Below are 118,865 nucleotides of genomic sequence, written 5' to 3'. Positions count from 1 at the left end.
TGACCAAGTTGGTTTTAACTGGGATGGCATTTCTTGCAGCCCTCCACAAAAAGTTTCGGACATTTGGTGGTACCGATAGGCTCCAAATGATCTTCCAAAGCTTCTGTGGTGGGGCAGGATTTGTATTAAGAGGGTCTAAGTTCTCCTTCTCCTTTGAAAGTAAATGATAACCTGACTTAACCCTGTAGATTCCAGATTGTGTATGAGGCCATACCATTTTATCTCTAGCTGAAACGTCACCAAGTGAGATGCCCCGAATGAGTTGGACCTCTTCTGGCTTGAATAAAGCATGCAGCAAGTCCTCATCCCAGTTTAGTGTTTGGGCATTGATCAAGGAATTAACCTTTACTTCTGGAAAGTCAATCCCCATCGGATTACTCACCCTTGGTGTAGAGATAGACGGCAGCCAAGCATCACTCCAAATGCTGATGTCCTTGCCATTTCCCACTCTCCATCTCCCTCCTTTTTTCAAAACTTCCCTACCTTTCAATATGCTGCGCCAAGCATAGGACCCTTTGGCTGAATCCGAGGCTTCCAATATAGAGCAATTTGGGAAGAACTTAGCTTTGAAAACCCGATAGAAAAGTGAGTTTTCATTGTGAAGGAGCCGCCAAGCCTGTTTTGCTAGGAGAGCATCATTGAACAAAGCCAAGTCTTTGAAGCCCATACCCCCCTCCTTTTTCGATTTACACATAGTGCTCCACTTTACCCAATGGATCTTGCGTCTATCTCCTCTTTGGCCCCACCAAAATTTTCTAATAAGACCCTCAATTTCATTGCATAATCCCACCGGAAGTTTGAAGCAAGACATAGTATAGGTGGGAATGGCTTGAACAACGGCTTTTATGAGCACTTCCCTCCCGGCTTGAGATAGCAATTTTTCCCCCCATCCTTGAAGTTTTTTCCAGACTCTCTCCTTGATATATTCAAAACTTGCTTTCTTCCTTCTCCCTATCAAAGAGGGCAAGCCCAAATACTTTTCATAGCTTCTAATTTCTGGAACTCCTAGAGCATTTTTGATGTATTGCTTTCTCTCTAGCTTAGTTGATTTGCTAAAGAAAATAGTGGTTTTGCTTTTGTTGATGTGCTGCCCCGAGTATTTGCTATAGGTATCCAAGAGTTCCAAAACTTTGTCACATTCCTGAGGAGTAGATCTGCAAAATAACAAGCTGTCATCTGCAAAGAAAAGATGGGTTAGTTTGGGACCATTTTTGCAAAGTGAGTATCCATGAATTTCTCCTTGCCCAGCTGCTTGTGAAAATAGACCATGCAAACCCTCAGTGCACAACAAGAATAGGAAAGGAGAGAGAGGGTCTCCTTGCCTAATTCCTCGGGTTGGCTTGATCATTCCTTTGGGCTCACCATTCACCAATACAGAATAGGATACAGTTTTTACCCCCACCATCATCAACTGGATCCACCTTTCTGTAAACCCCATTCGCCTCATAACTGCTTCCAAGAAGGACCATTCCACTCTGTCATACGCCTTACTCATGTCTAACTTAACTGCCATATATCCATCTTTTTTGGACTTGTGATTCTGCATGCTATGAAGACTCTCAAAAGCAACCAAAATATTATCAGAAATAAGGCGACTCTTTGTAAAGGCACTTTGATGTTCTGTTATGAGATTGGGCAAAATTTTCTTCAACCTATTAGCCAATACTTTAGAAAAAATCTTATACAGCACATTACAAAGGCTTATAGGTCTAAATTCAGAAACTAATTCCGGGTTTTTTACTTTGGGGATTAGGGAGATAAAAGTATGATTCAAATGACAAGGGAACATGGCTGTATTAAGGAATTGTAGGATAGTGGTTGTTACCTCATCACCAACCAAAGGCCAAAAGTGTTGGAAAAAGAGTGGGGGCATTCCATCCGGACCTGGTGCCTTAAGAAGGGCCATCTGTTTCACTGCTTCATGTACTTCCGAAGCCTTGAAATCAGCTGATAGCTTCTCATTCATTTGTGCACTAACTCGAGTTTCAATAGTCAACAAAACTTCTTCAGGAAACGTGGGATTAGCTGAAGTGAAGAGATCTTTGTAATATTGGATGATGATATCTGCTACTTCCTCACTATTTGCACTCCATTGCCCATTAGGATTCCTAAGCTTAGGAATGAAATTTTTCCGGAACCTGTTGGTTGCTTTACTATGAAAAAACCGTGTGTTACGGTCTCCTTGTACTGCCCATTGAATTTTGGAACGTTGCAGCCACATTCGGTTCTCTCTATCCAAGAGAATTTCAATTTCACTCTTCAATTCCCTCACCCTACTGTTCAATCCCGACTCCATTGCAATTTTTTCCGCCTCGACTAATTGTCTTCTCTTTTTTTCCAACTCATTCCTAACACTACCAAACTTCTCACGGCTCCACTTTGTGAGTTCGACACCACATTTCTCAATTTTTCCAAGGATCTGATTGTTGGAATGATTGGACTCATTGGTTAGCCATACGGCTTCAACTGTATCAGAGCAACCCTTGTCGGACAGCCACATCTCCTCAAATCTGAAAATTTTCTTCTTACGAACCACCTCCAATTCTGTGAGGGTGATCAAAAGTGGGCGGTGATTAGATGAATCTGAATGAAGATGATGAACTTGTGCCCCTGCAAATTTTGTGAGCCACTCATAATTGGCTAATCCCCGATCAAGTCTTTCCCACACTGAGTGTCCCGCTGCATAATGCTTACTCCATGTAAATTGAGGTCCTACAAAACCGAGATCAAGAAACCCACGTTCGTCAACAACATCTCGGAAAAGCTGCATTTGGGATTGTGATCTCATGCTTCCTCCATGTTTTTCATTACTCCTTAAAAGCTCGTTAAAATCTCCTGCACAAAGCCAAGGAAGGTTAAAACGAGAGTTTAACAATCTTAACTTCGCCCAAGCTTCATGCCTCAAATGTGTTACTGGTTCCCCATAAAAACCTGTAAACCTCCATGCACCCTCCTTTCCTTTGTTAATAATTGAATCAATATGGTTTTTTGAGAAAGTCTCCACTGTAACATCAATAGTATTTTTCCAAAACAACGCCAAACCTCCTCCCCTATTTTCTCGAGTCACAACAAACACCTGATCAAACTCCAATTTCCGTTTAATATCTTTCAGCCTTGCTTCATCTGACCATGTCTCGGCTAAAAACATGATAGAGGGATCTTTTGCCCGGACTAAAACACCAAGCTCCTTCTCTGTACGTAGGTTCCCAAGCCCACGACAGTTCCACACTAGGCAACTCATTGTTCCTGGCGGGGCTGAGCACCAGCCTCCACCATTTGAATAGAGATTTCTTCATCATTCTTCAAAACCTGTTTTTTACTGCAAGGTAAATCGGAATGATTATCAGTAGCTGAGAAGATTCGTTTGCCTAGACCTGAGAATCCATCCTGAATTGGTTGCTGCGTGATCTGCCCCCTGCCTAGCCGTGTCCACGTGCCTGTTTTTTTGGTTACCCTAGCCGCTTCAAACTCCTCACGTGACATAGGGTTTGAGATAGAATTATTAGCATTAGGTTTAGCATGGGCCGCCTCTCCTCCTTGAATGCTATTGGTGGACTTTCTCGGACCATAATTTGAATTAACTCCAGATGTTGTCGTTGGGGTTACTGACTTCATGGCACCAGATATTTCGGGATCATTAATCCCTATTATTTTTGAATTCAATTGGACCGAGAATTGTGGGAAATTAATGGGGTCTGGAGTGTTAATATCCCTCTCACCGTTTTCTGAAAATTGAGGGACATTAATGTTTTCGGTTTTCCCCTTTAATTGAGCATTCAATTCCTTATCCGTAGGATCCGGAATTTGCACCACCGTGGGCTCCTCCCTGTTTCGTGGAGTAGCAGTTGGTTCGCCCCCTTCCTTTGGCCTGGCTTCTGTTGGCTGCACGTTTTGGGCTGCTCGTTTTTGACTGAAAAAACCGGGTACAGCCACCACATAGTGTAAAAATACCATTGAACGTTTAGACCCCCAATTTACAAATTAACTAATTTAAGCTTTATGTCAAACAACTAGTGTACGAAAAATGAACAAAATCTATAAAACAGAATTGGTAAATAATCTAAGCCAATTTAAAATCACAACCCACAGCAAATAATAAAAGGCAAAGATAAAAGGGAAGGAAGATGCAAACACAAGGACAACACGTGATGTGTTATCGAAGAGAAAATCGAAACCCTTGGCGTAAAACCTTTCCGCCGCCCTCCAAGCGGTAAGTAATCCAGTAGAAAATGTAGTTGGGATACATGGACATCAATAAATCCTCCAAGCTTAATCTACCCAGTGTACCTAAGCCCTCCAAGCTTCTTGCTCCAACGAGGTTGCGCCGAACCTATTTCTTTTCTAGCTTCCCGGATTCCGCTACTTGACCATAGCATCAACTAATGTAGATTGGTTCCTTCTTAACTGCTTCCCAGAACACCAAACAGCCCTCTCACAGTAATGGATATGGTGAGAAAAGGTTTTAGTAAAATGCCTCTCAAGGGTTTAACAATGGAGAGGAAGAGAGTTGAGGAATTTGAAGAGACTCTTATGTAAAGATTGTAGATGAATCAATCTTGTTTTACTCTAGGGTTTCTCTCTCAAAATTTTCTCTGGAAGTTCTCTTTCTTTCGTGGGTATAAGGGGTATTTATACTAGGGTGAGAAAGGAATGTGAAACATCAGGTTTTTCAAAACAAGGCTGGCTCGCGGCTTGGCCTCGCGACTTGACTGAGTCGCGAGATCCAGCCGCAAGATAACAGAATGGTCAGTTATCCTATTTTGTCCTGTTATGCTCCAGCTAGCATGACGCTTCAATTTCTGGCATGCTTGGCACGTGTGCTGCTTCTGGCGGCTTGCAGTCGTGAATCACCCGCGAGATCCAGCCGCAAGACTCTATTTTCTTGCACACTCTTGAGCATTCAACACTCTATCTCACTCACTACCCTTACAACAAACCCACCTAAATACAGGGTTACTAATTGCTGAAATACAAACAAATTTGGTACGGAATAAAGCCAACAACATGGTTGATTAAATTCAACCTTACACTTTAATATGTTTATTTTTAGTTCCTAAACTTGTCAAAGCGTTTTACTTTAATATCCTTCCAATTGTGTCAAAATTCCTAGCTGTAATTATTTTTCAAATTTGATTTTTTTTTTTAAACTATCACTCAATCAGATTTGCATTGTTCCATAACATCTGGGGTATTTTGAGAAATTTGACACTTGAAAAGTGGGAAGGATTTTTATTTCTATTTTTAAAGAAACACTACTTAATATTTTGCCAATGCTTTAAGTGAAATTTTAAAAACTTTTTTTTTTTTTCTAATTATTTTGGCACACATTGAGTTATACATTGTCATACACATTCCATTTGAAATCTTATTTTAAAAATACGACTTCAATTATAATTGTAAAATAATGAAATTTTAACAAAAATTATGTTTTCAAAACATAATTTTAGTTGTGTCTCATATACACAATATGTAACGATCACCATTTTTCTCCCCTATTATTTAAAGAAATTTATTGTGAAAGAGAACATTTCTTCCCTCTTGTTTAAAGAAATTTACTGAGACGAAAGATAACAAAAGCCGCAAAATGGGCCAGGCTCATCTCTTTACTCTTGGACCAAAATCCAAGTAGGGAGAACAGATATGGGTATAGGCCCATTAGCATTATAATTAACAGCCCATTCAGCTGGGTCAGAAAATTCTCACTTCAACTTAAAAAAGAGAAGTCTCAAGCTGCAAAGTATTTTTTATCAGCAACTTGATGTCATATTTGTCATAAGTTACTGGTTAATGTACAATTTTTTTAAAATTCTATCTTCTTCTAGATACAGTTATATCTTTGACCAAATTATTTTCTAAGCCCAGCAAACTAATGAAAATAAGCTGGACCAAGGAACTTGGACACGATGCCCTTCAATTGCTTTGACTACCTACATCTGCTGCATTGCCTTTAAAAAATCACAAAATTAAGCGTTAGAAAGATAGGAGAATTTACTGCATGCCAACAAAGCTGGAATTGTTTTGCCCCCACAAAGAATCACCTAGGATGTCGCTTTTGGTTCAAACATGAGTCAAGTTATCCGTATCATTACAAAAGAATGCAGTATCCATAAGGACCATATATAAACACATTGGGATTTTATTGCAACGTAACATCAATTAAAATTGTTTCCAACGGGGAATAGGTGTGACAAACTCTACCAAGGATCGATCCCCAAGCATTAATGTGAAGAAGGAAGGTTCTAGTTTCCTCTTTCGCTATCATTTTAAAGGACTTGGAGTTCTCTCGCAAATGCTACTATGTTCTGACATTGCCGCAACTTGTCGCACATGATAGCAAAGAATAGGGTGCAATTCTTTTCATCTTCCTTATCCAAAACCAAGAGATTGGATCGGCTACATAAACATTTTCACCTGGTTTTCCATAGGTTGAGTAAAAAACATTGCTGAAGTTGAGAAGTCTGGTTGATAACCACCGTGGGGTGACAGAGCAAAAGGTGCTCAGGATTTCAACATGGAAGTCACAATATAGCGTGTGATAGGTCATTAAGATTTAATCTTCTGATAAAAAAAAAAAAAAAAACTCTCCAGTTGGCAACAGTTTCTGGGCAACTTTACCCAAAATTCACAACCGCGGTATGCTCAGTTGCCACTGCTTGCCTTTCCTATCAGTCTGTCCAGACTCATTGTAACCCCACACATATATTGCACTCTTCTTTGTTGTTGTTTCGCTTGTTGCTCTTCTTGTCCCAAATATTTCATCCTTTTTTTTTTTTAATTATATACACACAAATTAGAGATAGCCTGAATATATTTAAAAATCAATCACATCAAATGATTTTGAAAAAGCACATAAGGAAAAAAAAAAAAAAAAAAAAAAAAATAGGGCCCGTTTGGTATATGTGTTTAAAAACTGAAAATTGTTGTTTAAAAATTTTTATGGAAATACGTGTGGGTGAAAAAGTGTGTGGAAATATGTGAAATGTTGTTTAAAAACTGAAAATTGTTGTTTGGAAACACTCACCAAACACCCCCAATTGTTTCTAAAATTAGAAATGTAATGTGGTGTTGTGATTTTGCAGGAAATGAATTAAGAAACGGGAAAGTCTGTTCCGACGACCAAACAGAGTTTAGCTGCCACGTGTTGCATGTGATAACAGAATGCAAAATATAAAAAAAATTCCGGGGAATTAGAAATTGGCTGGTGAAAATGAATTTGTGAAAACAGCACGTACCTGAATCTGGGTGTGTGAATTCCTGGAAATCGGAATTTGGAAAACTAAAAACTTGAGTTTGTGTGAATTGAAGGCACGGTTCGATGGTCAATGCACAATATGGCGTAAAGAATCTGTCTCTTTCTTTTTCTTTTCTTTTCTTTTTTTGGATTAAGGCCTAAAGAATCTTCTAGTATAGTAAGATTTTTATAAATATCTTATAAATATAGTAAGATTTTTTCAAAAAATAAAATAGAGGTTAAAATCCAAATTGTCGTTTAAGTAGTAGGGGTTGTAAAAATTGGACACGACTTAAGAACCTAAGACGACAAAACATGAAATTAGTAGATTATAAGTTGAAATTTAATGGGTTCGTATCATATTTGGGTTGACACGACTGACCCGTTTAATAAACAAGTTGAATTAATGTCCATCATATGGAACTCGTTTGACCTATCTAATTGGTTTAATTAAATGACATTTTACTAATATACTCTTCAAATCCTAGGTATATAAACCTATTAGTTGTTGTGGTTTATTTTCTTTGACATATTATGATCGATTATTTATGATATTGAGATACACTTTAGTTTAGTTTTAAATGATTATTTGTGATGCAGTTACTCGTTAGTTGTGAATTTTATATTAAAAATATTTATTTGTTTGATTTGTCATAATTCATATCAATTTAAGTAATATTAAAATTAGCTTCTTCTTTTTTTAATTTTTTTTTATATAAAATCTGATAAACATTGATAGGCCACAAACTGAATGACCCCTTGTGATAGAAATTAATTAATTAATTAGCCAAGTTATTAATTAATCAATTTATCATGCAAACGCGTGGTAGCACAAACAAATTACCAATAAACTAAATATGCAGCGGAAAATAAATAATACGGTGATTTGTTTACGAATGGAGAAAACCTAACGGCAAAAACCCCACTGGGTGATTTTCAGGTCACCACTCCCGAAACTCCACTATTATAACAACAAGCGGTTACAAGTAAAGAAATCTCAGTACCTTACCAACCTACAGTTGAACCTTTATCCCAATACCCAATTGGACTTATTTTGTAGTGACAGTTCCCCTTTTAGATGCACGACTCCTAGTATGTGACTAACCAATTGCGCAGATCCCAGTACGCGACTTCAATCACCAACTAAGAAGGTTGTTAGTTGCAAAGTTCTTCAGTTCATCCAAACGATGAAGATCAAGAAGATGCTTGGTCACAAAACCCTACGGTGCACATACACAACAACTTCTTCAAGAGAAAGAGATGAACTAGAGTAAGAATTTCGTCTCCAGTCACAATTTGCTTGAACAGAGTTTGCTCAAAACTTGTGCAACTTGTGAACACTTTAACGGCCCTTAAACTGATCCTTTTATATGTCTAGGTTTAGGAGAAAAGAAGACTCAAAGACACATTCACGGATCCGAAGAAAATCAGATTGGAATTCTAAAAATCTTAAACTTCGACAGATAGCAGGTGTCGAGCAGCTGTCGAGAAGGTGTCGAGCACACCGAATGTAGAACAGCTTTCTTAAGCTCGATAGATGTAGCTGTCGAGCTTTAATGATTTTGCATTTTGAACTTGTTTTCTTGAACAGACTTGAAAGCTTCAATACTTGATCTTGAAACAAGGTTTCTTGAAGTATTTAAAACATCCTAAATCTACCAAAATATAAGTAAAGTGCGTTTTGTCAAAGGATAAACCAATTACATAAAATCATGACATATGTTCTTAACAAGTGAAACACATATGTCCTAACAAACATGTCAACACGAATGACCCGTTTAATAGGATTATATTACGGTTGAGGAATTATGATCCTTTTAATAAATATGTCGGGTTAGGATTGACCTATATATTCAAATATTCATAACTCGACACGACACAAATTCGACACGTAAACATGAATTGCCATCCTACATTTAAGTATTGAAATGAATTTCAATAATTTAACTTTATTCTCGTTTATTTGACTTCACTAAGTTTTAAATTTATCCAATTCAAGCATTTTGTCCAATTTTATTAAAAATTTTCCATTAAAAAAAAATATTTTTCTCATATAAAATTAATATAAATTGTTTATATTAAAATTTTTCATTAATTAATTCTATATTTAACAACAAATTTTTAATGGAATTGAACGAAAAACCTGAATTGAATAAATTTAAAATTTAGAAAGCTCAATTAAAAGAAAATAAAAATAAAATTAGAGGATTGAAATGAATCTTATTGGAACTTAGAATGTACCATTTGTATTTTTAACCTAAAATAAATATAGTAACATACCAATAAAAAATATGATAAATATTGTTGCATACAAAATATAGGATAAAATAAGATTAATATTGTTTCAAGTCATAATTTTAATTTCTTTTTCAGTTGGGAGTAAAAGTGAGTATACTAAACACTGCTTTAAAAAATATATAAAAATACTAATAGAGCAAAGTCGAAAGTTTCCAACTTTCCCTACACAAAAAATCATACCCTCTCCTAGAAGTGTATTTTTTTTAAGAAGATTATTTAAATAATTACAAAAATATTTTTGGGCATTGCAAATATGTGATTAATCATTTTCAGCGTACCAATAACAATTTTAAATTCATAAAAAAATAACATTTTAAAAAATACAAATGAATTAAAAATAATAAAATAAAAACCCTAAACGGGGGTAGTTGGTAAAAGGTAACGTGTGAAAATGAAAACGGTCGTCTCTTTCATTTGAGAAGATCAAACCTCAATAAGTATTTATTGAACTGACAATGCGTTTGGTGTGTGTCAAATCCAATCTCCTCCACAAAGTCTCACCTTCTCTTCTCTTCTCTTTCAGGTAACATTTCACTATTCCTTACCATTTCCAATACCCACTTTTTCAATTCTTTTCATTTTTCATTTTTTTTATTGCGTAATTTTTTTTTTTTTTTTGAGAATCTAATTTCCAATGCTTTATATAGTATTCTTCTGCCACTATATGATGCTTTGGCTGAAATTCTGCATTTAAGAAGGAAAAAAAAAAAAAAATCAGTGTTCACTGTTCATCTTCTATGCTAAAAATATGAATTATTTTTTTGGGGGGTTTGTCATGGGAAGTGAAATTCTTCGAATAGTTGTGTGTAGCAAACTCATGTCCATTTGTCATGTTTATTTTCTAATTTCTTTCTTTCTGATATGTGTAATAATCGAAAGAAAGAAAATCTCCTAATTGATGTTGTGGGGTAGCTTTTAATTGTCTTTGTTGGTGCTAAATTCTTAAAATGAGATCATTTTGATGACCCTTTTTCTTTTCCTTTTACTGTGTTGCGAAATCTGATTAAAATGGCTAGATTAGATAAGGGTTGTTGGAAGATTTCATTCTTAATTTTCACAAAGAAAGGGTATGTTTAAAATTTAAATTAATATATATATATATATTGGGCTAGATTAATGAGTAAGACAAAAGGGTACCTCTCTGATAATGAATGGATTTGTTTTTTTTTTTTTATAATTTAATAATTGGGCAAGAGAGGATTTGAACCTTGAATGTCTTGGTTGAAAATACTAAGAGGTGTCAATTGAGCTATAAGGCTCTTTTATAGAAAATTTTAAAAATAAATAAATAAATAAAAATGATTCCTTTTGTTTTCTCTACTCCTTTGTAAAATTAGTAATTGAATATGAGGCATTCTGGAGGAGAGTCCTTGAGTGGTCATTTGAATAGCATGCAGTTTCCTTCTTCTTAATCATGACTAGACTTTAAGTCCTGTTCTTCAGGTAGCTCTCAGGTTGCTTAAAAGTTAGTGAATTTAGGGCAGAAGTACTATTGGAGGTAGTAATACTAGTTAGTGTATATCTATTTCAAGATAAAAGATCACTTCTCTCAATCTTTGCAACCCTACATCAACCTTTTCCTTTTTTACCTGTTTCTTTTTGTGATCCAACTCTAATTATAAGTGTATTCTCAATATCAATACCTTTTTTGTTCATTCAAGATTGGAAGAGAACATCGTAGCAACTTTGCTAGCTAGTATACCTGATGGCTCTTATAAACGACGGAAGCACCTTTTCATTGCGTATCGGTAGATGGATTTTCGATGTCTTCCTTAATTTTAGAGGTGAGGATACCCGTCACAATATTTTGCGTCTTCTATATGCTGCTTTGGTTCATAAAGGAATCTCCACGTTTAAGGATGATAAAGTACTCGAAAGAGGAAAACCCATTCCTTCAGAACTCTATAATGCAATTGAAGGATCAAGGTTTTCAGTTGTTATTTTTTCAAAAAATTATGCATCCTCTAGCTGGTGCTTGGATGAACTTACAAAGATTGTCGAATGCCGCCAGAAAATGAAGGGACATACAATTTTTCCAGTTTTCTTTGATGTTGAACCAACTGAGGTACGGAAGCAGGAAGGGAGTTTTAGAGAAGCATTTACGAATCATGAAGAAGCTTTTAAGGAGAAGGTGAAAATATGGAGGGATGCTTTAAAAGAAGTCGCCAATATCAGTGGTTGGGTTATACCCAAGGGGTAAGCCTTTTTCTTTTCATTATTCAATTCACTGCACTTTTAGATACCAACTTTAATTTTATAGGGCATATATAGCTTCTAAAACTCAACGCACATATACCTAGTATTTTCGTTTTTAGAGAAAAAGAAAAGGGCAGGGGTTATGGCCTCCTAGCCAATGTACAGCTCCATCCTATGCGCTATTGCGGAAAATCTAAATGCATCTTGTAAGGACTGGGTTCGAGCACTTCTCCTGTTGGATGAATGGTCTCAAGCCCAACTAGCCCAATACAATAAATTTGTAGAAAATGAGTTTAAGAACTAGGTCTTAGTTTGGATTATAACAACTAGACACGGTTATAAACGAACTGAGTAACAAGGATATGGATTAGAGCCTGAAATTTGGTCCTCGGGCGTTTCGTCCGAGGAACTTAATATCCTTCTTCTTCCTTTAGTACTAGGTTACAGAGGTTTTCAAGACCATGCAGGCTATTACTGTCTCCTCCTTTTTCTCTCTTCCTCTCTTTTTTTTGCGATCCCCCATTCTTGGAGGGTCTCTCACATTATATACTTCTTTCCAGTCGATCTTGACCCTCCACCTGTTGATCATGCAGGTCATTATTCGAGTGCTTGTTCCATCAGCCACCTTCCTAAACCCTTTGTGAGTTACAGCAACCAAGACCGCACTGTTCAGGGGTCATTTCCTCATTAATGCGGCCAGAACGTTAGTTGGGTGCATTCAATACGGAGGTAACAGTTTCTCCTTGGATTGCTCTTGCACCATACGCCTATGGGTATCCTACTGTACTTATCCTTCTCCTGGGGGCGCTTTGGGAAGCTACCTTTGCCGGTGTGTTGTTCTCTCCTCTTGGGATTTGGGATGCCGAGAGCAGGATCGTCCTCAGCAACATTTCTAGGCCATTTGGGCTTTCTTTGTCCGTCCTCGGCCGTTTCTCCCTCCTCGGCGCGGGTCTTGGGCCTAGTATATAGCGGGCCGGGGTTGTCAAATTCTTTGGCCCCATAATAGCCCTCAAAATCCTGCTGTCCGACTCCTCGGACGGAGAGGAGGGTTTTGGTGACATCGGGCCTCTGTCATGGCTTGTCAAGTCTTGTCCTCTATCAATGTCAGAGCCTCTTCGTTTGCCCGAGACACATTCTTGGCGCCTTGATATATGAAGAGTGTCTTCATTAAATGCTGGCGGCTCTGTGCTCCCTACGTTCAACGGTGCGATGGTGATCTAACGGTGGAGATTTCCTTACCTTTATGGGCGGGAAAACCCACACAGTTACTTTTAATGGGAGGTATAAATACTCATTTGAACTGATTTGTCTCTTTACCTTTGCACTTAAGAGTTCTGGCGCACATATCTTGAGTTCAGTCAAACTTCCAGCCAAACTCAAGTCTCTTTCTAGCATAAAAAGCCTGTCCGAGGAGCTTTTCCTCATTTCTATCAGTTTTCTTCTCTCACTAACTCGTGTTCCCTCTCTTCTAAGTTCCTTTTCCTCTTACCCCTCTCCCTCCTTTGTCTTTCCCTGAGTTTTTTAGTTGTTTTTAGGGATGGGTAAATTAAAAAAATTGGTTGAGACCGAGGAGGCGATGAAAAAATTCATCGCCGATTATAGGATACCCCCTAATGTAAGTTTGAGGAATTGTGAGGAAGGGGAATGACATTTTAGGAGAAACGGAGGCAAAGTGGTGATTCCCATAATTGCCTTTATAGAAGGTGGTATGAGAATCCCCATGGGGCCAGTAATGAGGGATTATCTTAGGCATTTCCGCTTAGCTCCCACCCAGTGCGCTGCTAATGTGTTTAGGATCTTGGGTTGTGTGGATGCTTTAAACGAGAAAATGGGGCTAAGATTAACCCATCACGATGTAAACTGGTGCTACAACCTTCAACTCCTGAAAGACAAGTCCTACTATATGAAGACGATGGATGATAAGGTTCGGCTTATTCAGTGCCTCCCCGAGTCCAGCAAAGGGTTAAACAAGGACTTTCTCATTGTGTCTGGAGAGTGGCACGATGGCCTTCCTTGCCCAACAGTGGAGGGGGAACCAGGTGGGGTATCGAGAGTAGGAGAGGGCTGATCTTTTTTGCCATCATGATTCGCACGGTTTGGCTACTAATATGAACATGTTTTCTTTTTGCAGATCTGCACGCCTTTCAACGACACTTTCACCTGACCAACTGGGGAGATTTAGAGATTATTCTCAAGGCAGCGGTTTTTGTAAACAAAGCAGACAACCAGGTCAGAGCTACTCACAAGATCTTGGGGTATAATCCTATCCAGAAGTCATTCGCCGCCCCGAAGCACGTGATCAGAGCTAACGATCCTCAGCTTCAGAAAATCGCTGTAGTAGAGCACGGGTTTTTGATTCCCAAAGGATCTCCCGTCCCAGAGGGCATCCCGTTGATAGGCTCTTCTTCGTCCCACCAAGCAGTGGAAGCCGAAGGTGATTTGGGTTTGTTCGAAGAAGGATTCGTTGTATTTGACCAAGCTAGTCCGTCCGAGGATCCTTCTGGTGACTTGGGTGACCCCGCTTTGTCCGAGGCGGATCTCTTGTCAGTGGAGACATCTTCTCAGGTTGAGATGGGTTTTAAGAGAAAGCCCTTGACCAACCTGTTCGACCTGATTGAGCGCTAGCCGGGGAAGGATGCACTAGGGAGGTCGCAATCCAAGCCTCCTCCTCCTCCACCATAGCCTTAGCCTGTTCAGACCAGGCCTTCACCCACCCGATCGCGGCCACTATCTCCCTGATCCAAACTTCCTACTCCACTTCAATCAACTCTGCCTCCTCGGTCTGAGCCCACCGACCCGAAGAGGAATAGGAGCTCTAAGGGTAAAGAGCCAATGGATGGGGGGAAGTCTCGCTCATCTCAAGAGGAAGGTGAAACCCTGCGAGCTCAAAAACAATTAAAGATTGGGCATCAAGGCCAGGGAAAAGAGGTCGATGCCTAACCTGCGCCCTAGGCTTGGCTTCCTGCTCCAATGCTTCATAGGGAGCCGCTGATGGACGACGCTTCCCTAAAGGACTTCCAGGGCGGCGAAGGCACTTATGTGGCCGACATGTTAGAGAGGACCCTGCTGCTCCTTGCCGATATGGACGAGTTGAGGGGTCTGAGGAGGCAAGAGGTCTTCCTCAACATCAAGAGGTATTTGGGCATGGTAAGGTTTCTTACACTTGTGACTTCGCTAATTTCTGCTCCTTGATTTCCCATTTATCGTGTGTTTGTCCTAACTGGTAGGCAATCTATGCCACTTATAGGCTAGAGGATGAGGCCAAGGAGCAGAGCAAGTCCTTGGAGCTTGAACGTAACAAGCGTGTGGATGCTGCGCGGACCCTCAAGAACTCTGAGGTTGACCTCTCTAAGGCTAGGAAGGATCTAAAAGAGATGACCAGGGCCAAGGACAGTGCCGAATCAAGCCTCGCCAGTGCCCAAAAACAGGCCGAAAACCAAACAAAACACCTACTTGAAACTGAAGATCAGCTGAAGATTGCTAAGGAGCAAATCGTTGATCTAAAGAAGAAACTGGTTGAGGCGGAGGAAGCAAAAAATGTTGCGGAGTGGGCTAGGGACGAAGCTCTGAGGGCCAAGACAGAAGCTGAATTTGCCAGGACGGAAGCTGAGAGCTCCAAGGAGAAAGCCGAGGAGGAGGCTTATGACTCGAGGGTGGCTGAGACCCAGGCTATTCTCAAGGCTCAAATCTCTAGAGTATGCAGGCTCTACTGCTCCCAGGTCTGGAATGAAGCCCTCAAACAGGCTGGGGTTGAGGCTTCATCCGACCTGTGGAAGGTGGAGAAGGTATACTATTCTCTGGCCATTCGTGAGGCCGCCTCTGTCAGCTCCGAGGCTGTGAGTGCTTCAGAGGAGGCTAAGGCTGCTCGGCTTGAGGCTGCTCTGGCCGTGTCCACTTCCGACGATCCAGCCGAGGGCGGCAAGCTTCCTGGGGCGACAGAAACACATGGAAGTTTGAATCCTGAAGCGCCCCAAGAGGCTGCCGAGTCTGTAGTTAGTGCTCAGGCCTCTTATGCCGAGGAGTCAGCTTTCTTGGTTCAGCCCCTTCAGACCATTCCCTCGGCTGATGTCTCTAAGGGTCTTGAGGCCAATCTTGCTCAACTTCTCGAGGAAGGGGCTAAAACAAAGTTGAAGAAGTAGGGGTCTCGGCCAATTTTGTATCAGCTTTAATATAGTTTGTTTTTTTAGTTAGTGCCTCTTTTTTTTTGTTCTAAGGGCCTCGAAATGTATGTAAGAAAATTTTTTAACCACATGTGTTTACTGTCATTACTACCATTGTTATTACTGTGAACCTTGTGCCTTGTGAATTGGTTATTCTAAGCAGCTTTACAACCCCAATTATCAAAAAATTGAAATGAACAATTGGTAATAAGACGTCACCATCCGTCCATGAATTGCTTGACACAGGGCATGAGGGACGGTGAACTTTAATTTAAAAGAAATGATTCTACCAATTTAAACTTTAAGCTCCGTATACACACCATTGCTGCTGGGTGTACGTATCGTAATTGAAATTGAAACTTCAAGTTCTAACTCATCGGCATTAAGGGGACGCTTAGTTTACGTCTACCCATGTTTTTAGGGGGCTGAGTGTATGATCCGAGGTACCGAGCGTGTACTTAAGCCACATTCACAACCTTTAGAACCTTGAAGTATTTGGTTTCCCCATAGGTTTGAGTCCGACAACTATGCAAGACCTTGGTTCTGTCTAGTACTTAGATCTTCCTTGAAGTAACTAGTTTCCCCATAAGTTTGAGTCCGAGGACCATGCAAGACCTTAGTTCTATCTAGTACTTAGATTTTCTTTGAAGTAGCCAGTTTCCCCATAGGTTTGAGTCCGAAGACCATGCAAGACTTTGGTTTTGTCTAGTACTTAGACGGTTGCCAGAATGTAAGACGTGTAATAAGGATGGACTTAAAATTTGAACTAGATAAATGCTTTTATTAATAATAATACCTTCTCAGGTTATTTACATTCCATGGACGAGGTACAACTTTTTCATCTAAGTCTTCTAGGTAGTATGCTCTTATTTCCGCAATTGAAGTAATTCGGTATGGGCCTTCCCAGTTGGGTCCAAGCTTTCCCCAAGATGGATTTTTGGCAGCACCCACAACTTTTCTCAGCACTAAGTCTCCTAGTGTTAGCGGTTTAAGCTTCACGTTGGCATCATATTCCTGTTTGAGCTTCTGGTGGTAATAGGCCAACTGGACCATTGCCTTTTCTCTTTGTTCGTCGATCAGATCTAGGTTCTTCCCCAGTAGTTCGTCGTTTCTGTCCGGGGTGAAGGAACTCGTCCTCAGCATTGGGAAGTTTGCCTCTAGAGGGATAACAGCCTCAGCCCCATAGGTCATGTTGACCGCCGTGGTGTAGTCCGATAAGTCCATAAGACGTGTGGCAGCTCTTCCACCCATCTTCCCTTGGCGTCATTTAGTCTCTTCTTAAGCCCGTTAACTATGACCTTGTTAACAGCCTCGGCTTGCCCGTTTCCTTGAGGATAAGTTGGAGTTGAGTACCTGTTAGTGATCCTCAGCTTGCAACAGTATCTTCTAAAGGCCTTGTTGTCAAACTGGAGTCCATTGTCTGAAATGAGGGTGCGAGGGACCCCGAATCGTGTAACAATGTTTCTCCAGACGAATTTCTTAGCATCCACATACTTGATATTGGCCAGGGGCTCAGCTTCGACCCATTTGGTGAAGTAATCTGTGTCGACCAGTAGATATCTCTTATTTCCTGCTGCCTTTGGTAAAGGTCCTACAATATCCAGGCCCCACTAGGCGAACGGCCATGGACTGGATAGAGGGTTGAGGATCCCACCTGGCTGATGAATATTCAGGGCGAACCTTTAGCACTAGTCACACTTTTTAACATATTCTAGGGATTCCTTCTGTATCCTCGGCCACTAATATCCCTGGGTAATGGCTTGGTGCGACAGAGATTTTCCTCCTGTGTGACTCCCGCAAATCCCTTCGTATAGCTCTTCAAGTAGTAGTTTTGATACCTTAGGGTGGACATACAGTAAATATGGCCCGGAATATGAGTGTTTGTACAATTTGTGGTCCTCGGATAACTAGAACCGAGGAGCTTTTCTTCGTATTTTCTCCGCCTCCGACTTTTCCTCGGGCAAGATGTCATCTTTGAGGAACCTCACCATGGGTCCATCTAGCTAGGGCCCACTCTAACCTCATGAACATGGACCATACCTTTGGCTACTTCATTCGCTCTGTCCAGATGCTCGACAAGAATAATTCGAGGTAGATCCCTTGCCGAGGAGGTGGCAAGCGTGGCCAGTGAATGTGCATGAGTGTTTCCACTTCTGGGGACGTGCGACAAGTTGAAAAAACCGAAGCCCGGCTGCAAGCGTTTGGCCTGGCTTAAGTACTCTTGCATCCTTGCGTCCCTGGCCTCTAATTCCCCCTTTACCTAGCCCATTACCAATCTCGAGTCCGAGTACATCTCCACTGCTTTTCCTCCCATTTTCTGCACCATGGCAATTTCTTGTAGTAAGGTCTCATACTCAGCTTCGTTGTTTGTGGCCGAGAACCCAAGTCTGAGAGATTTCTCTATGATAGTTTTCTTAGGAGATATTAGGACTAGCCCCACTCCGAACCCCCTTTGATTTGTTGCTCCATTAACGTACACCTTCCATCGTGGGGGTCCCAGCGTAGAGATTACTCTAACCGATTTTTCATCCATGTTCCGCTCCTTTGCTACTATTTCTACCGGTGGTTTAGCAAATTCGGCCACCAAGTCAGCTAGGACCTAGCCCTTTATGGAGGTCCGAGGCATGTACTTGATGTTAAAAGCTCCCAGAATTGTGCTTCATATGGCAATCCTTCTAGTGTAATCAGCGGTTTGAAGTACAGACTTCAAGGATAATTGGGTTAGAACAACCACTATGTGGGCTTAGAAATAATGGGGAAGCTTTCGCGCAGCGTGGACCACAACCAGTATGGCCTTCTCCAGGGGTAGGTATCTGACCTCAGCTTCATGCAGTGATTTACTCACGTAATAAACTGGCTTTTGGAGGCCATTGTCATCCCGTATTAGCACCAAGCTCACAATATGGGGGGCCACAGCAATATATGCGTACAGAACTTCATCGGCCTTAGGGCTGGACATGATAGGTGGCCAGGATAGGTACTCCTTGAGTTACTGGAAGGCCACAACAAAGTCCTCAGACCACTCAAACCCTTTCCACTTGTTGATCAAGAGATAGAACGGTCTACATCTATCCGCCGACCTAGAAATGAATCGATTGAGGGCTGCGATCATCCTAGTAAGCTTTTGGACCTCTTTTGCATTTTGCGATGGTTTCAGGTCATTTATAGCCTTGATCTGGTCGGGGTTAACCTCAATTCCCCTATGAGTAACCATGTAGCCCAAAAACTTGCCTGATCTCACGCCAAATGAGCATTTGGAAGCATTCAGGCGCAGCTTATGCTTCCTCAAGACGCCAAAGGTGCTGCCGAGGTCTCCTAAATGCTCAGACACCACTTTACTCTTCACCACCATGTCATCGACATAGATTTCGATGCTCTTGCCCAACTGTGGTTCGAACATTCTTGTCAACATCCTCTAATAAGTGGATCCTGCGTTCTTCAAACTAAATGACATTACCTTATAGTGGTAATTCCCTGTTGGTGTCACGAAGGCTGTTTTCTCCTGATCCTCCAGCGTTAGTAGTATTTGATGGTAGCCTTGAAAGGCATCTAAGAAGCTCATCCGAGGATGGCCTGCTGTCGAATCCACCAGCTGGTCTATCCGAGGTATAGGGAACGGGTCTTTTGGACACGCTTTATTTAGGTCGGTGAAGTCCACACAAACCTGCCATTTCCCGCTTTTCTTTTTGACCACCATAGTGTTGGCCAACCATTCGGGGTAAAAGACTTCTTTGATTGCCCCAGCACGCTTAAGTTTCGCCACTTCATCCCTAATTGCATCGGCATGCTCTCTTAACGGACGACGCGGTGGTTGCTTCTTGGGTATGATGGTCGGGTTGACATTGAAGTGATGACAGATGAAGGCTGGGTCAATCCCGGAGGCATCGCAGGCATCCCATGCAAATACATCAATATTTCTTTTAAGAAACTCAATCAGCTCCTTCTTCTCCTGAAGAGGCAGTTGAGCCCTTACCCGAAAGAATTTCTCCGGGTCGCCGCCAATAATCACCTCTTTTAAATCTTCGCATTTTGCTTCCTCGGCGGCTGCGTTAGGGGGCGAAACTGGGGCCCTTGATTGCTATAAATTCTTCTCTGCAGAGGTCGAGGATTCCGCATCGAGCCGATGTGAGACAGCCGCCACCGCACATTGCCTCGCCGTGGGTTGGCAACCACGGATTTCAAGAACTTGGTCCCCCGACGAGAATTTCACCTTCTGATGCAATGAGGAGGCAACAGCCCCTAAGGTATGGAGCCAGGGCCTGCCGACGATGGTTGTATAGGGGGAGTAGGTGTCCACCATGATGAAGTTCACCTCCATTATCTCTGGGCCGATTTGAATGGGCAGCCTAATCATGCCCTTTGGAATGACAAGCTTCCCGTCGAAGCTCATCAGAGGAGAGTTATAGGGCATCAAATCTTCTGGTTTTAATCCCAGCCTCTTGTAAAGGTCGGGGTACATAACCTCGGCTGCACTGCCGCCATCGACCATCACTCTTTTCACATCGTAGTCTCCAATTCTGAAGGTGATCAGCAGCGCATCGTCGTGGGGTTGGATGGTTCCGATCTTGTCCTCCTCTGAAAAACTCAAGACAGGACGAAAGTTTATCCTGGCCTTCATAGGCCCTGGCTGGGACTTCTCGGTAGGCAGTTGAGCCACCGATAACACTCATGCAGAGCGCGTGCCTGTTCTCCTTGGCACGGCCACGATTACGCTGATCGTTCCTGCGGGTGGCCTTTGGGCAACATCCCTCCTGACTTCTTGATGGCCTTGATGACCACTAGAATGATGCAGAAGGTGTTTCAGCTTTCCTTCCCGGACTAGCTGGTCCAGGTGGTTCCAGAGGTTCTTACAGTTCTCCATGGTATGCCCATGGTCTTGGTGGTATTGGCAATAAAAGTTCTGATCGCGCCTCGAGGGTTCTCTTGCCATCTTATTTGGCCACCTAAAGTATGGCTCGTTCTTGATTTTCTCCAACACTTGATGTACTGGTTCTCGGAATACGGCATTGACAGTATGTGCGTTGGTTGTTCCAGGTTGCCCTACGAAGTCTCTCCTCAGGCGGTTGCTGCTATACCAGTCTGACCTGAAATCCCTCCTCTCCTGAGGGATAACCTTCTCTTTTCCTCTTCCCTGCAACTGGTCTTCTTCCACTTGCTTATACTTATCAATTCGATCCATCAGTTGGTGCATACTGGTGGCGGGCTTGCTAGTCAGAGACTTCCTTAGGTTGTGATTGGCTGGAAGACTATTTTTAAAAGTGATAATGGCGACGTCGTCAAAATTGTCTTCCATTTCATTGTACGTCTCTTAATATCTGTCCGAGTAGACCTTTAGGGTTTCTCCATCATGCATGGATAGCGACAACAAAGCACTCAAAGGCCGAGGGGCTCTGCGGTTTGTAACGAAGCAGGAGCCAAAAGCTTAGGTCAGCTGCTTATACGAATCTATGGAGTTCGCCTTTAGACCATTAAACCACGTCATCGCTATTGGTCTCAAGCTGGACGGGAAAACCTTGCACATCAACACCTCGTTCCTAGAATGGACAACCATCCTTAGGTTGAACTAGCTCACATGCTCCATAGGGTCTGTTTTACCGTTGTAAATGGTGAAGGTTGGCTGCTGGAACCGTCGAGGAAGTATGGCCCCTTCTATGTGATGCGTGAAAGGCGACTTGGAGAGTTGATCCAATGCCCTGCTTATGGCATCGTTTCCCAAGCCCCTAGGAGATGGGCTTCTACGCCTACGCCTCTGGTAGTGTTCTTCTTCATGGGAAAATGTCTCACTTGGAGGAGTCCTCGATCTTTGTCTATAGTCATCGTCACTTTCATCGTCGGAGGGTGTGTCAAGCCTAGAACGAGATTGCCTTTGTTGTGCATGGTGCAACTTTCTCTTCAAATCGTCTATTTCTCGCTGCATGGCCCGCTTATCATTCTGTTTTTAAGACATATGGCTCCTAACTTCTTCTGGTTGCGGGGCCCAGTTGTTATTTTGTCTCTGAAGCACGTGACTGCCAGCGCAAGAGTAGCTCTTGTTGGTTTGAGTGGTGTTTACGCTTCCCTCTCGAAACCTTCTATTCTCTTCGTTTCGATCACGTTCGGAGTTAGGAAAGTTACCCTGTTGTTGGGATTTGGCTGGTTCGGGCTGATGGGAGCCTGCTTGATGAGGGCCTGATCCTACCATGCCTAATTGTTGCCTTTACTAACACACAAGTTCTTCCCCACAGACGGCGCTAATTGTAGGGACTGGGTTCGAGCACTTCTCCTATTGGATGAATGGTCTCAAGCCCAACTAGTCCAATACAATAAATTTATAGAGAATGAGTTTAAGAACTAGGTCTTAGTTTTGATTATAACAACTAGACACGGTTATAAACGAACTGAGTAACAAGGGTATGGATTAAAGCCTGAAATTTGGTCCTCGGGCGTTTCGTCCGAGGAACTTAATATCCTTCTTCTTCCTTCAGTACTAGGTTACAGAGGTTTCCAAGACCATGCAGGCTATTACCATCTTCTCCTTTTTCTCTCTTCCTTTCTTCTTTTCGCGATCCCCTATTCTTGGAGGGTCTCTCACATTATATACTTCTTTCCAGTCAATCTTGACCTCCACCTGTTGATCATGCAGGTCATTACTCGAGTGCTCGTCCCATCAGCTACCTTCCCAAACCCTCTGTGAGTTGCAGCAACCAAGGCCACACTGTTCAGGGGTCATTTCCTCATTAATTTGGCCAGAACGTTAGTTGGGTGCATTCAATGCGGAGGTGACAGTTTCTCCTTGGATTGCTCCTGCACCATACGCCTATGGGTATCCTACTGTACTTATCCTTCTCCTGGGGGCGCTCTGGGAGGCTGCCTTTGCCGGTGTGCTGTTCTCTCCTCTTGGGATTTGGGATGCTGAGAGCAGGATCGTCCTCAGCAACGTTTCTAGGCCATTTGGGCTTTCTTTGTCCGTCCTTGCCCGTTTCTCCCTCCTCAGCGCGGGTCTTGAGCCCAGTATAAAGCGGGCCGGGGTTGTCAAATTCTTTGGCCCCACACATCTCATCTATGAAATATCTATCAGAATTAAAATCAAGATCATATTACTAATAACCGCATACTTACTAGAATTTGAAATTTTAATTAGAAAGAATTCAAATAAAATACCTTGATGCAACAAACTTGATTTCAAATAAATTTTTGTAAATAATCTTCTTGAAACTTTACTCTATGTTGCACGGACATGGACATGGACACGGATACGGAAATACGACAATTTTTGAAAAATAAGGACATGACACGGCGTGGACACGACAATTAAATAATTAATTAAATTTTATATTTAGGCATATTTTTTAATATTTTTAGACATAAAATACGTTTATGAACTACAAATAAGTAAACTAACACCCAAAGTAGTACAATAATACTCATAAAATGTTTAGAATACAAATCAAAAGTTTAAATAGGCTACATTCAACATCAAACTAAAAACATAAAAGGAAAACGAGCAGGACACAAAAACAAAAATCACCTACAATATTTAACTTTAATAAATAAATAAAACCATAGCAGGACACACAAAAACAAAAATCACTAAATTCATAATAAACATTATAATTTATAAGGCAAGGCTGAGTAAAGAAACAAAAAAATATATATACATATACAGTAAAGTATAACAGTGAGTTGGATTAAAAAAAAAAAAAAAAAGCTTTGGGTGTTATAAATAAAACACGCCACAGTACACCAAACCAAAGGTCCAAAGCAGTCAGCAGATAAAAGAAAGAAAAAAAAATCGCGAAATAGAGAGAGAGAAGAGAAGCTCGGACCCTGTCCACACCGAGAGAGAGAGAGAGAGAGAGAGAGAGAGAGAGAGAGAGAGATCAGAAGGGACAGGGGGACAAAGGGAGCTCGCCAACTCGCCAATCGGCCCAATGTAGCGTCGGCGAGGGACAGAAGGAAACCAATGGTTGGCCTGTGTGGGTTTCCGATGTGAGATTTCTCACTTCTCACTCAAGGGTATATCACAAAATCAACAATAAGGATTTGTCCATCTATCAAAATCTTGAATTTTTTTTTTTTTTTTTTTCCCATTGCTAGCGTGTCGGCGCCGCGTCGGTGCCGTGTCGGAGAAGCAAAAAAAAAAAAAAAATAAAAAAAAAAAAACGACACTGCTCGGACACCGGAGTCCGGCAAGTCATGCTGGTATCCGTGTCCAACACGTGTCGGACACCAACACATCGCCAAAAATGGTGTGTCAGTGCAACCTAGACTTTACTTGATCTTCACCTAAATGACTAATATCTTGACCAATATTATGGTTTTTTTCTTGTTGAGACTAGCTCTACCCTTGTAGCCCAAGAAGTAGTGAAGAAATTAATTTTCACCTTCTCCCAAACGGAAAATACAGTTGCTCTGTTCTTATATACTGGAAACATAGTGTAACAGAGTTTGTTAGATAGTTACTGTATACTAGCTAGCCGTTGAGGGTCAGTCCAACAACCTTATGATTGTCACAACTATCCCACTAAAATCGCAAGACTGTCAAACTAACGACCCTGCTGATTAGAAAAAAAATTAGAAGAATAAAAACACTAACACCTAAAGACCAAAGCATAATATTTCACACAACGTGTAGTTTAATACAAACGGCTCATAACAGGAAGCACTACACTTCGTTTGTGAGTGAAAGCTGAGAAGACGACTTGTTATTTGGATCATACTTGTCGTTTTGATTAGTAATGTTAACAGAATATTTGAAATGTATTGAGACATTATTATTTTTTTATCTTTTCTTTAGTTTATATTTTGTTAATAGATGTTAATTTTATTTTCTATTTTAACCTACTCTTGAATTTTAGACCATTTTTAATTATTGAAATCCAAAAATAAATTTGTTTATACTTTGGTCCCAAAAAATGAATTCCTGCTGTTCACTCTTTTTGCAGGCAGGAGTCAGAATATATCGAACCAATTGTTGAGAAGATATTCAAAACACTGAGTTCCATAAAACTAAACGAGGGCTTGGTCGGAATAGAATCTCGTGTATGGGAAGTATATTCAGAATTAAAAATAGGTTTGACTGATGTTCGCATGATTGGGATATATGGGACAGGTGGTATCGGTAAGACAACCATTGCACGAGTGGTTTATGATAGCTTCTCTAATCAATTTGAAGCTAGTAGCTTTCTCCATGATGTTAGAGAAACATATGAAAGACACGGTTTAGTTTATTTGCAGAAAAAGCTTCTTTCTGACATCTTGATGGAAAGAAATATAAGATTTGAAAGTGAGGACGCAGGAGTCCGATTGATCAAGCGCAGGCTATGTAATAAAAAGGTACTTCTCGTTTTTGATGACGTTAATGATAGGGTTCAATTATACTCTTTGGTTGGAGAGCGTAGGTGGTATGGTCCAGGCAGTAGAATTATCATTACAACGAGAAATCAAGGTTTGCTAATGACACTAGGAGTTAATGAAATATATAGCCCTGCGGAAATGAGTAATGATGAGGCTCTTCGTCTTTTCAGCTTGACATGTTTCGGCAGTGAACACACTCCTGAAGGTTATAAGGAGATGTCCAAACATGTTGTCAGTTATGCTCGCGGCCATCCTTTAGCAATTAAGGTTTTGGGTTCTCATCTAGTCGGCGGAAGCATCCCTGCATGGAAAAGCTGTTTAGATGGGCTTGAAAATAATATTCCAACAGAACTTTTTCAAGTATTTCAAATAAGTTATGATGGTCTAGGAGAAACAGAGAAAGAAATATTTCTACATATGGCATGTTTCTTCAATGGTGAGGACCGAAATCGCACAGTAGATATACTAGACACTCTTGAACTTTGCCCGGAAATTGGATTAAGGATTCTTGTGGATAAATCTCTCTTAAATTTATCTTTAGACAAGAACGGCTTATGGATGCATCCTCTAGTTCAACAAATGGGCCGGGAAATAGTTTGTAGAGAATCTCCTAAATGGCCCCCCAGACGAAGTAGATTATGGTTGCCAGAGGACATTGACGCTGTGCTTAATATAGTAAGCAATTACGTAGAAATCTTCAACTTAAACATTTATGTAATCTTGTATTCTTATTATGCAATTCACTAATCCCTTTTCCTTGTTCATGATTGTTAGGGAACAAAAACTACTTTTAAAACTACTAGTATAGTCCTCAACTTGCCTGTACAAAAAAAGGTACATTGGCATCCAAAAGCCTTTTTAAAGATTCCTAATCTTCAATTGCTCAAAATTTACAATGTGCAACTTCAGCATGGACTCACACATTTTCCTAATCGGTTAAGATTTGTTGAATGGAATGGGTATCCTTCAAAATCTTTGCCACCAAATTTCGAACCTGGGGAGCTTGTTAAACTTACAATGTGTCATAGCAATATTGAACTACTTTGGACTACTAGATGAGAACCCTATCATTACTGAAACTGAAACTATAGATGAGAACCCTACTTTGGACTACTTTGGACTACTAGATGAGAACTACTTTGGACTAGATGAAAACTGAACCCAAAATATTGAACTACTTTGGACTACTAGATGAGAACCCTATCATTACTGAAACTGAAACTATAGATGAGAACTACTTTGGACTACTAGATGAGAACCCTACTTTGAACTACAATGTGTCATAGCAATACTGAAACTGAAAACACTGTAGCAAAATAATTTTTAAATGTGTGAATAGTGCTGTAGGACTCATTTTTAATGAAAAAGTTGATAAAAAGTGGAGTTTGTGGGACCCGTGAACAGTACATAAGTACACTGTTCATAACTGACCGGGTCAAAAGTTGCGGCTGGGGAGAAAAAAAAAAAAAAAAAAAAGAAAGAAACGCAAGAAGAAAACGCAGACGGACTATTCAAACCCAGCCTTAGTGGAAAGAAAAGTAACAAACTAACTACTGCTATAACAGAACAGCTGACAATGACATGGCATAACAAACTCCAAGTCAGCTTCCACGTGGGCTAATCTATAACTAACTAACTCCGCTATAAATACTCTCAGCTACCTGCCGTTTGTATCTCCTATTTACAAAACTACATGTCGCACTAGCTTTCTTAACACACTTTTATTCCTCTAAATTTATTTATTTTAGATTCCTTCACATGTCGCTGCTTTCGCTAGTCACTTCACCTTTGATTTTTCACATTTATTACGTTTCTTTCCGTTATATGTTGAAATAGTAATGTTGGAATTCATAGAAATGGGATTCTGGAATTAATACACGAGTAAGCCCGTGTAATAAAAAGATAACATTGTTTAATGTGGGGAAAAAAATCTTAACGATAAGAAACCTTTTGGTTGCATAACCAAAATGATTTGGAAAATTGGATTGTATTGAATTAGCTCATCTGAAGGAGAGTTACAAGAGAATAATTCAGGCTTACAGTTATAGGGCCCCTCAAGCTAATAGAGGGAGAACTTAACCTAAGCTTGTCCGGTTGTCCCGAAGTGAAGTAAAACAAATATAAAGAGGTGGTCTTTATTGCGGTCGTCTTCCCTTGAATAAGGACAAAAATATTTTGTTTATACATTTCTAAAAAGGTGAGATTGTTTGTTTCGGGAAAAATAAGTTGATTAGGTTTACTTTTTATAGTTTTACTTTTGGTAATTTTTGTTGTTGTCATAATTTTTTGGGTTGTATGTTTTGTTTTATATTTTAGATATATAAATTTTTTGGTAAACTATGTACTTGGCCTCTATCTTTTACACTATATTTCAATATGATCCCTAAAATTTTAATTGTGTCAATTTTTTCATAACATTTCGGTGTCATGTCAATTTAGTCCCTATAGTTATCTTTTGGATCAAAATTGTTGATGCGGCAAATGGTCCAAATAAAAAATTAGTTTATTACCACATCAACGAAAACTTTTTTTTTTGACCATTAGTCATGTTAGCAATTTTTCATCCAAAAAATAATTGCAGGGACTAATTGACACGATACTGAAAAGTTATGAACCAAATTAATATAATTGAAAGGTCATTGACCAAATTAAAATATGGTGTAAATAATAGAGATCAAATATGTAGTTTATCCTAAATTTTTTATGGCCTTTAAATGGAAGTAAATGCTATAACTACAAATTTTTTTATAAACTGCTAATGTAGCGAGTAATTATTGGTTAGTAAAAAAGTGATGTAATTGGTAGGATTAAATACAAACCAATAAGAATTTGCTAACTTAACAGTCTGTAAAAAAAAATGTAGTAGAAAAGTTTAAGGCTATAAGATTACTTTTAAAAGAATCAATGTTATTATTAAGGGAGGTAAAGTGTAATTTTATAAAAAAAAAAATTGCAAAAATTACTACCTCTCTCTCTCTCTCTCTCTCTCTCTCTCTCTCTCTCTCTCTCTCTCTCTCTCTCTCTCTCTCTCTCTCTCTCTCTCTCTCTCTCTCTCTATATATATATATATATATATATATATATATATATATATATATATTAATATTTAAAAAAAAATTCCCTGTCCACATTGGTGGGTTTCATCCCATGTGAGAGATTAGTGTGGGTTTGGATCCACGTTCGAGTTTTGTGTTTGAGGATTTTTTTTTTATTCTTCTACTATGTGCGTTTCAGAGGGACAAAATTCACTCTTCACGTACTATTTAGCACTGTTCACGCACTGTTCACATACTATTTATGGGATCCACAGTCACTTTATTCAAAAAAAATATATATATTAAAAATAGGTCTCATGGTACTATTCACACATTTAAAAATTATTTTGCTACAATGTTTTCAGTTTTCAATTTTCAGTTTCAGCAAAAATAAGTTGTATCCAAATGGACACTTATTGTGATTACACAAAATAAAAATTTAGAAAGAAGAGAGGCCGTTAGCAAAGATTTTAGCAACTGCAATATTCTTCCAAACAACCTTTTTTGGAACAAAAATAGATTAAGGGGTTGTTTGGTTGGGTTGATTTGGGAAATAGTGGAAAAGGGGAGGAGAAGATAGGATCACCCATTTGTTGGGGTACTGAAAACGGTTTTATTTTTTATTATTTATTTTTTGTGAACTCTTTAAAGCCTCATTTTGTTGAACATAAAAGATTGCGCAAAGTTTCATAAGTCTTCCCAACAAGCTTGAAATTGTATCTCTAGATATTGTTAATTTTGTCTGGTTGCTCAAAAGTCAAGAAGATACAATTACATATTACATAACATAAATTGAAGAGCTGCCTTATAAGCCATTGCAAAAATCTAGCACGTCTTCTATGCGCCGTTTTGGAGTCCCTAACAAATGTTTTTTGTACTTAGATGCTCAAAATTAGCTAACTCCATGAGATTTTACCCGCTGAGAAAAGACCAAAGAATTTTTTATGTGGTTCAAGACGAATCTAGCCCATAACAAGTGGCATTGGAGTCAAAATCTAAAGATGGCTGAAAATGTCAACAGGCAACACATTTAGAAGTTTTTTGAACAAGAAATGGAAGGGTGGAGGATGCCCCAGGGTACCGTCCATGCCAACCATTAAAGGATCTATCCAGTTATGAGTTTTAAATCTAAGTTTGGGGTCAAAATATAGGTTTTCAAAAAGTATAGGAGCTAAAATGTAGATTTGGTAAAGTTTCGGTGAAATTTCTGTAATTTTTTATTTAGTGCTGGCTGGTGGGATTTTGTTCAAGAATTCCAAGTATAGATTTATTGGGCTTTTCTATTTCTTTTATTTAGACGTGGGTTTTGGATTTTATGTTGGGTTTGGAGTGATGGGTTTCTCTTGTTTGGAGATTTTAGTCATTGGAAAAAGACTATTGTCCTTTCCCCTTTTTTATTTATTAATATATTTTTTTATAAGACTCTAATCCTTTATTAGCATAAAAGGTTTACCTCAAAATAGGTTTAGAGGAAACTTCTTCCAACCCATAATATGGCGGTCAAAAAAATCACGTGTACTTTTAGGTTATGTTTGGCTTAGTGGAAAATATTTTCCAACCACAAAATAATTTATAGGTGAAAATAATTTTTGGAAAATAAAATTTTTTCAAGTAATTATTTTTCAAATTTGAAGTTTTTTTTTTTTTAATTTTTTTTTTCTATCACTCTATTAGATTTGCATTTTACCATAACACCTGGGGTATTTTGAGAAATTTGACACTTGACAAGTGGGAAGGATTTTTATTTTTATTTTTAAAGAAACACTACTTAATATTTTGCCAATGCTTTTAATGAAATTTCAAAAACTTCTTCTTCTTTTTTTTGCTAATTATTTTTGCATACACTGAGTTATACATTACCGCACACACTCCATTTGAAATTGTATTTTAAAAATATGACTTTAATTATAATTGTAAAATAATGAAATTTTAACAAAAATTAGGTTTTCAAAACACGATTTTAGTTGTGTCTCATATACACAATGTGTAACTATCACCCTTTTTCTCCCCTATTGTTTAAAGAAATTTATTGAGAAAGAGAACAATTTTTTCCTTCTTGTTTAAAGAAATTTACTGAGACGAAAGATAACAAAAGCCACAAGATGGGCCAGGCTCATCTCTTTACTCTTGGACCAAAATATAAGTAGGGAGAACAGATATGGGTATCGGCCCATTAGAATTATAATCAACAGCCCATCCAGCTGGGTCAGAAAATTCTCACTTCAACTTAAAAAAGAGAAGTCTCAAGCTGTGAAGTATTTTTTATCAGCAACTTGATGTCATGTTTGTCATAAGTTACTGGTTAATGTACAATTTTTTAAAAAATTCTATCTTCTTCTAAATCCAGTTATATCTTTGACCAAATCATTTTCTAAGCCCAGCAAACTAATGAAAATAAGCTCCCAACGGGCACTAAGCCATGAATGGACCAAGGAACTTCGACACGATGCTCTTTAATTGCTTTGACTACCTCTGCTGCATTGCCTTCAAAAAATCACAAAATCAAGCGTTAGAAAGATAGGAGAATTTACTGCATGCTAACAAAGCTGGAATTGTTTTGCCCCCACAAAGAATCACCAAGGATTTCGCTTTTGGTTCAAACACGAGTCAAATTATCTGTATCATTACAAAAGAATGCAGTATCCATAAGGACCATATATAACACATTGTGTTAGAATTCAAGCACATACGCCCTCAACAATGGTGGAACTCATGGAAACCAGAAAAATGAGAGAAAGAGTGAAAGTTTGTATGTGAATGAATCTGTATATTAAATAAAGTGAACTCTGTTACTTATATACAATGAGAATAGACGGGTGAAGCTAACTGACTATTCACAACCTAACTAATCTACCAATGCAGAGCTAACACGTGTCCATTATTGTCTAACTAATTACATCAAGGTTAAACTACTTGTAGCTCTAGAACTATCTATACAAAAAGACTTGTAGCTTCTCTGTTTTCCTTTTCTATCTGCTGCTACTGCAATCTGCTCTGTAGCCTGAAGCCTCAAATGTCATGCTTTAATACATTGGGATTTTATTGCAACGTAACATCAATTAAAATTGTTTCCAACGGGAAATAGGTTGTAGGGAATTTAACCCAAATTCCCAACTTGTGAGAAACAAAAATAAAGAAAATACACACAAAAAAAAAAAAAAAAAACAATCACATGCACAAGACATTTACGTGGTTCGACAATTTGCCTACATTCACGGAGTTGCAGGGATTTATCAGGGAAAAGTACAAAGCCTGGCTACAGTTTTTCTCTCTCTCAAAAACACGGCAACCACACCCAAAAAACCCTAATCGCACAATTGCGTTTTATACACAAAACGGGCCCAAAAATTTTTCCCTAGCTAAGCCTCAGTAAATTTCCCATAAAAAACCACGTAACATTATTCGGGTCGGATCGGGTTGTCAAACCGGATCAAACAAAACTAGGCTCCACAAAGTCCAATATAGGTGTGACAAACTCTACCAAGGATCGATCCCCAAGCAGCAAGCATTAATGTGAAGAAGACAGGTTCTAGTTTCCTCTAATGCTATCATTTTAAAGGACTTGGATTTCACTCGCAAATGCTACTATGTTCTGACATTGCCGCAACTTGTCGCACATGATAGCAAAGAATAGGGTGCAATTCTTTTCATCTTCCTTATCCAAACCAAGAGATTGGATCGGCTACATAAACATTTTCACCTGGTTTTCCATAGGTTGAGTAAAAAACATTGCTGAAGTTGAGAAGTCTGGTTGATAACCACCGTGGGGTGACAGAGCAAAAGGTGCTCAGGATTTCAACATGGAAGTCACAAATAGCGTGTGATAGGTCATTAAGATTTTAATCTTCTTAAAAAAAAAAACTCTCCAGTTGGAAACAGTTTCTGGGAAACTTTACCCAAAATTTATTTCAACCGATTGAAGGGGGGGGGGGGGGTGGGGCATCATGATAGAATCACTGTTGTTGATAGCAGGTATACTTTATAGCGTGATCAAGTACTGCCACAGTAATAATTGTCTCCTGCCTTTCAGCAAAACGCGTGAAATGAAGAAGAAAAAAGAAAAAAGAAGGAACACAGACAAAGGTTTCAGCGCAATCCAAACGGCACCATTGTAACATTAGATTGAGTGAATAACATTCCTAGAACTTTTTATTTTATTTTATAACCGTATCTTCCAAGAACTTGCTTAGTCTTTCCTATGTTATTGCATCAATGTCAATTCCTCGTTCCTTTTGCCCGGAAAGTGCGACTCGGGTCCATTATTTCCATGAACGCGTATTGGCTTTACTCTCTCACACTCTCTCTCCGAGTAAGATTCCCCATTGATGTTTTTCCTAGAACTTGCTAAGTCTTTGCTCACAGTCATTGCATCTATATCTCAAATCTGTAATTTCCAGCTTTCACCTGCACACCCTTCTCTTTTATTTTTCCAGTTTTTAGTTCCCTTCTTGACACGAGGTATATCTATTTCAAGATAAAAGATCACTTCTCTCAATCTCTGCAACCCTACATCAACATTTTTTTTTTTTACCTGTTTCTTTTTGTGATCCAACTCTAATTATAAGTGTATTCTCAATATCAATACCTGTTTTGTTCATTCAAGATTGGGAAGAGAACATCGTAGCAACTTTGCTAGCTAGTATACCTGATGGCTCTTATAAACGACGAAAGCACCTTTACGTTGCGTACCGGTAGATGGATTTTCGATGTCTTCCTTAATTTCAGAGGCGAGGACACCCGCCACAGGTTTTTGCGTCTTCTATATGACGCTTTGGTTGAGAAAAATATCTCCACGTTCAAGGATGATAAAGTACTTGAGAGAGGAAAACCCATTCCCTCAGAACTCTTCAAAGCAATTGAAGGATCAAGGTTTTCAGTTGTCATTTTTTCAAAAAACTATGCAACCTCCGGTTGGTGCTTAGATGAACTTACAAAGATTGTCGAATGCCGCCAGAAAATGAAGGGGCATACAATTTTTCCAGTTTTCTTTGATGTTGAACCAACTGAGGTACGGAAGCAGGAAGGGAGTTTTGGAGAAGCATTTACGAAGCATGAAGAAGTTTTTAAGGAGAATTTGGAGAAGGTGAAAAAATGGAGGGATGCTTTAAAAGAAGTCGCCAATATCAGTGGTTGGGTTATACCCAAGGGGTAAGCCTTTTTCTTTTTATTATTCAATTCACAGCACTTTTAGATACCAACTTTAATTTTATAGGGCATATATAGCTTCTAAAACTCAACCCACATATACCTAGTATCAGAGGCGGCTTGATGCATTTGGGGGCCTAAGGCGAAAATTGATCATCTTATTTAGATGCAAAATTACTACTAATTAACATGAACTACATAGATTTTTTTTTTTTTTTTTGAATTTTTAAGACAAAAAAAATTTGACAAAATTTTTCATACTTGTTGATGTGGTAGATTGATAGTGGTAAGTAAAACAGTGGTGTTAGTGGTAGATTTAGATGAAAACTAGTAAAAGTTTGCTAATTAAACTCTTATTATTATTCTTTTTTTTTAGAAATGCAACATTTACAATATTTTTTACAACAAATCCTAGATTTTAAACTGCTTTTTGTTTTTTATTTGAAAATATCACTATAATTATTTTTTTGCCATCAACAATAGGCTGTAATAACTTGCTACTTAGCATTAGTTGTAAAAGTGTTGTGAAAAATATTGTGGACGACGTTGCATTTTTCTCTATTTTTTTATTTGTTTTTCATCTAATAAAAAAAATTATTTTATTTATTGATTATAAATAATCCTATTGGTTAAAATTTAGAGGCCTTTTTTTTTACTTGGGGCCTTAGGCGGTTGCATTTTTTGCTCCACCATAGAGCCGGCCCTGCCTAGTATTTTCGATTTTAGAGAAAAAAAAAAGGGCAGGGGTATTGCTGAATAATCTAAATGCATCTCATCTATGAAATACATATCAGAATTAAAATCAGGATCATATTATCCAGAACCACATACTTACTAAAATTTGAAATTTTAATTAGAAATATTTTAAATAAAATATCTTGATACAACCAACTTGATTTCAAATAAATTTTTGTAAATAATCTTCTTGAAACTTTACTTGATCTTCAAGTCAATGACTAATATCATATCCAATATTATGGTTTTTTCTTGTTGAGACAAGCTCTACCCTTGTAGAGCAAGAAGTAGTGAAGAAAAATTGATTTTCACAATCTCCCAAACGGAAAATACAGCTGCTCTGTTCTTATATACTGGAAACAGAGTTCGTTAGATAATTACTGTATACTAGCTAGCCGTTGGGGGTCAGTTCCAACAACCTTATGATTGTTACAACTATCCCTCTAGAATTGCAAGACAGTCAAACTAACGGCCCTGCTGATTTAGAAAAAAAAAAGCACTAACCCCTAATGACCAAAGCATAATATTTCACAAGTTGTGAAATATTAAACTACACGTTGTGAATCACAACTTGTAGTTTAATACAAACGGCTCATAACAGGAAGAACTAAACTTGAGTGAAAGCTGAGTAGACGACTTGTCATTTGGATCATACTTGTCGTTTTGATTAGTAATGTTAACAGAATATTTAAAATGTATTGAGACATTATTATTTTGTATCTTTTCTTTAGTTTATATTTTGTTAATAGATGTTAATTTTATTTTCTATTTTAAACCACCCATGAATTTTAGACCATTTTCAATTATTGAAATCCAAATAAAATTTTGTTTATACTTTGGTCCCAAAAAATAAATTCCTGCTGTTCACTCTTTTTGCAGGCAGGAGTCAGAATATATCGAACCCATTGTTGAGAAGATATTCAAAAGACTGAGTTCCATAAAACTAAATGAGGGCTTGGTCGGAATAGAATCTCGTGTATGGGAAGTATATTCAGAATTAAAAATAGGTTTGACTGATGTTCGCGTTATTGGGATATGTGGGACAGGTGGTATCGGTAAGACAACCATTGCACGAGTGGTTTATGATAGCTTCTCTAATCAATTTGAAGCTAGTAGCTTTCTCCATGATGTTAGAGAAACATCTAAAAGACAGGGTTTAGTTTATTTGCAGAAAAAACTTCTTTCTGACATCTTGATGGAAAGAAATATAAATTTTGTAGATGTAGATGACGGGCGCCAATTTATCAAGCGCAGGCTATGTAATAAAAAGGTACTTCTTGTTCTTGATGACGTTAATGAGTTGGACCAATTAAAGAAATTGGTTGGCGACCATAGTCGGTATGGTCCAGGCAGTAGAATTATCATTACAACGAGAGATAAGCATTTGCTAAGGATACTAGAAGTTCGTGAAATATATAGCCCTGAGGAAATGAGTAATGATGAGGCTCTACGTCTTTTCAGCTTGACATGTTTCGGCAGTGAACACACTCCTGAAGGTTATAAGGAGATGTCCAATCATGTTGTCAGTTATGCTCTCGGCCTTCCTTTAGCAATTAAGCTTTTGGCTTCTCATCTAGCCCGCAGAAGCATCCCTGAATGGAAAAGCTGTTTAGATGGGCTCGAAAATAATATTCCAACAGAACTTTTTCAAGTACTTCAAATAAGTTATGATGGTCTACATAAAACAGAAAAAGAAATATTTCTACATATGGCATGTTTCTTCAATGGGGAGGACAGAGATCGCACAGTACATATACTAGACTCTCTTGAACTTTACCCGGACTTGGGATTAAGTGTTCTTATCGATAAATCTCTCTTAAATTTAAACGAGAACGCCTTTTGGATGCATCCTCTAGTTCAACAAATGGGCCGGGAAATGGTTTGTAGAGAATGTCCTGAATGGCCTTCGAGACGAAGTAGATTATGGTTGCCAGAGGACATTGACGCTGTGCTTACAGACAATATGGTAAGCAATTACGTAGAAATCTTCAACTTAAACATAGATCCCTTCTATTATTAAAGAAAATAAACATTTATGTAATCTTGTATTCTTATTATGCAATTCACTAATCCCTTTCCCTTGTTCATGATTGTTAGGGAACAAAACATATTAAAAGCATAGTCCTCGACTTGCCTGCACAAAAAAAGGTACATTGGCATCCAGGAGCCTTTCGGAAGATTACTGATCTTAAATTGCTCAAAATTCATAATGTGCAACTTCAGCATGAACTCACTCATTTTCCTAATGGGTTAAGATATGTTGAATGGAGTGGGTATTCTTTAAAATCTTTGCCACCAAATTTTGAACCTAGGATGCTTGTTGAACTTAGAATGTGTCATAGCAACATTGAAGTACTTTGGAAGGGAGTAAAGGTAACGTCGTTTCCTCAACTTCTCTATATTATATATTTTATTAAAAATAAATTCTAACGAGCAATCATTCTACCCTTTTTTTAAACAGTATTTTGACCGTTTAAAATTCATCAAACTTAGTGACTCCCAAAATCTTATTAGGACCCCAAACTTCGCAAGAGCTCCACTTCTTAAGAGCGTCGATTTTGAAGGCTGTACAAATTTAGTTGAGGTTCACTCATCCGTTGCTGTACTTGAACGGCTTACTTTGTTGAATCTGAAAGATTGCACAAGTCTTAAAAGTCTCCCACGCAAGCTTGAAATGAAATCTCTAGAGATTCTTATTCTTTCTGGTTGCTCCAAAGTCAAGAAGATTCCAGAATTTACGGAAGACATGGAACGGTTACGGGAACTTCATTTAAATGGTACTGCAATTAAATATCTACCTTCGTCAATTGAACATTTAACTGGTCTGACTTTATTGAATATAAGCCATTGCAAAAATCTGGTGGGTCTTCCATGTGCCGTTTTTAGAATGGAGTCCCTAAAAGAATTCATTGTATTTGGATGCTCAAGATTAGCTAAGGATGATCGAAGAAGACCGATATGGGTATGGGTAGAAAATATTTTCAGAGGTTTATTTTTTTTGTTTATTTATTTTCATGTGAAGGAATTTTTCAATGGTTCAAGATGATAGATCAATGTTGTCCTCCTGATCAGTCATATGGGCCATGCAAGAATTTTTTTTTTTTTTAAAGAATTCTTTCATTAAGAAATTGTAAACTTTGAACTGTATTCACTTTATTAAGATTGAATGAATATTGCATTATTCAAAAAAAAAAAAAATTGAATATTACATTAAGCTTAGAAAAGAATTATAAAGCTCTATTCATATATATAGTACAGAGTTAGAGGAAACAAAAGTAACAAACCTATGGGAGTGATGAGGTTACCACTCATGACGAAGATAACTCTCATGACGAAATCATCCCTATTGACGAAGAAACTAGTCATCCTTGACGAAGGTAAGAGAGTCATTCAATGTAGTCGATCAATGACTTGAGCGGTTACAAAATCATCCAGGCAGACCGTTGGGAATCTATTAAAAGCCCCATTATTGGGCATGAGATGTTACTAGGAAGGGTATTAACCACCACAACGGCTAGCACCCAAAGCCACCTATATAAAGCCTCCACATTGTAAACAAAAGGTACGAAGATTGACACTCTAAGAAAACACTCATTACTATCTTGCTCATTCATTTTCTATTTCACGAATTGCTTTTCTGTTCTAACTTTGGCATCAGAGGCATTGTAGCAGACACCACACCGGTGACCCCCTTTAAGGATACATTGGTGCTGACGGGGAGTTCCATCTGCCCATTTCAACTGACGAATTCACGCTTCATCAGTTTGGCGCCGTTTGTGGGAAACGACATTTTCAGATTCATATTTGAAAACACAGTTTCCATCAACCTTCTACATTCAGATGGAACCTAATCCAGATTCAGCAGCCTTGGCCCAACAAGTTCAAGCCCTTGCAGCCACCATTGAAGAACTCACCAAGCAAAACCAGGAGATGAAGCTACGACTCCAACAAGTCCAACAGGCCCAACAGGTCCAAAGGTAACCCGGAGGGAGAAGGGGACAGCCACAGGAGGAGTACCTATCAGAGGCCAACCACTCCGGACGAGCAGAATTCAGATCTCCTTCGCGAAATGAGGAAGGAGATGGACGAACTGAGGAACACCATTAAGGAGAAGACGGATCGGAGCGTGGATAGGATGGTAAGAGCCACGGATTCACCTTTCACCACGGCGGTGCTTGAATGCCCTGTACCATCGAAGTTTCGCTTACCTCAACTTGAGCCATTCGACGGACTTAGAGACCCTCAAGATCATCTCAATACCTTCAAGACGACTTTAGGTCTTCAACAACCACCTGTCGAGATACTGTGTCGTTCCTTTCCCACCACTCTCAAAGGAGCTGCAAGAGAATGGTTCACGAAGTTGCCAACCTCGTCCGTAGACAACTTCGAGCAATTAAGTAATGCCTTCTTGCACCATTTCATAGGGGGGGCAACGTCCAAAGAGGCCGGCAGACTACTTACTTACCATTAGACAGGGAGAAAAGGAAACCCTGAGGTCATATGTCAAACGCTTCACCAGGGAGACTCTAGAGGTGGACGAAGCCGATGACAAGGTGCAGCTGATGACCTTTAAAGTAGGACTGAGGTCTAGAGATCTCGTGGCCTCCCTCGCAAAGAATCCACCAAAGACGATGGCGGAAATGCTTCTGAAAGCACAGAAGTACATGAACGCTGAAGACACTTTAGCGGCCATAAAGGATGCAGAAAAGCCAGGAGACAAGGCAAAGAAAGAAGACGACCGTAGGGGACAAAAGAGAGAGCGACCGGACCGTTGGAACAACTACGGGAACAGGAGGAAGGACGATAAAAGTCCTCGGACGGTAAGATTTACTCCTTTGGTTATGCCTGTTAACAAAATTTTCACGCAGATCAAGGACGAGCATTACCTCAAATGGCCCAGACCATTGCACTCATCCCCCAATGTCCGCGACAAGAACAAGTATTGCCGGTTCCACAAAGACCACGGCCACAACACGGAAGACTGGAGAGACCTAAAGAAGCAGATAGAGGAGTTGATACATAAAGGGAAGTTACAGAAATATGTGAAGAAGGGAGAATATACTAAATTCAGGGACGATAATAAAGGCTAGCATGAATCCTTTTCCCGGGATGACGACCGTCCGGCCCAACCTCCGCACAAAGTGATCGAGGAGATAAAGACGATTACAGGAGGACCATTTTCGGAAGGATCGTTTAAATCACTCAAGAAGGCATACCAGAGGCAGGTAAACAGCGTCCACATCGTACCTCTGTCTAAGCATAGATGAACATACCAGGACATGTCCTTCAATGAAGGAGACGCCACGGGAGTGAAGCAGCCCCACAACGATCCCTTGGTCATAATGCTGAATATAGAAGGGTTCAATACCAAGAGGATCCTCATAGACAATGGCAGCTTCGCAGACATCATCTACCTCCCAGCCTTCCAGCAGCTGAGACTAGATCTGAGGAGACTGCGCCCTTTTGACTCTCCACTCGTTAGCTTCAGCGGAGACAGGGTATACCCCAAGGGCATAGTGACATTAATAGTGACGGCGGGGGCCTACCCGGTGCAATTGACTCGTCAGATAGACTTCTTAGTGGTGGATTGCCCCTCATCCTACAATGTCATCATTGGGAGGCCCACGCTCAACAAGTGGAAAGCAGTGACGTCAACCTACTGTTTGAAGATAAAATTCTCAACAGATAATGGCGTTGGTGAAGTGAAAGGAGATCAAGTCCTGGCAAGAGAATACTATCAATAGGGGTGTCCAAGGACCCGCATCAACCGACCCGCCCGCCCGAAACCGCCCCAACCGAAGGTCCACGGGTGGCTCCGAATCCATTCTACAGTCGGTCACAGATTGGCATTTAAAAAATCCGAATAGTTCGAATCGGACCCGGGTTTCAAAATATTTCACCCGGAAAATCCGAACCGATCGAATTATTTATAATAAAAAAAAAAAAAAAAAAGTAGATTTGACATGCAGCCAGAGAGCCCATGCCCAGCAAATCAGCAATGCCAGCCCCAGATTTCCCTCACACGTTCCCAACATAAATATCAGCCGTTCATCTCAAATTAAAATTTAAAATTAAGGGTGTTGATGAGAGTAAAACTGACTCAACTGAGCATGAAATGACCGGTTACAGTGGCACAATAACCCATTTTTAATCAACGGTTAGAATCCAAGATGGAGAGCCAATCTAACGGTGAGAAATAAAGGGGAAAGATCTGATATCTCAAAGACTCAAACGGATTCAATCCACTCTTTAGTCTTCACTCTTCTTTAGTTTTCACTTCAGAGCCAGATGTCAGGTCATGGACATGGCTTCCCATTCACGCCTTCTCCTTCCCTTTTCACTCTTCCTCACCTCTTCAGTCTTCACTTCTTCAGTCTCACACTCTCAGTTCTTTACCTGCTCTCTCAAACTCTCTCAAACTCTCACAATCTCACACTCTATAAAGTCTAAACCGTTTCCCCAAATCCAAACTACTGCTTCTCCAAATCCAAATTCTAAAGAACAAACCCTAGCCGCCTCCAATGCCGTTACCCAGTCCCCTCTCCGCCTCCAACGCCTAGCGCCACCGCCGCTGTCCACTCCTCTCTCCATAGCTACCGCCGGAGTCCTCACCCCGTGTACTCTTCACGGAGTCAGTAAGGTAATTTTTCTTTGTTTCTCATCTTTCTTTTTTGTTAGTCTCGTTGGTTTCATTTGTGATGGAAATCAAATGTTAAAATTAAATAATCCTATGAAACCCTATGTTAAAATCAAATAATCAAATGTTAAAATCAGATTCATACTATGAAACCCTAACTAAAAATAACTTAGAAACCCTAACTATTTTACTTTTGTTCTTTGTTCTTTTCTTAAATCAATTTTGATCTTGTTTTAGTTTTATATAGGATTGAAAGCTGACTCCAGTCTCCAAGTATCATTATCTGCTCTGAAGTTTGAAACCCATACACCCACGGTTTTCTTCAAGGTAGTTTTTGCTTTCCTTTGTATTTAAAACTTTGAGATCCTAACTATTTTACTTTTGTTCTTTGTTCTTTTCTTTAATCAATTTTGATCCTGTTTTAATTTTATTCAGGATTGAAAGCTGAATCCAAGTATCATTATCTGCCCTCAAGTTTGAAACCCATACACCCACGGTTTTCTTCAAGGTATGGTTTCTGCTTTCCTTTGTATTTAGTAAAAAAAAAAAAAAAATGTAGTGATTGTGGTGGTTGTTTGATATTTCTTTTTACAAAAGGGGCAGAGTAATTTAAATGATAAATAGAATGTTGAAAGGGAAACTATTGAATGTAATTCATGAGGGTTGTTTTTAAAGTTTTAGAACAGTTACCTTGCTTTGTATGAGAAGATTGTTATGATGTGATTAGTTGATTGTGGTGGTTGTTTGATATTTCTTTTTACAAAAGGGGCAAAGTAATTTAAATGATAAATAGAATGTTGAAAGGGAAACTATTGAATGTAATTCATGAGAGTTGTTTTTAAAGTTTTAGAACATTTACCTTGCTTTGTAAGAGAAGATTGTTATGATGTGATTAGTTGATTGTGGTGGTTGTTTGATATTTCTTTTTACAAAAGGGGCAGAGTAATTTAAATGATAAATAGAATGTTGAAAGGGAAACTATTGAATGTAATTCATGAGAGTTGTTTTTAAAGTTTTAGAACATTTACCTTGCTTTGTATGAGAAGATTGTTATGATGTGATTAATAGAATGTTGAAAGGGAAACTTTTGAATTTAATTCATGAGAGTTGCATTAATGTGGCTTGCAGATGCTTTTGATTTTGCTTTTATTAGTTTGTAGCTTTGTATGTTCTATACTGCCCAAATTAGACAAGGTTTATTTAACATTTTGGTTATAGCATCTTATGGAAGTTTTAGTTTACCTTGCTTTGTTTTAAAGTTTTAGAATATTTACCTTGCTTTGTATGAGAAGATTGTTATGATGTGATTAGTATGATCATGCAATTTGTCACTGCTAAGAAGAGATCTGTGATCTTGCATGTCCCTAATTAATTTACTTCATTGAGTTATCTGTGATCTTGCTAAGAAGAGATATGTGATCTTTCTTTCTTTTTTTTGAGAAATAATTACAACATGCTGCTAACCCCGCAACTCGAACCATTTTCCCCCTAGACCCCCAAGCACTTTGTGCATGGGGAGGTGCCAATTCAGCTACAAGGCCTTTGGCATGTGATCTTTCTTTCTAATAATCTCTTTTGATTATGTTTATTAAAATGTGTGGTTCCAGGATACTGGTTTTCCTTTTTGGTGTGTGTGGTTATTATTTATTATTATTATTATTATTAAAGCTATTAATTATACTTGTTACTCTAGTTTGCTAATATGTATCTTTGTTTTTTTAGGTCATGGAAACCAACACTAATGAACCCTCTGTCCAAACACCAGCTGCTACAGAAGATGATGGTGCTATTCCCACCCAAGTTGAAGATTCTGCTGCTACCCAAGCTGAAGCAGCTGCTGCTTCTGAGTTGCCCCCAGTTCCACCATGCCAAGTGAGTATGACAGCTCCTGTTAGTGGTGGTTGTAGTGGTAGGAAAAAGTCTGTTGTTTGGGGTCACTTTGAAAAAGTAAAGATAGGTGAGGGTGATACTAGTAAAACTAAGGCTATCTATAATTATTGTCAAAAATCTTATAATGCTGATAGTAAGAGTTGTGGTACTAGTAATTTGTTAGCTCACGTGCCAAAATGTCCCAAGAACCCTAATAGAGAAGATGTAGTTAGAGGGCAGAAAACATTAGCTTTTGTACCCAAAAAGGATGGAGAAGACGGATTCCACCTTGTGTCAACATCCTTTTCTGTTGAGGCTTCTAGAAAGGCATTGGCCGAAATGGTTATAATTGATGAGTTGCCTTTTAGGTATGTTGAGGGGTATGGGTTTAAGAAATTTGTAAGTACCTTACAACCTAAGCTTAGATTAAATGATATCCCATCTCGTCAAACTGTTGCTAAGGATGTGATTGGCATTTATAATAGTGAGAGAGAGAAGCTAAGGAAATCCTTGAATGGTTGTAGGGTGTGTCTCACTACGGACACATGGACTTCTATTCAAAATTTAAATTATATGTGTCTGACTTGTCACTTTATTGATGATGCTTGGAAATTGCATAAGAGAATTCTAAATTTTTGTCAAGTTGAAGACCACAAGGGGGAGACTATAGGTAGAAAGATTGAGATGTCGTTGCGTGAGTGGGGTATTGATGGGATATTCACCTTGACGGTGGATAATGCTAGTTCAAATTTAACAACAATTAAATTTTTGCAAAGGGTGACTAAAGATTGGAATGGGGCAGTTTTAGGAAATGAGTACATGCACATGAGGTGTTGTGCCCATATCCTAAATCTCATTGTGGGGGAGGGTTTAAAAGAGATAGATGCATCTATTGCTAAGGTGCGTGAAGCTGTGAGGTATGTGAAGTCCTCACCCAATAGAAGTCAAACTTTTAGGAGTTTTATGGAGAGGTTAGGTATGGAGTCCAAGAGTCTTCTCAGTCTAGATGTACCTACTAGGTGGAACTCGACCTATATCATGTTAGAAACTGCTGAAAAATTTGAGAAAGTGTTCCTCCGAATGGATTTTGAAGATGATGGTTATTCATCGTACTTTAGGACCAAGGAAGATAGTGGTGGTTTGGGGTCTCCATGTATGACTGATTTCCAAAATTGTAGGGCATTTGTGACTTTCTTAAGGCTGTTTTATAATGCAACAAAGAAATTTTCTGGTTCATTGTATGTTACTTCAAATGCCTTCTATGATGAGATCTTTGTTATTCAGGAAAGTATTTCCAATTTAGTTAAATCCCAAAACACTCTCTTGAAAAGCACAGCCACAAACATGCAAACTAAGTTTGAGAAGTATTGGGGGGAATGGGAGAAAATTAATCCTCTTTTGTATGTGGCTGTGATCTTTGATCCACGAAAAAAATTGAGGTTTTTAAAGTTTTCATTTTCTGAAATTTATGGGAATGCAGTTGCAGAAGTGATGGTTGATAAGGTGAAAGACCTTTTGTTTAAGTTGTATAATTTTTACACTTCTATTCATTCACCAAATGTGCAAGATCAAAGTGGGAGTGAGAGGATAGAATTAGAAACTGATGCTAGTGATCCATATGTGATGGTTCACTCGTGATATGAACGTTTTTTGCAAGTTGAGCAATCTGTAGGTTATAATAATGAGCTTGAGAGGTATTTGGCTGAAAACTGTGATGGTAGAAAGGATGCAAATTTTGAGATATTGGAGTGGTGGAGGGACAATTGTAATAGGTACCAAGTGTTGTCTAAAGTAGTTAAGGATGTGCTGGTTGTGCCAGTTTCCACTGTTGCATCCAAGTCAGCATTTAGCACTGGAGGTCGAATTGTTGATCCATTTCGAAGTGCACTATCTCCTCTCATGGTTCAAAATCTTGTATGTTCACAAAATTGGCTTCAAGCCACAGTTCCAATTTCTCATCGCCAGTCAAGGGATGATGTTGAGGCATTGGAGGAGGAGTTACTTGACTTAGGTAATATGCTTAAATTCTGAAACTTAGTGTATTAATTTTATTGAATGTCTCATGTATTCAAGCAAAATTTAATCTATTTGTGTTTATTTCCTATTCTTTTCTAGTTTTAAATCAACAACCAACAGTAAATACCAGCTCAAGCAAGGGTTCCACTTCAGGCAAACGACCCTTGATTAGCATTGATGATTAATCACTGACTTGGTATGATTCTGCCTTTATAGCCCCTTACTATTATAAACTTGGTTTCCTTACTAGTTGGTTGGTATTAATGTATTGTTTGTTGAATATTTTTTTTGTCTATTGTAGGAGGATGGTAAATTATTTTGTAAAGAAGGCAGCATTTTGGGAATATTTTGGAAGCTTTTTTGGACATATTGCTTTTCTAACTTGTAACAATACTCAACTGTCAATACTTATAGAAAAGAAATCTTAGTTCATAGGTTTTCTTTTCTATTAGTTATAGACTTATAAACTATAGAGTAGTCATTCAATGCTTTGGAAAAACTATTTTTTGGAAATACCTATGGTATTTGATTGTTGTAATTAATTATATAGCTTGGAACATTGTATAACTAGCAAGCTTTCTGCCTTATGGGTTACTGCCCAAAAAACTTGTAGTGACTGCCTTTATGTTACTAAGTATATATATCTGTTGGAATATTGTAGTATAGTATTCTGTTGTGATTTATTTTATTGCTGGAAAATTGGAAATATTATTTGTTGTGGTTTGCAAGTTTTATGGGTGTTGAGCAGTTTACTGCCTAGGTGCCTTTTGTGGTGTTTTACAGATTACATATTATTTTTTGTGTTTATTTTTTATTCTTAATGTAAGAAAGATTATGTGTTGGGATTGATAGGTGCTTCTTGTTTCAGATCACAAGTGACTAAAAAATAAGAAAGACTTTTTGGTGTGTTGTGTTGATCACAGGTGATAAAATGAATAAGCCTTATTTGGGCCTTTTTGATTTGTCCTGATTGATGGCCCAATAGGTCTAGTTTTGTTATGCTGGAAGTTCTATTTCAAAATTTCAAAATTAATTAAGTAAAAAGGCCCAAAAAAGTGAATTTTCTGTGATTTTAACAATGGCAAAAAGTCCGGCCCAATCTAAGGCCCAAACCCGTGAAACCGATGACTCCGACCCGGACAACCCGATTACCCGAAATGTCGGATCCAACCTGATATTCGGTCGAATACGGATCCCAAATTCAAAAAACCGATTCAACCAGGTCGAGTACAGTTTGGGCCCAAAACCGACCCGGCCCGATCCGTGGACACCCCTAGCTATCAAGCCGTCCTGGTTGCGAAGGAGAACCACACATGGATGATTGAAGAAAAGGAAGAAGACAGAATGGAGGCCTTGGAAACAGTGGAATTGGTAGAAGGAGAAGCGAACAAGATGACCAAGATAGGAACGACGTTAAGCCCCGAGATGAGAACAAGACTCATAAGGTTCCTTAAAGAGAATCTAGATGTCTTCGCATGGAGCCACGAGGACGTGTTGGGCATAGCTCCAGAAGTCATCCAGCATAACTTGAATGTGAACCCGGAATGGAAACCCGTCCAGCAAAGACGAAGAACCTTCGCCCCAGAACGAGATCAAGCAGTTGCAGAGGAAGTTACCAAACTCCTGACGGCAGGGTTCATCCGGGAGGTGTACTATCCTGAATGGCTCGCGAACGTCATCCTATTAAAGAAAGCAAACAGAAAATGGAGGATGTGTGTAGACTCCACCGACCTGAACATGGCATGCCCAAAGAATAGGTTCCCTCTACCGAGAATAGACCAGCTCGTGGACTCTACAGCTGGGCACAAGTTACTGACGTTCATGGATGCCTTCTCAGGGTATAACCAGATAAAGATGGCTGAGGAAGACCAGGAGAAAACCGCTTTCATCACAAGTCAGGGACTCTACTGTTACAAGGTAATGCCTTTTCGATTGAAGAATGCTGGGGCTACGTATCAGAGGTTGGTAAATAAAATGTTCAGTCAACAGATTGGCAGGAACATGGAAGTATACGTGGACGATATGCTTGTCAAGAGTAAGGAAAAGCTCACACATCTGGACGACCTGAAGGAGACGTTTGCAACACTCAAAGAACACCAGATGAGGTTGAATCCAAGTAAGTGTGTTTTTGGGGTAGCTTCGGGAAAATTCCTGGGATTCATGGTGTCCCAAAGAGGAATAGAAGCAAACCCAGAGAAAGTGCGAGCCATCATCGACATGAAGTCACCCAGGACCGTCAAGGAAGTTCAAAAACTCACAGGTAGGATAGTAGCTTTGAACAGGTTCGTCTCCAGGGCTATAGAAAAATGCCGGCCCTTTTTCAAGACCTTGAAGCAGGCTTTCGCCTGGACCAACGAATGCGAAGCAGCGTTCCAGGAACTAAAGCGTTACCTGAGCAATCCGCCCCTCTTAAGCCCGTCCAAAGAAGGGGAAGACCTATACTTATACTTGGCAGTGTTAGCCTCGGCAGTAAGTGTAGCCCTGATCAGAGAAGAGGGCACGAGGCAGCTCCCAGTTTACTACGTCAACCAAGCCTTCCAAGGGGCCGAGTCCAAGCACCCAAGGATTGAAAAGATCGCGTTTGTGTTAATAGTAGCCTCGCGCAAGCTAAGGCAATACTTTTAGGCAAACCCCATCCTTGTAATGACAGACCAACCGATCAAGAAATCAATGAACAAACCTGAGGCAGCTGGAAGAATGGTCTAATGGGCGATTGAACTTAGTCAATTTGACATCGAGTACCATCCCAGAACGGCGATCAAGGCGCAAGCTCTGGCGGACTTCATCGCAGAGTTCACCCTTCCAGACGAAAACAGACTTACCGACAAAGCAGATAGATGGACGATACAAACTGATGGTTCGTCAGCCCAGAGGAAGGGGGGAGTAGGGGTCGTTATAACCACCCCCGATGGAGAGGTACTGAGATATGAGGTCCAACTAAAGTTTCCGGCTACCAACAACGAAGCTGAATACGAGGGGATACTGACGGGATTGAGGCTTGGAAAGGCACTTGGAGCTAAGAACCTGTTAATCCAAAATGATTCAAAACTAGTAATCGGGCAGATTAGAGGGGATTACGAAGCGAAGGAAGAAAGGATGCAGAAGTACCTCAGGCTGACGAAACACCTAACTCGGGAATTCGATACCGTGGAGTTTGTGCAAATCCCAAGAAGCCAGAATATGGGGGCAGACGAAGTCTCGAAGCTAGCGTCATTAGAAAAATGGGAGATTAGCGTGGATTTGACGATGGAAATCCAGAAACACCCCAGCATTGAAGAGGTCTCGACATTCGCCATCCAGAGCGCCAACAGCTGGATGACACCTATAATGTCCTTCCTCCAGGACGGGCACCTCCCTCAGAACACAGAAGAAGCTAAAAAGGTCAAGAAGAGGGCAGCCAGGTTCACAATCCTTAATGACGCCTTATACAAGAGAGGCTTCTCCATGCCTTATTTGAAGTGTGTCGACAAAGAAGAGGCTAGATACATATTGGAAGAAATCCATAGAGGAGTTTGCGGCGACCACGCTGGCCCTAGATCCCTGGTGAACAAGGTAATACGGGCAGGATATTTCTGGCCAACTATGCAGGTGGACGCTGTTGAGATCGTCAAGAGGTGCGACAAGTGCCAGCGATACAGGAACATACAACGGCTTCCAGTAGAGAAACTGACGACCATATCCTCCCCGTGGCCATTTGCACAGTGGGGGATCGACATCGTCGGCCCACTACCCCAAGGTAAAGGTCAGGTAAAATTTCTACTTGTTGCTATTGATTACTTCACGAAATGGGTTGAAGCAGAGGCTCTAGCAACGATCACCGAGGCAAGAATACGGAGCTTTGTGTGGAAAAATATAATCTGCAGGTTTGGGATTCCCTTAACGATCATATCAGATAATGGGAGGCAGTTCGACAGCCAAGGGTTCAAAGACTTCTGTTCAAACCTCGAGATCAAGAATCAGTTCTCATCCCCGAGGCATCCCTAGGCAAACGAACAAACGGAAGTGACGAATTGAACGCTGTTCAAGATTATCAAAACCAAGCTGGACGACGCGAAGGGTGCCTGGCTAGAAGAATTACCTAACGTCCTGTGGGCTTATAGAACCACAGCAAGAACCCCAATAGGAGAGACCCCCTTCAGGCTTACCTATGGCACGAAAGCAGTAATCCCAGTCGAAGTGGGAGTAACAAGTGTCAGACGAGGGACATTCAAGTTAGAGTGCAATGACGATGAACTGCGACTCAACCTGGACTGTCTGGACGAAGTAAGAGACAACGCATCCAGTAGGATGACGAAGTACCAGTTGAAGATGGCCGAATACTACAATAAGAGGGTTAAACTCAGACGACTGGATATAGGAGACCTCGTCCTGCGCAAGACCACCATAGCAACTAAAGACCCTGCCCAAGGAAAGCTGGGTCCCACATGGGAAGGGCCTTACCGAGTTACTCACTACTCAAGACAAGGCAGTTACCACCTTGAAACCATGGACAGACAAAGACTCCCTCGACCATGGAACATCAAGCATTTAAAAAAGTACCACAAGTAGATGTAACAAACAGGCATGTTCATTCTTGAAGTTAAGAAAGGAAGTATTCCTCTAATGTCTTTGTGTAAGCAGGTCTAGCCAATCGTACGGCATACAAAAAAAAAAAAAAAAGGGTTAAGTAATAAGATTCCTCCTTGACGGATGTAAGTTACTGACGATCCCCTCAACGGGTTCAAGGCATAAAAAAAAAGGGTTAAGTAACAAGATTCCGCCTTGACGGATGTAAGTTACTGACGATCCCCCCAACAGGTTCAAGGCATAAAAAAAAAGGGGGGGTTAAGTAACAAGATTCCGCCTTGACGAATGTAAGTTACTGACGATCCCTTTAATGGGTTTAAGGCATAAAAAGTTAAGTAACAAGATTCCACCTTGACGGATGCAAGTTATTGACGATCCCTCCAGTGGGTATAAGGCATATAAAATCTAAGTGAAAAAATTCCGCCAAGACGGATGTAAATCACTGACGAAGCCCAAGTGATAAGATTCCTTAAATGGATGTAAGTCACCAAGAAATGGCTAAAGTGATAAGATTCCGCTTTGACGGATATAAGTCACTAACGCAGGCACAATCCTTTAGCAAGTGCAAACGACAAGATCCCGCCTGACAAATTCAAGCCACTGACGAATCCATAAAAAATAAAGGAAAAGAAAAAAGAAAAGGGACAAGAACCTTGTAACAAATCAAAACAAAACTCAGGCTGTATCCAAGCCCTTACAAAGGATCAAGGGTGACAAACAAATCATGGACGAACAGAGAAATCACAGCTAAGAAATTTATGCTAAGTACAAGGTATGGACGAACTTAAAACATCACAGGCACGAGCATAGTCATAAAAACAAGTAAGTGCAAAATCATAAAGCCAATTAAAGCCCAAAAACAGCGGGCAATTATCCTTGTTCTTTCTAATGACCCATAAATGTTAGGCCACAAGCATTGTCTTCAAAATAAGATAACAAATAATTGTTTTGAAATTAGATTTACAAAAAAAAAAAAAAAAAAAAAAAAAAAAAAAAGGGCCCAAAACATGACGGGCATTCACCAAAAGCAAAAAATTTTTAAGTGACTAAATCAGGCATCAGGAGCATCTTCACCAGCAGGGGCGTCAGTGGCAGTCCCAGGGGCATCACCTTCAGGGGCGGAGGATTGAGCAGCTTTGTCCATTGCCATCTCCTTATCAACCTTTTCCAGATCTAAACTCTCCATGTCGACCCCAGAAGGATGCTTCACTAGATATCTCCTGAGAAGCTCGAAACCTTTAAAGTACCAACTGAAAAGTACAGTGTTGTACTCGTCAGTGGTCTGGAAGGCCTCAACCGACCTGGCAGCAATGGTTTTAAGTTTCTCCTTGGCAGAAAGGAGTTGCTCATCCTTCTCCTGAGTCAATTGGCGCTCAACTCTGAGGTCGTCATCCAGGGTCTTGACCTTTGCCTTCAAAGACGTTGTCTCGTCCATAGAAGCGATCAAATTCTTCTTCAGCTCAGAGTTCTCCCTTTCTAAAGCCTCCATCTGAGATGTTAGGGACGCCACCTTGGCCTCTTGAGTAAAATATTCAGATGTGATATGAAGGCTCTCCCTCAACACCTAGAAAGAAGTTGTTAAGTCGTCAGTTAAAAAAAAAAAAGGGTGTGCAAAAGAGAACACTCTACCTGGACGAGTTTATGGACATGACGAGAGGCAACCTCATTCAGTGACATATCAGAGAGGGCCTTCAAATCTGCTGGAGTGACAACTTCGTGAGCCCTGTCCACAGCCAGCCTCTCGTCATCCCATATCGTGGACGATCGTGAACCAACCTTCTCCTTCTCCTTATCAGCCACGCGTGGCCTTTTGGAGCCTGGAGTAGGGATCTCCTCGGTAGACGTGGTCAAAGAGGCCGTCCTCTTCGTCTCCATAGCAGAAACCATGGGAGTCACGGAGCCGAGGGGATTGACGGACGGGCCCTTCCCGGTTACACGCACGGCTTTCTTCCCTAAGTTGGACAGCGGTTCATCCTTTTTGGACCTCATCTTCTCGTACATGTCCTTGTTAAACTTGGTCGTCATCTCTGCAAGAGGAAAACACTTAACAGGAGATCCTAAGTGTACAAGAGAAGAATCAACACTGACGAGGACAATACTTACTTTTTTTGCCCTCAATACCGATGTGACGAAGAACATAAGGGGACGGGTCAGGACCAAGGTAGTAGAAGGCGAGGGTCCGGGGATCAACCAGGTCGTCCCAATTCTCAATCGTCTCAGCGTACCCGATTGTGGTTTCAATGCGCTCCTTGTGCCTGCTCTTAAGCTTAAGCCGTCTCTTAACTGTGCCAAATAGAAGAAAATGGAGTTAGAAATACTAAAGCATCAAAAGTGGCAAAACTGAAACGACGGGGAGAAATACTGACGCACCTAAAGTCGGGGTTCCCCACCGACGAAGCAACCTTGGGATATCGCCCCAATCACTACTGGATTGAGTCTCGAAATCATCCCTGGACACAAAGAAAAGGCGCGACTTCCAGTATCTGAAGGACGAAGGTAAACCCTTGACAATCCTTGTTCTTCTCTCCCAAGGAACTAACTCATAATACCCACACTCTTTCGACTCTTTCAAATGGTATAAATAGGTGAGTTCACCAACCCTGATCATATCTCCGTTGGAGGCCAACCATATTTGCATAAAATTGATCACAATCCTCCACGAGTTGGGCATAAGCTGCCCCGGAGCAATACCAAAATGGGCCAAGAGTTCCATAAAGAATGGGTGGACAGGGAGCCTAAGCCCGCAGGTGAAGGTCGACTCATAAAAACATACCTCACCCGGGAAAAAATGACAAGCCCTATCCTCGTCCTTGGGCAGACGAACACGAACTTGAGCCGGAAACTGGAACCTATCCTTGAATCTGCTCACAGTTTCGGCATCCAAACCACATTCTTCCCTGAGGGCATAAAAAGCCCTAACCTCTCGAGGAGCAGAGACAGCTGTGTCCCCCTTCACCGGGTTGCCATTGGATGACAACCCAATCTCGAGATCACTAGACCTAACCTCAGACATCACCTCTCTTCCTCTCACTAAACCCTCGAACCAACTGAGCGATTGGTGAAGTAAAGGCAGCAAATCGCCCAAAACAATACCCAGGCAGTTACCCTCAAAAACGAAATTTTCTAATTGTGGGAAGACGCCCAAAGACTCCCCTAGGCACACAAAAAGAAAGGAAATTGAGGGGCAAGCTATCCTAACTTCAGAACTATTGACCATGGAAATACAGAAAAGAAAAGAGACAAAGGAGGACAACACAAGCTAAAATCAAAAACCAACAAAAGCAAAGGAAGAAAAAGAAAAAGAAAATCAGAAGCTATACTACAGTGAGATAGAAAGAAGAGACAAAAACATGTAAGGGAAAACGTACCTCCACAAATGGCGAAGCACCGAGACGCAGCACACTGGTTTGGAGAAGATTAGCAGAAGGAAGCTTTGAGAAAATCGCTCAAAACAGTGTTTGGTAGTTTTTGTTTTGTTTTCTGAAAGGCAAAAGAAACTAGAAGAGAAGTTTCAAAACAAGGCTTAAAAACGATTGGAAAACCAGTGGGAAACCCAAGGGTCATGCCATTAACTCCACGGATTAGCGCGCGCCACGTGGCCACATTGCATGTGGCGCTGCCACTACGCATTAAATTCGGAACAAAACCCCAAGAGTCACAGACAGTTTAGGAAAACTTTTCATTTTCTATGGTCCTCCTGACACGTCATAGACGACCACAGAACCTGGGGGGCAACTGATGGGAGTGTCGAGGTTACCACTCATGACGAAGATAACTCTCATGACGAAGTCATCCCTATTGACGAAGAAACTAGTCATCCCTGACGAAGGTAAGGGGAGTCATTCAATGTAGTCGATCAATGACCTGAGCGGTTACAAAATCATCCAGGCAGATCGTTGGGAATCTATTAAAAGCCCCATTATTGGGCAGGAGGCGTTACTAGGAAGGGTATTAACCACCACAACGACTAGCACCCAAAGCCACCTATATAAAGCCTCCACATTGTAAACAAAAGGTATGGAGATTGACACTCTAAGAAAACACTCATTACTATCTTGTTCATTCATTTTCTATTTCACGAATTGCTTTCCTGTTCTAACTTTGGCATCGGAGGCGTTGTGGCAGGCACCACACCAGTGATCCCCTTTAAGGATACATTGGTGCTGACGGGGAGTTCCATCTGCCCATTTCGACTGACGAATTCACGCTTCATCAAAACTAACTACTGCTATAACAGAACAGCTGATAGTGACATGGCATAACAAACTCCAAGTTAGCTTCCACATGGACTAATTTATAACTAACTAACTCCATTATAAATACTTTTAAGCTACGTGCCGTTTGTATCTTCTATTTACAAAACTACATATCGTACTAGCTCTCTTAAGTCTTAATACACTTTTATTCCTTTAAATTTATTTATGGGAAATTACAACTTACGTAAGTTGTAATTACAAAGTAGGGTAAATTGAGGGTATACCCACTTGTGATTTGAGGTCAAAATAAGGTAAATTACAAAGTACCACCCTGAAATATGAGATTGTTTGGATTTTACATCCCAAGTCAAGAAGATACCAAAATTTACATACTATAGGTCCGTTTGAATAGAACTTATTTTTATTGAAATTGAAAACCGAAAACTGAAAACACTGTAGCAAAATAATTTTTTAATATGTGAATAGTACCGTGGAACCCATTTTTAATGAAAAAGTTGCTAAAAAGTGAAGTTTGTGGGACCATGAACAGTGCACGGATGCACTGTTCACTTCTGACTTGGTCAACAACTGCGGCTGAAGAAAAAAAAAAGAAAAAGAAAAAAAAAGGGAAAACGCAGACTTAAAACGTAGACTTGGATCCAAACCCACACTACGTGTATCAGTGTATCACTTACGGGAGCCTCATTTAAATGGGACATAAATTGAAGAGCTGCCTTCGTTAATTGAACATAATTGGCTGATCTTACTTTATTAATATAAGCCACTGCAAAAATCCGGCAAGTCTTCCTTACGCCGTTTTGGAGTCCCTAACATTTTTTTTTTTTTTTAATGCTCAAAATTAGCTAACTCTGATGATAACCATGAGATTTTACCCACTAGAAAACAGATCGAAGAATTTTTTATATGGTTCAAGATGAATCTAGCCTATAGCAAGGGGCAATGGATTCAAAATCTAAAGATGGCAAAGAATGTCAACAAGCAACACATTTAGAAGTTTTTGGAGCAAGAAATGGAAAGGGTGAAGGATGCCCTAGGGTACCTCCTATGCCAACTATCCAAGGATTTATCTAGTTATAAGTTTTAAATCTAAGTTTGGGGTTAAAATAGAATAAATTGCAAAGTACACCTCTAAAGTTTGAAGTTGTTTGGATTTTACATCTCAAAATTTCAAAATTTTGATTTTACACCCTAAAATTTGGTTCTGTTAGCAATTCTCCCTGCTGTTAGTTTCTACTGTTAAGTAACACATCATTGTGTTGACATTTTTTTTTTCCTCGCAAATCAGCCCTAAACGACACCATTTCATTGAGAACAAAGAGAATTGCAGGTAGAGTACATCCACCTAAATTTGCAAAGCCCATCCACTTGAAAACCATTGGCTCTTATGAACCCATCCACCTGAAAACCATCGGCTCATAGTGAACCCATCAGCCTGACCAAATCAGGTCTAAGGCAGTGGCCCAACTACAGTGAGTTCTCTTTTTCTTCTTTGCAACTCTCTTTCTCTCTCTCTTTCGCATTTGGCTTTTAAACTCATGGTTTCATGGGTTAATTTTTGTTGGGTTTTGGTTCCAATTTGGGTTAGGGTGGTAGTGGTTAATGGTTCCAATCTAGGTTTGGTTTTTGGTTTGTGGTTTGTAGTTTGGTTCGTGATTTGTAGGTGGGTTTGGTCATAATGTTTGTCACTAGTTCATGGCTTGCTTCAAACGTGGTGGTTGTTAGTGGTTGATGGGTTTGGGTGTTTAGGATTATTGTGGCTGGTGGGTGCAATTTTAGGTGTGTGGCAGTGGTTCTTAGGTGGTTGGCAGCGGTTTTTGGGTGTAGTTTGCTATTGCTGGGTGGTGGTTGCGGTGGTTGTTGATTTAATATTAATGTGTTTTGGTGGTTGTTGTTGAGTGTGGCATGGTGGTAGTGTGTTGGTGGTGATTATTGCTGTTGTGGTAGGTGGTGTGACTAGTTGTGGTGGTAGTTTCAATTTTGGATGTTGTTTGGCTAAGTTTTGTTGGTTGGGTTGATATGGGATTGAGCGGTGGTTAGTGGTTATGGGTTGTTGAGAGGTAGAGAGACAGAGGGGAAGAGAGAGACACAGTTGGAGAGGAAGAAAGATGCAGCTGAAATGGTGTCATATCATTAAGCTTGAGTTTTGTGTTTTCATTTTTGGCAAAATAACACAGTTTAACTTTGCTAGCTCTTTTCTTTTTTTACTAAAATAGTCTCGTTTGAGGCTGATTTGAAAAAAAAAAAAAAAAAAAAACCACATCAACACGATGATGTGTCACTTAACAACAAAAACTAACTACGGGTTAATTGCTAACGGAACCAAATTCATGGTGTAAAATCAAATTTTTGAAACTTTAGGATGTAAAATCCAAGTAATCTCAAACTTCAGGAATATACTTTGCAAATTAGTCAAAATATAGTTTTTCAAAAGGTTTAGGAGTTAAAATGTAGATTTGGTAAAGTTCAGTGACATTTCTATAATTTTGTATGGAGTGTTGACTGATTGGATTTGTTCAACACTTCCAAGTATAGATTTATTGGGCTTTTCTATTTCTTTTATTTAGATGTGGGTTTTGGATTTTATGTTGGGTTTGGAGTGATGGGTTCTACTTGTTTGGAGATTTTACCCACTAGAAAATGACCCTTGTTCTTTCCTAACATAAAAGGTTTACCTCAAAATAGGTTTGGAGGAAACTTCTTCCAACCCATTACATGGTGGTTAAAAAAACCACATGTACTTTTAGGTTATGTTTGGCTCAACAGAAAATATTTTTCAACTGCAAAATATTTTTTAGGTGAAAATAATTTTTCAAAAATAAAATATTTTCAAGTGTTTTATTGCATTTCTAAAAATGCTATGGAAACAATATTTTCTACTACTTTCTCAATTTTCTCATCTTCTAAGCACATACATATATAATAATAATAATAATTGTAGGGACTGAAATTGTATTGATCCCAAAACCGGATTGGGCTCAAACGTTAACGACCCCAAACAATAAATTTGTAGAGCGTGGGTTGAAGAACTAGATTTATCCCAGAAGAAAAACGATTAAACTTAACGATTCAGGATGATATGACACAAACAAGATTATCTAATTTGTCCTCGGGACCAACTAGGTTATTTTTTGTTCTATCGTTTTCTTCAAGAAGTCTATTGTATCAGGGTTCCAATCCCTCTTTCAGTGCATTCTTCCAGGTTATATACTGCAATCTTTGTGTCATCCTTACCACACACGTGTATGCTAGATTAGGGGGATTCCTTCCTATCCCATCCAACACGTCCTGGAACCATCAACTAGTAGCTGTAAGGCTGCTTGATCACTGTTCAGGCATTACTTCCACATTAATGCAGCCAGAGAGTTGGTTGAGAGACAATTAATGCGGAGGTCGCAGCCTCTGAAGATATTTGTCTGCCTTTTTATCCTTATCCCTGATCCAATGTCCCACTCTCAGCTGTGACGTAGTCCCGAAGTAAGTTCGTGATGATAAGGTACTTAGATTCATCTCGGATACATGTTGCCGAGGATATTGTTGTCCTCGGACACTTATTGGACCCATCTCACATTGCCTCTACTCCTCTCTCAACTTTATTCTACTCATAGCCTCATTTAGGCCTCCTCAGATGGGCCGACGTCCTCAGATAGGGCTATAGGCCGAGTTAATACCGCTTTTAACAATACTTCCTGAGTAACTGACCCCCACAATAATAATAATAATAATAATAATAATAATAATAATAATAAAGAGAATTCTAGATCAAAATAATCGTAATCGGCGACTTATAGTGGCAACGACTTACGATAGTTGCAACTAGAGGCTGAGAACATTAATGGGGTTGGTGGTTGGGTCGCTAACAATGGGGGGTGGAGGTTTAGTTGATGATTTTTGGGTGAAGCTCCTTTATTTTACGCTCAACTAGAAAGCAATTTTTTTCGTTGAAAAACACTTTTAGGAATCCCAAACACCTAGAAATGAGAAAAATATATATTTTAAAAATTCTCATCGAAACAAAAATGGCCTAATGGAACTTGTTTGCTACCAATCAAGAGATTTAAAGGTCGTTGATAATCTTAAAAAATTCCTTGAATCTTAGGATTTGGTAGTGCTTATTTGCTTAAGAGTAAGATAAAAACTGGTTTTAAGCAAATAAGTTGGCTTATTTTAGGGTTGTAAACGAGCCGAGTTTCATCAAGTATTGAATATTCAAGCTTGGCTTGACAAGAAATGTAAAATGTTCAAGCTCGGTTTGAACTTGAGCTTCTTAGATAGTCCAAAAGTTTAAGCTTGGCTTGGCATGATTCATTAGGCAAGTTGAACTTGAGCTCAATATCAAGCTTAAACTCAAGTACAATAACAAGCTTTTGAGCTCAAGATCCGATACAAGTATATTAACATGCCTATATTAGGCATTTTATCAAGCCCATTTAGTTTAGACATGTGGTATCAACTCCCAATTAATTAAAAGCTTAAGAAGATATGAATTTTTTTTCAAACCCATATCAAATTTATTACTAAGCCCATAAATTATCCTAAGCTCTATGTGTTTTTTATCGAGACCTACATTGTTGCCAAAACTAAATTTTTAAAAAACTTGCTAGAGTGATCTGCGATTAGTAGTAGGTTACTATACCAAGTTGCTACTCATTTTGTAAATAATTTCTCTCTTCTCTCTTCTTTCTCTTACACTCTCATTGTCTCTCACATTTTCTTCTCTCTCTCTCTCACAATGGATTTTTGGGTTTGTGGTTGGGTTGATTTTGGATTGGGTTTAGCTTTTTGAGGTGCTAAATGCTAAATTTTTTAGCACCTCAAATTTGAATACGAGCATTCACATTGGTGGTGCTAAAAAAATTAGATTTTAACACCTCTCTCTCTCTCTCTCGTTGGATCCTTGGGTTTCGAATTGCCACTACTTGGGCTATAAACAGTGACAGCTTGAGCTTTAAGTGACCAATGATGTATATGGGTCACAATGGATTTTTGGGTTTGTGGTTGGGTTGATTTTGGATTGGGTTTAGCTTTTTGAGGTGCTAAATGCTAAATTTTTTAGCACCTTGAATTTGAATGCGAGCATTCACATTGGTGGTGCTAAAAAAATTAGTTTCTAACACCTCAAAAACTAAAAAAATTAGTTTCTAACACCTCAAAAACCTATTTTATCACCCCATTTAACTGTACGCCCTACATCTCATTTATTACTTTAGCACATCGTCCATTAAAAGAATATAAACACCCATTAAAATAATATAGAACATCCACCTACAAAGCTCCATAGCAACTAGCCACAACTAGCTACCACAACCACTCAAAACTACAACTAGCCACCATAAACACCCATAGCCCACCGCAACTTTTTTTTTTTAAAAGGAAAACCACAACAAATAGCCATAAAACCTAGCAACCCACCATCACCGCCACAAACATCTATAGCCTATCCACTGTCGCTACAACTAAAACCAACAAAATCAATTAAAGCCCATTAGATCAACCAAACCCAACCAAAATTGAAAAATCAAATCTAACCCAACTGCAAACCCATGATCTATGAAGAGAGAGAGGGAAGAGAGTTCTGAGAGTGAGAGAGAGAGAGAGAGAGAAATTTAAAAAAAAAAAAAAAAGAGTAGCAATTAATTATAGCAAGTTGTTAAATTTTTAGAACTTAGTAGCTCTAATGTAGCATGCATTTTGGTGTTTGTAGTGCTAAAAATAGCTTCTTCTTTTTTGGCTATATTAATACCTCCAATATGAATGCTAAGACTACTACAAAGAAGCAAAAATCATATTTATATTCCTATGAAAGTGTGAATCAGTTTAGATGAAAGATTTAGCACCTCATATAGCAAATTGTATCGTTGGGATGTGCTCATTGTACAATTTTAAAACTATATTAATTAATGAAATCAAAGATCTATCTTTCCTTAAATTATGTATAAACTATTTTTTTTATGGGTTTTACTAATTTATAACTTTAGGATATGTATTAGTAAAACAATTTTAAAATTTTTTTTATGATATAATATAATTATAAAATTAATGTTTTTTATTAAATCCTTTTTAATTTTTCTTAAATAAAATTTTAAAATAAATGATTAATATATGCCCTATTTTTCAAATTTTGATTAGGTAGGGGAGGTTAAAGGTAATGGTCTTCCGCGGGGAGTGGGTCCGAAGCGACAAAAGGACCTCATCCCTTTTCCCCGAAAGTTTCTACTTGGGTCCTTTCCCAAGCAAGCGTATTGCCTTTACTTTCCCACTCTCTCTACGCGAAAAAAACCCATTGATGTTCTTCCTAAAACTAGCTGAGTCTTCGCTCAGTCTCCGCATCTCCATGTCTCAAATCTGTAATTTAATTTCCACTTTTCACACGCACACCCCTCTCTTTCATTTCTCCAATTCTTGACACAGCGTAGTTCCATTTCAAGAAAAAAAATCACTCCTTTGCGAACCTTGCTAGCATAAGCATACCCAATGGCTCTTATAAACGACGGAAGCACCTTTTCGTTGCGTACCGGTAAATGGGTTTTCGAGGTCTTCCTTAATTTCAGAGGCGAGGACACCCGCCACAGTTTTTTGCGTCTTCTATATGAGGCTTTGGTTGAGAAAAAAATCTCCACGTTCAGAGATGATAAAGTACTTGAGAGAGGAAAACCCATTCCATCAGAACTCTTGAAAGCAATTGAAGAGTCAAGGTTTTCAGTCGTCATTTTTTCAAAAAACTATGCAACCTCCAGTTGGTGCTTGGATGAACTTGCAAAGATTGTCGAATGCCGCCAGAAAATGAAGGGGCATACAATATTTCCAGTTTTCTATGATGTTGAACCAACTGAGGTACGGAAGCAGAAAGGGAGTTTTGGTGAAGCATTCGCAAAGCATGAAGAAGTCCTTAAGGAGAATTTGGAGAAGGTGAAAAGATGGAGGGATGCTTTAACAGAAGTCGCCAATATCAGTGGTTGGGTTATACCCAAGGGGTAAGCCTTTTTCTTCTTATTCAATTCACAGCTTTTTTTTTTTTTTTAATTTGACATACCAGCATGTTGGCCAAATATACTTCCTTTTGAATATTGACTTGTAACGTAAGGCTTAGATTCAGTATATCTTCATTCGATTTTGTTTTGAAAACTTGTGATGGGGTGGGGTCTTAAAACACCATAAGCAACACTATATCAATTATTCTAACCCACATTGTTGCCGACTCACTTGGCCACTCGTCACTACCAACAAGCACTACAAACCATTTTGCTTTTGGATTGGTTTTGTAATTGTGCTAATTGGTTTGTTTATTTTTTGGGTTCAAGGGCACCAAGGATTTTGATTTAGGGGGAAGTTTATAGCGCATAGCTTCTAAAACTCAACCCACATATACCAATGTACAGCTCTGTCCTATACATTATTGTTGAGTTATCTACATGCATCTCATCCATGAAATACGAAGCATAATTAGAATCAAGATCATGTGATGCATAACATCATACTTGCTAGAATTTGAAAATTCAATTAGAAAAAATTCAAATAAAATACCTTGATGCAACAACAAACTTGATTTCAAATTTTTTTTTTTTTTGCAAATAATCTTCTTGAAATCTCCTTCATTTTCAACTTAATAGCTAATATCGTGGCCAAGAATGTGAGTTTTCCTTGTTGAGACAAGTTCTACCCGTGTAGCCCAAGAAGTAGTGAAGAGAATTTGATCTTCACCTTCTACCAAAGGGGAAATATACACTTGCTCTGTTAATACACTTCCCCTGTTCTTATATAATGAAAACACAGTCTTAACACATTTTAATTCTGCAATTGTCTAACTAACACCTGCTGACCAAAGCATAAATATTGCACAACATGTAGTTTAATACAAACGGCACGCATACTATTTCAACAGGAAGAACTACACATCAATTGTGAGTGAAAGCTGTGAAGAGGACTTGTCATTTGGATCATACATGTCATTTTGATTAGTAATGTTAGCACTTAATATATTTAAAATGTATTGAAAGATTGCGATTTTTTAATCTTTTTTTTAGTTAATATTTTGTTAACACTAAATATATGTTAGTTTTATTTCCCTATATTAATTTAGTATTGAATTTTAGTATATTTTTCATCCTTGAATTCCAAAATTTTTTTGGTTTATACTTTGGGCCCAAAAATAAACTCTGGCTGTTCACTCTTTTTGCAGGTAGGAATCAGAATATATTGAACCAATTGTCGAGAAGATATTCAAAACACTGAGTTCCATAAAACTAAATGAGGGCTTGGTCGGAATAGATTCTCGTGTATGGGAAGTATATTCATGCTTAAAAATAGGTTTGACTGATGTTCGCATGATTGGAATATATGGGACAGGTGGTATCGGTAAGACAACCATTGCACAAGTGGTTTATGATAGCTTTTCTAATCAATTTGAAGCTAGTAGCTTTCTCCATAATGTTAGAGAAACAGCTGAAAAAGAGGGTTTAGCTTATTTGCAAGAACAACTTCTTTCTGACATCTTTATGGAAAGAAACATAAGGATATCTGATGTTGACAATGGAGTCCGATTGATCAGGCATAGGCTATGTAATAAAAAGGTACTTCTCATTCTTGATGATGTAGATTGTTTGGACCAATTATATAAGTTGGCTTGCAAGCGTGATTGGTTTCGTCCAGGCAGTAGAATTGTCATTACAACAAGAGATGAACATTTGCTTAAGACACTAGAAGTTGACGAAATACATAGGCCAAGGGAATTGAGTAGTGAAGAGGCTGTTCGTCTTTTGAGCTTGACATGTTTCGGCAGTGAACATCCTCCTGAAGGTTATATGGAGATGTCCAATCATGTCGTTAGTTGTGCTCATGGCCTTCCTTTAGCAATTAAGTTTTTGGGTTCTTTTCTAGACGGCAGAAGCATCCCTGCATGGAAAAGCTGTTTAGAGAGGCTGGAAAATAATTTTCCAACAGAAATTTTACAAGTATTTCAAATAAGTTTTGATAGTCTACAAGAAGTAGAAAAAGAAACATTTCTACATATTGCATGTTTCTTTAATGGGGAGGACCAAGATCGTGTAGTAGAAATATTAGATTATCTTGAACTTTACCCGAAAATTGCAATAAGTATTCTTATTGATAAATCTCTCTTAAGTGTTTCTTCAGACAAGCACTTGTGGATGCATCCACTGGTACAACAAATGGGCCGGGAAATCATTTTTAGAGAGTCCCCTAAATTTCCTTGGGAGAGAAGTAGATTATGGTTGCCGGAGGACATTGATCTTGTGCTTACAGACAATATGGTAAGAGGCTATGTAGATATCTTCGACTTAAATATAGATCCCTTCTATTATTCATGAAAATAAACATTAAAGTATCTTGCACTCTTATTATGCAATTCACCAATCCCTTGTTTTTTTATTATTAGGGAACAGAAGCTATTCAAAGCATAGTCCTCGACTTGCCTGCACAAAAAGAGGTACATTGGCATCCAGAAGCCTTTTCAAAGATGCATTGTCTTGTATTGCTCAAAATTCATAATGTGCACAAAAAGAGGTACATTGGCATCCAGAAGCCTTTTCAAAGATGCATTGTCTTGTATTGCTCAAAATTCATAATGTGCAACTTCAGCATGAACTCACTCATTTTCCTAATGGGTTAAGATTTGTTGAATGGAGTGGGTATTCTTTAAAATCTTTGCCACCAAATTTTGAACCCAAGATGCTTGTTGAACTTAGAATGTGTCATAGCAACATTGAACTACTTTGGAAGGGAGTAAAGGTAACGTTGTTTCGTCAACTTCTCTATATTATTTATTTTACTAAAATAAATTCTAATGAGTAATCATTCCAAACCTTATTCTTTTTTTGAACAGCAATTGGACAGTTTAAGATTCATCAAACTCAGTCACTCTCGAAATCTTGTTAGGACTCCAGACTTCTCGGAGGCACGAGAGCTTGAGAGAATAGATTTTGAAGGCTGCACAAATTTAATTGAGGTTCACCCATCCGTTGGTGTACTTAAACGCCTTATTTTTTTGAATTTGAAAGATTGCACAAGTCTTGTAAGTCTTCCCAGCAAGCTTGAAATGGAATCTCTTGAAATTTTTACCCTTTCTGGTTGCTCTAAAGTCAAGAAGATTCCAGAATTTACAAAAAATATGGAACGGTTACGGGAGCTTCATGTAAATGGGACTGCAATTGTAGACCTACCTTCATCAATTGAACATTTGACTAGTCTTTCCTTATTGAATATAAGCCATTGCAAAAATCTTGTGCATCTTCCCTGCGCCATTCTTCGATTAGAGTTACTAAGAGACTTCATTGTATTGGGATGCTCAAGATTAGCTACATTTGATGATCATGAGAGTTTTCCCGCTCGAAAAAGATCGATATGGTTATGGGTAGAAGAATTTTTTAAAGGTTCATGTCGACGCGTCAAATCAAAGTTGTCCTGACCATCAAACGGATCTTGCAAGAGAAATTTTTTAGAATTCTTTCACTTTTCATTAAAAAAAAAAAGTGTAAATTTGAACTCTATCATAGTTTTCACTTTTATTCCTTTAAATTTACTTATTTTATATTCCTTCACATGCTGCTTTCTCCTGCCTCGCACTACATCCTGATTTTTCACATTTATTGCATTCTTACATTGAAATAATGTTAGAATTCATATAAATGGGATTCTGGAATTAATAAATGAGTAATGTTGCAGGCTTACAGCTCAAAGGATTTGAGTTCGTTGAAGTGGTGAAATTGGCAAACCGGTGTACTAAAAATCTTGATTATTTACATTAATTACCCCCTAATAAAAACATTGTCTAATGGAAAAAAATAAAAATATCTTAATGTTAAGAAGGTTAATTATTATTACATGCTCATTGTTGCATGCACTTTGTACACGCTTCCTTGAAATCATGTTTTGAAAACAGAATTTAAGTTATAATTGTGAAATCAAATGGTCAAAACCCAATTTCACAATTTTAATTGAAATTGTGTTTTTAAAACATGATTTCAACTGACATGGCATTGTATGTCTCGTACACATTGTGTAATTATCACCGCTCAATTAAGAAATCTTTTGGTTGTATAACCCAAATGTTTTAAACTATTTCAAATTGGCTTATCCAAATATGAAGTCTTGGGCTAATCCGGACAAGAGTTACTCAAAGAGTGACTCTTGGTTACAGGCCCCCTCAAGCTAAGAGTTACTCAAAGGCTTTGGCTAATTCCATTTAGACTAGAGGCATGTTTTTGAGTTTGGTAGCTGACTAATTTGATTCTTCTTATTGGAAATTTTCTGGTTGAACAGTTGAATAGAATTCATATTTCACTCATCAAAAAAGATAGAAAGAAAAGAGTTCATAGTTCACTTGGACGCTGAATCAGATATTGCGGAAGGCATTTATCTGTCTCCCCATTTTTGTTGTAGTACTGATTTGTTATTTGTGCCTGTTACCTAACATGATTACTTGAATAATAAAAGAAGTCATGATTTTGCCAAAGTGGAATATTTATATGTGATTTGAGCATCTGTTGGGGAAGACAATTGACATGAAGGAACAGTCAGTTGGGAATTAGGCACTGCAAGTAGCTCAAAACCTCAGTTAATTACAGGGTTGGTATTGCATAACTGTATCTACTTAACCATCTCCTAATCCACTGTCATTCTTTTGGGTTGGTAGGATAAAATTATTGGCAAAATGGACTACTTAAACTCACATCTTGATCACAGTTTTGGTGAATTTCCACTCATTTGTCAGCAAAGGGAGTGTGCTTTAAGCAGTGTATGAAGAATGGCTGGAGGTGCAGATCTAACAGTCCCTTCCGTTGGATCAAAAAATGCCATGGATAGAAACCAAGAACCTGAAAAAGGCAATAATAACAACAGGCCTGCCATTGATGTGCTCATGTCTCCCAAAGTGCCAAAGGCAGTATCACCAGTTTCTTCGATAGCTGATGGGGAGACCATTAGGCGACCTCGTGGAAGGCCAGCTGGTTCCAAGAACAAGCCAAAGCCACCAATTATTGTTACCCGAGACAGTGCAAATGCACTTCGTGCACATGCTATGGAAGTGAGCTCTGGCTGTGATGTGAGTGAAAGTTTAGCTAATTTTGCAAGGAGGAAGCAGCGCGGCATTTGCATACTTAGTGGGAGTGGATGTGTAACAAATGTCACGCTGAGACAGCCAACATCCTCTGGGGCAATTGTGACCCTTCACGGGCGGTTTGAGATTCTTTCATTGCTTGGATCAATCTTGCCTCCACCTGCTCCACCAGGCATCACTGGCTTGACTATCTACTTAGCTGGGGCTCAAGGGCAGGTAGTGGGTGGGGGTGTGGCTGGTGCTCTTATTGCATCTGGTCCTGTTGTAATCATGGCTGCATCATTCATGAATGCAACTTTTGATCGCCTGCCATTAGATGATGATGAAATTGCTGCTGCCATGCAGAATCAACATTACCAAAATGGTCGGAATCATCACCTTGATATTTCAGATTTATATGGGATGCCAAAGAACTTGCTTACCAATGGTACTATGTCTATGCCCCCTGAGATATACTCTTGGGTTCCAGGACGAAACATGTCAAAAACCTAGCCTTTTTCGCAGCAACTGCAGCAATTCATTAGTTTGTCGTAGCCATATACAAAAGTTCTCTTAAACCGTTGTGTCCCTTCTATGTTATTGTTGAAGTTCATTGTAACTTTGTAGCATCACTAATAGATATTCTATATGGCTTTGCCTGTTTTTCCATATCAATATAGCGCTAATTATTTAGAAAAATCATGTAGTTACTGTTAGAGTAAAGATTTCAAATCAGGGTATGCTATAAACATATACTGATCCCCATTCATAAATCCATAAATGACCACCTATTTTCTTCTGACTTCTAAATTATATAAATTTCCAACTTTCACAAAAATAAAATGGAATGTTGAAGTTCAAATTGGTAACTCAGATATTGGGAATTGAATCATGATGACAAAAAAAAAATTGTTAATAGTACTTCTCATTATGATTATGCACCAAAAGGAGTCCAATTTAATTGTGGTTTTTCTTCTGTCACAAAATTGCTTGAAAAACTGGATTGGACATGTTATTTGTTTCAGACATATTCCATCTCATGTAACACCAGTCCCAGCTCATTCAACAAAGCGTAGATCTCTGGTGCTCTATAGTGCAGCCTGCCGCCAGCAACAAACTCATGCACTTCTCCATCCACTTCAATCAAACTACATCCTGGTTCTTTCTCTATATGCTTCTCCTTCATGGAAAGCCTTTCCTCTATTGCTTCTTCAAAATGACTGGAGGCAGCATAAACATTAGACATAAGCACATAACCACAGCTATCACTTGGATCCAACTCGATCACATGCTTTGCTGCCTCCTTGGCCATCTCAATGTTTCCATGCTTTCTACAAGCTGAGAGCAAAGATCCCCATATAATAGCATCTGGGTTTACTGGCATACTTCTTATCAGCTCCTCTGCCTCTTCAAGGAGCCCGGCTAGTCCTAGTACATCAACCATGCAACTATAGTGCTTTATTGATGGCTTAATCTTGTATGTGTTTGTCATTAATGAGAAATAATACCTTGCTTCATCCACCATGCCCGAGTGATTACAAGCCGTGAGAACACCAATAAAACTAACAGAATCTGGTTTCAAATTCATAGACTGAAGCTTAGAGAATAAATGAATTGCTTCTTCCTCACAACCATTCATGGCTAGGCCAAAGATCATAGAGTTCCAGCATGATAATCCTTTCTTTGGGGCAGCCTCAAACGTTTGAAGAGCCTTTTCAATGGTGCCACACTTACAATACATGTCAATTATTGCTGTGCTAACAATGACATTCAACTCAAAATCATTCTTCCTAATAAAGTCATGAATCCACTCTCCTTGTCTAAGTGCTCCTAAGCGAGCACATGCATTTAACAAACTGACCATTGTAAACTCGCTTGGCTCAATTCTCTTCTCCTGCATCTTGCCAAAAAGCTCCAATGCCTCCATCAATTTCCCATTCCTAACATATCCACTAATCATGGAATTCCATGAAACCGCATTTCTGAATTGCATTCTTTCAAATAATCTCCTAGACTCATGAATTTCTCCATATTTAGCAAGACCAATAATCATTGAATTCCATGCAACAACATCAAATTCCTTTTCTTTATCAAACATTTGACGTGCCTCACTCAAAAAACCGCAATTCATGTACATATATAAGATAGTGTTTCGTATAAATGGATCACTCTCAAGACCCTCTTTTATAATCCTCCCATGAAGCTGAGCTCCATCATGGGCTAGTCCAAGTTGAGTATAAGCTTTGAAAACTGAAGGATAAGTCAATCTTTGAGGTTCAATAGGTGAAGATATTAACATGTCAATGAAAAGAGATATTGCATTATGTGGAGTTGAGCTTTGAGAGAAGCCTCTAATGATGGTGTTCCATGCAAAAAGGTTTGGATTTTGGATATGAGTAAAGTGCAAGTAAGCATAGTTCATGTCACCAGCTGGAGAGGCACAAAAGGCCAAGATGCGGCTAGCAGCAATAGTGTCCTTGGCTAAGCCAGTTTTGATGAGGTTGGCATGAATCTTCTGAAGGTCTTTCATGTTGGTGCATTGTTTTTCTAGCATGGTGAGGTAAGGTTGGTCTGAGATGAATTTGGATATGGAGGTTGATGATGATAATGGGGTGAGTGAGCAGCAACAAGATGGTATCATTTGTTGTGGTTCTTGTTTTCAGTTGCTGAAGATATTATCCAATCCTCTTATCACCTGTGGCTGTGAGCAATGGATGAGAGTTGAAATACTGAAAAGGAGGGAACATGGGGTTTCACCCAGATTATAATGGATTACAATTACCATGTTAGGCTTGGGCAGGGAATTTTGATGTGATAATATTGGGCTGGGAGTGCTTGTGGTCACAGCTCAATTATTCTCATGGACTAGAAATGTACTACACAACAAGATTGGTCAATTGCAATGTCTGGAGTTCATAAACCCCACTGGGCTTCCTTTTGTTCAGTATCTATGCTCTAGAATTATTCATGGACCCTTTAATGACTGTTGTGTCACAAATATTTCTTAAGAGTAACTCTACTATAGAGTTCATAAAATTCTACCTATTCAGTTTGAAATAAGTTGTTTGGATTTTGCCATGTTATCGGTAATTTAAATATATTTTAAAATAGTAATAACCAATATTTATTTAATTACTAACTTGTAACCTCATGCATATGCATGAATATACTTAACGATATACAATAAGATGCATAATATGATTCTTATATATATAATTTAAATACTATTGATAGTCATTTTTATATTTTGTTAACTTTTTAAAAAATTTTGTAAGGATATTATTAGGTATAAAATGTAAATTGTCCATTTAAAAATATATATATATATATTGTGAAGCACTTTTTTTTTTTTTTTTTTTTTACGATTCATTTATTCTAGACTCTTTGGTTTTTGTATTTAATAACTCACTTGAATGAATATTTATGATGTGGTCTCATATTTGATTCTAAAATTAAGAAATAAAACTTTTTAAGAATAAATAATTTAGGATAAATGGCGCAAAATTAGAACTCCAATTTGAAATTCTACTTTGAGTTTCTCTCAACTTCACTTATTATTATATATAAAGATATAGATATATAAAATAGCTTGTAATTCCATGTATATGCATGGATACACTTAAAATTATACAATAAGATGCATAATATAATTCCTAAAATATATAATCTAAATACTATTGATAATCATTTTTATATTTTATTAACTCTTTACAAAATTTTGTAAAGATATTATTAAGTATAAAATGTAAATTTTCCATGTTTTTTATTTTATTATTGTGAAGCACTTTTTTTTTTCTTTTACGATTCATTTATTCTACTCTTTGATTTTGGTATTTAATAACTCACTTGGATAAATATTTATGATGTGATCTCACATTTAATTTTAAAATTAAGAAATAAAATTCTTTAAGAATAAATAATTAAGGACACATGGCGCAAAATTAGAACTCTAATTTGGAATTCTAATTTGAGTTTCTCTCAGCATCACTTATTATATATATAGATATATAGATTAATGACATGGTAAAATTCAATTCATTCAATTCACAAATAAATAGAGCTTTTAAAATTTCATAGTGGAGAGTCACCTAAAAAGTAAAAACTATAGAGAATCTTAAATCTTCTGGCCATGTTCCATTTGGAGTTTGATATTCTGAAGAGAGTATGGACAGGAAAATATCTTTCCTGTTCATACTTAAAAGCATTTGGGTGCAAAGCATTTGCACATGTGCCTAAGAAGTAAGGAGGCAAATGAATAATCCAATCAAGTATCAACAGCAAACCATCCTAAACAGCATAAAATCCAACCTCTCTCATGCAGGTGATCAATGTAGTGTCAAGTAGAAATCAAGTTAGATCATTTAAGACCGAAAAATTAGGAAGGGACATGCTCATGAGGAGCTTTTTGACCCAAACTTAGGAATTGACCCTCTAATTCCTAAGAATAGACATCTTTGGGCCCATGTTGGTAGCCAGCTTTACGCTCTTCTTCATCTCGATTTTCTCTATTTGATGCCGTCAAGCTTGAGACAGGTTAACTAATAATTCACACGTGAATTGTGGGAATCCAATATTTCTTTTGGGAAAATGTTAAACGTAATACAAGTTTATCACATCCACCTTTTCCAGTAATAAAGGTCTGTTTGGATATCACTTATTTTACTGAAATTAAAGACTTACTGATGAAAGTACTGCAGATAAAGGTAAAAATTAGTTGAAATAGTATAGTAGAGCCCATGAGAAATACCAAAAAGTCCAGTGAGATCCATGAATAGTAACAAAAATAAACTGAATGGTGAAATAATTTATAATTTTCATTACTTCCCAAATGCACACTAAGAGTCTATTTGGATACCGCTTATTACTGAAAACTGAAAACACTGTAGCAAAATTATTTTTAAATGTGTAAATAGTGTTGTGAGACCTAGTTTTAAAGAAAAATTTGTTAAAATCCGTACTTGCGGGTCCTGTGAACAATACATGGGACCCACACAAAAAGCGCAACCGCAGACGCTAGCACTTTTCAGTGCTATCCAAACCCAGCCTAAATGTAATTGGTGGGTTTTAACCACTTCATAACTAAATTTTAAATTGTTTCTTTTTAATTAATAACACATCAGTTTATAACCACACTATAACAAGATAAGGATCCTCTCAACTAAGGAAGATTTAGTTAACACTAGGTGAGGTTTGAGTCCAGTGTCCAGTTGCATTAGACCTGTTGAAATTATAACACATGTTCACTTTTGAACACATGTCACCATCTTAACGAGTCCAGTACACTACATGCATTGAACCTAAGCCTCACTCGTTAATACTTAACCGTGTAGATAATTCACTAGAAATCAACTCACAAAAATTTACATCAATGAATATGGGGATTAAAGATGGAAAAAGTGATGCGTTTGTTTCAACATAATTCACACACCCCCCCCCCCCACCCCAAAAAAAAAAAAAAAAAAAAAGGCTTTTTATATCTCCAAACATTTGGAGCAAGTAAAAAACTTTTACTTGACCAGAAAATCGCTCTTATTTAGTCTAAAAACATGTTTTCAGTTAAAACATTTTCAGGAAAAACTTTTTGTGTTCTTATGTACACTCTTTATGGTTCCTTGAAATATATTTTCCGATGTTTGACTTGGACCAAAAAAAGAGAGTATAAACTCAAAACTTGTACAAGTAAAGGTCATAGGAATAGCAAACCATTTTAGTCCAATAAATTTGTGCCCCGAACCTGTACTTTATCAACCCAACTTGTTTGCTAAGTCTAGCTACAATGGCGTGCTAGTCGTTTTTTTGTAGTAATAACTACGGAAAAATTAAATGAGATATTTACTTTTAATCTTTTTGCTGTAAAGAAAACAAGGAAGAAAGAAGGAAGCTAGTAAGTGAACTCTTAATTCTTAAACCCATTCAAAAGAAAAACTACAATGACATATTCACTTATTTTATAATTCAATAATTACAATAATGAAAAAAGGAATATTGAAATCTCGATACTTCTTTAAAAAGAGTAAGCAATATTACTAAATTATAAGGTTTTTGGCCGTATTCACTTGTTTTGTAGCACACTGAAGATGACAAGTATGCAAGTCCCCATGTTCCTAGACAAGCCAATCCTAGCATCAGCCGAAGGTGTTGATAAGTAATAAACTATTTTGCTTAGATTAAAAACAATATCAATTGCCCCATTCTAATAGGTATTATGCAATTGATATTGATTGGTAACTTTCAATTGTTTACCCAAAAAGAAAAAAACTTTATATTATTTTTTTCTTAAAGAGTTAAAGAGGTAACTGGGCCTATTTCAAATTTTCAATGGCTGGAGACGTGTCTCACATGATGGTGGGGGCCATAATCATGTGAGGGGCGGCGGGCTCACTCAGGCCTTCTCCAGTGCCAGTCCCATTTTGTGTGGTTGAAGACTTCAAGTACTCCAACATGTTCATTATAAAATTGCAAAAACATAAAAACAAAAGTACTTCCAAGCTCTCACTCTCAACTTTCATTTGATTAATTGACTCTTGACTTTCAAAATGTTTCTAAGAAAATGTAAATCCAAAATGAAGATATGTAGATTCGAGTATAATCTCCTTTTTAAAAGCATATATATCTGATATCTAGTTCTTCTTTGTAGAAAAACTAATATACATACAGTATGCAATAAACACTACTCTTGTAAAAAAAATATAGAATTCTTTCCATGTTTTGTAAGATAGTTTTATTTAAGAAAATAAAAAAATCATGTGCTAGCTATAATAATAAGGATGAACAGAACAAAAATTCATAACAATTTCACAACATTTCCAAATTAGTCTTTAAAAAAAATTAGTTGGAGTTGGCATGCTAGTTTAAGAATGTTGTGAAATTTTTGTAACATTTTGATGTGTTCTTAGCATTACTTTTATCATAATCATAAACAAGCTTCTTGATTTCAACAAAGTTTAATTAATTAAATTCATATGCAGGAAAAGTTTTCCTAGTTAGGCCTGTACTGAATGTCATGTATGCTAAGAATTAGGAGATTTCAAAAGGTTAGGAACGCAAATTCAAGATTTGTAAGGGTCCATTTGAGATCCGCTTATTTTGTTGAAACTGAAAACTTTTTATTGAAAGTACTATAGATTAAAGTTAGTTGAAATATTACCAAAAAATGCAGTAGACTCATGAAAAGTAACAAAAATAAATTGAATAGTAAAATTAATTGACAAAAATAATATTTGTCAAACGGACACTAAATATAAAAAGGGAATGTTTGTAGTTGGTATGGTCTATGGGGTAAATTAATTTAACAGATTAATCTTCCAACCTCTAATAATTTTATTATTGAGTCTCTATCAGACCTTCAAATTAAATAATCTAATGGGAGCAACAATCAAGAAGCGCCTTTATGCCTATAAAGGAGTCTAGAAAAATAAAAATACTATAATCATAGGTTTATTTTTTTAATTTATTTTAATAGATGCTATAACATAGGTTTATTTTCGAATCCAATTGGTCAAAAGTGCGAGGCACAGGATAGAGTTTTGAAGGGTCCACTTGGAGGACCAATTTCTCCAATTTATTTTGCTTTTTTCTTTTTTTTTAAAAAAAAAACTATGGTGCCTAAAGTAAGCATCTAGTCATCTACTGCATATTTTTCGTGATCATAACGGCAATCAAGACTTATTAATCACTCATAGTATTTATTAATGTTTTGGGATAATTACATAAATAGCTAGAAGTTTTGATTTGGTTTTAAATTAATCCCTAAGCTTCAATCATTAAAATATCTATTCCATAGTTCTAAAATTGTACTAATCAAATCATCAAGATTAAAATTTCTTGTCGTTACCAAGAGCCTTATAACTTAACTGACATTTCTTGGTGTTTTCAATGGAGACGTTTAGAGTTCAAATTCCCCACCCCAACTATCAAATTATCAAAAAAAATATAAGATTTCTTGTAGTTATTTATAAAACTCAAATCAATCCAATATATGTCGAACATGAGACTCAGCACACACCCCTACTCAACTAATTCAATCAACTACTTCAATTTCAATATGAGGCATCACACATATTCTCATAAAATGGTTTTTAGTAATGCAACATTACAACTTACATGATGTACATTATCTTTTGTTAAAAGAAATTCATTTGGGGTATACAAGGTAACAATTTAAAATTATAGGGTCAAAATTGATACCCAAAAACCAAACATTTAAAGTTTAGCTTAAAATTTAAGTTAAACTCTGTGAATTAAATGTTATGTAATACCCTTAATTTTTTTCATTAGTACAAACAATTAAGAGGCTTATGAACAAAGTAGCTACACCAATGAAACTAATCTTTTGAGTGCAAATTTTTTGAACATCATGGGTGTTGTCATACTGTACTTCAAAGTCTATCTAAAAAAAAGTTGTCATACTTCAATAGTTCAAGTGGATAATAATGGTTCAGAGTGACCTACTTAAAACAATTTTTTTTTAGCAAAGTGTTGGTTGGGGTGGGAGCACCAATTTTCTAGTGTAGTCAAGAACCCAGCCATAGTACTAAAGCCACTGATCACTGATCAGACTACCACATCCACAGGACCACAACTTCAATGGAAGCCCACCATGTGTCACCCAAATCCAAAGCTAATACTAAAAGGAAGGTTAAAGAATGTTTACTACTTTGTGTTAGACAAGTTGTGGAACATTATCTGATTGAACTTGAAACTTAAGGGTCACCATTAATCTTTGCAAACAAGGAATCAGTTAAAGTGAAAAAAAAAATGACAAGATGAATCTCCAAAAGGAATAAAGAAGAAAAATCACACTGACTGTGCTTGTGCAGTTGGAGGAGTCATGGTCATGTAACAACCGAACAACAAAGTCTTGCTCTAAAATCAACCCAACCACAATGAAAAGCACATAAAGCCCAGGGGGGAGAGAGAGAGTGAAAAAAGAAAGGAAACTTGAATGTCACCTTTAGTATCCTGGGCACACTCCAGTCAGATAAGTTCTGCAACCAACAACCCCTCCTTCTTTCTTTTTTTTTTTTTTTTCTTTTTTTTTTTAATTGATATGGTTTTTTAATGAATGTGGTATATTAGTTAATTAGTTTTTACTTTAGTAATGAATTTCTTAAAATGTTAGGAATATGGTAAATTACATATTTGATCCCTATCATTTACACGGTATTTTAATTTGGTTCTCAACATTTTAATTGTGTCAATTTGGTCTCTAATATTTCAGTGTTGTATTAATTTAGTCTCTACCAGTATCTCTTTGATGGAAATTCCTGGTGTGGCAAATGGACAAAATAAAAAATTAGTTTATTGCCACATCAACGGCAACTAATTATTTATTTTGGCCATTTACAATGTCAGCAATTTCCGTCCAAAAATAACAGTAGAAACTAAATTGACACAGCACTGAAAAGTTAGGAACTAAATTAACATAATTGAAAGGTTATGGACCAAATTAAAATATGGTGTAAAGGATATAGACCAAATTAAAATATGGTGATGATGGAGACCAAATACATAGTTTACCCTAAAAATATTAATAATTTTCTACCCAAGTTTTACAAACTCATGAGTGTAATATATAAGGTAATTCACATATTTATTGTCAAATTAATTTGCAATGACCTTCTATAATAAAATTGGTGATTACTTTAGCATTTTTCATTCTCAAAACCATTCTTTTTCTTATAAAATAACCAGCAAACCTACTAAGATTTGACTTCAGGACCTCACTAATCACCACCCTTAACTATGAGTGGGAAGATAAACATGCCAAGTCTTTAAAAATTAGAGCACTTCTCCGAACAGTAAAGACTAATAGTTCAAGATCTGTGGTTGATTTAGCAGAAATTTAGACCTATAAAACAGTAAAAAGGAGAAGCATAAAGAAAAAAGGCAAAAAATGCACACATCATCACCATCATTACAATCATCACTTAACCAGACCACATTCCAAATCAAAATTGCAAAAAAACTGTCCTTTACTTTCTTTTTTTTCCAACCTTCTTCCCTACCTTTTCCCTCCTTTTTGAGGCCTACCCTTCTTGCTTCCACCTTCTTACATACACCCCATCCCCATGTCTCCTTTCCTTTTCTCAAGTTTCCTTCTTTCTCTCTCTAAAGGGTGCACTTATTCCACAAAACATATATATATTTATACACATGTCAAGAGCTACACTATCCTTTACTCTCCAACAACATCATTGATTCTTCTCTAGTTTATGATATCTTTGCTTCACTTTTCTCTGTTTCAAACCAAGTGGAAAAGCAGAATTTGATTATTGAAGAGCTAGCACCATTAAAGAACAAGAGGAAGAAGACGAAGAAGAAGAAGAACGCATTTGAGATGGAAGAAAGGGTCTTTACCTGTCTCATATTTCTCCTATTTGGTCATTTCCTCTGTTCAGGTAAGAGAGTTGCTTTGTCTTGTTTGTATGGTATGCTTCTTATTAGTTAATTCATTATAATATATGGTTTTATACTTCCATTCTAACTGGGAATCTTGTTTTATTTTGTTTGAAGGCAGCAATTCCAATTGGTTCTTTCTTCTTTTCCTTCCTTTCTTTGTGTTACCATGTGAAAATATTCTCCTTTTCTTAGCAACAAACAGCTTTCCAAGACCTCAGATGAATTCTTTTGCTGGGAATTTTTTTTCATTTGAGGCTTAGTTCTTATTCTATAAGATGATTCTTGCGCACTAAACATTGAAATATGATACAGAGTCTTCTTGCTTTGAATTAAGCCATTTTGAATGCGGTTCTTATTCTTTGTATTCATACTTTTATTGCTTTAATTTTCTTCCTTCACAGGATCACTGATAATAATCGAAACACAAAGTATTGAATCTGGTGTTGTGAATTCTTTAATTTCAAATGTAGTTATTATATTTCGAATTCACACTTTTGCTGCTTCACATGTTGGTCACCAAATTTCTTTGCTTTTCCTTTATTGTCAATTCTCTCTCTCTCTCTCTCTCTCTCTCTCTCTCTCTCTCTCTCTCTCTCTCTCTCTCTCTCTCTCTCACCTGACATTATAGTTTAGCACTAATTTCTTGGCTGGAGTAGGCTTTGAATTTTGCCATTTCAAATGCAGTTCTTAACTTCTTATACTTTGAATTCACACTTTACAGCTTCACACTTCAATGATTTTTTTTTTCTCCAAATGGGTATTTCTGTTGGATATGGTTTAGTAATAATTACTTGGTTTTTCAAATTTTCAACGATCCTTCTTGCTCAATTTCTGACTTTGTCCTCTTCTCTCTCCTTTTCTTTTTCTTTATCTTTTTCAGAAAAAAAAATTTCTGGTTGCCGACTATTACATATGACATATTTTGGCGTCTGATATCCACATCACAAGCCAATTTTTGTGTCGTTTTCTTCTTATTAAACTTGCTCCTTTCAACAGTCAGATTGCGTTCACGAGTCCATAATAATCTTGAGTACTAAATTAGGACATTGAAATGACCAAACTATTTTGTCCCTCAGATTTGGTCAAGTCCCTTTAGGTACCAAACATCTAACTGAGTTTGTCCACCCCTTTTCTTTTTAATATACGTATATCTTTTGCTAAGTTAATTAGAAGAAGAGCGGGGAAGTGAAATATTGATGGGTCAGTAAAGCTATTAAGTCCACCCAAAAAAGAGTATCCTATGATCCTATCTGAATTTATCAACCTAATATCATGACAAATTTGTGACTTTTGAATTCATGTATAAGATTTGATATTAGGTTTCAAAATTAAATAATGTAAACAGAGCTTGTGTTTTTTATGCTTTTCCTAGTCTCCTAATAAAAAGAAAAACCACTATTTAGGTTTCTTGTCACTTTACATGTTATAGGTAGACAGCTTGAATCTAGCAACCTTATTTTGTATTCTTCCTATTGAGATTTAGCCTTATTTGTTGAAAAAGTTGTACATACAGACAAAAAGTAAAGTTTCACCTCGACTTTTTATTTCATTTCAACTACAGGTTCAATTTCAACAAAGAAGATATCAATAGGGTACAGCACAGAACAAGACCATGAAGTAAAACAATTGTTGCATTTCACTTCCTCAATTTCAACTACCCAAAAAGACATTACTACTCCAATCACAACAGTTCCTACAATAACTCCAGCCAGTACCACACCTTCTACAACAACTCCAATTATAAACCCAACCTCAAACCCTGATACAAGCACACCAGCAGTCAACATGACCCCAATTACAAACCCAGCTCCTGCAACTACATCACCTGCAACTTCAGGGGCTAGCTGGTGTGTTGCTACCCAAAGTGCACCACAAAAAGAGTTACAAGTTGCTTTAGACTATGCTTGTGGGTATGGTGGTGTTGATTGTTCAGCAATACAGCTTAGTGGAAGTTGTTACAACCCCAGCACCATTCGTGACCATGCATCATATGCGTTTAATGCGTATTATCAGAAGAACCCAGTTCCAAATAGCTGTAATTTTGGAGGAACTGCTATGATTACAAGCACTGACCCAAGTAAGCTATGTCTCCTTATTGTGCCATTTCATTATGCCATACTATTATTGCCTATGGTAATATTTCCTACGAAATTCATGGAGAGTGGCTTCTAATTTTTAACTATAAAACGATAAGTCTTAAGGACACAATAATTTTCACAAGGACTAAGCTATATGTTGTGATCATTTCAATTTCAATTTGTCATATCAGCAATTGTGAAAAGCGTTGTGTCCATAGCATAATTGTCTATAGACTGAGTTTATATATAGTTTATGATTCCTTCTTTTTTTAATTAATTTTTAAGTCTAATTTAATAGCATCAACCAATTTCAAAATAACATTGGAATTCTTCTTTCCTCATGTATTTTTTAATCATCATTACAGGTACTGGGACATGTCAATATGCATCCACTAGGTGAACACTCCTAACTCCTAGCCACCTCTATTACTTAGTTTTTTTTTTTTTTTTTTTTTTTTTTAAGCACTTAAAACAGAGAAGAAATCCTTATTAAGGTTTGAATTTTTTTTAAGCACTTAAAACAGAGAAGAAATCCTTATTAAGGTTTGAATTGGAATTGCAGCACAAGTTCATCATTGTTAAACACAACAAATTCGAGTGGCTCAACAGTTTTTGGAGCTGTCCCTACTGGCCCCTCCACCCCATCATCATCATCGGCAGCTACCACATTAAAGAGCTTATTGTCACATTCCTTTATCATTACATGTCTCATGACATCGTTCCTGGGTAAATGTCATATCTGAGAAGGGTGGAAATTGCACTCAGCATTCACTACATAATTGGATCAAGTCAATTTGATCGCATGCTGGCTTTTTTGAGTGACTGATAATCAAGCATAGATAAATGAGTGGCACATATGTTTTTTTGCAGTCATAGACATAGGTTTGTTTTGAGATTAATCTTATACTAGATATGTAAATTAGTTGTAAGAGAAGACTCGTAGTGTAGAAGAAAAGCGAGCAATATGGAGGGTTCTGTAGAGATAGTAACCATTAATAGTTTTCTCCCTTTCTTTCTCTCTCTCTATTATTTTTTTTTTTATTTTTTTTTATTTTTTTTTTTGGGTGGTGTTATAATAATAATAATAATATACCATTAGGCTCTTGGACTATTTTGTAAATTCATGGGAATGAGAAACTTTTGGTTGGAAGGTTGTAATTGTATGTCACTGAAACCGTTAAAGTTTCCCTATGCAAGACAAAAAAATGCATAGATTTCTCTCTGCCATACAATATGCTACTTAGCAAAAGCTGACTCGATCCCCCACCCACTTCCCTTTCACAGTCAACCTTGATTTAGCTTGAAGAAAGAATGTAAGGTGGTGAATATGTATCTTTTTTTAGATGAGTGTTTGATTGATTTCTTTTAGGGTATGTTTAGTAGACTATAATAAATATTGTAATGTAATAATTATTCCTATAATTTAACTATTCAGTAGTTTGGTTATGTTTTTATTACAAGAAATAGTTATTCCTTATGAATAACTATTCTTTAAAATGAAAAATAATTATTCATCTTTAAAAGAATTGTAATAGTTATTTCTTAGTAAGTGTATTAATTTCTAAAATTAATATATTTTTAAATAAACAAACTTTTCATATGTACATAACAATTATGAAAATAAAAAAAATCATAAAAAAAAATTATTCTCTCTCTCAAATTAAAAAAAAAAAATTATTTTTTAGAAAATAGAATTATATGAGTAAGATATTTTCTAAAATATATCTTAAGTTTGATTTAAAATGCTTTAATTGCATTGTCTCCAAGGTTCTATTATTGTGTTGTCACCAAACAAATGAATAGTAATAAGTATTACATTACAACATCTTATATTCCTTGTAATACATATTCATATTCCTATGTAATTACCATTACAGCTTACCTAACATACCCTTATTTTTTTGGATGAAAAATTTTTAATTGAATTTGTTGTGGATTTGAATTAGTAAAACTCAAGGATACAATTTATTAATTATATGAGAAGATCCACAATCAAAAACTCAAAAGAACAACCCAAAAGATTACAATCATGAATCACTCATCTCTCAGGGTCTCACTCTTGTATGTTTTTCTTTTCCTTCTTTTTTTTCCCCTCTTCAGCCTCTCTTTTTTCCAAACCCCTTCTTTAGGGCATGGGGTGGGTATTTGTACCCATCCTTGACCATCTCCCTAGAAATGGATGATGTGCCGATGGGTTTTAGTCCCATCACTTGTCCTTGCTGATATACCCATCCTTGCGAAAATTATATGTTGTACCCGGCATATATGCCGGGTCTCTCACACATAGGCGAGCCCCACAGTGTGTGGGACCCGCCAATCTATGAGTGACCCGGCATATATGCTGGGTACACCATATACCTACTCCCATCCTTGACCATCTCCCTAGAAATGGATGATGTGCCAATGGGTTTGAGTCCCATCACTTGTCCTTCCATCAGCAAGGAAAGAATAGGTCTGCAATAAGAGAAATTATACAGTCTTCATGGTAGATCACGTTATTTGTCCACCATTCCAGTAAAAGACTCACACCTATTTAAAATTTTTGAGTCAGTATTTAGTTTTTATTTAAAACTCCACAATTTTAAACAAGTAAGATTCTTTTACTGGAATGATAAACCACATCACTTGTCCACCATGAGGACCTTATAATTTCTCATGCAGTAGGCTATTCCATTGTTTAGACAGGTCATTCAGCATTTAATGCTGAGAGACTGCTGGTATGTGAGTGTAATTAATGCAGAGATGATGGTTGTCCCCTTTTGTTGCCTTCCTTCAGCATGGACGAGCTCCATTGTTTGGACAATCTGCACTCTTTTTCTTCTTTATCTCCTTATAGGTTGAGTCAAGGAACTCCCTCTAGTAGAAACTCACAAAACATTGTCCCTAGGTCGATGTGGGTTCCTTAACTAGGCCCTAGATATAAGTTTCCTTAATCATTCTAATAGGGCTTATTCTGACCGGCCTATGAATCGGCATGTACAGGATTGGGCTCTTGTCCAACCCCCCACAAAATTGAAATCAATGTGTGTTTTTTGGTGATATAGTACATAGGTTATACTATGTAGGGTTCATATATTATTTGAAGAGAGAGAGAGAGAGTATTGAAATGAAATATTTTTCATACACATTTCTTCGAATGAGATCGAGCTGGGTAATTGGGTTCAACCACTTTTGTTGGGTCTAATAAAAAAAATTGGGCTTTCATTCAATTTTTTAGGCTCATTATTCAAGATATAATTGCAACTTTCACAATTGGGCCTAATATTCCAACTTCATTAGAAGTTAAAAGTAAGTCTTAAAATACTGGCAAAATAAATCAAACTAACAAATTTAAACTAAGTTTCAAAATAAATAAATAAATAATATTAATTATTACAAATTTTACCCATGTGTCGTGAGATTACCATTTTACCCTGAGGTTAAATTAGGGTTATAAAATGCAATATCTACACTTCCGCCCTTGATGAAATTTTCTAATTATTTACAAGAAAATAATATATGCAATGTAGCAGGTTAAAGACATACTATAAGTATAAAGTATTGTATATATGTTATCAAAAACGAATATATTATATATATTTTTCATGAACACGAATATATCATGTATACTTGTGTATTGTTAATTTGATTGAATTAAAAAATTATTGATAAATATAGTTTTGTACCCCTTAGATATCTTTTTTGCTCCACCACTAACCACATTTTACTGATAGATTTTTTTATCGATTGGTACATGTTACATCCATAGCAACATCACGATTCAAGAAAAAGTGACACAACTTCTTCCACGGATACACACATTTTCAATGCGTGGGCAATGAATATTGTCCCTAGGTTCGATCTATCATTCAATTAAATAAATAAATAAAACAAAGTTTAACTCTAAACTAGTTTGAAGTTATCTTCTTCAATCCATAACGTGACAATTTATATGACTATTTATATGTATTATTTAAACAAATTACATGATTTATTAAAAATATCCTACAATTATTACTGCACATGAATAATTTGTTCAATCAGCACATAATGGACTTGAGAAATATAACTCTAAAGTGGTTGGAACTAAGCTTTTTCCAAAAATAAAAAATATTGCCCCTTAGGAAATGGCCTTTTCTTCAAGCAAGAATAACTCTCTTTTGTGACATGATGGGTTAAATATCAAGAGTGAGAATTTAGATAAAACTTATCTTTTTTTTTTTTTTTTTGTGGTAAACAGATAAAACTTATCAATCATTTAAGAAGAGAGTATTACTTCTCTAGGAAATAAGAAATTCAGTATTTTAAAGCTTTGGAATCAATAGGACTTTTTTTTTTTTTTTTTAAAGAGAAAAGAATCAATAGGAATTAACAATGGCATATCAAAACCGAAGATTCTTTTTTTCATTTAAATTGTGTATGGGATATTGCACTCCAAACATGTGCTCAAGTTCACCCATTCCGGCATTCTCTCAGGCCTAACCAATTTCTTTCATTGCATCTTTTTTGTAAAATGGATCTGTTTGGTATTATCACAAATCCCAAGATAGGTTAGTGTAATTTACCAAAATAAAAAATAATAAGATAAAAAGAGTCCTATACAAAGTTTTAGAATACCATGTCGTTATATATGTGGTGCGAGATGTGTCATGTCATTCTCAACCATACGATCATGCGATTGGACGACTCTGGTCATCATCTAATATTCTATACGCAACACAGTGGAATTTCTGATCTACCAATAAAATAAAAAAGTGCCGCATGCAAAACGTGTATGTTATCTTTGTTATATATTAAAAAAAAAAAAAAAAAAAACCATCAGATTAGTTTTTAATTTCACTAATAATTACTTTATAATTCTCATGTATGTATGAAAAATGCTACAAGTATGCATATTATTATTTTCATAATATTTGAGTCTCACAATTGTGTGAAATTCACATAGTGAGATATATGTGAGTAATGTTAGGTGTACTACCAGAGGCGGAGTTAGGGGAGTAGGTCCCTAACTTTTCCAATTTCCCATTAGTATGAGTACTACAATTAGAATTTATACAAAATATAAATGACCAGTCCCCTCTTAAATTTTAGAATTTGATCCCTCAAAATCTAAAATTTGGACCTTAAGCATTCATAAGTGGTCCCTCAAAATTTTCAAGTAGTCCTAAAAATCCCAAAAAAAATTAATTAGTGCCAAAAAAACCCCCCCAAAAATTGAATTGATACAAAATAGACCCCAAAAAAATTACCACCAAGATAGCCCATTTCGTAGCCCATCATGGCCTTCCAAGTACCCAAAAAAAAAAAAAAACCTAAGTTATTGTGTGTGTTGTGCACCTAACCCATCACCAAGGGCGGCCCAACATAATTTGGAGTCTAAGGCGAAAAATTTATGCAGAGCCTTTAATATGTAATTATTAATTAAACAAAATTATTTAATACTAATCAAATTAAGGTTAATTTAATACATTAAATACATAAATAATACCAACTAGATTAATGTTAATTTCATATAGAAAATTGAATATCATAGTTGAATTATAAATATTAATAAAAAGAAATAAAAATATATTGCGATTGAAAAAGATACTTTATTTTGGATATAAGACGATGCATAGTTAAATAAAGTTGTAATCTAATTTTTAATTTTATATTTTGATTTTAAGAGAGAGAGATAAATATTATTTGGTGTGTGGCTTTGTAAGATATTAGTTTACAAAAATCAAAGTCTCAAACTATCAGGGGAGATTAATCTATAATTGATGATTTAACACATTTGCAACATCTTTTTGAAATATTTTAGGGTTTCAATTGAGTTAAGGTTTTATTGGTCTCGTAATTTGAGAGTCTTAATAGAAATGTAAAAGAAAAATGCACTAATTAAAAGCACTATAAAATGTTCAAAATATAATGTGACATTGTTTCTCATTGATGAACTTCATCAATTTAACTAATGAATGTTTATATCACTTTTTTGTGATTGATAACATGACAATTTGTAAGCCAATGGTAAAATTTGTAGTATCCTTAACATCACTAATAAAAAAATGTACAACCTTTAGAAAAAAAAAAAAAAATATATATATATATATATATATATAATTTTATAAAAATTTGGGCCTTTACTATGGAAAGTGAGGCCTTTTTTCCTAAGAAAATTTTTGTTTTTTGGTAGGGCCTTAGGCCTAGGCCTAGGCCTAACTTGCCTAAGCCTTGGGCCGGCCCTGCCCATCACACTGCCAGTCACCTCGCTGTGAATCTGTGGTCGTCCATCAACTCCAAGTTGTGTCACAGTACCACTGGTCTCTCTGTGTTTAACTTGTGAACACCAAGTAATATACTACGTTACTACTAAAGACTAAACTATATAGTGTATGTTTACTACTTTTGTTATACAATGTGCTATGCAACTATATGTTGTACTTTAGCAATTTTAACTTGGTTGAGTTTCATTTGTGGGTCTGATAATCTCAATAAAAAAAATAAAAAAATTGTGGCTGTAATTTCTTCAAATTTTTGTTTATAACTTTATATAATATATTAATAATATTACTGTATTGTTGAGTCATGAGTGATTGTGTTGTTGAAAGTGAATGTTATATAATATATGGAATAGTGCCATGTATTGTATGTTAATGTATTTGTATTTGGTTTTGAAATTTTTTGCTTAATTTTTAATTGGACTTTTATAATATATATATATATATATTTGCTTAATTGTTTGTTTATCTTACTACACATAGTAGTTTATGCTTGATTGTTCATACTAGTGTTGTGTATTGACTATTGACGACCGATGTGGGATCATCCTAGTGTACAAGATGGAAAACAAGATTCTGAGTAATTTTTTAACTATATATATATATTACTAAAAATTTAGCTTAGAATCAATTATAAATGATTTTAATATAATAAAAAAATATAGGTCACAACTTTGTTGAGTTAAAGGTTTTTTTTTTTTTTTTTACTTAAGAACTTTATTGTATTTACTCTTTAGCTTGGCCCTCCTTAGAAAATATTTCTGGCTCCACCATTGGGTACTACAAATTTCACAACATTGAGATTACAAACTATTATGCCATCAATTACAAATAGACAACTTAAATATTCATTTAAGAGGTGGTTGAAACCTACCAATTATATTTATTTTATTTTTTTTTTATAGAGTTTTAACATATGTCATCCACCTCTGGTGATTGTCCATTTTATCATCAGACTAAAACACCAATTAGTTTTTGTATAGGTGGGGATGAACCCCAAATCTTTGATTCAACCATCAAAAACTTTAGTAGTTGAGCTAACTAGAACCCATAATCACATTTATTTTTATATAATAATTTTTTTGATAAACTTATTTTTATATAACAAAACTTATAGTAACTTTAACATTTTTATATATATTATTTACTGCGAATAAACAAGATATATTTTCACAACCAACAATCAAACACTCGAGTGTCACTGTTTCGTTTAGGTGCAGCTCAATGAATATTGTTTTAGGGCAAATTACAACTTACCCACTTGTGATTTGATTGAAATTTAAGTTGCCCACCTATTGTTTAAAATTTGACATTTTACCCATTGAGGTTTGACCAAAATTTAGGTTGCCTATATGTGGTTTGAAATTCCATGATGCAAGTGTTCTAATAGATAGTTTTTTATCTAATTTGATCTTGTATTTTTATTTTTTTTAGATGTTTTTGGAGGAGAGAAATATAAAAGTTGAGCAAAATTACATATTTAGTTCTATTTTTAATAGATGTGGGTTATAGAAATCTAACTAAGCTAACCTCAAGTGCGTAAAGTATCAAATTTCAAATCACAAGTAGGCAACTTAAATTTCGGTCAAATTACAAATAGGTAAATTGTAATTTGCCTAGGAACGCACCCCTAGGTCCAAATTTTTTTTTTTTTAGTCATTCTATATTTCATTTTTGTAGTTGGGCTCCCTTCTCCCCAATCAATCTAGCTAGCCTAACCCAAATAGTAACTATCCAACCCAAAAACATAACAAAAACAATAAAAATATTCACAATAATTGCTGTATTTTAGTAAAAAAAACTATTTTACCACCAGAGAACAAATAAATCATGTATTATTGGAGAAACTAAAACTAAATTTTTTGCAACTACAGTAAACTGATATAAATATTAGTTGACTGTAGCAAGTTGTTAAAAAAAAAATACAATATTTTATTAAGAATATCTCCCTTCCTTTAATTAAAAAATTCAAATTCTCTCTTTTCTTTAATATTTTAATGAGTTGTTTATATTATTTTAAATGAAGTAATAACAAAATAGAACATTTGACATTGAGTGTAAGTGAGGTAGTAAAATAGATAAAATAGCTTTTTAAGGTACTAAAAGCTAAAATTTTTAGCACCACCACTGTGAATGCTCTAACTTTTTTTTAAAAAAAATCCTAATCAGCCTAGTATTAAAAAAAAATTATTTTGGTTTTGTTTTTGTCTTTGTTGGTAGATAATTGCATCTTAATATATTTAGAAACAACAATTTTGTGTATTTATAATGTTTTAATACTATATAAATGTCTATTTGGATTTTTTTTTTTCTTTATACTCTAGCCCCCTCTAACTTAAAATTCTAGGTCCGTCCCTAAATTTGCCCAATGTTTTATTACACACACAAGTACTTATAGAACGCATTACCAATATATATTAGCTGTAAGGTATTTCCAATGATTGAAATCATGGAGCAAAATCATGTTTCTTGTGCTTTTTTTATTTCTATTACATTTCTATCAATATAAATGGAAACTTGGACAAGCTTCTTTTTTCATTCCAACCTTAAATCTTAATAGCATATCTCTCTCTCTCTCTCTCTCTCTCTCTCTCTCTCAAGGTCTATGTTGTTCACCAAACATAATCAATCATTTTCCTTTCAATAAATCTGATCGTTTTACAAACCCTTTTCAAATCGTTGAAATGATACGTTATTATTAATATGTAATAAAAGTGATGTTAATAGTAAATTCATATGTAAATGAAATTACACAAAATTATAACTAGACATCTCAAAAAAAAAAATTTAATTAATTAATTAATTGTAAATTTTTTTGTTTGTTGCACTTTCCTTTCTGGTGGAGTGTTCCATTGTTAAAACTAAAAACTTAATAAAGTGAAATCAGAAATCTCTCTTTTTCAATCAGACAACAATGGCACATGCCAAGTTCTGGAACCTATACCTGAGGGGGACCCAAGTATTCAAAGCCACTCACTGTGATCGTGCTTTATACAATGTAATGGTGACAAGGCCAATACATATTATTCCATACAGTTCTACACTTCAACACATTTCTTTCCATATGCCCATTATGAAGGACCAACATGGCCTCCACCAACCTCTCCTACCTACCATCACCACCACCGCTACCACCACCACCACCACCACCACTTCTTCATTAGATGCCAATGAAGCTTGTGACACTAATCTTCTTCCTTTGTCAAATTGCTCCATTATTATACGTCTTCTCATGGTCCTCTTCATTGGGACTCTCTCATTATGGGCCAATTTTGAAGCATCCAAAGGCTTCGAAATAACCATAATCAATGATGCTAAACACACTCCTGCTGGCCAATACTTCACCCTCTTTTATGTCTCCAATGATAAAGCCACACGCATAGTCCTTAACACTAGTGAATTCATCGAAACCTTCTTTATCCTAATAACAACGATCACTTCCCCAAGAAAGTTGTACACCATGTCACTCTTCGTCTAGCTACCCACAACTTCACTCACAAGGTCACCAATTACCAACTACAACATGATTATGTTATTAACATAAACCCTTTGGTATTCGAAGATTACGATGTGAACTATGCCATGGTATTGTCGGTCCAACGTAGCATGGCATGTATATGGCTATACGACGGCGAGTCTAGTGCTCCACCAACACTTTTAGATGGCTTGGTCGAGTATATCACCATGGTTGCTGGCTTTGTTAATGTTAAAGATTATGACAAAGTTTATAAGTTGCCGGAACTTTGTGACCAGAAATGGTGGGGGGATAAGGACCCTAGGGTTGTGGCACATTTGTTGGGTTATTTTGAAGAGCAACAAAAGGGGTTCATCCAACGGCTGAATCAAGCCATGAAAGATAGGTGGGAAGATCGGATGGTGGAGGATACACTAGGGATGCCAGCTCAGCATTTATGTGGTTCATCATATAATTCTTCAAAAAATAACCAGCTCTCAAATTTTATTGGATTCTAGTTTGACTGAAGTTACTGAAGCGTGAACTTTTACTTCAACTTGAGGTATCACATTTCTCTGCCAAAGGTTTGGATTATTGGATTGGATCACATGGTGAGGGTATGGTATGTAGTGGTTATTGATCTTAACGTCAGAGCTGTGGATCAAAAGCAGATAAGATGCCTTATTGTATTATTTAATTTATAAATTCACTATTTTTTTTCCAGGTTGATGTGTCATATTATGATTAGTGCTAACTGCTATCAACAATGAATCCATGAAAAAATGTTATTGTTGTAGTCATAACTTACCCTATCAACCATTAAAAAAAAAGTGAAAACCTTTCATTTTGTAAAAGAAAAAAAAATCAAAGCTTTATTAATATATAACGGCTATATCAACCTGAATTACAAGTTAGATACATGGCAAAACATCCTTCATCCACACCGCATAATCAACAATATTGGTAATTAATCTCGCCAAGCAGTGAGCAATCATTAAAAAAAAAATGAAAGCTTAGTTTTTCATAATTAACTACGTATGTAATTGGGAGTGTACTTATTCTATTTCTTATTTGTTTTTTTCTTTATAATTACTAGTGTGTGACTCCGTGCATATGCACAGTACATTTAAAAACAATCACAATTATTTATATTTATATATATATATATATATATATATATAAATTGTTTGCTTATTGATTATGAATTAAAAATCAAATTGAAATTAACATTTAGAATAATAAACGTAAAAATAGAATTAGTCATGTCAAGACAACATTTCCTAAGGGATCAATCCCTTCATCAAAATAACTTGGAAAAGAGTTTGACAAAGACCATCTTGCTAAGACGTGTAGCTTTGTTAGCATTCCTATACACCCAATTAAACTCCAGCCGGTCAAATCTTGCATATAGCAATCTGACTTCAACAACAAAATTAACAGTTCTCTAGTGCACTAATTTGGATCTATTGGTCACTACCTCAGCTCAAAGTTTGGAATTACCCTCAATTACCACATTCTAAAGCTACTTTTGATCTGCTAATTCCATTGCCCACAAAAAAGCTTTGGCTTCCACTTCAATAGTGACCTCAGTATTCACTTTTTTTGAGAAGGCAAATAAGCTACACTATAAGCCTCATTCCATGGGTGCATGTAGGAGCTATGCTTCATACACGATTCTAATATCAAGTTCAACATGACATAAAATGACCATGAATGACAACATTCAGGAGAAACAGTTTTGTCTTAAAAAATTTAAAACTCAGAGCTTGCCTTGAACTATGGACAATGACAATGCCTCAAGAGTCAAGGTTATGTACATTTGATTTGTGAAGCTTAAGGTCAAAGACACAATTATCAAATGACATGCACCCACTATTATCCTCTGGCTCACAAATCAAACTTTAAAGTATCTTCTCTCTGAACAATGGCATTAATCCACTATTATATTATGCTATATGATTCTCATATAAAATATTTCCAAATTCATTCATATGTGAATCTTCCAAACCAAAATTCACTCATGAATTAAGACAAATAACTAGCTTTCATTGAGAGCTTTCATTTGTTCCATTATATTTTCTACTATAAGATACAATTGTTTCTAGCAATGCTTAGCTTCATTAAAAGTCGTATATGCTTTGAAGAGCATAAAAAGCTATGAAAAAAAAAAAAACTATTATAAAAGCTTGTAAACTAAACAATTTTTTCTGAAAATGGGCTGAATTTATAATTTTCCTATTTTTTTGGTTTGTTTGTTTTTGGATATGATCTTTTCAAAGATAAGTAACAACACTCATATGGAATGCTATATTTTAGCTATTGATGAATATCTACCGCTTTTGAGTGTCATCCCCCATATTGGATGTAAGTAAATACTATCTCTCTATATTTACCTATTGAGAAACTAAATATATTTTAAATTTTTAGTTGATAAGTCTCATCTACCTCACTGTATAAAAAACTTGTATTAAAGTCTAGTCTTTGTTACTAATTGTATAACTAAATTCAACTATATATATTTTTTCATTATAGATCTTATCTCATGCAATATGAAAAATTTCAAGAAATACCACTTTCAACTTAGTGTCTCCAAAAAATAAGTCATGTACCTTGGACTTGGAACAAAAAGAACTATTAGTCTTGCCTAGTCATACCCTTATATTCTTACCACAAATAATTGGAATTAATACTGGCTCTGTTTATTGTTGAGATGCAACCCAAAACAAAAACAAAAAAAGGCATACAACAACAACAAAATTAATAATAATTAAATTAAAACTCCAAATAGCATTATAATGAAGTATTGTTTCCAAAAGCCCATATTTTTCAAATTCGTATGGTTGCTTATTTTAATCCTCATACGGGATTTAAGTTTCATTTATACATTTGAATATTGATATTGTTAAATTCAATGGTTAGTTATGAAGCAAAAAAGTTGTTAACCGTAAAAAAAAAAATGTGAAAAAAGGAATTGACAATGTTTCATAAGTCAATGAATATGAATAAAAAAGGGGCTGCAAGTTTACTTACAAATCTATTTGTTGTGCATTGGGGGGTTGCCAGTGTGTTGTTAAGAGTTGTTTGCCGATGGTAGCAAGTGGCTAGGGGTTGAGATTATATTTAGAGAAACATTTAAGAGAGAGAGAGAGAGTCTACATAGAAGTGTCCAAGTGAAATGTTCTTGTTTAGGTTATTTTTGTGGTATTCTTCATTTTTGTATTAGGTGTTAATGTATTATTTATTTTGGCACAAAAATTTAGATAGGACACATGATGCAAAATTGAGAATTCAATTGAAATCTAATTGGATTTTATCTCAGCTTCACCTATTATTTATATATATATATATATATAGATAAGGGCAGAGTAATTTGATATATGCTACATCCGATCTATCTTTTTAATTAGGAAAGTGATGATTTGATATTTTATATGTCATCTGCCATTCAATTTGTTGTACTCCAAAATATTTTATATATATATATATATATATATATATATATATATGATAAGCACTCCAATATTGATTAAGCATCTGATAAAAAAAATATAAATAAATAAATCTTGGTAAATCTTTAGAAGGGTCATCATTTTTTTTGTTAGGATGCAAATTGCACTTTTAAGTTTGCTGAATTATCATTTTTATTACTTAAATTTCATTTTTATTATTTTATTCTTTAAATTTTATGCTTATTGTCTGCATTCGCATTAGTCCTTCTGTCCATAAACATTAAAAATATTTTTAAATACTAAAAAATTAATTAGATTTTATTTTAGTATTAAAATAACATTTTTATGACAATTCACCAAATTTAATAATGTAAATTGTATTTTTGACAAAAATAAAATGAAATTTTATTAATTTTTTAGCAATAAAACTAATGACTATTGGAGTTTAAGGAGGGAAGGAATAATATTTAATTTTTGACACGAAACATAAACTTTAAGAAGTGAATGGTAAAAACGAAAACCAACCAAAATTAAAGAATGTAATTTATATTTCAACCCATTTTTTATTAATCATTTCAATATTTTACATTATAGTACAAGAAGGCATTCCTACCAATTTGGACAAGCAATTGAGCCATAGATATGGCTTAAATTTCCCCATATTTACCCATCGTTAAGGGCAAACAAAAATTGACAATTTTTTTTAATAATTTATTGAGCTAACAATTTATATTGGTAAAATAAGATGAGTAAAATTTATGTATCACTAAGTTAGTAGGTATTGTATCTTGGATGACTCAATTAATTTCAATCATGTGTATTTATATTGACCAATGAATCGCATGTTCAAATTTGGTTGTTCTTAGAAAAGATAATATTGTTTCTATTGAATTGATCAATATCATCACATGATTTAATTCAACTTAAGAACTTAAGGCAGTGTACTTAAGTTTTGCCCAAACAGTATTTTCAAATAATCTACCATTGGTATTATTTTAATTATATACCAATTACAACATATCACCTCAATAATTTTAATACTTAGACTTACCAAGGTCTTTATCGATAATATACTCTAATACTAACTCCTTATCTGTGGGTTCAAGTTAGTTCAACTTGTAAAATCTCTGATGGTTGTGTAAGAGATCTGGGGTTCAATCCCCGCCTACACCAAAAATTGATTGGTGTTTTGGTTTAATAATAAAGAGATATCATGAGGAGCGGATGTCATAGGTTGAAACTCTCTCTCTCTCCAAAAAAAAAAAAAAAAAAAAAAAAAAAAAAAAAAAAAAACCCTCCTTATTTAGAGTTGGGCAAGCGACAGCCAGTAAATGCAATTTTTTACTTCCTATTTAGGTGTTATTGTTTTTTAAATTATCAAGATAATATTATTGTAGTTGCACGATTTTCCTGGTCCAAACCCTATTGATCAGGCCTTGGCCCGAGGCGCAACACACAATAAATATTTGTAGAGGATGGGTTAAAGAACTTAGCCTCAGTGAACTTAGTCGGTCTGATGCATGAACAATATTATTGCAGGAATAAAAACACAAGAATGGATATCTAACAGAAGATTCTATTTCCTGAGTGCCGAATACATTTCTTCCTCCTCCTCTTTGAGGGACTCCACTACATTATATAGCTCTCTCATTCTTATCTGAACCTTACACTTGTTGATCATCTAAGCCCCCACTTGAGCACTTGTCCTATCAGACACCCTTATCACTCCCTTGTGAGTTGCAGTGGCCAAGGTAGTACTGTTCAGGGGTCTTTTCCTCATTAATGCGGCCAAGAGGGTGGTTGTGACACATTTAATGTGGTGGTGGCAGCTTTCCATGAGATATTTTGGGTTTTATTCTTTTTTATATGCTTGGAGGATGAACTGCAATGGTTGGGGCGAGCTCTTCGTCCGAACTTCGTAATGTCCGAGGAGGAGTTACTCTTCGGACAGGTTTCTTTTACCGCAATTGGGTTTGAATAAGGTTTTGGCTGTGACTTCTCCTCGGACAGGATGCTTTTCGGACGGGCCCGTAGTTTGACTAGCCCATTATTTTGGGCTGGGCCCCACAATTATTATTTAACAGAAATATTAAAAATAAATCAATTAAATAATTCAAGAAATTACATATTATATTTTTGGTATTTTTCTTCTTCTTCTTTTTTCCACGTGAATTGAGGATTTTATTGAAAAGAATAATAGACATACAACACTAGGACAGCGGTACAGCAAGGACCAAAACACTACAACAGAACTTAAACGATTAAACCATAACACCACAAAGACAGCTGTCCTACGACTCCTACCAGATCTTAGAACAATGTACCTAAACTAATAACCGGACATGTACTTCACGGCCTTCACCTAACAGCTACCTTCACACAATATATCCAACTAAAAGGGGACAAATTATAGGCGGACTATTGGAGTGGCCTTTTCAATAAATGAAAATATATCATTTATGAAAATATGTGAATTAGATTCTCAATTAGCACAAAAAATAAAATAAAATAATCATCAAGTGGTGTCACATTAGAACAAACTAACATATAACTCATACAAGGGTAATTCTACAGTACCCCCTCCTTTTTTTTGGGGTACGGTACCCTTTAATAGGCAAACTGATATACTAGGTTACCAAAACATCACATTTGATGGTACCATCTTCACATTGTGTAATACTAACATCACATGTGACTGTACTTTTGTCACATATGATGGTTCCCTTATTTTTTTTCACATTCAATGGTATCATCATCACATTGTGTAGTACCAACATCACATGTGACTGTACTTTTGTCACATACAGTGGTTCCCTTATTTTTTTTTCTCATATTCGATGGTACCATCCTCACATTGTATAGTACTAACATCACATGGGATTGTACTATTGTCACATTCGGTGGTTCCCTTATTTTTTCTCACATTTGACGGTACCATCTTCACATTGTGTAGTACTAACATCACATGTGACTGTATTTTTACCACATACAGTAGTTCCCTTATTTTTTCTCACATTCGATGGTACCATCCTCATATTGTGTAGTACCAACATCACATGTGATTGTACTTTTGTCACATTTAGTAGTTCTTTTATTTTTTTTTTTCCTCACATTTGATGGTACCATCCTCACATTGTGCAGTACCAACATCACATGTTACTGTACTTTTGTCACATTTGATGGTTCCCTTATTTTTTTTATCACATTTGATGGTATCATCCTCATATTGTGCAGTACCAACATCACATGTGACTGTACTTTTGTCACATACGATGGTTCTCTTATTTTTTTTCTCACATTCAATGGTACCACCCTCATATTGTGCAGTACCGACATCACATGTAATTGTACTATTGTCACATTCGGTGGTTCCCTTATTTTTTTCTCACATTTGATGGTACCATCCTCACATTTTGCAGTACCAACATCACATGTGACTGTACTTTTGTCACATTCGATGGTTCCCTTATTTTTTTCCTCACATTTTATGGTACCAGCCTCATATTGCGCAGTACCAACATCACATGTGATTGTACTTTTGTTACATTCAGTAGTTCCTTTATTTTTTTTTTTTCTTACATTTGATAGTACCATCCACACATTGTACAGTACCAATATCACATGTGACTGTACTTTTGTCACATTCGATAGTTCCCTTATTTTTTTTCACATTTGATGGTACCATCCTTACACTGTGCGGAACCAACATCACCTGTGATTGTACTTTTGTCAAATTCGGTGGTTCCCTTATTTTTTTCTCACATTTGATAGTACCATCCTTATATTATACAGTACTAACATCATATGTAATTGTACTTTTGTCACATTCGGTGGTTCCCTTACATTTTTTTTCTTACATTTGATTATACCATTCTTACATTGTGCAGTACCAATATCACATGTGACTATACTTTTGTTACATTTTATGATTCCCTTATTTTTTTTCTCGCATTTGATGGTACTATCCTCACATTGTGTAGTACCAACATCACATGTGACAGTACTTTTTTCACATTCGGTGGTTCCCTTATTTTTTTCTCACATTTGATAGTACCATCCTTACATTGTACAGTACTAACATCATATGTGATTGTACTTTTGTCACACTCAGTGGTTCCCTTACTTTTTTTCTAACATTTAATTGTACCATCCTCACATTGTGCAGTACCAATATCACATGTGATTATACTTTTATTATATTTGGTGGTTACCTTATTTTTTCTCACATTTGATGGCTCCATTATCACATTAAGTAATATCAATATCACATGTGACCGTACTTTTGTCACATATGATAGTTCATTTTTTTTTTTTCACATTTGATAGTTCCATTATCACATTAAGTTGTATCAACATCATATATGACAGTACTTTTGCCACATTCGGTTGTACTTGTATTTTTTTAAAATTTTTTTATTTTTACATTTAATGGTATCATTTTCAAATTGTACAGTATCAAAATCAGATGTGATAATACTTTTGTCACGTTTGGTTGTTCAATTCTTTTTCTCGTAAATTATGGTTCTATTGTCTCATTAGGCAGTGACAACATCACATTTGATCATACTTTTCTCACATTTGATTGTACTTTAATTTTTTTTCTCACATTTGATGGTGTTGTCCTTACATTGTACAGTACCAACATCACATTTGACTGTACTTTTGTCACGTTTGGTGGTCCCGTTTTTTTCATTTTCATATTTGATTGTTTTATTGTCACATTAGGCAGTATCAACATCACATTAGACCGCACATATCTCATATTCGGTGGTATTTTTGTCACATTTGACGGTTCCCTTTTTTTTTTTTTTTTTTTTCTCACAAATTACCATAATACTCCTGAAACCTAAAAAATGACGTAAATACCCTTAGAATATAAAAAATGACAGAATAACCCTAAAACTTTTTTTTTTTTTTTAAAAACCAAAATTATCAAAAATCGAAAAATGACTAAAATAACCACAAAACCTAAAAATGACCAAAATACCCTTAAAATAAAAAAAATTGACCAAATAACCCTAAATCTTAAAAAAAAAAAAACCAAAATTACCATAAAACCTAAAAATAACCGAAATAACAATGATACCTATAAAATGACCAAAATACCCTTAGGAAAAAAAAATGACCACATAGCATATCTTCTTCCCTTCGATGTTGATGATAAAAGATACAATTTCCTCTATCTCTCTCTGCATCTCTCTTTGTTCACAGTATTTGCCATTTATCACCTCTAAATTTCGGTACGTCTCCTTTTATGTAAAAGTTCAATGTTACATTGATGGTTTCCCTTCTTCTTCATATTTTTTTTAAGGCTAAACGAAATTACTAAGATAGTTAGCTTTAAATGAAACTTCAATACTAAACTTTTCAATTAATTAAAAATTATCTTTCAGTTAGCACTATTAATAAATTTAAAAAAAATCTAATAAAAGTTTGATTATTTACTTCTACTATTTTTTTTTTTCACTCTTACTTCTACAAACTCCATTAAAAACTTTTGACACCCCAATATGTAATGTAACAAACGAAAATTTTTTTGAACCCAACATTAAATCCCATGTTCACAACCACTGAATTTGTCAATTTGAACTCCAATCAGGCCTGCACTGCACAAAATGAAATTTCAATGTTCAAATAGATATATGTTAAGCTCTAAGATTATACCATCTAAAACAAAATTGTTGGGAACAACAATTTTTCAATAGTGATGGTTTCAATGACACTTCTTTTGCATTCATATCATCTTATAAAACCAAATCAAATAACTCTGCTTGTTCTGATGTAGGATTTTTTTGCCATTTAACATGATTTTCGAAATAATTTTTCAAGTTGGCATGTTTTTGAAACATATTTGTAAACTAGCATTTTGAGTCTTAAAGACTCGAGATTGCTTAAGGAACTCAAGCCTTTAAGACTCGAGTACAGGATCAAGTTCTAGTGATTCACATATACAGAACAGTTATTTGCAAAAAAAATAAAATAATAAATAAATAAATTTTAAATTATAAATTTTATATATTCATCAAGACAAGATAACTACGACATAAAGATGCAACATCTTGCTCAGTGATTTGATTATACAATAGCAACAATAAAATGCAAAAATAATGTCATAGTCATGACTCATGACAAGTCTATTTCATAGTTCATACTTCAACATTTTTTTTCCAAGGGCCAAACCTAATTCTTGCATTCCCTAAGGCCAAAACTGCAATTGACCGGTTGGAATAAAAAAAGAGTTATTACTTAGACATGGTGCAGGAGGTTTCGGCAGGGCACAATCCAAGAGCTCCCTGACTTATCATTCCAAGGGTCCAATAGGAGCATAGTAAACTTGAGAGAGCTCCTGCAATCTGGTGCATTTCTCAATCTGACGAATCACCTTCAAGACTGCATAACATGCATATAAAATAGCTTAACATCACTTCAAAGTTTCTAACAGATAATTTCACAAATATCTCCTATGCATTTCCAAAATCAAAACTAAAATAAAATATATTTAAAAATCTAATATGTATAGATCAATGTTAAGATTATACACAGTCCAAGATTAAACCAAAATCAGGAAATTCAGAGCTTCACAACAAGTGCACAAGATTCTACAGAATAATGTTACTTTGCTTTTACATAACAATGTTTGAAAACTCAACAATACAAATTTAAATAAAAAAAAATGTGCAAAGCTAATTATCAACATGTCCACTTGCAAGTTAGCAAAATTAATAGTATTGTTACATGAATGGCTCAATGACATAATCAAGCAATTAATAGTATTGTTACAAAAATTGCAAAGCTGCACCAACTAATGCTTACTAAAATAAAAAAACTAAGTGGACTTCATCATCTCTTTATTAATTACAGAGATAATTGATACTAGCCCATAAATCTATAATTTTCCATCTTCATTGGGGTTGGAGACTTTGGCATAAAATATACATGATATCATTGTTAAAACTCTCTTACCAAAATTTAAAACTATAAATTAGATTCTTCATAACTACCTAAAACAATTGAGAAACAAAGGGTGACACCCATAAATTATAAGGAAATGAACATGTAATGGAATCTAAGCTCTTTTTCCAGGCTTAACTTGTGCCAAATTTTCTTACAAACTGACAATTTCATACACGCTGCTCTTATTACTAGTAATAAAATGACAAAACGAAAAATGTTGTAATAGAATTATAAACCTGAAATCGATAGAATACTAAAAAAAGCTTCCCTTTGGTGGAGAACACAATCAAAGAAACCTCGATTACGAAGGCAAAATGTTGCATGAATGGGCATTTGCCACATTTTGTAGTTGGTGACTTCCAACCATGCACGTTTTCACATCCAAATAACTCAAGGAACTACAAGATTAACATAATTATAAATTATCCAAAACTTTCAAATGGGAACTTGCATAATTATAATTGTTATTTGTTTATAATACTCTAAACAATAACAATACAGACACACCAGATCCATAAAACATAGTACATCACCAATGGGCAAACTTGGAGAGTTTTCAATCCTCGACTGATGTAGTGGAACTGGAAGGCATGGTTGCAAACGCTTGCAGAAAAATAAATCATGTTTGTAAATATAACAATTTCATTATTGAAAAAACCAAGGAACATATTAACAAATCAATTTTCACATTAAGAAAATCAATTGGTTATCATCAGGAATATGATGACAAAGAAGATCCTTCAAAAAGGAAAACCCAAGTTATTAAACTTTGAATTAAAACTTCAACAAAGTAATGCACAATTTACTGCCAAACTACTTGCCAAAAGTTGGGAAAACTTAGACACAAAGCTTGAGAATATATATATCTATGGGAAGGCAGGTCATAATTGGGATCCTAAAGTTGAAAAATAGCATATAACACATGCATTAATGCATACATATAAATACATTTAAAATTAAACACAATTTTTATCAAAAAAATATAAATAATTAGTCAATTTAAAAAAAAAAAGTAAATGTAATTAGTCATATATTAAATTTTTTACCTAAATTTAATACTACTTTTGATCTTTTTTTTTTTTCTAATTTTTAATAAAATAGAACGTGTGATGATTTTTATTGAGTATATGTGATTTTATTTTTAGAGTTTTATATTTCATTAATATTAGATTCTTAGTATTTTGCACACATTAACTCACTTGGCACAAAGATTAAAAAGACTTAAATGGAAACATGGTACAAACTTAAGTAGATAATTATGGTATGATCCTCTCATAAATTTAAACATATAGCGCAAAATTAGATTCTAATTTTAAATTCTAATTGATCTTTCTCTAAGTTTTAACTATTAATATATACATAAATGACAGTTTCTAAAAAAAAAAAAAAAAAAAAGTTTTTTATTAACTGGACGGCCACTTCAGCAATTCATCAAGTAGGACTAATAATTTCTCCTAAAACATAACACAAACTCCAACTAACAGACTGCATGACATCTAACAGACTCCAACTAACAGATTTTTTTTTATACTTGTATGTCTAGTGTCTACCATAAAACGGGCCCAAGCAAGCTGTAAATGCCGAATCTATAAGTGCAGACAGAAAAGCTCCTACTAGGATTAGAATAGTGTATTATGTATACGTAATAAAAGTGAGAATTTATTTTTCTTCTTTGTTTCCACAGATTGTGTATTTAGATTACCTTATGGTTGATTATCATAAAATAATAATAACAATAATAAATAAATTTACCTCATATGATTGTTTTAGATTACTTTAGCAACTTGGGCTTCATGTAACGGGCCGGAGTGCGGATTGAAAATAATTTCAATCTCTTATGTGTCGACATCTTGGCTGGACAATGCTTGATGAGGACATTGTGAGATCAGAGAAAACTCTATAAGAGTGAAGAAAAAAAAAAAGAAAGAAGAACAATTTGAAAGAGAAAGGAGATAAAGATAAGACGTAAAGAGAGGGAATAAAAAAAAAGGGTGGGGCTTGGTTTGTGGGCTAGGTAATGGGTACATATTTATAAAAGACTTGGTTTATTGGCCCACTACATTATTAATGCTAGCTACTTTCCTTAAAGTTGGCCCAAAGTAGCTTTTTTGGTCATAAATTAGAAGCAATTACGCAAACATTGGGTCATTTGATCTATTGTTAAGCTCTAAGCGGATGCATGCAAACCCTATGAAAAATATTAATGGGCAGTCCTAGTACTTAATACTTATCCATTCATAGATTTTTTTTTTTTTTTTTTTTTTTAAGAACAAAATTAACAACTACAAGTCTACAACAACCAGGTCGGGTAGGAAGCGGATCAGGTTTAGGTCAGGTCTACCCAAACCCGTTCCATGGCCATCCTTAAATTGCTGCTTTTGGCTATTGCTGAATTTGCTGGGTGCATGCTATCAAGGTAGCTTTTCTGTAAGTCATCACGTTTATTTTGTTGAAAAATATGACCAATGGGGCCATGGCTAGCTGTCAATTTTTGTTTCCCTTTGTGACTTGGACTAGCTACATTCTGGTCAATTGTGGTTCACAGCGATTGATTTGATACAACTATGCATCATACATGTTTCAGACTCTGTGTGAGAAAGAAAACGCGGCAATTATAACTCTCAGATCAGAGTAGCAGAGGACAGCTTGGTGTTGTCCAATTTTGTTTTTCAGTACAGCCATTTCCAGATTTCCTTCTTCATTTTATCCATCACTTCTTGAGATTTGCTTATGTTACTTGTTCCCAAAATTTTCCTCACGTTTGACTACAGATTGCCTTGGATTTGGTTGGTACCAGCTACCAAATCTATTCCATGCACAATCCGTGACCACATTATTATTATTATTTCAAGACCATAACCAAATTATTGTGCCGGAACATATAATTCTTTTTAAGGTGTGACAGGATTTTTTTTTTTTTTTTTTTTTCATATATGTGATAGGATTTAAACTTATGCTTTCTTATATGATGGTTACTCTTTATTCCAGTCCAGGACATCATTTAGTTTTTTTGTGTAATTGGAGTTAAAACCTGATTCTCTTGTCTTTTTCTTTTAATAATTTTATAGATTCAATGGAAAAATGGGAACTTGAACCTTGAATGTGTCCATTGGAAACATTAAGAGGTGCCAATTCCATTATTTATGTTAGGTTCTAAATGTCTAGGTTTAAATATTTAGATTTCTATTTCTATGTATGTTGGCAAACCGAGAATTAAACATGTCTAGATTATGTATTAGACATTGTTCATGATAGTACAAGTTAGGATTCAAGAACATTCAAAACTGCAGAAAGAGAATTTAATTTCAGTGAGGTTCGACCAATCGAAATTAAGCCTCGACCGATTGAAAATCGTAGACATGATTTTCCTACAGAATTCTATTTTAGTCCAAACACTACAAAAAAATACGTTTGGGGTTTCAAGTGAAACACTTCTAGATATAAAAGGAAAACCCAAACTACGTTTTATTGATTCTAAAAAGTCTTGTGAGTTAATCCTGTGAGATCTAAGAGATTCTATGTCTTCTAACTCAGCAAGTATCTGCCAGATCAAGAGATCTACAATCAAGAACTAGTGGAACCAAGTTGTTATAAAAGATCGACTACTGACGGTGATCTAAAATCTTTGAGTGGGATCTCAAAGTCACAAACGAGGGAGTTTGTATTCAGCAAATTCAAGATAGAAGAGTCTATAGAGTCAAAACTGCACGTGGCCATGTTAGTAAGTTCTACAAGAAGTAGCTTTAGATTTAGGGTTTAAATCTATTGTAATCTTCTATTCTATCTTAGTGGATTTGTTTATCTTGAGAATAGTTAGGTTAAATCATCCCCATGTTTTTACCTTAAAACGGTTTGTTTCATTAGTTTTCTTAGATTATCATATTATTGTCTTCTTTAATTTTTCACACTAGTTAATATGATTGCATGAGTTTAACCTAGATCTGAATAATTAACCTAAGTTACTACTTGACTAATTCATTAGGTTAAACTAATCTGATTTTCAAGGGGTCTAAACTAATAAACAATTTAATTACATGAAACTATAGCAATTTTTTTAGAAGAAACTTTAGCAATTGAGTTAAGGATGCGTTTGTATAAGCTATTGCAAAACTGTGTTTTTAGTTTAAAATGAGCGTTTATAAAAAAATAAATAAATAAAACTATAAGGAGTTTCTGTTGCGAAACAGGGTTTTAAATTTTAAAAATGCTCATTTAAGCTCCCAAAATACCTAACCAAACACTCAATTTATGGCATCTGCTCCATAATAATTACTCTTTGTCATTTGTGTAAGATACCAATTGATTTTAAATTTTGGTATAGGTGGAATTCGAACCTAAATTTCTTATTCGATGACAAAAAACTTTACCACTCAAACTAAAATATTAGAACAAGTATCAACCTATCAACCATGTTTTGTTGTGAAAATATTGTAGATATAACATTACACTATATATTACTACAAAGTATAGAGAGATGCATATTAGTGATAGATTTTGCCCCCGAAATCAAATCTTGACTTTGCTTCAAATATATATAATGAGATCACAGTTGTAAGTTAGGGTAGTTGTAATTATTTTTCTCAATATTTATTTACATTTGACTTTATTTTTAATCACAAGATCAAGAATAAAAATTACATTATAATATATATATATATATATACACACACACAAAGAGAATATTATTTGCACTGGATCAGTTAATAGACAACCAGGTGACTAAATTTAAGGGAGGAACCTAGCTAATGTATAGCACCAGCTGAAAAACTCTACCCAAGTATTATCTTATATAGTTTCTCAAAAAATAAATAAGGTCTTATCTTATATATATTTTCTTGGAAAGTGATTGGAAAACTAACACCTTATTAAACAATTTTGATGCATTTATTTTTTGGACATGCTGACATTAATTTTTTTTTTTTTTTTTTTAAGATTGTATAAAGCTGTAATAAAAAAATTTATGAAATATTAAATATTTTAAAAACCTAATTTATTAAAACGAAATGTGACTCAAATATATATATATATATATATATTAATATACTTACACTTTATTATCATATAATCTAATTTTTAGATCCTTAATGATTTCAATATCATAAATATTTTGAATATAATATAACTCTTTTTTATTAGGAGATCGTCAAATTTTTTAACTAAACACAAAATTTTAAAAAAGAAAAAATTGAGAAGAAAATTTAACAAGTTAAATTAGTCAAAGTCACGAACATGGTTTTTTTTTTTTTCCATTCTAGTTTATCCAAGGTCCTACTCTTTTTTTTTTTAGATGAGACAATTTTTTTTTTGTTACTTTCTTAATTAACATGTCATGTTTTTACTAATATTATGTTTGTCTTTTTTTACCTTTTTTTTTCATTCTTTTAACTTAAATCAGCATATGGATTCTATAGTTCTAGTTAACTCAATTGGTAAAATATATTATTCTTGAATAAAAGATTTGAGATTCAAATCTCGCCTACACTAAAAAATCAATTGTTATCTTGAATTAATGGAGTGATAATAAAGAGAAAAATTATTATAAAGGGAATATTATAAAATTAAATTCTATCTATAAAAGAAATAATTAATTAATCAAAACAACCCACCATATCTCTGCCACAATATTTATATAAATGATCAAAAAAATTGGGTGCCGTGAAAGCCATAGCTAGTTCTGCCCATGTATGGTTTATGTCCAATGACATTTGTGTAACGCCACTATAGGTCCTAAAAACGTCATTATAAGCTCATTAGGACTATAGCGGTGTTTGATATAGTGGCATTTATAAAACGCAACTATAGGACAATTTTTTATTTTTTTTAAATTTTATAGCAGCGTTTTTATAAACGCCACTATAGACCAATTTTTATTTTAAAAAGGCTATAGTAACGTTTCAAAACACCACTATATATCCATACCCTTAAATGCCATTTTAAAAAGTTTCTATAGATACTTTTTTTTTTATGGCTATAGCAACATTTCAAAACGCCACTATATCCAAAAAAACCAACAAATTTTTTTTTTAAATTAAGAAATTCGAAAGAGTTATTCAAAAAAAAAAAAATCAAAAGAGAAAACAAAAATAAACAAAAGCAAAATACAAACACAAGCCCAACAATTTACAAAAATCCAACACATAAACACCGACCTACAAAAACCCAAACACCAACTCACAGCCACCTAAACACCAGTTGACTATATTTAAGTCGGTAAACATTGTCATTTATTTCTCTCTCATTTATTGCATGTCCAGAAGCCTTGACACCTTTCATCAAAAAGGAAAAACAGAAGCCTTGACACCACCGAATGATTTGACACTGAACTCTCTAATGTTCTGTGGAAGGAAAATGATGGTCAATAAATTATGTTTTAAGTTTTAACCTATGTTATAATTGCATGGACACTTATTACAAAACCTCTATGTATAAATTTCTCCAAACTTTTTAAATGAGCTGTGGACCAGCAACCTCGATAGGAAAGCAGCTAAGCTTGCTCAGCCACATGGCGTATTTAACTTGGGAACAAGCTATAATAGATGGCATTTTATGGAAATTGATAGGATTATGTTCTTATTTGTAATGTCTTTAAAAAAATTATATATATATATATATACTTGGTAAGGTTTTTTATCGTTAAATAAGAAGTCTAGGGATCGAAATATCCTGCTTATACTAAAAATCATTTGGTGTCTTCACTTGATTATAAAGAGCAGTATTATGGAATATCATATATTGAAATTCTATCATTACTATAAATAAATAAAAATTTATATATATATATAAAGTATGAATGTAACAAGGGCAAACTATATTTTTTCACCATAAAATATCACCTTGATTACATTTAACTACCTAAACTATCAAAAAACACAATTGACCCCCCATTTCCAAAGTTGTAACTTTGTTTCAATGTCTCCTATATCATTTGTTTTGGTGTTAAATTTGACAAAATTTAACATTAAAAGACCAATTTAACCATCTGTACAAAACAGACAATTAAATAGTAAATTGGTCTTTCAATCCCAAATTATGTTTAAGTTAACTACAAAACAGAAGGTAAAAAGTTAAGTGTAACATATGTTTAAAATTAGGAGGTCAATCATGCATTTCAATAGTTCATGGGTAAAATGTAATTGAGACAATAGTTTAAAGCGGAAAAGTATAATTTTTCCATGTAATATTTTATAACTCTCGTTTAAATTAGTGAAAGAAAGTTATTTATATCTTTAGTTATATTTGTGGGGGCCTGTTAACCAGGAAGTATTGTTAAAAGCAGTATTAACTGGGCCTATGGCCCTATCTAAGGACGTTAAACCATCCGAGGAGGCCCAAATAAGGTTATGAGGAGAATAAAGTTAAGAGAGGAGTAGAGACAATGTGAGATGGTTCCAATAAGCGTCCGAGGACAAAAGTCTTCTCGGCAACGTGTGTCCAAGGTAAATCTAAGTGCCATACCATCACAGACTTACTTCAGAGTTACACCACAACTAAGGATGGGACATTGGACTAGGGATAAGAAAAGAAAGTTAAACAAATATCTTCAAAAACTGCTACCTCCGTATTAAATGTCTCTCAACCAACTCTCTGGCCGCATTAATGTGGAAATGATGCCTGAACAGTGATCAAGCAGCCTTACAGCTACTAGTTGATGGTTCTAGGAGATGCTGGATGGGACAGGAAAGAGTCCCCCAAATCTAACCTACACGTGTGTGGTAAGGATGACACCAAGACTGCAATATATAACCCGGAAGAATGCACTGAGGAAGGGGATTGGAACTCTTATACAATTTTTGTCTTGAAGAAAATCATATGAAACAAATAACTTAGTTTGTTCCAAGGATAAATTTGATAATCTTATTTGTGTCAAACCATCTTAAATCGTTAAGTCTAATCGTTTTTCTTCTAGGATAAATCTAGTTCTTCTATCCACGCTCTACAAATTTATTGTTTGGGCCATTAGCGTTTGAGTCCAATCCGGTCTTGGGATCAATACAATTTCAGTCCTTACAATATTTATATCACAAATATTATATATTATGAGTCAAAATTTTATAATTTATAATGTTTTTAATAACTTTTGATGAATTTATAATTTTTACTTAGTTGTGTATTATATAAATGATGCTTAATCATTTGAATTGTCTAAATGATAATAAAAATGTACTATTATACATTTAAAAAAGTATATAGGTAACCACATCAACTTCAAGGAGGAAATTCTTTAATAATAGGGAAAAATTAACGAATGCATTAGTGACATTGATTTAGAAAATATTTTAAAAAAACATTTTATGGGAAAAGATAAAAAATGAATTAATTTTTTTGACATCTTTTTATATTTTCAATGAAAGTGGTGTCAATGAAAATGATTCTTTATTAACCAATTGCACTAAAGGCATCCGTTAACATAATCCTTAATAATATAGTTCCTTCCTTCCCTTCTATTTTATTTTATGCTTAATTAGTTCTTTCATTCTAATATAAAAGTGCTCTCTACTCGATCATGAAGATTTGAATTAAAAATTGGATAAAATTTAGTTATAAACTTAGTTGTAACTAATGACTACAACTCCACTTAATATGTTTTTATTAAATATGAATTTTGATACAATTCTTATATTCTCCATGTTTGCAAAATTTTCAGAAGATCAAAAATCAATAAACTATGTCATCAATCAAATATTTAAATTTCAAGTTTTTATACTTTAAAATTATGCATATAAAATAAGTTTATGGATCGAATGGTAAATAATATCCGATTTGTGCAAAATTTGACTTGCATACTAAGAACATAAAGAGCATTCAAACCAACAATTAAATTTTCAAAATATATAATTGTTCTACTTTTGTAATGGGAGTTGTTTGGCTTTAAAAATTTAAGCTCTTTCTCAAAAATAAAATTTGGTCAAATATGGGATCAACTGCATTGTACCCCAAATGACTATAATCATATACAAACTACTCTGGCCAAATGTCCGTACAATGTTTATGAAAGAGATAAAGCATCTCAATTATTATGTGGTCATTTTTAAAAGTAGTTTACATTTTTCACGCCTGCATTAATTTTTGGTAACGCGGTGCGAACATTCAAAGTAGTGTTGTACTAAGTCATCGTAATTAATTTTTGGGGTATCAGCCATTTAAGTCACCCACCCACCAAAAATTGAAACCGATAGGTTTCTACGGTTGTAATTATAAAAATAAAAAATAAGAGAGAAAGATAGGTTTGTACGGGTGTAACACGCATGCTCATCGGAACACGCCAATATATATAGATGAAACAAAGTCAAGACACTATAATAAATAATCCTGCAACAATATTTATGATACATATAACTCACCCACATATGAGATATATATAACAAAAGTTAATGACCATATGGTTAACAAAAAGAAATATATCCGGTTCCCTAGCCAAAAATTTCACATGAAAAAAAAAAAAAAAAACCATATGGATAATACCCACACAAAAAAAAAAATAAAGGAAATTAATAAATATTCTTTCTATTGTTTTCAATTACAATCCCTTCATTCCCTGCTAGCATCATGTACTTGTCCCTTCTTGTGAGAGTGGTGCACTCAAATCCTAAAGCATCAGCCAGTGTTCTTTGAATATAATTTGCCACTTCAAAGCTTGATTTCCCACCAGCACATGTGAGCTCTCTTGGAAGCTTTGGAAGAATTTCAAGATTATAGCTAGGTCTTGGATTCATCAAAAAGAAAATTGGGTCCAAGCACTTGAGTCCACTAGCTGTAGTCCCATAAAACATGCTCACTTGTGCGTTTATGGCCACAGGGACAATGTCTTCAGCTAATTCAGCAAACAAAGAGCTAAACCTTAACAGGTATGGCTCTCTACAAGTTGTTCCTTCAGGGCACACCACCAAATCACCTTCACTTAGCAATCTTTGCATGGTATCTCCATCTTGTTTTCTGTCTCTTGTCAATCTTACTGTTTTCAAAGGGGCTATGAATTCTGACATTTTGCTAAGGCTATATGTCACTGCAGTCAATGGCTTGCCTAAAGATGTGCTTAGGAAAACTGGGTCCAAGAGAGTTCTATGTGTGCAAACATATAGAACTCCTTTTTTGTGATTTGATCTTGAAGGATTGCATCCTTTGAACTGAACATTTACACCACTCCAACTGCCTAATAAGAGAGCCAACTTGTATGGAAGGTAGATACCAATCAAGACTCTAAAGATGGCTATGATAATTCCAAATGGAAGCCACATGAACATTGTGAGAGTTGCTAAGGGGGTAGGCAAGAAAGCTAGCCTACCATCATGAAATATCAGAGGCTTTGGATACTTTTCCCTTGGCATCACTGAGCTTGTACTGCTCTTGCTTTCTTCCTTGTTTATCACATAAGCTTCCTGTTACAGTACAAGCAGTGATGGAGCTATAAATTAGTCATTGGGGATGAATAAAAAAGTTATGATTTAAGTATATTTTTTTCTTATAGTATATTATAGTCATAATATGTATAGTAGTATAAATTAGTATTACTATAAACACAACTAAAGAGATAAATTAAGTATTTTATAATCTAATGTGTACTACATAAAATATACCTATTAAACTTTCACAAACTTGAGTTAAGACATGAATAAAGGATTCACTTACCTTTAATCAACTATCCTTTTTATGAAGAGGAAGCAAATAATAAAAAATGATTTTTATGTTTAATTTTCAAGATAATTGTTAGAATAATTATGTATTCATTATAATTTATAATTGATTTAAATAACGGGTATATACAACTCACCACTGATAGAATTGTGACTCTATTCAAATGAATCTAAAAATTCTTCAACTTTCTTATAAACATAATATAATTTTAAAAAATAAGTTTACATACTGATAAAATTATAATTACAATTGGCATTTAGAGGCTATAAGAATATATATTTAATTATTTTTTTAATTAAAAAAATTGGATTACTCATATATAATCAATATCTATTTAGGTTTTTTTTTTTTTTTTTTTTTCAAAAAAACAAATTGGGACACCGTGGCCACCTGGCCTTAAAGTGGAGTGGCTCTGTCATTGAGTACAAGAGCCCGGCTGCCCAAACATACGTCAATGGCCGAATATATACAGTATATACTATAGATTTTTCATTAAAAAAAATTGAGAAATTATAGTATAGTACAATCTAATATGATTCTCACCCAAAAAAAAAAAAAGTACAATCTAGTATACAACAATAGATTTGCTATTCTAACAAGAATAGTGAATCTTATGCAAAAATTCTATACATACATATATATATATATATATCAAGAATGGAAAAAAGGTCCATATTATTCCTATTTTATTTATTTCTTATTTTTAAAACGTAACCATTTTCATATACTTACACAATAACCAAAAGAAACAATATAAAATTCATAGAATAAAAAATAAACATGATAAAATGATAGAAACAAGTTCTTCCAAACTACTAAAATTGTCTTAAGATGCAATAATATTAAAAAAATATCTTCAGAGGTTAATTTCAATACCAAAGAATATGAAATGCTAGCATTTAATACTCAAGTAGTAACTGAAAAAGAAATTAAAATGCATTTGCCCAAGACATATAAGGTACACACTTCAATATTCTCTACTTCTTTTTTGTCTTCTTTGGCACTAATAATTTAAGGAATTTAAGATATAAGAGGTTTAGAATACCTTGCAAAGGGAGATGAAGAGATGGTCATGGAGGCTTAAACTACCAAGACCAATATCAGGCTTTGTATCTCCAAAGAACTCTTTAAGGGCTCTGTGCTTTACAACCAAACCAGACTCAGAAAGCAAGCCTGTGTAGTAGTGCCCATAAGTGTGTAACTCAGACCCTATAACATTAGCAACACCCAAATATTCTTTAAGAAATCCTTCAACCATCACTCTAGGAACACTTGTGAAGACAGCCTTTGTTCCTGTTGAAGCCAAAACCTCATAAGCCTGAAGGTTGAGGTTCTCAAGATAAAACTTTGGCAAAACAGCCCTTGAAACATTTTCCATATCCTTCAACCTAAGCCCACAAAAGGATATGAATATCATGACCCTTAATTTGAGCTCATAGTCCAAAACCCACAAGATTGGGCATGACAAAAGCAACAGAAATGCCCTCACAATACTACCACCTTCAAAAGCAACCAACATGAAATAAGGGAAGAAGGATTGAGACCTTAGGAGTGTTCCTTGAATATCACACACCAAAGTGTCAGAACCCCTACCCTCTAAACAGCATTTTCTCACACTAGGAAACAAAGAAGGTTGTTGTGATGATTTAAGAGATGGGTTATTGTTGTTGCTTAAAAGGATACCACAGTTTCTCATTTTCCTTGCAGCTTTATAACATGATTTAGCTAAAACCTGGTACAAAACCCAGTCAGCAAGTTTGTGTAACACCACTGGAAACACCATGATTTTCTCTTTTCTTTTCTTTTTCTTCTCTCTGACAATAATGTTTATAGGAAGGACTAAAAAGAGTTAAAAGGGGAAAGAGATAGAAAGAGAGAGTAAATTAAAGAAGGGCCTGGAGAATTGGAAGAGATGTAGAGAGGTTATTTATAGGAGCCATTAATGGATGTGGGAGAAGTTGACCAGAGCATTCGGTTAACCACACCGCATGCATTAATTGCATCCCTTACATGTGTATACTATTTTCCTCTACATAAAGTCATAAACAGTATCTTTGTGCAAAAAATGCCCTGCCACCATTAGATAGATTTTTTTTTTCTTCCTTGTTTACTGACAAATAGTAGGAGTAGGTTGAATTGTTGGTGACCGCCTTATGTTCTATGGTTTATATTTGAAAATTGGTGACCGCCTTATGTTATAACTTTATATTAATTCCTAACTAAGTTCAAAGAAAAAAAAAAAAGTTGCTCTCTCTCTCTCTCTCTGCACTAATTATTATCCTATTGGAATGTGTGTGCATGTTTACCCTTTGAAATTTTCTCAATAGCATAAGATTAATAAAAACAAAAACTAGGGAAGGTTCAATACATTTCTCAACCTATTTTAGTGAAAAGGACCAATCCTGAGTTAGATCACCCATACCATCCGATTAATTGACTTTTTTTTTTTAATCTATTTCAGATATTGCCACTGTATATGTCAAACTCTGTCAGTAAATCACTAAATTGCAACTACTTTTGGCCATTGACCTTTGTTTTTATTTTTTTTAATACTAAAAATTTGACTTTGCCCCTTGTGTTTTCCCAAGACTGATGATTATAAATTTATAATTGTTCAATTTCATCATTAATTCATTACAATCTCTAGTATGAAATGATCACAGCTATTGATCTTGATTGATGAGTATTATAAAATAAGCAATAAAATCACATTATTCAAATTTAGGTATACATATCATGGTGTCATCCCCAGAGAAATATACTTTTTCATGCATGTTATGCCTGGAAGGTTGTTGAGTTTTCAACAGTTTTCACCAAAAAATTTAAAGACTTCCTTGCCATTTTCCTAGATGTTGCTCAGGCTAACTAGGGTTAACATGGCAGCCAGATAGGTAAAGCGAAAGTGAAGCAAATAGTTTGTTTCTTTTTTATTTTTATTTTTTAAAAATTGATACCATAAAAAGCCAGATTTGAATATGCATGATTTTGTCAAAAATCTATGAAATTTGAATGCAATTCATTCAAATTTTGTGGGTAGGGAAATTGAGATCATGCAATTCTCCTTATTGTTCTGTTAAATCCTAATCATTTAATTTGGATGTTTGATTATCATGCATATTGTTTGCATGGAACATGAGAAAGATGCATGAATCCAAACCAACCCAGATTTCTTTTTTCACTTATTTTTTCTTCTTTCATTTTTTTTTTCCCCAAGTCAAGGCAATTAGAAAAGAAATGACAACTGGTGTGAAAAGGCTTGATTTAAATGGCACATCACCTTTCAATGGAACATGTGTTTCTGCAGTAACAAGTTGCAAAGTAGACCACGTAATTCAGGCCCACAGCAAAGAAATTAAAAAGTAAACCATGCAACATAGAGAAATTGTGTAGGTGAGTCACGTACAAAACAAGTTGACAGCATATTTAGAGAAACAAAAAAATTCGCAATACATATAACCAGTGGCGGAGGCAGAATTTTAGTCTAGAGGGGGCAAAATTAAAAGATGATATTAAAAGTGAAATTAATCTAAAAAATATTAACCAACAATAATAACAAAATAAATAAACAGTTGTAAGCAAATATGAATATATTTCATATTATTAAAATAAATAAACAAAAATAACCAATTCATAGCTACTAAAAAATTTATAAACTGATGGAGTAAGAATGTGATTAGTGTTACTTAAAAAATATAATAAATAAATGTTAGAAATTATTTTTTGTGATTGGTGACATGCCAATTTGTAAGATATAAATAATAAAATTTGTAATATCTTTAACATCATTCAAGAATAAAATGCTGTGAAAAGTATCATAAATATTAAAAATGGTGTAAATAATGATAGAAGGTGCAAGTTGCAATAGGACAAGACAAAAGCAATGGTTTGGTAACTTTCAACCAAGTAGAAGTCCTTTTTTTCAATTTTTTTTTCCTCCATGTCAGAATGTAACTTTAGAAACTATTACTAAAATTTTTTTAGGAGAAGTCAGGGGGGGCAGGTGCCCCCCCTCGCCCCCCTCTGGCTCCGCCAGTGCATATAACTGTTAAAAAAAATAAAAATTATTAATTTTAATAAGTTTTAGTTAGCTCAATTAATAAAGTCTCTAATTGTTAAATAAAAAATTTAGAAGAACACTATCGGTTGAAACTATATATATAAATCAATAATTTTAGAAGTACATTAAATTTATAATTGGCGTGAGCCTAGAAAGAAAATTATTTTCCAAAATGACTTAAATGGCTTAATAAATAGAACCCTCTTCATTACTCTATGTTATAGAGTTTTTATTATATTTTCCCACCTTCTTTTGGCCAAACAATGGAAGAACACCAAAGCACATGAACTTTTATCTAATAGTCCATGACGTTGGGTTGAACACCAAATTTCATTTTATATAAGATTAAAGAGAAAAATGTAACCTGAATAGATCTAGCACTAAAAAGCTGATATAAGCTATCAAATACTTTTCCTAAACTCTAACAAGTGGCCAATGCTGGCAGGCAGATCACAGATGTTGCCAAGTCAATATTGCATTGGTGGTGGGTCTTTTCACAACCAATTATATAACGACTGATCAATACAGCAAATTTTGATGCGTCTCAACTCTGCATAATTGCACGTTTCATTAAATTAATAGATGGTGATGTATGATTTTGCACAACCTTGGACCCCGAACACTAAATGCAAATAAAATAAGAAAATCGAAGATACCCTAAACCCAGTAGGAAGTCTCTGATGCTTAATTAGGTTAGCAAAGAATTGAACTTATTATTTTTCAATTATAGAGAGATTTTTTTTTTTTTTTTTTTTGTACTTTCCGTGTGATGTAAGAGAAATTATTAGGTCCACCAAAAGACTAGTAAAGTAATCCTCCTAACCAATAAAATATTATTATTTATACATATATGATACAATCTAGTAATTTTTTATTTATATTTCTGATTAGGAAGCTAACTTACACATTTGCATAAATGACATTGTTTCATTATTTGGGAGGACCACTTCAATAGTCCTCCCGGTGGACCTAATAATTTCTCATGATGTAAAGCCCCATTTTTTTAGCTTGGAATGAATGAGACCTCTCACTAAATTCTACCCTTTATTGGGTAGAATTTAAATTTTGGCAAGATCCTATTAAATCTATTACTTCCCTATAAATTTAAGCTAATTAATTATATCCATATCAATAAATCTTCCTAGTGCTCTTGTTGCTTTAGTGGAAAATATTTTCCTATAGAAAAGAATTTATTTTCTTGTGTTTGGTTACTATCAAAATAATCTTGTCTGGTTTATACAATTAATGATTGATGTTTCATGTAGGCAAGTTGGAGGTCGGGTTGTTGCCAATGTTAAACATGGTGGGATGTAATTAATGGTGGCAAATCATGTTCTCATGTCGTGTTCTTATCATGTGGACTTATGAGCATTTGATTATATATATATATATATATATATCTACATGAACAAGGCCTGTTATTAAACAAGTTGACACAACACAACTAATATTATTCGCTTAAGAAACGAGTTGTGTTAGGTCAAGATGACCTTTTGTGTGATGTAGATCCCCTTCTTTATAGAATTGAATAAGACCCATAATTAAGTGTCCCATCAGGAGCTTTCTTCCTATTAAATATGTTATTTCCCTATAAATTTAAGTTAATTAATTATATTAACATCAATAAATTTGTCTAATGCTCTCGTTGCTTTAGTGGACAATATCACAATATTTCCTATAGAAATTCATTTGTTTTCTTGTATTTGGTTACTACTCTAAAATAATCTCTTCTGGTTTTCACGATTAATAATTGATGATTCATGTAGCCGTGACGGTGGAGGTGTTGCCATTGTAGGAGATGATGTGATGGTGCATGACAACAAAGTATGGAACAGAGAAGGATGACAACAAAATTATCCACGAAGGGACGCCTATTTTTTATTTGACTAAGGTAGGATTTTGCCCCCTTTTTTTAAAAATCTCTTCAAATTATTGGTTATTGTTGAAGAGTCGGTAATTAAGGAAAAATTATGAACAAAACAAATAAAATTGGGATAGCCTTAAGTTACACTCATGTAACTTTTATCAATGTTATATCACCTAATATTTTTTTATTAGAAGTGTATCTTGATAAATCAACAATTAGATCATATTTTCTCTTTATACCCTCCACTCTTTCAATTTTTCAAGATATATAATCAAAGATCAATGACTATCTCATATCTAAAATGTTTAAATTTCATTTACTTTTTTGGTATTAAAATTATACTCAAAGAATCAATTTGTTGATCAAATAGAAATGAACATCCAAAAAAAGATGAATTTGTCATGAGCATTAAAATAATAAGAATCTATAATCTAATGTTACGGTTTTAAAATATCAATCAAATAAAAAATAATCGAATATTGCAACGTTTCCAGTCTCAACTGTTAAAGTTGTTGAGCGATTGAATGAGAGAATAGAGAAAAGCAGATGTAAGAATTAATGTGATTTAGCCAAATGACCTATGTCCACAGAGAAAAAAATATAAATAAATAAAAACAAACTCTAGGGTAATTATGTGTTACAATGAATCCTAAGTATGTTATATATAAGAGCCAACTCTAGGGTAACACTATACTAGCATGTGCCTACAATATACTTGGCCTCTTGGGCCACAACATGTTTAACACAACCAACAATATATTTAACAACCCCACTTAAACTCAAGGTAGTTATTTAAAAATGCTTTGAGTATAGAGTATAAATTTGTGAAGATTCCTTGATAATGATCATGAATGCTATGTCATTCACAATGTGGAATGAATCGTGCAAAATGTTGATGATGGCAACAAACAACAAGGATAGATGAATGCCTGTGAAGACTGCTACAATGACTCGAAAACAATTGCACCAATGACCAAAGAATGCTACTATGGCCAAAGAGTGGCTATACTAATGGCTTAAGGAACATCGATATAGGATGACATCGTGACGAAGCACATGAGTGAGTTTGGTAGATTTTGAGTAGATTTAACCCCAAAAAAAAAGAGTGATTTGCCATTTTGTGTAACTTAAGAGCCTCAAATAGAAAAAACATACCCCTACTTAATTAAACCAAAGCATAATGGAAAAATAGAGTGATAATTAAAGTGCCATTATATAAGAGAATAGTGGTAGGAAATGGAAATCAATATAAACAGTTGCTATCATCGTCAAATAACGGCAGCCAATGACAGTAAACAGTGATGGTAGTATAAGGTGGTACTGGTAGTAATGATGTGGTGATCTGTAGAGGTGAAATGTGGCAAACATTAGGGGGCTACATGGAAAATGATGATGTGTTAGTGACATGGAGTTACGATTGACATGGCACTCTCTAGAATTGAAATGTAACATAAGACTAGGCTTTTTTTTTTTTTTTTGGATGTGACATAAGACTAGGCTTTACATGGAAGATATGATGATTGGGCATTGTGGGGCATAGGGCTGAGCATAGACCCAACCAACCCAACCCACCCGACCTGTCTTGGGTGGGTTGGATGAATGCTTAGGTCGGGTTTAGGTCCAATATTTGGGTCTGCCTCGGGTTGGTCTTGGGTCCAACTTGACCTGACCGATCTTTTTTTTTTTAATATTTTCCGTAACTTTCAATGCCAAATGTTGTTTTTTATGTATTTTTTTTACTTAAATAGTAATGATCTTTTCCTGCTATATTTCCAAATATAATTTTTAGCATAATTTGGTTTATTGTAGCATAATTTCCTATATGATACTAACAGTGAAAATACTTTCCATCCAAATGAAGGTTAGAATGATGATAAAATAATTGGACTTTACAAAAAGGGAATAACTCTAACAATAATATTTTCCATAGTGAAAATCAAATTGTTGTTTAAAAAAGTTTTTATATCGGTCAAGATGTACACAAGGAAAAAAATTTGTAAAAGTTTGTTGCCTAATCAAGAAATCACGACCATTAAGCCTATATGACAATAAATAAATTATTGAATTTAATTTTTCACATTAATGTCAATCAATAAATTGGTAAAATAATTTCACAAAAATATTGCCTAAACACATACATTCATTAACTTGATAAAGAAAAAGACATTAATATTTATTATCATAAAAAGTGAAGATCCTTCCAACATGGAAGTTTAAAAATAATAATAAAACCGTGACAACTTTTAAATGACAAGTCTAAGTAAAAGAGTAAGTAATTTTTTCGAGTTGAGTACAAAAAACCTGTCCAACCCAAGACCCAATAAAACTGACCCAATAATAGACCCAAATTTTCGGATTGGGTCTGGCTTCAGCTAGGCAAACCCGATTTCTATCAGGTCAAGTTGTAGGTCACAGTGAACCAACCTGACCTGACCTAACCTGACCCGACCCAATATCACTCCTAGTGGGGCATGTGCTGAGTGTGATAAGACTTAAGTAGATTTAGGTCTAGTCTAGTAGTGCATGACAAGTTGTAGGCTCATGGCTAGAGCTTTTTTTGGCACTTTCAGCCTTATTGTTTATGGGAAATTTTTTATTTTTTTTATTTTTTATTTTTTGGGGAGGGAACCACCCTAACTTGCAAAAAAACTAACATGTACAAAATCGAAGTCTTTGTTTGGAAGAAGATGAAAATGAACACTGAGTTTTCCTTGAAACCTCCTTGCTCGATTAAAGAAGAAGATGTACTTGGAGAAAGTGTTAAGAAGTTTAAGTAGAGCACGGGTGCCAGGCAATCCTTCCAGCCTCGTGTACTTGTCAGTTATAAGGATACTCTTTTAGGAGATATTCCTGGTGCTTATGAGCAAGCATTCAAATTTGACTTAGTTGGAGATGATGTTGAGGACTCAAATTCTGATCTGGAACCTCTTATTGAAGGTATGGTTGATGTAAAGTTGCCCAAAGAGACTTTGTTGTGCATTAGGGAACCTTGGTCTAAGGCATTGATAGTAAAAGTGTTTGGTAGAACTGTTGACTACAACTACCTCACTTTTAAAATCAATGATTTATGGAAACCTGCAGCTAAATTGGATTGTGACCACTTGGGAAGGGATTTCTTCTTAATTAGATTTAACTGTGTTGATGATTATGTCAAGGTTTTAAAAGGGGGTCCTTGGTTTGTTGGAGAACACTTTTTAGCTATCAGATCATGGGAGCCTTATTTTAAAGCTTCAGAAGCTAAATTGTCCTCTGTGGTAGTTTGGGTAAGATTTCCAAAACTCCCTATAGAGTTCTATGACAGGTCAATGCTCAAAGAGATTGGCAGTGTTATTGGACCTGTGTTGTGTATTGATTCATACACTGTATCAGGGACTAGGGGGAGTTATGCAAGGTTGTGTGTTCAAGTTGACTTAGAGAAACCCCTTATTAATGTAGTAAGAATTGGCAAGTGCAGGCAAGCGGTGCTGTATGAAGGCATTTCTGCCTTATGTTTCAGTTGTGGTCGTTTGGGTCATACCCAAGGCAATTGTTGCTATAGTATCAAACCATGTGAAAAGGGTGGAGAGGTTGCAGAAGCTTCTAAAGATCAAAATGTTAGTCAGCCTAGGGATGTCTCTAAAGTCTAGGATGTGGGCCAGGGATCTCAACCAAATCCTAACTATGGGCCTTGGATGTTGGTCACGAGAAAACATAGTTTGGTCCGAAATAGACGAGGATCCACCTCAGCTAAGGATAATTCTGGAACCGAAAGGCATAAGGGTAAAATCAAGTATGAATTGGTGGATGAATATGCGACGTCCAAATCTTCTTTTGAGACCCAAGATACAACACTACCTAGCTCAGCACTTGAGGAAGCGATGCATCAAGTACAAGATGAGGGTATGGATTCTTTGGAGTATGATTCGCTGACCAACAACAACAATAGAGAGGATTTGTCAGCAGATCAGCTGGCAAGGAAAGAAGAAGTGTCCATCAGGAAGCAAACCCAAAGCTCCAAATTTCAAACAGCTAAAAGCCTTAGGATCAAAAGTTTCAAAACTTTGAAACGCTAGGCAGCTTCGTTTGGGAGTAAGGCGATGAACTATCTAGCTTTGCCACCTTCAAATAAGCTTCACTCTAAACCCAATGGAAACAAGCTTCCTAGGATTGATGCCTCTCCCACGATCAGGATAGGCGATTTGGTACAAAAACAAAATAGTGGTAATTTCAGATGAGATGATTGCCCAGATAAGGGCAGCACCAAC

The 118,865-nt window shown here is 35.8% G+C and overlaps 14 protein-coding genes and 1 long non-coding RNA gene across 17 annotated transcripts; 12 read left to right on the top strand and 3 right to left on the bottom strand.

The window, feature by feature from the left end:
- The first annotated feature begins 11,234 nt into the window (after nt 1-11,234).
- On the top strand, nt 11,235-11,729 carry LOC126696393 (disease resistance protein RPV1-like). The gene has a single exon (XM_050393146.1). It carries the CDS (start codon nt 11,235-11,237, stop codon nt 11,727-11,729), a length of 495 nt encoding a protein of 164 aa, XP_050249103.1.
- On the top strand, nt 11,518-63,994 carry LOC126696715 (disease resistance protein Roq1-like). Of its 3 annotated transcripts, XM_050393407.1 has the most exons (6): nt 11,518-11,660; nt 33,340-33,404; nt 61,618-62,707; nt 62,833-62,883; nt 62,961-63,185; nt 63,280-63,994. In XM_050393407.1, the coding sequence occupies exons 3-6, from the start codon at nt 61,763-61,765 to the stop codon at nt 63,859-63,861; spliced, it is 1,803 nt and encodes a 600-aa protein (XP_050249364.1). In that variant the 5' UTR covers nt 11,518-11,660; nt 33,340-33,404; nt 61,618-61,762; the 3' UTR covers nt 63,862-63,994. The 3 variants fall into 3 exon arrangements, with proteins under 3 accessions (XP_050249364.1, XP_050249363.1, XP_050249362.1); XM_050393406.1 differs by lacking the exon at nt 33,340-33,404 and having other exon boundaries at nt 11,651-11,725; XM_050393405.1 differs by lacking the exons at nt 11,518-11,660; nt 33,340-33,404 and adding an exon at nt 60,266-60,412.
- On the top strand, nt 14,717-15,864 carry LOC126696392 (uncharacterized). The gene is made up of 2 exons (XM_050393144.1): nt 14,717-14,872; nt 14,953-15,864. The coding sequence occupies exons 1-2, from the start codon at nt 14,717-14,719 to the stop codon at nt 15,862-15,864; spliced, it is 1,068 nt and encodes a 355-aa protein (XP_050249101.1).
- LOC126696391 (disease resistance protein RUN1-like) lies at nt 21,833-26,507 on the top strand. Its single transcript, XM_050393143.1, has 4 exons — nt 21,833-22,020; nt 24,810-25,896; nt 25,996-26,055; nt 26,370-26,507. The coding sequence occupies exons 1-4, from the start codon at nt 21,833-21,835 to the stop codon at nt 26,505-26,507; spliced, it is 1,473 nt and encodes a 490-aa protein (XP_050249100.1).
- LOC126696390 (disease resistance protein Roq1-like) lies at nt 32,905-39,226 on the top strand. The gene is made up of 8 exons (XM_050393142.1): nt 32,905-33,404; nt 35,016-36,102; nt 36,234-36,284; nt 36,360-36,509; nt 36,598-36,996; nt 37,953-38,113; nt 38,656-38,956; nt 39,005-39,226. The coding sequence occupies exons 1-8, from the start codon at nt 32,905-32,907 to the stop codon at nt 39,224-39,226; spliced, it is 2,871 nt and encodes a 956-aa protein (XP_050249099.1).
- Nucleotides 40,435-44,843, top strand: LOC126696388 (zinc finger BED domain-containing protein RICESLEEPER 1-like). Its single transcript, XM_050393141.1, has 6 exons — nt 40,435-40,776; nt 41,011-41,100; nt 42,496-43,930; nt 44,123-44,251; nt 44,315-44,653; nt 44,758-44,843. The coding sequence occupies exons 1-6, from the start codon at nt 40,435-40,437 to the stop codon at nt 44,841-44,843; spliced, it is 2,421 nt and encodes an 806-aa protein (XP_050249098.1).
- On the top strand, nt 46,003-49,206 carry LOC126696387 (uncharacterized). The gene is made up of 3 exons (XM_050393140.1): nt 46,003-47,270; nt 47,409-48,405; nt 48,685-49,206. Exons 1-3 carry the CDS (start codon nt 46,003-46,005, stop codon nt 49,204-49,206), a joined length of 2,787 nt encoding a protein of 928 aa, XP_050249097.1.
- On the top strand, nt 59,913-60,416 carry LOC126696386 (TMV resistance protein N-like). The gene has a single exon (XM_050393139.1). The coding sequence runs from the start codon at nt 59,913-59,915 to the stop codon at nt 60,414-60,416; it is 504 nt and encodes a 167-aa protein (XP_050249096.1).
- A 92-nt stretch (nt 63,995-64,086) lies between the features above and the next one.
- LOC126696718 (AT-hook motif nuclear-localized protein 16) lies at nt 64,087-66,117 on the top strand. The gene has a single exon (XM_050393409.1). It carries the CDS (start codon nt 65,200-65,202, stop codon nt 66,001-66,003), a length of 804 nt encoding a protein of 267 aa, XP_050249366.1. The 5' UTR covers nt 64,087-65,199; the 3' UTR covers nt 66,004-66,117.
- Nucleotides 66,118-66,268: 151 nt separating this feature from the next.
- Nucleotides 66,269-68,322, bottom strand: LOC126696717 (pentatricopeptide repeat-containing protein At2g42920, chloroplastic). Its single transcript, XM_050393408.1, has one exon. It carries the CDS (start codon nt 68,129-68,131, stop codon nt 66,512-66,514), a length of 1,620 nt encoding a protein of 539 aa, XP_050249365.1. The 5' UTR covers nt 68,132-68,322; the 3' UTR covers nt 66,269-66,511.
- A 7,091-nt stretch (nt 68,323-75,413) lies between these two features.
- Nucleotides 75,414-78,986, top strand: LOC126696713 (glucan endo-1,3-beta-glucosidase 3-like). Its single transcript, XM_050393403.1, has 4 exons — nt 75,414-75,890; nt 77,453-77,968; nt 78,335-78,365; nt 78,532-78,986. Exons 1-4 carry the CDS (start codon nt 75,830-75,832, stop codon nt 78,710-78,712), a joined length of 789 nt encoding a protein of 262 aa, XP_050249360.1. The 5' UTR covers nt 75,414-75,829; the 3' UTR covers nt 78,713-78,986.
- Nucleotides 78,987-87,122: 8,136 nt separating this feature from the next.
- LOC126696385 (uncharacterized) lies at nt 87,123-88,248 on the top strand. The gene is given in 2 exon segments (XM_050393138.1): nt 87,123-87,629; nt 87,632-88,248. Coding segments are annotated over 2 exon segments (1,056 nt in total). The 3' UTR covers nt 88,181-88,248.
- An 8,850-nt stretch (nt 88,249-97,098) lies between these two features.
- Nucleotides 97,099-98,893, bottom strand: LOC126696712 (uncharacterized). Its single transcript, XR_007646085.1, has 3 exons — nt 98,573-98,893; nt 98,302-98,463; nt 97,099-97,501 (listed from the first exon to the last, which is right to left on the bottom strand). It is a non-coding gene; the product is annotated as an uncharacterized LOC126696712 (long non-coding RNA).
- An 8,442-nt stretch (nt 98,894-107,335) lies between these two features.
- On the bottom strand, nt 107,336-110,738 carry LOC126696711 (glycerol-3-phosphate acyltransferase 1). The gene is made up of 2 exons (XM_050393402.1): nt 109,743-110,738; nt 107,336-108,441 (listed from the first exon to the last, which is right to left on the bottom strand). Exons 1-2 carry the CDS (start codon nt 110,478-110,480, stop codon nt 107,554-107,556), a joined length of 1,626 nt encoding a protein of 541 aa, XP_050249359.1. The 5' UTR covers nt 110,481-110,738; the 3' UTR covers nt 107,336-107,553.
- Nucleotides 110,739-117,275: 6,537 nt separating this feature from the next.
- On the top strand, nt 117,276-118,247 carry LOC126696384 (uncharacterized). The gene is made up of 2 exons (XM_050393137.1): nt 117,276-117,378; nt 117,463-118,247. Exons 1-2 carry the CDS (start codon nt 117,276-117,278, stop codon nt 118,245-118,247), a joined length of 888 nt encoding a protein of 295 aa, XP_050249094.1.
- The last annotated feature ends 618 nt before the right edge of the window (nt 118,248-118,865 follow it).

Source organism: Quercus robur, chromosome 8, assembly GCF_932294415.1.
Source record: "Quercus robur chromosome 8, dhQueRobu3.1, whole genome shotgun sequence".
NCBI lineage: Eukaryota > Viridiplantae > Streptophyta > Magnoliopsida > Fagales > Fagaceae > Quercus > Quercus robur.
The sequence above is the reverse complement of the archived record's forward strand: the minus strand, read 5'-3'. Positions and strand labels throughout refer to the sequence as shown.

Excerpts from the sequence above, each read along its gene's own strand:
- LOC126696386 (XM_050393139.1), top strand. The coding sequence starts at position 59,913 with ATGGCTCTTATAAACGACGGAAGCACCTTTTCGTTGCGTACCGGTAAA.
- LOC126696713 (XM_050393403.1), top strand. The coding sequence starts at position 75,830 with ATGGAAGAAAGGGTCTTTACCTGTCTCATATTTCTCCTATTTGGTCAT. Across the intron at positions 77,969-78,334 it reads GATTACAAGCACTGACCCAA|GTACTGGGACATGTCAATAT; the intron begins GTAAGCTATGTC and ends TCATCATTACAG. Across the intron at positions 78,366-78,531 it reads TGTCAATATGCATCCACTAG|CACAAGTTCATCATTGTTAA; the intron begins GTGAACACTCCT and ends TTGGAATTGCAG.
- LOC126696393 (XM_050393146.1), top strand. The coding sequence starts at position 11,235 with ATGGCTCTTATAAACGACGGAAGCACCTTTTCATTGCGTATCGGTAGA.
- LOC126696715 (XM_050393407.1), top strand. The coding sequence starts at position 61,763 with ATGATTGGAATATATGGGACAGGTGGTATCGGTAAGACAACCATTGCA. Across the intron at positions 62,708-62,832 it reads TTGTGCTTACAGACAATATG|GGAACAGAAGCTATTCAAAG; the intron begins GTAAGAGGCTAT and ends TTTTATTATTAG. Across the intron at positions 63,186-63,279 it reads TACTTTGGAAGGGAGTAAAG|CAATTGGACAGTTTAAGATT; the intron begins GTAACGTTGTTT and ends TTTTTTGAACAG.
- LOC126696390 (XM_050393142.1), top strand. The coding sequence starts at position 32,905 with ATGGCTCTTATAAACGACGAAAGCACCTTTACGTTGCGTACCGGTAGA. Across the intron at positions 33,405-35,015 it reads GGTTGGGTTATACCCAAGGG|GCAGGAGTCAGAATATATCG; the intron begins GTAAGCCTTTTT and ends CTCTTTTTGCAG. Across the intron at positions 36,103-36,233 it reads CTGTGCTTACAGACAATATG|GGAACAAAACATATTAAAAG; the intron begins GTAAGCAATTAC and ends CATGATTGTTAG.
- LOC126696711 (XM_050393402.1), bottom strand. The coding sequence starts at position 110,480 with ATGGTGTTTCCAGTGGTGTTACACAAACTTGCTGACTGGGTTTTGTAC. Across the intron at positions 108,442-109,742 it reads TCTTCATCTCCCTTTGCAAG|GAAGCTTATGTGATAAACAA; the intron begins GTATTCTAAACC and ends GTACTGTAACAG.
- LOC126696717 (XM_050393408.1), bottom strand. The coding sequence starts at position 68,131 with ATGATACCATCTTGTTGCTGCTCACTCACCCCATTATCATCATCAACC.
- LOC126696392 (XM_050393144.1), top strand. The coding sequence starts at position 14,717 with ATGGACGACGCTTCCCTAAAGGACTTCCAGGGCGGCGAAGGCACTTAT. Across the intron at positions 14,873-14,952 it reads TCAAGAGGTATTTGGGCATG|GCAATCTATGCCACTTATAG; the intron begins GTAAGGTTTCTT and ends CCTAACTGGTAG.
- LOC126696718 (XM_050393409.1), top strand. The coding sequence starts at position 65,200 with ATGGCTGGAGGTGCAGATCTAACAGTCCCTTCCGTTGGATCAAAAAAT.
- LOC126696391 (XM_050393143.1), top strand. The coding sequence starts at position 21,833 with ATGGCTCCTAACTTCTTCTGGTTGCGGGGCCCAGTTGTTATTTTGTCT. Across the intron at positions 22,021-24,809 it reads CTGTTGTTGGGATTTGGCTG|GCAGGAGTCAGAATATATCG; the intron begins GTTCGGGCTGAT and ends CTCTTTTTGCAG. Across the intron at positions 26,056-26,369 it reads ACTTGCCTGTACAAAAAAAG|ATGAAAACTGAACCCAAAAT; the intron begins GTACATTGGCAT and ends ACTTTGGACTAG.
- LOC126696384 (XM_050393137.1), top strand. The coding sequence starts at position 117,276 with ATGTACAAAATCGAAGTCTTTGTTTGGAAGAAGATGAAAATGAACACT. Across the intron at positions 117,379-117,462 it reads AGAAGATGTACTTGGAGAAA|GAGATATTCCTGGTGCTTAT; the intron begins GTGTTAAGAAGT and ends ATACTCTTTTAG.
- LOC126696388 (XM_050393141.1), top strand. The coding sequence starts at position 40,435 with ATGGACATGGCTTCCCATTCACGCCTTCTCCTTCCCTTTTCACTCTTC. Across the intron at positions 41,101-42,495 it reads CACCCACGGTTTTCTTCAAG|GTCATGGAAACCAACACTAA; the intron begins GTAGTTTTTGCT and ends TTGTTTTTTTAG. Across the intron at positions 44,654-44,757 it reads GGAGGAGTTACTTGACTTAG|TTTTAAATCAACAACCAACA; the intron begins GTAATATGCTTA and ends ATTCTTTTCTAG.
- LOC126696387 (XM_050393140.1), top strand. The coding sequence starts at position 46,003 with ATGGAGGCCTTGGAAACAGTGGAATTGGTAGAAGGAGAAGCGAACAAG. Across the intron at positions 47,271-47,408 it reads GTAGCCTCGCGCAAGCTAAG|AACGGCGATCAAGGCGCAAG; the intron begins GCAATACTTTTA and ends GTACCATCCCAG. Across the intron at positions 48,406-48,684 it reads TACCCCAAGGTAAAGGTCAG|ATTATCAAAACCAAGCTGGA; the intron begins GTAAAATTTCTA and ends ACGCTGTTCAAG.